This window comes from Symphalangus syndactylus, chromosome 13 (genome assembly GCF_028878055.3).
Source record: "Symphalangus syndactylus isolate Jambi chromosome 13, NHGRI_mSymSyn1-v2.1_pri, whole genome shotgun sequence".
NCBI lineage: Eukaryota > Metazoa > Chordata > Mammalia > Primates > Hylobatidae > Symphalangus > Symphalangus syndactylus.
In genome coordinates, this window is record NC_072435.2 from 25,377,451 (window position 1) to 25,518,912 (window position 141,462).

The 141,462-nt window shown below is 45.9% G+C and overlaps 5 protein-coding genes, 1 long non-coding RNA gene and 3 pseudogenes across 35 annotated transcripts in view; 5 read left to right on the forward strand and 4 right to left on the reverse strand.

Annotated features, from left to right (window-relative positions):
- Positions 1 to 13,000: 13,000 nt before the first annotated feature.
- Positions 13,001 to 14,590, reverse strand: LOC129460697 (endogenous retrovirus group V member 1 Env polyprotein). The gene has a single exon (XM_055238943.1). The coding sequence runs from the start codon at positions 14,588 to 14,590 to the stop codon at positions 13,001 to 13,003; it is 1,590 nt and encodes a 529-aa protein (XP_055094918.1).
- Positions 14,591 to 23,491: 8,901 nt separating this feature from the next.
- Positions 23,492 to 26,798, reverse strand: LOC129459312 (actin-related protein 2/3 complex subunit 1A-like; annotated as a pseudogene).
- A 2,071-nt stretch (positions 26,799 to 28,869) lies between these two features.
- Positions 28,870 to 29,729, reverse strand: LOC129460751 (ubiquitin-conjugating enzyme E2 E3-like; annotated as a pseudogene).
- A 9,699-nt stretch (positions 29,730 to 39,428) lies between these two features.
- ZNF816 (zinc finger protein 816) lies at positions 39,429 to 68,052 on the forward strand. 4 transcript variants are annotated; one of them, XM_063615546.1, is made up of 6 exons: positions 39,429 to 39,471; positions 41,678 to 41,797; positions 42,003 to 42,120; positions 60,151 to 60,228; positions 63,425 to 63,551; positions 64,714 to 68,052. In XM_063615546.1, the coding sequence occupies exons 4-6, from the start codon at positions 60,214 to 60,216 to the stop codon at positions 66,510 to 66,512; spliced, it is 1,941 nt and encodes a 646-aa protein (XP_063471616.1). In that variant the 5' UTR covers positions 39,429 to 39,471; positions 41,678 to 41,797; positions 42,003 to 42,120; positions 60,151 to 60,213; the 3' UTR covers positions 66,513 to 68,052. The 4 variants fall into 4 exon arrangements, with proteins under 4 accessions (XP_063471616.1, XP_063471615.1, XP_063471613.1 ...); XM_063615543.1 differs by lacking the exon at positions 39,429 to 39,471 and adding an exon at positions 39,509 to 41,036; XM_063615545.1 differs by lacking the exon at positions 41,678 to 41,797.
- LOC129460733 (zinc finger protein 701-like) lies at positions 44,664 to 47,117 on the forward strand (annotated as a pseudogene).
- Positions 68,053 to 75,333: 7,281 nt separating the features above from the next.
- Positions 75,334 to 91,110, forward strand: LOC129460747 (putative protein ZNF321). The gene is given in 4 exon segments (XM_063615665.1): positions 75,334 to 75,438; positions 88,987 to 89,108; positions 90,115 to 90,390; positions 90,393 to 91,110. Coding segments are annotated over 2 exon segments (492 nt in total). The 5' UTR covers positions 75,334 to 75,438; positions 88,987 to 89,108; positions 90,115 to 90,131; the 3' UTR covers positions 90,626 to 91,110.
- Positions 91,111 to 94,345: 3,235 nt separating this feature from the next.
- On the forward strand, positions 94,346 to 110,761 carry ZNF888 (zinc finger protein 888). Of its 23 annotated transcripts, none has more exons than XM_063615547.1 (6): positions 94,346 to 94,771; positions 96,212 to 96,422; positions 97,183 to 97,301; positions 98,323 to 98,528; positions 101,118 to 101,244; positions 107,001 to 110,761. In XM_063615547.1, exons 4-6 carry the CDS (start codon positions 98,457 to 98,459, stop codon positions 109,016 to 109,018), a joined length of 2,217 nt encoding a protein of 738 aa, XP_063471617.1. In that variant the 5' UTR covers positions 94,346 to 94,771; positions 96,212 to 96,422; positions 97,183 to 97,301; positions 98,323 to 98,456; the 3' UTR covers positions 109,019 to 110,761. The 23 variants fall into 23 exon arrangements, with proteins under 23 accessions (XP_063471617.1, XP_063471623.1, XP_063471621.1 ...); XM_063615553.1 differs by lacking the exon at positions 98,323 to 98,528 and adding an exon at positions 98,190 to 98,277 and having other exon boundaries at positions 94,350 to 94,771; positions 96,206 to 96,422; XM_063615551.1 differs by lacking the exon at positions 98,323 to 98,528 and adding an exon at positions 98,190 to 98,277 and having other exon boundaries at positions 94,350 to 94,771; positions 96,212 to 96,456.
- A 15,564-nt stretch (positions 110,762 to 126,325) lies between these two features.
- Positions 126,326 to 138,904, forward strand: LOC129460700 (zinc finger protein 320). Of its 5 annotated transcripts, none has more exons than XM_063615641.1 (4): positions 126,326 to 126,413; positions 129,032 to 129,184; positions 131,735 to 131,853; positions 136,091 to 136,355. In XM_063615641.1, exons 1-4 carry the CDS (start codon positions 126,399 to 126,401, stop codon positions 136,218 to 136,220), a joined length of 417 nt encoding a protein of 138 aa, XP_063471711.1. In that variant the 5' UTR covers positions 126,326 to 126,398; the 3' UTR covers positions 136,221 to 136,355. The 5 variants fall into 5 exon arrangements, with proteins under 5 accessions (XP_063471711.1, XP_063471712.1, XP_063471714.1 ...); XM_063615642.1 differs by having other exon boundaries at positions 136,133 to 136,355; XM_063615644.1 differs by lacking the exon at positions 136,091 to 136,355 and adding an exon at positions 129,603 to 129,611 and having other exon boundaries at positions 131,147 to 132,091.
- The window catches only part of LOC134732266 (uncharacterized), a 9,603-nt gene continuing 2,010 nt past the window's right edge, over positions 133,870 to 141,462 (reverse strand). Inside the window, exon 2 of the long non-coding RNA XR_010115249.1 lies at positions 133,870 to 134,000. This is a non-coding gene — a long non-coding RNA (uncharacterized lncRNA). The remainder of the gene's footprint in view (positions 134,001 to 141,462) is intronic.

A 141,462-nucleotide genomic window follows, 5' to 3' on the forward strand; every position in this document is an offset into this window, starting at 1 on the left:
ACTTGCAGTCTCAGGACAGTGTGGCATCCTTCCTCCATGATGTCATCAGTTTTTATTTCAAGGGAATTATTTTTGTTTGTTTGTTTGTTTGTTGTCTTTTTTTCTTGAGACAGAGTCTCACTCTGTCTCCCAGGCTGGAGTGCAATGGCGCAATCTCGGCTCACTGCAACTTCTGCTTCCTGGGTTCAAGCAATTCTTCTGCCTCAGCCTCCTGAGTAGCTGGGATTACAGGCGCGCACCACCACACCCAGCTAATTTTTGTATTTTTAGTAGAGACGGAGTTTCACCATGTTGGTCAGGCTGGTCTCGAACTCCTGACCTCGTGATCCACCCGCCTCGGCCTCCCAAAGTGCTGGGATTACAGGCATGAGCCACTGCGCCCGGCTCAAAGGGCTTATTTTCATCAGTGTACCCAGATGGTGGTCTTCTCCTTTAAAAAACACATAAACACACATGCACACACACAAAATAAAGCCATTTTTTTCCCTTCTACTCTCCTATCTTGTGGGGGAAAGAAAGATAGATCAGACTGTTACTGTGTCTATGTAGATAAAGGAAGACATAAGAGACTCCATTTTGATCTGTACTAAGAAAAATTCTTCTGCCTTGAGATGCTGTTAATTTGTAACTCTAGCCCCAACCCTGTGGTCGCAGAAACATGTGCTGTATTGACTCAAGGTTTAATAGATTTAGGGCTGTGCAGGATGTGCTTTGTTAAAAATGTGTTTGCAGGCAGTATGCTTGGGAAAAGTCATCGCCATTCTCCAGTCTCGAGTACCCAGGGAAACAACGCACTGTGGAAGGCCGCAGGGACCTCTGCCTGGGTATCGTCCAAGGTTTCTCCCCACCGAGACAGCCTGAGATATGGCCTCGTGGGAAGGGAAAGACCTGACTGTCCCCCAGCCCGACACTCATAAAGGGTCTGTGCTGAGGAGGATTAGTGAAAGAGGAAGACCTCTTTGCAGTTGAGATAAGAGGAAGGCATCTGTCTCCTGCTCGTCCCTGGGAATGGAATGTCTCAGTGTAAAACCCGATCGATCGTACATTCTATTTACTGAACCCCCACCTCCTGGATTCAAGCAATTCTCCAGCGTCAGCCTGCCGAGTAGCTGGGATTACAGGCATGCACCACGACACCCAGCTAATTTTTGTACTTTTAGTAGAGGTGGGGTTTCACCATGTTGGCCAGGTTGGTCTCAAACTCCTGACCTAAGGTGATTTGCCCGCCTTGGCCTCCCAAAGTGCTGGGATTACAGTTGTGAGCCACCGAGCCCAGCCAACCTCCCCATTTTTACACTTTTTTTTCCTTTTTGTGGAGAATGGGGTCTTGCTATATTGCCCAGGCAGGTCTCGAACTCCTGGGCTCCAGCTATCCTCTCGCATCTGCCTCCCTGAAAGCTGGGATTACAGGTGTGAGCCACCGTGCCCAGCAAACCTCCCCATTTTTAAATGCAATATTGAACTTCCTGTCCTTATCTTTCTCTTCCTATTGGTAGTATGTGGTACAGCTGATCACTTTCTCGTCTGTTTTCTTGGCTTTGAAGACATCCCATCAACCTTAAAAAATCTACTTCTTTTACTTTTCTTCTTGCCTCCCCGATCACTTCACATTTTCCTCTTCTACTGTGTTTTGAACTTCTTTCTCTGAATGTGGAGTGACCCAAAGTTTAGTCCTTGGATGACTTCTGATCTCTGTCCACACCCACTGCCCTTCCTTATCATCTCATCTCATGGCTTTAAACCCCACTCACATGGCTCCATGTTTCCTGCAAACCTCTCCCCTGAGTTCAACAATCCTGTGTCTAGTTGTCTCCTCAACTCTCCTCTGAGGGTCCAGCAGGCATCTCCACTATCATATGTCCAAAAATGACTTCCTGAACTCCCCAAATGCATTCCCCTGCAGTCCTGCACATCTCAGATGAGGGCAACCCTGGATTTCCTGGGACTTAGCTGAACATGTCAACATTTATGAGGATTATAGAAAATATGACATGATTTGTGTGTCAGTTTATATGAGAAAGAAAAAAATGTTTCCTTAAAACAGGTGAGGAAATACATCATTTCCAGTTTCTTTTGTGTTGTGGGAGAGAGTTGTTTGAAGACCTTGTCCCTATCTGATCTGCTTCCCCAGGACATCTCTGACCGTATCTCCTGCTAGTGAACGCCTCACTCCCTCTGTTCCAGCCACACAGGCCCCTTCCCTTTTCCTGTGCTCTGGGTTGTTTCTTTTTTCTTTTTTCTCTTTTTTTTGGAGACATAGTCTCACTCTGTTGCCCAGGCTGGAGTGCAGTGGCACGATCTCAGCTCATTGCAACCACCGCCTCTCTCAGGTTCAAGCAATTCTCCTGCCTCAGCCTCCCAAGTGGCTGGGATTACAGGCATGAGCCACCACGCCTGGCTAATTTTTGTATTTTTAGTAGAGACGGGGTTTCACCATGTTGGCCAAGCCGGTCTGGAACTCCTGACCTCCGGTGATCCACCTGGCTTGGCATCCCAAAGTGCTGGGATTACAGGTATGAGCCATTGGGCTGCGCCATGTGTCTTCTTTTGAAAAGTGTTCATGTCCTTTGCCCACTTTTTAATGGGGTTGTTTTATTCTTGTAAATTTGTGTAAGTTCCTTACAGATGCTGGATATTAGACTCTTGTCAGGTGCATAGTTTGCGCAAAAGTTTCTCACATTCTGTACGGTTTTCTATTCACTGCGATAGTTTCTTTTGCTATGTGGAAGCTCTTTGGTGTAATTAGATCCCATTTGTCAATTTTGCTTTTGTTGCAATTGCTTCTGGTGTCTTCGTCATGAAATCTTTGTCCATTTGTATGTCCAGGATGGTATTGCCTAGATTATCTTCCATGTGTTTTATAGTTTGGGATTTCTCATTTAAGTCTTTAATTCATCTTGACTTAATTTTTTGTGTGGTATAAGGAAGAGGTCCAGCTTCAGTCTTCTACATGTGGCTAGCCAGTTATCCCAGCATCATTTATTAAATAAAGAGTGTTTTCTCCATTGCTTGTTTTTGTCAGCTTCATCGAAGATCAGATAGTTGCAGGTTTGTGGCCTTATTTCTGGGTTCTCTGTTCTGTTCCATTGGTATCACAGACCAGAAGTTTTAACTTGATGAAGTTTCATTTATCATTTTTTTCCATGCTTTTGGTGTCATATCTATGAACTCTTTGGTGTGCTTGTTCCCAATTAATTTACAGTATGTTTTTCTAATTCTTGATAGATTAACATTTTATGGTTTCTTTATTTTGCATTTAACAATACGATCCTTTTTGAATGAGTGTAAAATTTAGATGCAGATTCATCTTTTTTCTTTTTTTTTTTTTTTTTTTTTTGAGACGGAGTCTTTCTCTGTCCCCCAGGCTGGAGTGCAGTGGCGCGATCTCGGCTCACTGCAAGCTCCACCTCCTGGGTTCACGCCATTCTCCTGCCTCAGCCTCCCGAGTAGCTGGGACCACAGGCGCCCGCCAGCATGCCCGGCTAATTTTTTTGTATTTTTTAGTAGAGACGGGGTTTCACCGTGTTAGCTAGGATGGTCTCGATCTCCTGACCTCGTGATCCACCCGCCTCAGCCTCCCAAAGTGCTGGGATTACAGGCTTGAGCCACCGCGCCCGGCCTAGATTCATCTTTTTTCATTTGTGGATATTCATTTGGTCCAGAACCATTATTTGAAAGTCCTGCTTTCAGTTGCTTTGGTATCTTTTTTTTTTTTTTTTGAGACGGAGTCTCACTCTACCGCCTGGCTGGAATGCAGTGGCATGATCTCGACTCACTGCAACCTCTCTCTCCCGGGTTCAAGTGATTCTCTTGCCTCAGCCTCCCGAGTAACTGGGACTACAGGTGCAGGCCACCACACACAGCTAATTTTTGTATTTTTAGTAGAGATGGGGTTTCACCACATTGGCCAGGATGGTCTCAATTTCTTGACCTCGTGATCCGCCTGCCTCAGCCTCCCAAAGTGCTGGGATTATAGGCGTGAGCCACCATACCCGGCCTGCTTTGGTATCTTTATCAAATATCAGTCAAAAGGAAAATATTTCTGCATTCTCTGTTCTGTTCCATGGATATATATATATATTGCTCTCCACCAATGCCATGCAGTCTTTTTTTTTTTTTAATGCAGGGTCTCATTCTGTCACCCAGGCTGGAGAGCAGTGTTCATGATCTTGACTCACTGCAACCTCCCCCTCCCAGGTTCACATGAGCCTCTCATCTCAGTCTCCTGAGTAGCTGGGACCAAAGGCATGTGCCACCATGCCTGGCTGAGTTTTGTATTTTTTTGTAGAGATGGAGTCTCTCTATGTTGCCTAGGCTGCTCTCAAAATCCTGGGCTCAGGTTGCTCTGCCTGCCTCAGCCTCTCAAAAGTGCTGGGATTACAGGCATGAGCCAGCACACCCGGCCACAATCTTGATTATGTTTACTATTATTCTTTTTCTTTTCTTTTTTTTTTAGACCAAGTCTCGCTCTGTTGCCCAGGCTGGAGTGCAGTGGAGTGATCTTGGCTCACTGCAAGCTCCGCCTCCTGGGTGCACGCCATTCTCCTGCCTCAGCCTCCTGAGTAGCTGGGACTATAGGCGCCTGCCACCACGCCTGGCTAATTTTTTGTATTTTTAGTAGAGATGGGGTTTCACCATGTTAGCCAGGATGATCTCGATCTCCTGACCTCATGATCCACCCGCCTCGGCCTCCCAAAGTGCTGGGATTATAGGAGTGAGCTACCGCACCTGGCCTCTATGTTTACTATTTTTCAAATCTTGATACCATGTTCAATGATTTCACCCACTTTATTCTTTTTCTTATGTTTCAGCTATTCTAGTTTCTCTGCCTTTGCAAATAAGTTTTAGAATTATCTAATGAAATGGCAACTTTCTAGGAAATATACTCTCCCCATGTTGACATTAGTTGACGCAGAAAATCCAAACAGAACCATATCCATTGAAGAAATTGACATGTTTTGTGTGGTAGGCAGTTCACTTGAGCCCAGGAGTTCAAGCCCAGCATGAGCAAAATGGCAAAACCCCATCTCTAGAAAAAATTTTTAAAAATTAGCTGGGCATGGTGGCACGTGCCTGTGGGCCCAGCTACTTGGGAGGCCGAACTGGGAGGCTTGCTTCAGCCCAGGAGGTGGAGGTTGCACTGAGCCAAGATCGTGCCACTGTGCTCCAGCATGGATAACACAGTGAGACCCTGTCTCAAAAAAATAAAAATAATAAAATTACTGTAATAAATAGTACATAAAATGCTAAAGTCTGAATATACATAGGAGAATCCTATGTAAAATATTATCAAAAAATTTGTAATAATTAATTTAAAATAATATATAATGAACAAATATAATTTATGCCCTGAATGCAGGTAACATTTAATATTAAGAAATCCACTGCCAGAGTTTATACCAGCTATAGGAATGAAGAGAAAAATAAGGTGTCCACATTCATAAATGCAAAAAAAATTGGCAGTATTTAACAGGAAATAATGTTACCTAAAAATAGTGAACTAGGAAGTGATATATCTTCATCAAATTGACAAACAGCTAGGAAATGTTACAGAAAGTCACACTAAAGTCAGAAATGACACTAAAGAATTTCTAGTCTCTTATCCAACATCATCTTGGAGGGAATAGCCAAGGAAATTTAAGAAGAGCGAGCAAGAAAGGAGAAAAGACTTGTCAATTAAAGAGGTAAAAGTCATTCTGGAGCAAGTGATTCAATTTCTATGTAAATATAAGGTTTTGAACGAATTTCTTAGTCTTGATTTCTAACCTGATTGTGCTATGGTCAAAGAGATTGTTATGATTTCACTTATTTTGCATTTGCTGAGGAGTGTTTTACGTTCAATTATGTGATCTATTTAAGACTGTGTGCCAGCCAGGCACGGTGGCTCATGCCTCTAATCCCAGCACTTTGGGAGGCTGAGGTGGGTGAATCACAAGGTCAGGAGTTCAAGAACAGCTTGGCCAAGATGGTGAAACCCCATCTCTACTATAAATACAAAAATTAGCTGGGTGTGATGGCGGGTGCCTGTAATCCCAGCTACTTTGGAGGCTGAGGTAGAGAATTGCTTGTACCTCGGAGGCAGAGGTTGCAGTGAGCCAAGATTGCACCACTGCACTCCAGCCTGGGGGACAGAGCGAGACTACATCTCGAAAAAAAAGAAAAAAAAGAGTGTGTGCCATGTGACAATGGGAAGAATGTATATTGTATTGTTTTTGAGTAGAGAGTTCCGTAGATGTCTGTCAGGTCCATTTGATCCAGTGCTGAATTCAGGTCATGAATATTTTTGTTAATTTTCTGTCTCAATGATCTGTCTGATATTGCCAGTGGGGTGTTAAAGTCTCCCACTGTTATTATGTGGGAATGTAAGTCTCTTTGAAAGTCTCTAAGAACTTGCATTTTGAGCAAGTTCTTGCTTTAGGAATACAGGGTGCTCCTGTATTGCATATATATATATATATATTTAGGATAGTTAGCTCTTCTTGTTAAATTGAACCCTTTACCATTATGTAATGCCCTTCCTTGTCTTCTTAGAATCTTCGTTAGTTTAAAGTCTGTTTGTTAGAAACTAGAATTGAAACCCCTGCTTTTTTTTTCTTTTTCTTTCCTTTTTTTCTTTTTGAGATGGAGTTTTGCTCTGTTGCCCAGGCTGGAGAGCAGTGGTGCAATCTCAGTTCACTGTAACCTCTGCCTCCAGTGTGCAAGTAATTCTCCTGTGTCAGCTTCCCTAGTAGCTGGGATTACAGACACAAGCCACCATGCCCAGCTAATTTTTGTATTTTTAGTGGAGACAGGTTTTACCATGTTGGCCAGGCTGATCTTGAACTCCTGGCCTCAAGTGATCCTCCTGCCTCGGTCTCCCAAAGTCCTGGGATTACAGCCATGAGCCATCACGCCTGGCCCCCTGCTTTTTTCTGTTTTCCATTTTCTTGGTAGATTTTTGTCCATTTCTTTATTTTAAACCTATTTGTGTCACTGCTTGTGAGATGAGTCTCTTGAAGACAGCATACCAGTGGGTTTTGGTTCTTTATCCAGCTTGCCAGTCTGTGTCTCTTAATTGGGGCATTTTGCCCATTTACTTTTTTTTTTTTTTTTTCCCCTGACACAGAGTCTTGCTCTGTTGCCCAGGCTGGAGTGCAATGGCACAGTCTCAGCTGACTGCAGCCTCTGCCTCTGGGGCTCAAGCGATTCTCCTGCCTCAGCCTCCTGAGTAGCTAGGATTATAGGTGTGCGCCACCACGCCCAGCTAATTTTTGTATTTTTAGTAGAGATGGCATTTCACCATGTTGGCCAGGCTGATCTGGAACTCCTGACCTCGTAATCTACCCAACTCTGCCTCCCAAAGTGCTAGGAATTACAGGAGTGAGCCGCTGCTCCTGGCTACCCATTTACATTTAAGGTTAATATTGATATGTGTGGATTTGATGCATTATCGTGATGTTAGGTGGTATAGTGTAACTGATCTATATCCTTTAGTGTGTTTTTGTAGTGGCTGGTAATGGTCTTTCCATATTTAGTGCTTTCTTCAGGAGCTCTTGTACGGCAGGTCTGATGGTAATGAATTCCCTTGGCATTTGCTTCTCTGAAAAGGATCTTATTTCTCTTTTGCTTATAAAGCTTACTTTGGCCAATTATGAAATTGTGGGTTAGAATTTCTTTTCTTTAGGAATGTTGAATATTGGCCCTCCATCTCTTCTAGCTTGTAGGCTTTCTGCTGAGACGTCTGCTGTTATGGGCTTTCCTTTGTAGGTGACCTGACCTTTCTCTCTAGCTTCCTTTAACATTTTTTCTTTCATTTTGACCTTGGAGAATCTGTTGATTATGTGAGTTGGGTATGATCCTCTTGTGAAGTATCTTACTGGGGTTCTCTGCATTTCCTGAATTTGAATGTCAGCCTCTCTAGCTAGGTTGGGGAAGTTCTCATGGATAATATGCAAAAATATATTTTCCAAATTGATTTCACTGTCTTTCAGGGCCACCAGCGAATCATAGATTTGGCCTCTTTACATAATCCCATTGTTTTATCCTGTTTGTTGTCTTTCTTGGGTTGGTTTTCAACATACTCCCATAGCTCAATGAACTTTGTCCTTATCCACATTCTGAGTTCTATTTCTGTTATTTCTGCCATCTCTGCGTGGTGCAGAAACCTTGCTGGAAAGGTGATGCAGTTGTTTGGAGGAAAAAAGGCACTCTAGCTTTTTGAGTTTCCAGGGTTCTTGCACTGATTCTTTCTCATCTTTTTGGGCTTATCTACCTTCAGTCTTTGAGGTTGCTGACCTTTGCATGAGGGTTGTTTTTGTTTTTGTTTTTTACTTTTATCATAACTATTTGATGACCTTGAGGGTTTGATTGTGGATTGTGGTATAAGGTGGATTCAGCCGACTGGCTTCATTTCTGGAAGATTTTAGGGGGCCACCACTCAGCTCCCAACATCTGGACTGTGTGCTCTAACTCTAGGGGACTTGTATTGGGCCCCAACATTTTCCTCTGACTCCTCAAGAGCCAGAGTGCTAGAGGGTGACAGAGTACCTGCCTCCATGCAAGTGTTCACCACAGTGGCAGAGACAATGCAGCTGGGTCAGGGGCTGGGGTCCCCTTCTGGAGATTGTGTGCATGGTTACACTGGAGGTGGTATTGGCTTGGGAGTGGGGTGCTGGTGGCCACCATTCTGGGTGACTTCTCTGCCCTGTAAGCAAGAGTGGCACCAATCTTTTTTAGAAGACTGGTAGCAAACCTACCCTTACTTTGAGCTTACAAAGGAGAAGGAGGAATTACAGTTATATTGAAGGTCTCCAAACAAACCCAGCGCCATAGGAGACAATCACGTCCGGGAAGGCTGGGGCAGCTCAGTGGCCTTGTTTTCTCCTTGGGTGCTTGATACAAGCATAATGCTGCCTGCTGCTCCATGTACCTCCCAGCATCTGGAGGATCCTGAGGCTCAGTGGCTTCTTCCTGTGGGCCCCATATGTACTTGGTCCCACAGATCTTGGTGGTTTGAGACACTCCTGCAAAGCATTTCTCCTCAGAAGGTGATTGGGGCACCTCTTACCAAGAGAGCTACAAAAGTTCGAATCTCTTTTTTCTCCCAAGTTTTTCAGGATACTCAACTCTTCCTTAAGGTGATTGAGATTGGGATACAGAGGGAAGGAAGAGTCGGGGGTAGAGAAGGAGAAGGTTTCTGAATGCCAGGAAGCAAGACATCATTGGCAGTAATTTTGAGCAGCTTGGTTGGTGGCTGCTCTGCTTTCAGGCAAGTGAAGTTTTAATGTTTCACGTCCACCCTAAGTGCCCTAGCAGCTTTGGGGGCTCTGTCCTTATTTCCTGCCAGCTGGGGGAGAATAAACGATAACCAAACACCATTAAGGTGGCTTTTTTCAATCCAAATTCCCAAAGCACAATTAGTAGGTAGGACAGTAGAGACTCTAAGTCCCCTTCTCATTCATCACTTATGCCAAAGCATTTGTTACTGGTAGTCTTCCACACCCTGCTCATAAAAAGCCCTTGCACTTTTCTGTTTCAGAAGCCATGTGTCTATCACAAGCTGATTAGTACGGAAGAAATTCAGATAGAAAAAATTGCTGGGCACGGTGGCTCACGCCTGTAATCCCAGCACTTTGGGAGGCTGAGACAGGCAGATCACCTGAGGTCGGGAGTTCGAGACCAGCCTGACTAACATGGAGAAACCCCATCTCTACTAAAAATACAAAATTAGGCCAGGCACGGTGGCTCACGCTTGTAATCCCAGCACTTTGGGAGGCCGAGGCGGGCGGATCACGAGGTCAGGAGATCGAGACCAAGGTGAAACCCCGTCTCTACTAAAAATACAAAAAATTAGCCGGGCGTGGTGGCGGACGCCTGTAGTCCCAGCTACTCGGAGAGGCTGAGGCAGGAGAATGGCGTGAACCCGGGAGGCGGAGCTTGCAGTGAGCGGAGATCGCACCACTGTACTCCAGCCTGGGTGAAAGAGCGAGACTCCGTCTCAAAAAAAAAAAAAAAAATATACAAAATTAGGCATGGTGGCTCATGCCTGTAATCCCAGCTACTCGGGAGGCTGAGGCAGGAGAAGCACTTGAACCCAGGAGGTGGAGGTTGTGGTGAGCTAAGACTGTGCCACTGCACTCCAGCCTGGACAACGAGAGTGAAACTCCATCTCAAAAAAAAAAAAAAGAAAAAGAAAAAAAATTAAACTGGTGTGGTGGCTCACTCCTGCAATCCCAGCACTTTGGGAGGCCAAGGTGGGTGGATCACTTGTGGCCAGGAGTTCAAGACTAACCTGGTCAACATGGTGAAACCCTGTCTGTAGTAAAAATACAAAATTTAGCCAGGCATGGTGGTGTATGCCTGTAATCCTAGCTACTCGGGAGGCTGAGGCACAAGAATCGCTTAAACCTATGAGGCAGAGATTGCATTGAGCCAAGATCATGCCACTGCACTCCAACTTGGGCAACAGAGCAAGTCTGAGTTCCGCCATATTATTTAATAAACTTTAATAGAGGAAATGCTCTTTTTAGAGTCTGACTGTATGGGTATATTCAATTACATTTTTAAAAGAAGCTATATCTCTAACCCATGATGATTAAAGTAAGTGAATGAAAACTCCATTGGGTGTGGTGGCTCATGCCTGTAATCCCAGCACCTTGGGAGAGCAAGGCAGGTTTATCATCTGAGGTTGGGAGTTCGAGACCACTCTGGCCAACATAGTGAAATTTAATCTCTATGAAAAATACAAAAATTAGCCAAGCAAGGTGGTGTACACCTGTAATCCCAGCTACTCGGGAGGCTGAGGCACAAGAGTCACTTGAACCCAGGAAGCAGAGGTTGCAGTAAGCTGAGGTCACCCCATGGCACTTTGGCCGTGCAACAGGGCGGGACTGTCAGAAATAGAAAGAGAGAGAGAGAAAGAAAGATTTATTCTATGTAATTCACACTTATTGTAAAACTGAAAATAACAATGAATTATCAATTTTATACCTACTTACTTAAAATTACTTCATCTTTCAATTAGTGTTGCTATTACTGTTTATGGTTATGGAGCAGAAGCTCAGTCTGTTTTAGTTTCCATACGGGAGAGTGGTGTCTCATTTTGTGCTAAGACTCCACAGTGGATGAGTGGAGAAAATTAGTAAATATTGTGCAAAACCAAACAACTTATATGTTTCTCATAAGATTGAAAAATTCTGTATTCCTTGTCTGGAGGGCAAAGCAAAGACTAGATTCTGTTGAGACACTTATCATGAGAAAAAAGAAGCTGACAGCTTCAAAACATGTATTGATTAAGGTAGAAGCATTCACCAGCCACCAACTGGGATTGTTTATTTATTTTTTTCCTTTTTGGTGAGGATTTCTGGGTTTGGAAAATATTATTTTGTCTTTAATTGTATTTTTCCCAAGATAGAAAAAATGGAGTAAAGAGTGTTTCTTCAATGATTTCTTGGATAATTGAGTACAGTTTGTATTTACTAGTTTAGATACACTAAATTCTCCATTGCTTCTTCAGGAGGGATTGCACAAAGACCTTTGTTACCAGGAGGGGTGTGGAGGTCCTTCAGTTTATCTTCCTGAAGGAAAGAATTCACCTAGGAGGCACACAGAAAGAGTTAACTAGTTAAGTAACCTTTATTTAAAGACAGGAGGTCAAGAAGAGACAGAACTGGCTGCTGCAGAGAGTGAGTCAGCTGCTAGTGACTTAGGAGGAATTCCCCACCGCCCTCCCCAGATGGAGTCTTCTGTAGCCCAGGCTGGAGTGCGGTGGCACAATCTTGGCTCACTGCAACCTCCGCCTCCTGGTTTCAAGTGATTCTCCTGCCTCAGCCTCCTGAGTAGCTGGGATTACAGCCATGTGCCACCACACCCGGCTAATTCTGTATTTTTAGTAGAGACAGGGTTTCACCATGTTGCTCAGGCTGGTCTCAAACTCCTGACCCGTGATCTGTCTGAGGAAATGCAGGGATTACAGGCCTGAGCCACCGTGCCTGGCCTGGGAGGAATTTTTATGGGGGCTTTTAAATAAACGGTACACCCTGAAAGACAGAATAGGCTGGGCTGCTCAGATGGATGAGTCTGTCTCACCAATGCTGGGGAGATGCTTCTTTTTGTTTGTTTGTTTTTTGAGATGGAGTTCCCCTCTTGTTGCCCAGGCTGGAGTGCAATGGCACGATCTCGGCTCAACACAACCTCTGCCTCCCGGGTTCAAGTGTTTCTCCTGCCTCAGCCTCCCAAGTAGCTGGGATTACAGGCATGCGCCGCCACACCCAGTTAATTTTGTATTTTTAGTAGAGACAGGGTTTCTCCATGTTGGTCAGGCTGGTCTCGAGCTCCCGACCTCAGGTGATCTGCCTGCCTCGGCCTCCCAAAGTGCTGGGATTACGGGCATGAGCCACCACACCTGGCTGGGGAGATGCTTCTTATGAGAATCGTGCATGATTATTCATGAAGGGGCCATGCAGGGGCGTCACTAGTAAGCATGTTTTGGGAAGTAGTCTGGGCGCACATGTGCCGTGTCATTTGCATCTAAAATCTAACAAGGAATATCTGGTTAAAAAATAAAATCTCCACACAGGGTGTGTTTTTTTATTATTTTAATGAGCAAAATGGTATATTAGGGTGAATTATTAGAGAAGTATACATGCTCCTTACTGGGGAATAGCTCCTACCTCGGTAGCCTCTGGCTGGGCCTTGATATAGTTCCCTTCTTGAACAGAGGATTGCAGCCGCAAGGCCAGGTGTAGCCACGCTCCTCTTTTTGCTGACTCAGTGTGCAGCGTTTCCAAGGAGGCCATCAGTGGGCAGCGTTTCTAAAGATTCCTTTCCCAGGGGCTTCCTCGCCTGCTCATGTCTGGCTACCTGCCTACCCTAACAATATTCCCCCTCAAGAGATGGAGACCCTGAAAAGCTTTGGGCATAAGGACGTCGTGGGTCTTCTGTAACTGCTTCCTGCTGACATGGGACGAAGAAGTCATCAGGGTCTCCCTCTCTTGCTCTCTGTCAGGGAAAGAGCCCCTCCCTAGTTGCAGAATCTTTGCCCACTGGCATCCAAGGGAGAGATGTACTTGTAGGTACTGGGGCCTCCAAGGAAGATCGGATGATCTCTTTCCATTTTTAGGGGCTCTGTGTGAAATTGCCGTATCCTGGAAGAGACATATTTAATCAGTGAATTATAGAGACAAGCGCCAAAGAGGAGAAAAAAGGCTATAAGTGCAGCTGGTCCCAGTAAAGGGACAAACCATGTGAGGGAGGGGAGGGCAGACTTCACAGCCTCCCAAATGGACCCTGCTGAATCATCTTTTCCAAAGTCATGGAGCCACGTAGCCTCATCATAGATCTTTTTTATATCCTCCTCTATCGCCCCACTGTTATTGACATAAACGCAACAGGATTTATTGATCACTGCACAGACTCCGCCCTGCTCTGCTAAGCGGTAATCTAAGGCCAATCTGTTGTCCATGACTACGTTTGCTAGAGAATCTATGGAGGCCTTGAGTTTAGAGATGCTATCCCTGGTACTCTTGGCTATGTTTTCTATTTGTCTGGAGAGGTTTCTGAGGGTGACATCATGATAAGTGAACCCTCCCCATGGGGCGAGCATTCCTACGGCTGCTCCCATCCCTGCCAGTATTAGACCCAGAGCTCTTTTCTGTCTGGGTTGGGTGGTGTTATAAATGGTCACACCTATCCCCCGTGGTCCCAAAAGTCCCACAGCACATTCCCCCGTATGTTGGATGTTATTGATGCAAGTATAGAGGTTTGCCACGGGGGGGGTTGAATAGGTTCTCTTAGGACTTCCGTCAGAGGGCAGTTTATTTTTTTGTGGTCCACATAAAAATACATAGCCGGGAGGGGTACAGGCCCACCGGGGGACGTGGCTGTCGAACCACTTGTGTAACTGCGATTTCCACGCTGCTGGAATAGATTGATTGCACGTAGGGGATAGAGGCCCTCCCAGGGGAACAGTAGTTTTTGGCCATGTGGGGACACTGTGTGCCTTGGGAAGCGAATATAGAACCCTCCATGTGATTAGCTGTTTTCCTTCCCAAGCTGCACAGCGGTTTTGGGGTGACTTGTCTCGATAATCGTTCATTTGTTTATGGCTAGCTGGACACCAGTGAGTCAAGTTAGGGTGGCAGCCTGCTGGGGAAAAGCTCATGGGATGGATGGTGGGACTGGGGAATCCCTCCTCAGAGGTGTTCTTCCTGTCACAGTGTCCTTCAGGGCATGGACAACAGGTTTGGTTTAGAGAAGAGCAGTTGTAGAAATAGAAAGAAGTTTTAGAGCTTTGATTGAAAGGTGGAGTGAGATCCAGACAGGGGACTTGGTGCGCTGAGTTAGCAAGCGAAACCTGGAGCGGAACAGATTTATGTTGGCCTTCGGGGATTCCTGAACCAAATGTTAGGTTTAAAGAAAAATTTCTTACCAAAATATATTGGTAAGATGCGGACCTGGTGATGAAGTTGTGACAGATCCAACAGTTGCTTAGATGGTTTCCCGAAGCAATTATTTTGGAAAAATTGACAAGGGAATTTTCACTCCATTGTGCCTGTGAGGGTAGGGGCATGGGAAGGAGGGAAAGATAGAGGAAAAGGAATTTCTCTATCATAGCTGATTCTCCCTTAAGCTTTGTGAAAGCAAAAGGAAAGTGGTGAAAACAGGAGAGACAAATAATGAAATGGTTAGATGGAGTGTTTAGTGAGAAAACAGGCTGTTATCGGGACTTCAGGTGGCATGCAAGTGTGGGTCAAAATCAGGAGAATAACCAATGCCACCGCAACCAAGATTCCCAGTACTGAGAGACCTTTTTCTGAGGTGAAAGGAGAGAAGGCTTTACTTATCTTTTCACTTGAAGAGGAATTGGAAGCCCTCCAGTGGTTGGCTCACGAGACCACTCAGATGCTGATTCTGTTGTTGGTTCTTCGGGACCTTCTCACAGTTTTACTCAGGAGTGATGTATCCAACTAGAGATTCCAGAAACTTTGATAGCTGTTGGGGTAGAAAGTAATAAAGGGGACTTTCCGTAAAGGAGAGACCCAGGCTAGTTGAGACCCAGGTGACCCATCTCTGCAGGTTTTGATGAGGACTTGTGACCCTGGCTAGTATAAGGGTTGATTACTGGAAGCGTCAGTGGCAGGCAGTAGATTTTGCCCAAACTTCTGGATGACTTGCTGAAATTGGGCCAGTGATGTTATGTATTTGGTTAATTGGGTAACTTCTGGATCTGACATTAGGTCTGCATGTACGAAGCCGTAAGTAATATTAGGGGCGATGCTCATTCAGAGCAGTGCTGTGGACAGGAGTTCTAACCACGGTGAGGAGGTTTCCTGGCACACTTTGTTCAGGGCCCTTTGAATAGTTTCATTAATGCTTTCTACCCTGCCCGAGGAATGTGTTCTCCAGGAGTGCTAGGGGTACTTTCTTTCTAGGGCTTTTGCCACTAATTAAAGGGTGTGTGAAATAAAAACTGGGCCGTTGTCACTTTGTAAACACAAACTAAACCCACACTGAGGGATGGTTTTTTTTTTTTCTTTTTGTTTTTGAGATGAAGTCTCGCTCTGTCGCCCAGGCTGGAGTGCAGTGGCACGATCTCGGCTCACCACAAGCTCCGCCTCCCGGGTTCACGCCATTCTCCTGCCTCAGCCTCCTGAGTAGCTGGGACTACAGGCGCCCAACACCACACCCGCCTAATTTTTTCTATTTTTTAGTACAGACAGGATTTCACCGTTTTAGCCAGGATGGTCTTGATCTCCTGACCTCATGATCCACCCGCCTTGGCCTCCCAAAGTGCTACGATTACAGGCGTGAGCAACCACGCCTGGCCAGAATGATTTTTTTTTTTTTTTTTAAGAAGTAGCTTGGCTACTTCCTGGGCCTTTTCTGTTCTTGTAGGAAAGGCTTTAACCCACCCAATAAAGGTGTCCACAGACACCAGAAGGTATTTATAACCTCTACAGGCTGGCAATTGAGTGAAATACATCTGTCAGTCTTTCCCCGGGTAAGCTCCCTGATGCTGAACTGGCTCAACTAAGCAGGGCAGGGACCTGCACTGGCTCTGACTGGTTGTCCTGGGGCACAAGGAAGCAAGGCTATGCATTTGAGGCCAATCTGGGCAACACTGAACAACAACAACAAAAAATTTGGCTGGCCACGGTGGCTCACGCCTGTAGTCCCAGCACTTTGGGGGGCCGAGGCGGGTGGATCACCTGAGGTTGGGAGTTCGAGACCAGCCTGACCAGCATGGGGAAACCCCGTCTCTACTAAAAATACAAAAAAAAAAAAATTTTTTTTTGGTCTTTTTTTGGTGGCACCTCTGTAATCCCAGCTACTCGGGAGGCTGAGGCAGGAGAATCGCTTGAACTTGGGAGGCAGAGATTGCGATGAGTTGAGATCACGCCATTGCACTGCACCTGGGCACCAAGAGTGAAACTTTGTCTCAAAAAAAAAAAAAAAAGCAGGGCAGCCTAGGGCCCTGGGTGCTATTATAGGCACAGGATGCACAGGCGTTAAAGACCTGACAAATAGTCTAGTAGAGCCCTTTCCTGGAAAAGAGGTTTTTGCACATGTGCTGGAGATAATGTCTTCCAAAGTGACATGACTCATGGAGTGCTCTCACAAGTTTTTACTGGAGGGCCTAGGAAAGTAGAGAATTCCTCCCACTGTATACCACACCTCGGGTTCTTGGGTAGATCCATATTTGATAGCCCATTCCTTTTCCTCTTGGGTTTTTGTGGGTGGGTAAGGTGTTGGGTAAAGTTGGGTTAAGGGCCATGAGGAGTTCCCTAGAGGGTAGTGGTCCTGGCTGCTTGATCCGCCCTCCTGCTTTGCTGGGCATTTTCTCCCTGGTCCTTTTGGTGTCCCTGGCCATGAACTACAGCTACCTCCTGTGATAGGTGTATAGCTTAGAGCAGGGCCAGGATCTGTGGTCCACATTCCGTAGGGGTATCTTTTGCTGGTAAAAATCCCTGTTCCTTCCAGATGGCCACATGAGCATGGAGTCCTGAGAAGGCATATTTTGACTCTGTATAAATTGTGACCGTTGAGTTTTTCCCTAGTTCTATGGCTCTAGTTAAGGATATGAGCTCTGCTAGCTGTGCCAGGGTTCTTGGAGGAAGGGATTTGGCTTCTACAATGTCAAATAGAGACACTGTTGCATAACTGCGTGTTTCACTCCATGTTGGATGAAACTGCTGCCATCAGAAAACCACAGTCAATCAGGGTTCAGTAGTGGAGAATCCTTTAAACGTTTTCTACCAGTAGAATAGATACCCTGTGTTGCAGGGAGAGTTACAGACTTTAACAGGCCATGCCTAAGGAATGGGTTAATGATAGGCTCAAGTCCTTCCATTGCCTCTGGCCATAGCAAGTATTGTTTCTTATGAAAGAAGAGGAAGGTTTTCTTAGCTGGATTTTGACTGGGACTGCAGTGGTTGCCCTTCCTAGCATGTCAGAGGCCCATATCTCAGGGTTATTTGTGATTCCAGATCAAGATAATTCACCAATGTCATGGGTGAGTCTTCCAAAAAAAAAAAAAAAAAAAAAGCCTTTCAGGGAAGTTCAGGTAAATGTGAAGCATGCCCCTAGTGTGGAGAGTATATCCCTGCCCTAAAGATGTACGGGACATTCAGGCATTATCAGGGACTCACGGGAAAAGATGAATTGGTCTTTTAACGATAAAGAAAGTGTAAATCTTAGGAAGAGATGCCATTTGCCCTGATTACCTGACAGAGGAAAGTTGCCTAGAGAAGGGGGTCAGCACCGAGCAGGCTGCTCCCAAATCAAATAGGAAATGTATTGTCCTACCTGCTACGTCCAGAGTTGCCCTTCGCTCCATCCCTTTGATGATGATATCACATCTGGGAGCCGGCCAAGGCAGAGGGCACCCTGAGCTCAAAGCCATCACTGGCTCAGGGGCTCTTTTGGCTCTTGGGACAGTTCTCTTTCCAGTAGCTGAGCTTACGGCAGAGGGGACAGGCTATGTAGGGCTTTTCCCCTTTTGGCCCATAGGGGCAGTTTGCCGTCCAGTGGCCCGGCTTCCCGCACTGATAGCAGTTCCCTGGGAGGGTATCCTTAGGGCAACCTGGAGGGGGCTGGTGGACTCGTAAAGCAGCTAATAATTGAGCCTGCCTCTCTTCTTTCTGTTTTTCCTTCCTCTCGGCCCTGTCCCTCTCATCCTGGTCTCGGTTATAAAACACTGAGGAAGCGAATTTGAGGATTTCTGACATGGGGGCACTAGTTCCCAAAGCCCGCATTCGCAGTTTTCTCCTAATGTCTGGGGCAGCTTGTGTGAGGAAGTGATGCTTTAGGACTAGTTGTCCTTCTGGGGATCCCGGGTCTAGGTTGGTATGTTTGATAAGAGTTTCCTGGAGCCTTTCGAGGAAGGCCATGGGATTCTCATGTGGCCCTTGGTCGATGGTTGCTAACTTATTATAATTGACAGGCTTGACTTCACTCCTTTTCATTCCCTCTATCAGGCATAGGAGCATATGATTTCGGGCGCAGATTCCTGCCGGGGTATCATAGTCCCAGTTGGGGTCCTGCAGGGGGACAGCTGTAGCTCCCACGGGGTAGTTGGCATCTGCCAAGTGTAGCTCATCCCCGCATTGACGCGCTGCCTCCCAAATGGTCTGTCTTTCTTCCAGAGACAGGGTCTGTCCTAGGAGGATGGCGACATCCTTCCAGGTTAGTTCAAAAGTGAGGGTTAGTTTACGGAAGCCCTCCAGGAATTTTCGTGGATTCTCTGAGAATTTTCCCAGGCCTTCCTTAACTTGGGACAAGTCCTGCATGGAAAAGGGGACCTGGACTTGGACTGGTCCTGTTGGTCGGCTCACCACTGGTAGCAGGCAGATTCCAGAGCGGGGGCCTGAGGGCCTAGTGTAGGTTGAGGCTGACCCATCAAGACTGAGAGTGTGATACAAGGAGGAAGGAGCTGGGGGTGCCTGTTCTTTCTCTTTGGTCTCAGGAAGAGGAGGTTGAGCTGGGTTGACCAGGAAATCATTGAGGCCTCCTGGTTGAAGGCTCCGGAGTGGACGACTGAGGATAGCTAAAAGGGCAGGATCTATCTTGCAGCCTTTACAAAAATCGGGGTTTTCCCTCAAGATCATGAAGGTTTGCACATAAGGGACCTCTGACCATTTGCGCTGTTGTCGGCAGTAGAGGTCAAGCTGCAGTATGGTATTAACATTTAAGCTTCCCCCCACTGGCCAGGCTTCCTGCCCTTCTAGGTCATATTTTGGCCAAACTGTATTGCAAAGAAAAACCAATCTTTTTCGTTTCAATGCCTGGGGATCAAACTTATCCCAGTTTCTAAGGATGCATCCGAGAGGGGAATCCCGGGGTACGGAGCTCTGGTTACCCATCTGAAAGAGAAGACAGGAAAGAACATAGGATAGAGAAGGCATCTCTCCACCTATTTAATGCCTCAGGAAGGTGAGGTGTTCCACACCTTGGCCTAGGTGAAGTGTCCCTGCCTCTATTTACAAGGATGACGAGTTCGTCACCCTGGGGCTCCGGAATTAGCTAACCTTAGCATTGGCGCCATCCATTGTCTCTCTGTGTCTCATTTTGCTCAGAAGGGTTTCTTAGATTTCCTAGGATTGATGCCTAGGAGGGACGCCTTTCTCACCTCTGTGTTGGGCCGGGAAGCATGTAAGAACGTCGGGCATGGGAGTAGTTCTCTTGTCTCTCGTATTCCCAGTGACCTTGGTTCTTCAAGAAGTCCAGTAGTTCTGCCCCTGCTAAAGTCTGCAGAGAAGGGACTCCATGGTAAGGTCCCCTTAATGCATGATAATATCGGATCAATGCATACAGATGGTTAGAGGAATGGAGGTAAATTTGATATCTTCCCCTAGCCACAGTAGGTTCCTTGGGGATCATACAGAAAAAATGCTTAAACAGGCATGGAAGGCCCCTGGGGCTCAGAGTTAGTGGACTGGGCTGTTGATTCTGGTTTTTTACATCCCTAATATGATCACATAAGCAGCAAGGGGAGCGCCGGGGGCATTTTCTGTCAGCTTTTTCAACATAATGCAAAAAGCACCTGACTGCTGTACAGGTCTGTAACAATGGCTTTAGGAGGCGGATGAAGAACTTTCCATTGATCCAGAGGAAACCCCGGTTGTAAAGAGAAACTGGGGTCTGAGAAAGAGGCCCATAAATGACCATCCGGAGGAACCGGACAGCTCGCTTGAGGAGCCACAGAATGATGCATTCTTGAAGGGTAGTCGGGCGGAGAAGGACCCGATAGTAAACGAGGGATGCCCGTAAGCGAGCATCCTGCCAGTGCCGGTCCCTGCAGTGAGAAAGGAGGCAACTGAAAGGACGAAGCTGGGTCTCAACTCTAGGGAAAAAATAAGTATAAACTTCCTCACAGGCCCGGGCAGGCCTCCGGCGATTGGCAGTGAAGCAAACGCAGCAGGTCCGGGACAAGCAGGACATACAAGGCGCCTGCACATGAAGGAGGAATTCGAGGAAGCCCGGCGGCGAGGACAGGGACAGCAAAGAGTAAGCAGAGTGACCTGGGGGATTATTCACTGGTGGCGGCATATTGTGTCCAGGGGAAGGGAGTGCCATGAACAGCAAGGAGAAGAGCCGACTCCACACAGGACAGTAGTTTTAGCTGAAAGATATGAAGCTCCCCAGTCACTGCACAGCCAGGGTGGATTTTCTGCCACCTTCACAAGCCTCCTGCAGGGAGGGTCACCATGTCTCAGATCTACTCAGTGTGGAGTTTAAAGTCCTCCCTCCTCTGCTTGTCACCCCTCAGGGTGAGCTGAGAAACCAGCCAGCAGGAGCAGAGTGACAGTGGCTGAAGGGAAATGGGACTGGGCAGTTGTTAGTGAACAGAGCCTGAGAGGAAAAACCCCTCCCCTTAAAGCTGCCAGAACTGCATTAGGGCAGCAGGTTCTTCAGTGCAGAAAGAAGCAGAGGTCATCAACCAGAGAATGTGGCACCAGCTTTTTGGCACTTACCCAGAAGAACAGTTCACAGGCCACCAGGAGAAAACACCAGACGTTACCAGGAGGGGCGTGGAAGTCCTCTGGGTCTCGGTCTTACCAGGAGGGGCGTGGAAGTCCTCTGGTTCTTGGTCTCCTTGAATTCAGTCAAGAGACACGCAGAAGAGTTAAGCGGGTAAGTGCCCTTTATCTAAAGGCGTAGGATCTCGGAAAGAAGAGACACCCTGAACAGTGGAAAGAATGAGTCTGTCTTTACTAGTGTTGGGCAGAGCCTTTTTGTGAGAAGCTGACATGATTATTCATGAAGGGGCTATGCAGGGATGTTCCTAGTAAGCATGTTCCAGGAAGTCCTCTGATCAGGAAAGCCCTGTGACGGTCCATGCTGGTACACACGTCACATGTCTCATTAGCATCTCAAATCTCCACCCAAGGATGTGTGTTTTAGTATCATTTTGAGCAGAAGGCTCTTCTAGGGTGGGTTATTGCAGAAGTACACATGGTTGTTAATGGGGAAAATCCCCCATCTCGATTATGTCCAGATAGCCCCTGATAAGTCCCCTTCTGGGCCACAGAAGTGCAGCCACAAGGCCAGGTGGAGGCAATGTAGCCACTGATCTTTTTTTGCCGTCACTGGGCAGCATCTTTAAGGAGACTCTCGGTGAGTTGCATTTCTTTTTTTTTTTTTTTTGAGACAGAGTCTCGCTCTATCCCCCAGGCTGGAATGCAGTGGCGCGATCTCGGCTCATTGCAAGCTCCACCTCCTGGGTTCACGTCATTCTCCTGCCTCAGCCTCCTGAGTAGCTGGGACTACAGGCGCCCGCTACCAGGCCAGCTAAGTTTTTGTATTTTTAGTAGAGACGGAGTTTCACTGTGTTAGCCAGGATAGTCTTGATCTCCTGACCTCGTCATCCGTCTGTCTCGGCCCCCCAAAGTGCTGGGATTACAGGCATGAGCCAACGCGTCCGGCCAGTGAGTTGCATTTCTAAAGATTCCTTTCCAAAGTGTCAGAGACATTTGAACCAGAGCAATTCCATCTGGAATAGGGGCTGGAGAAAATAAGCCTGAGACCCGCTGGGTTACATTCCCAGTAAGTGAAGGCATTCTTAGTCATAGGATGAGACAGGAGGCTGCTCTGCCTATGGAGTAGCCGTTCTTTATTCCTTTACTCTCTTAATAAACTTGCTTTCACTTTACTATATGGATTCACCTTGAATTCTTCCTTGCGTGAGATCCAAGAACCCTCTCTTAGGTTCTGGATCAGGACCCCTTGCGGGTGACACAGGGTCTCCTTACCTGCTCATGCCTCGCTATCTGCCTCCTGCAATACTTTCACCTGGTTTGTGGATAGAAAAACTTAATTATACCTCGTTCATCCACTTCTGTATGTTCTCTCTTTATAACCAGTTTGAATGTAAATTCACCTTAAGCTTTTTACCCCAGGTCACAGAAAACAACAGAATTTTCACCTTCATTGAGTTTATTCTCATCAACTTATTTCTCTGATAGAGAGAAAACTTCTATTAAGTGTCTTCATCTGGGCTCCACTGGTATAAAAAGGGATGTCAAGAAAATTTAGATGAATTTGAGATGTGACATGAATCTGACATATAAATTAGTTCTAGTATTTTCTTTTTTCTTTTTTTTGGCGGGGGAGGGGAGGAGGTCTCGCTCTGTCACGCAGGGTAGAGTGTAGTGGTGCAATCTCGGCTCACTGTAACCTCTGCCTCCTAGGTTCAAGGGATTCTCCTGCCTTAGCCTCCCAAGTAGCTGGGAATATGGGCACCCGCCACCATGCCCAGCTAACTTTTTTTTTATTTTTAGTAGAGAAGAGTTTCACCATGTTGGCCAGGCTGGTCTCGAACTCCTGACCTCAGGTGATTTACCCACCTCAGCCTCCCAAAGGTGTGAGCCACCATGCCCGGCCTCTTTTTTCCACTTTTGTTGCCCAGGCTGGAGTGCAGTGGCGTGATCTCGGCTCACTGCAACCTACACCTCCTGGGTTCAAGCGATTCTTCTGCCTCAACCTCCTGAGTAGCTGGGATTACAGGCATGCACCACCATGCCCGGCTAATTTTGTATTTTTAGTAGAGATGGGGTTTCTCCATGTTGGCCAGGCTGGTCTCGAACTCCCCACCTCAGGTGATCCACCCGCCTCGGCCTCCCAAAGTGCTGGGATTACAGGCATGAGCCACTGCACCTGGCCTAAGTGCTTGTATTTTCTTTCTTTCTTTTTTTTTTCCACATTTGGTTCTTTTATTTAATTTTCTAGTGGACAATTTACATATCTCCCTCACCCTGTCTTTTAAGTTAGTGTGACAATTTTCCATAATAAACTACTTAAAGGGAAGCTTTGGTCAAGAATGGAATGAAATCGCAAAAAAAAAAAAAAAAATTACTGCTTTTATAAAATCAACACTTTCACCAATTTTATACTCAAACAAAACCACACAGCACTGGCGTGATATGTGTTTTCAGTGCTTCCTTGGGTCTAGGTTCCTCGCCATCGTGCCACAGCACAGCTGCAGTTGGTCACAGTTTGTCATGCTGGATGGCGTTCACATTATCCGGAGGACCTGGATGGAAGACTCGAGGGTCTTGAAATCCCAAATTGTCATGGCTCCATCAATGCCAGTAGTGCAAAATTTGCGACAACCTTGCTTGTCTGCCTCATAAATAGAGACTTGAGTGATGCTATTCTGGTGCAGCGTCTCCAAGGCCACGTTGCGGTCCTCAGTCATGGCCCTCTTGTCCATGTTGTGGAAGCGTTCTATGGCAGACGTGTTGCGCTGGATGCTCTGTTTTGGAATGTCTAAATTGGAGACGAAGGTCAGGCAGCCGCGGTCATCATAGTTAAAGAGCACCGGGCAGCAGTCATGGCCAGCAGCCACAACGCTGTTCTCTGAGACAAATGACACACTCAGGAGCGGTAGGAACTCTGTCTTCAGAATTGAGACCTGAACACTTTTTGAGGCATCAGCAACAGATACGGTGCTTTTGTGGCTGACCCAGGCCAGGCGGCTCCCACTGGCAGAGAAGCTTACCCCGTGGACCCAGCCACCAGTGCCACTGCCACCAAACTCTGACATCAGCTGCCCAAAAGGCAGCTTGCTGCCCCAGGGCATGCTGGCGGGCTTTTCATCCACTTCTTTAATGTAAGCAGAAAACACTCTGCATTTGAAGTCACATGACCCTGCTGCCAGCAAAACGTTGTTGGGATGCCAATCCAAGCTGAGGACTGTGGAGCCAATCGGCTTTTTAATATGCTTGCTTACCCACCAGTCACTTTCAGACTCAAAGTAACAAACAGAAATGCGTCATGCTCCACTTCCCACAGCGAATTTGTTCTCTAGGGGGGACACTTCACAAAAGTGGCTGCGCGATTAATTCTCAGGATCACCAGGGTTGGCTTCCAGACACCATCTTTCTGACTCCAGACATAGGCATTGCGGTCTACCCCACGAGAGACAATGCGATCGCTCTTGGGAGCCCATCAATACCTGTGATGTGTCCATTGTGCTCATTGAGTTCATGAGCTTTCACCCACTGGCTCTCGTACTTCTTATAGATGTGCACTCCGTGATTATTGGGACTGAGGGCAATCTGGGTACGATCCCTGTTCCAGGCACGACAGGTGACTGGCTCTAGTAAAAACTGATGCAGTGATATTATTCTTAGTGTTTTCAAAGGAGAGAAGCTGGGATCGGGGAAGTCCAGACAGGCTCAGAGCAGAGGATTTGTGGACTCTGGGCTGTCGACGTGAACCAGTGCTTGCATTTTCTAATTGTTACCAAAGAATTGATAAAACTGTGAGAGTGTGTTTTTCCATGGTCAGCAGGAAAATGGAAAAGGGAACACCATTTTTCTTTTTCTTTTTATTTTTTTGGAGACAGAGTCTTGCTCTGTCACCCAGGTTGGAGGGCAGTGGTGCGACCTTGGCTCACTGCAACCTCTGCCTCCCAGGTTCAAGCAATTCTCCTGCCTCAGCCTCCCAATTAGTTGGGATTACAGGCTCACACCACCACGCCCGGCTAATTTTTTTGTATTTTTACTTGAAATAGGGTTTCATCATGTTGCTCAGGCTGGTCTTGAACTCCTGAGCTCAGGCAGTTCACCCGCCTCAGTCTCCCAAAGTACTAGGATTACAGGCATGAGCCATCACGCCCAGCCCACTATTTTTCTTAATATATCTCTAGGTTTCTGTTCAATTTAACAGTTACACAGACCCCTGAATTTGGAGATTTAGAGCCATATCTTCCAATAATTACTAATGTCTCTTGTGTGTGACAGGAATGAATAACACAGCCAAAATGAATACTCAAGGCCCTTTCATTCCGTTCAAAAACTGAAGTATGGGGCAACATCACTATTGTTCGTATTTTTAGTTCTATTTTTCAAGTAGTATACATGTATTATTATTTCATGTGTAATAATACATGAATTATTTTGGAGACGGAATTTTGCTCTTGTTGCCTAGGCTGGAGTACAATGGTGTGATCTCGGCTCACAGTAACCTCCGCCTCCTGGGTTCAAGCGATTCTTCTGCCTCAGCCTCCTGAGTAGCTGGGATTACGGGCATCCGCCACCATGCCTGGCTATTTTGTATTTTTTTAGTAGAGACGGAATTGCTTCATATTGGTGAGGCTGGTCTCGAACTCCTGACCTCAGGTGATCCGCCCGCCTCGGCCTCCCAAAGTGCTGGGATTACAGGCGTGAGCCACCGCACCTGGCCTGTACTTATTATTTTTCAAATTTTGTTTTATGTGACATGTGGTGACAGTGTTGAAGTTTATTACAACCCTGTAAACCTAGTAAAGGGTTGAAGAAATAGCAAAGATTGAAGAAAGCACCAGAGGAGCACATGTTCCCCAGACCTCTTGAGGCCTCTAGGGCAAAAGCAAAACAAAAACAAAAACAAACCAAAAACAAAAACAAACCAAAAACAAATAAAACCCACCGGAAACCACTCCCCTGCCCAATCCCTTGTTTTTGTTTTCCCTACAAACAGCTTACTTCAAAGCTTACCCTCTTTGTTTACATAAGAAAAAACTCCAAATTCCCACAGTTTGTCTTATCAAGGATTTCTCACTGATCTGTGGAAACAATGCTTGTTAACTTACTCAAACCTTAGGCTTCCCTGTTTCTCCAAGCCCCTGACTGTTGGACTATTCTTGGCCATTGAAATTCAGAACAACCTCTATTTCTCTTTTTTTTTTTTTTTTTTTGAGGCAGTTTCACTCTTGTTACCCAGGCTGGAGTGCAATGGCATGATCTCGGCTCATCGCAACCTCTGCCTCCCAGGTTCAAGTGATTCTCCTGCCTCAGCATCCCGAGTAGCTGGGATTACAGGCATGCGCCACTGTGCCTGGCTAATTTTGTATTTTTAGTAGACACAGGGTTTCTCCATGTTGGTCAGGCTGGTCTTGAACTCCTGACCTCAGGAGTGGCATGAGCCACCGTGCCCGGCTAACAACCTCTATTTCTTAACCACATACCGGCACTGTGATTGAGAACAACTTCTCTTTGTTTGTTTTTGAGATGGAGTCTCGGCTCACTGCAAGCTCTGCCTCCCAGGTTCAAGTGATTCTCCTGCCTCAAACTCCCCAGTAGCTGGGATTACAGATGTGTGCCACCACACCCAGCTAATTGTTTTATTTTTAGTAGAGACAGAGTTTCACCATGTTGGCCAGGCTGGTCTTGAACTCCCGTCCTCAAGCGATCCACCCATCTTGGTGTCCCAAAGTGCTAAGATTACAGGCATGAGCCACGGCGCCCAGCCCAACTTTGCCTTTTTAATATCCCATCCCAAGTGTAAACTGACCTTACGATAAAATATTCGCTGAATAGGTCACAGCAGATCCTCATCCACTGCCCTGTACCTGCTGCTTTCTAACCTTGCTTCCTTCTCCGTATAAAAGAGAAGCCGTTTTCTGTGCACTTCACTTGAACTTGGAAGGCAGAGGTTGCAGTGAGCCGAGATCCCACCATTGCACTCCAGTGGGGGCAACAAGAGCAAGACTCCGTCTCAAAAAAAAAAAAAAATTAAATTAAAAAGTAAACAGATTGCAGAGATCAAAATTCTTTTTTTTTTTTGAGATGGAGTCTCACTGTGACACACACACACAGGCAGGAGTGCAGTGGTGCAATCTCGGCTCACTGCAACCTCCGCTTCCCAGGTTCAAGTGATTCTCCTGCCTCAGCCTCGTGAGTAGCTGGGACTAGAGGTGGGCACCACAACACCTGGCTAATTTTTTTTTTTTCTTTTTTTGAGATGGAGTCTTGCTCTGTCGCCCAGGCCGGAGTGCCTCCCAAGTTCAAGTGATTCTCCTGCTTCAGCCTCTCAAGTAGCTGGGATTACAGGTGCCCACCACCGCGCCCAGCCAATTTTTGTATTTTTAGCAGAGACGGGGTTTCACCATGTTGGCCAGGCTGGCCTTGAACTCCTGACCTCATGATCTGCCTGCCTTGGCCTCCCAAAGTGCTGGGATTACAGGCATGAGCCACCGCTCCTGGCCTTCACTGTTTCTTTCAATAATCCCAGTCAAAAGAGAGAGAATTCAGTCTGTCATGCAAATGCCAGACAAGCCAGAACAGTGGCTGTAAGTTTTACTCTTTTCTTTTGTCCCTAGAAGAAAATAATGACAGATGCATACTGCCCTGTGCCGGGGAGGCAGTGGGACCAGATGAGCAAATTTCCACAAACTTCCCCCCCCCTTCAGTCCAATTTTGCATTGGTGTTCATTGAAAACTGCAGCTTCCTTACTGGTTTCTAGACTTTCCACAAAGACATTTCTGATGAAACATTTTTTGTTAAGTTGGTGCCTCCATGAGGATATGAGGGCCTAGCATTTGCTAGTCTGTCAACTTGCTGGCTTTACTTTTTATGTCTTATTCCGCAGACTGTGTTTAGAGGTCCAGGGATTTATTTCAAATCATATAGGAATCAGCAAAAGGGACACCATTATTTTTATATAAGAAACAAGATTTACCCTCAAATTTTTATACGGCACTACTATTCATATTTAGCCCGTTATTGTTTTTCTTCACGAATAGGACCATGCACAGAACTAGGCAGCAATCTCCAGCTGGCTTTGTTTTCAGAACACACATCTCTGGCTCAGCACGGTTGCTCATGTTTGTAATCCCAGCACTTTGGGAGGCTGAGGTGGGTGGATCACTTGGGACCAGGAGTTCGAGACCAGCCTGGCCAACATGGTGAAACCCACTCTCTACTAAAAATACAAAAATTATCCAGGTGTGGTGGTGCGCACCTATAGTCCTAGCTGCTCGGGAGGCTGAGGCATGAGAATCGCTGGAACCTGGGAGGTGGAGGTTGCACTGAGTTGAGATCACGCCCTTTCTTTTTCTTTCTTTTTTTTTTTTTTTTTTCCTTCAGGAGCATGTTTATTCTGTTTGAGATGATACGTCAGGTGCTCTCTGAGCTACAAAGGCTAAAAGGAAGTCCTCTCATTACAAACTGACAAAGGTCAAACATTTTTCACAACAGTATGAACCACATACTCAGAAATAGATCTGGGTTTAATACAAATGACATAATTCCTAGTCATCTACAGCTATTTTTATAACTTCATACAGATAATGAATTGGGCTAAAATGCACTGTATTATTTGGTAGACTTCAGGACCAGTATCCTTAGTACATCGCAAAATACATTTTGATATCCCAAAGAAGCAAGGCTTGCAAGTAGATGTTTTAAATATAACTAATCTACAGCTACAAAGTTCTACTCTTAATAGCATTTACCTTTTTGGGGAGTCTCCCAGGCTCCAAAGGATAAAAGCAGAGTAGAATCAGTGTAACATATACACAGAAGTCCATATTGTAAAGGCTATAAAGATTTGCAGCACAGTGAGAAGATGCCTTCTGCTCCTTCACACTGCATACAAATTATGTGAATCATGTTGCATACCTCTTGGTCCACCGTCTGGCTGTCCTGTCGTGTTCTGCTCTGTTGGTCAAATACTGAGTGGCTATGCTTCCAACCAGAGGACCTGCAGGGTTGCAGTCTGTCAAAAGGGAACAAATAGCAGAACCTTTGAAATAGTCAAAGCGGGACTCCAGTTGTCTTTAAGGATGTCCAGACAGATGACTCCCTGGCTGTTGATGTTGCAGTGATAGATTCTGGTGTGGAAAGTAACCTTTGGTGGCTTCAGTGGATAATCTGATGAAAATGTGACATCCAGAAAAACACACCACCTTCATATACAGAGCCCGGTGGACCTAGTATAGTTGATCTCCATTCATAAATGTTATCTCCTTAGGCCCAGCACTGCAATTAGGAGGAAGATCAAGGGTTATTTCAGCTAGCTCCTTCTGAATTCTTTTAGCACTAGTGGATAACTTAGCAGGGGTTTTGCTAGAGAGTTTGGTGTTTTTCTTCGGCTGGGTGGCAGAAGGTTTTCTTTCCTTGTGTTCTTCAGGCTCTGGAGAAGCTTGGTCTTGCTGGTCCACATCTGCCACTGCTGATGCTGGGGCTGTCATCCTCGGATCTTTGCCTGTCACTGGACATCTTGATGAAGTTGTATCTTGGAAAACTTGGCCGCCTGCCCGGCCCGCTTGCACGCCACTATGGTGTGGGTGAGTGAGAGAGAAAAAAACTCTTCCTTAAGGAAATGGAGGCAGCTGTGGTCGGGGGGAGGGGAAGGGGAGAAAGGGAAAAAAAGAAGCCGAGGAGGCTCTGGCCGGGGAGTGTGGAACATTGAAAGTCAGAGGGGGCTGTGCCTTCAGATCACACCCATTCTTTCTTAAAGAAGTGTATTCCTTTTGTGTTGTTAAACTTTAAAGATCATGTTTGGGAAGCTTAAAATAAGTAATTTTGTGTAATATTTACACATTTCAATATTATTTACCATCTGCACTAAATTGGAAACCTATTGGTCATTATATTTTCTCTTCGAAAAGCATGATGGAATTCTTGTCAACAGAGCAAGGTAATACAGGAGAAGGTTTCTACACAGGGACATTGGAAAGACATAAAAGTCATTACATTGGAGATTTTTGCTTCCCAGAAATCAAGAAAGATAATCATGACTGAGTTTTAGTGGAAAGAAGATGAAAGAAATGGCCATGAAGCACCCATAAAAAAACAAAATGTTTACTGCTAGTACAGAGTGATATAATCAAAGCCGTGCTGGAAACAAGCCTATTAAACATCAGCTTGGATTAAGCTTTCATTCGCATCTGCCTGAACTGCACATATTTCAGACCAAAGGGAAAGTTGGTAATCAAGTGGAGAAGTCTATCAACAATGCCTCCTCAGTTTCAACAGCCCAAAGAATTTCTTGTAGGCTCCAAACCCATATTTCTAATAAGTATGGGAATAATTTCCTCCATTCTTCATTATTCACACAAAAACAGAAAGTACACGTAAGAGAAAAACCTTGCCAGTGTAATGAGTTTGGCAAAGCCTTTAATTGTAGGTCACTTTGTAAATACTTCTAATGATTACTGTTTGGCTTACTGGACATGCCTTTGAAAACATGAGTTTGTTCCTCCCATCATAATATTCTACCTAAAAGGTAGGTACAAATAAACACATTTGAGAGGTTGTTGGGAACAAGCCCCCCAAAATCTGGCCATAAACTGGCCCCAAAGCTGGCCATAAACAAAATCTCTGCAGCACTGTGACATGTTCATGATGGCCATAATGCCCTCCCTGGAAGGTTGTGGGTTTACCGGAATGAGGGCAAGGAACACCTGGCCCGCCCAGGGTGGAAAACCGCTTAAAGGCATTCTTAAGCTACAAACAATAGCATGAGCAATCTGTGCCTTAAGAACATGCTCCTGCTGCAGTTAACTAGTCCAACCTATTCCTTTAATTCAGCCCATCCCTTCGTTTCCCATAAAGGATACTTTTAGTTAATCGAATATCTATAGAAACAATGCTAATGACTGGCTTGCTGTTAATAAATACATGGGTAAATCTCTGTTCAGGGCTCTCAGCTCTGGAGATTTTTTTTTTTTTTTTTTTTTTTTTGAGACGGAGTCTCGCTCTGTCGCCCAGGCTGGAGTGCAGTGGCGCAATCTTGGCTCACTGCAAGCTCCGCCTCCCGGGTTCACGCCATTCTCCTGCGTCAGCCTCTCCGAGTAGCTGGGACTACAGGCGCCCGCCACCACGCCCGTCTAATTTTTTTGTATTTTTAGTAGAGATGGGGTTTCACCGTGGTCTCGATCTCCCGACCTCGTGATCCACCCGCCTCGGCCTCTCAAAGTGCTGGGATTACAAGCGTGAGCCACCACGCCCAGCCCGGGGCTCTCAGCTCTGAAGGCTGTGAGACCCCTGATTTCCCACTTCACACCTCTATATTTCTGTGTGTGTGTCTTTAATTCCACTAGCGCCGCTGGGTTAGGGTCTCCCTGACCGAGCTTGTCTGGGCAATAGGTGAAATTAAAAGATGAAATTATATCAAGACAAAGAAAACTGTGGTTGAAATTCTTCGTATACTGGGAGAGGAAAAACTGGCAGTTCCATGGCACAAATCAAGAAATATTGATAAAGATCACTAAATTGGTCTATGTAAAATTAAAAATATCAGTCAGGTGCGGTGGCTCATGCCTATAATCCCAGCACTTTGGGAGGCTGAGGCGGGCAGATCACCTGAGGTCAGGAGTTCAAATCCAGCCTTGACCAATATGGTGAAACCCCATCTCTACTAAAAATACAAAAATTAGCTGGGTATTGTGGCATCCACCTGTAATCCCAGCTACTAGATAATCTGAGGCAGCAGAATCACTTGAACCCAGGAGGCAGAGGTTGCAGTGAGCCGAGATCACGCCATGGCACTCCAGTCTGGGCAACAAGAGCGAAACTCCATCTCAAAATGAAAAAAGAGAGAGATATAATGGACAGTGTTATGGAATGAATGTGTCCATCGCAGAACATATATATTGAAATTCTAGCCCCCCAATGTGATGGGATTAGGAGTTGAAGACTGTGGGAGGTGATTAGGTCACCAGAAGGGAACCCTCAGGAATGGATGTGTGCCCTTAACACAAGAGGCACTGAGAACTTGGTTCCTTGTGTCCCTGCTCTCTGTCTGCTTGAGGACACAGCAGAAGTCCTTCACCTGCCAGCAGGGAGGTCGACCCTCAGCAGACACCCAGCCTGGTGGCTACTTGATCTTGGATTCCCACCCTCCAGAAATGTGAGAAGTCACATTTCAGCCACCCATCTTTGGCCATTTATTACAGAAGCCCAAACTGATTGAGGAGACAGATAGGAGGTTCGTATACAAATGTTCGTATGCGATACTGTTTTGTGGTTACTCTCAGAAACTGAACATCTGGCCAGGCGTGGTGGCTCATGCCTGTAATCCCAGCACTTTGAAAGGCCGAGGTCACCTGATGTCAGGAGTTCAAGATCAGCCTGGCCAACATGTTGAAACCCCTTCTCTACTAAAAGATACAAAAATTAGCTGGGTGTGGTGGCAGGCACCCATGATGCCAGCTACTCAGGAGGGTGAGACAGGAGAATCACTTGAACCCAGGAGGCGGAGGTTGCAGTGAGCCATGATCATGCCACTGCACTCCAGCCTGGGCAACGAGTGAAACTCCATCTCAAAAAATAAAAATAAAAAAGAAGCCTAATATTCAGCCCCCCATGGGACCACTAATGATGGTGATTTGGGTAACTTTTATCAGCAAAGCCACAAACATTGGGTCCCTCAATGTTTGGAAGGAATGGAAGGAAAAGTCTTGGTGACACTCACCAGGCATTTCTTCCTGAGTCTTCTCATCTCCCCTAACCCCCGGTTCATGACGCACCCTTAGACTTTACTGTCATAGAAGCCATGTGTCTATCACAAGCTTGTGAAAGGAAAATTTCAGGACCTCAAAACTACTAAACCAAAGTGAAAAGTCAAGCTGGGAACTGCATCAGACAAACCTGCCTCTTATTTTATTCCCAAATAAGATAGCTACAGACTAAAAAAAGCTACCTACTTCCCCCACAATTTACCCACAGAGAAATTCCTTGGGGGCTTCAAGATTTCTATTGTAAAATAGTCCTGTTGAATTTCACCCTGGCAATTTTATTTCATAGCTTATCTTCACAGATATGGACCAAAAATTATCCCTCTGCTTGCCTGACATAAATGCTTAACTGACTGCTTCCTTGGCTCTACTGTTTATGTAAAAATGCAGATTCACTGGGCCAGACTAAGACATAAGTGACTATTCCTCCACCTTCCCTTCACATATAAATTGTATATTCAATGCAGCCCAGCATAGTGGCTCACACCTGTAATCCTAGCATTTTGGGAGGCCGAGATGGGTGGATCCTTTGAGGTCAGGAGTTCAAGACCAGCCTGGCCAACATAGTGAAATCATGGCCAAGATAGTGAAACGAGGAGGTTGCAGTCATCTGAGATCTTGCCACTGCCCTCCAGCCTTGGTGACAGAGGGAGACTCCGTCTCAAAAAAAAAAAAAAAATGTATATTCAGTGAAAGGCTGAACAAAGACTCAAAAGAATGCAACCATTTGCCAGGCGCAGTGGCTCACACCTGTAACCCCAGCACTTTGGGAGGCCAAGGCTGGTGGAACACCTGAGGTTAGGAGTTCAAGACGGGACTGGTGAAACCCCGTGCCTACTAAAAATAGGAAAGTTAGCTGAACATGGTGCCTGTAATCCCAGCTGCTCGGGAGGCTGAGGCAGGAGAATCGCTTGAACCCGGGAGGCAGAGGCTGCAGTGAGCTGAGATTGCGCCACTGCACTCCAGCCTGAGTGACAGAACAAGACTCTAAAAATAAAAAATAAATAAATAAATAAAAATTTTAAAAATGCTATCATTTATCTGTTGTCTGTCTATAACCTGGAAGTCTCTGATTTTTGTTACTCTGCCTTTCAAGACCAAACCAATGTACATCTTACATTTATTGATTTATGTCTCCTGTCTTCCTAAAATGTATAAAACCCAGCTGCATCTGGACCACATCAGCTGCAAAAAACACATCGTTAACCTTGGCAAAGTAAACTTTCTAAATTAATTGAGACCTATTAGATACTTTTGGTTCACAAGCTCATGAACACAGAAGAAATCAAGATAGAAAACAAACTAGATCTAATGAAAAGCATAAAATAAGTTCATAAATCTGAACTCTCATAGATATTGAACATAGAGGAAATGGTCTTCTCAAACTGTGTTTATATTAGATCGCATTTTTGAAAGATATTTCTAATATTTGATTAACCCATCCTATGTAGTTTTAGCCAATATAAAACTGAACATAATAAATTATCAATTGTATACATACATTAAACTTCCTAATATTTCCCGTAGCATTGCTATTACTATTTATGTTATTGGAGTAGATGCTCAGTCTGTCTTTGATATATTACTAGAGTGGTGTCTTCCATAATGGTGTTCAGACTCTGTGGTGCATGAGTGGATACACTGTTAAGCAGGAACCTAGGAGAACCAGGATGTCAAAGCTCAAGTCCATTAAAACTAGGAAAACGTACTCCTTACTGCACGAGTCAAAGTCATAAGATGTTAATGGTTGGCCCGGCGCGGTGGCTCACGCTTGTAATCCCAGCACTTTGGGAGGCCGAGGCGAGCGGATCACGAGGTCAGGAGATCGAGACCATGGTGAAACCCCGTCTCTACTAAAAATACAAAAAATTAGCCGAGTGTGGTGGCGGGCGCCTGTAGTCCCAGCTACTCGGAGAGGCTGAGGCAGGAGAATGGCGTGAACCCGGGAGGCGGAGCTTGCAGTGAGCCGAGATCGCACCACTGCACTCCAGCCTAGGTGACAGAGCCAGACTCCGTCCCAAAAAAAAAAAAAAAAAAAAGATGTTAATGGTTAAGGAAAGCAGCTTAATGATATTTGCAAGGACAAACTCCTACAGAAACACAATGTCCACATGACCCAATATCTCATGACAATGTATGCTTCTAAGATAATTACGGTCATGCTTTCAAGTACTTGCACACTAAAATACCAAGGACGCTTTAAATCAACAAAGTAGTAAGTTTTGTCACACTATCAGCCCACCGGCAGTTAGCTTTTACGTAGGCCCCTATACAAGAAAAACTTGAAACAGGTGTTCACCCTGCTTTCTGAGGAGCCCTACTGTGTAACTGGTAGCTTTTCTTTTCTTTATTTTTTTAAGACAGAGTTTCGCTCTTGTTGCCCAGGCTACAGTGCAATGGTGTGATCTGGGCTCACCACAACCTTCACCTCCCGAGTTCAAGCGATTCTCCTGCCTCCGCCTCCCGAGTAGCTGGGATTACAGGTGCCTGCCACCACGCCCGGCTAATTTTTGTATTTTTAGTAGAAACGGAGTTTCGCCATGTTGGCCAGGCTGGTCTCTAACTCTTTACCTCAGGTGATCCGCCCTCCTCGGCCTCCGAAAGTGCAGAAATTACCTGTTTTTCTTCTTAATTTGAAAATGGTTTAAATGCAAAGTGCCTTTTGTGAGCAGGTAAAGACGCCTGTCCTGCAGGCGGGGCGGGGCGAGCTCCCCGCAGCCTGGGGTAGCTGGAGTAGGGGGAGGGCGAGGGGCAAGGACTTCGGTAAAGGGGTGGAGTGTGGCGCTGGTTGCAGCCAGGACTGAGAATTAGAACGGCTTGTTAAGGGGCCGGGCGCAGTGGCTCACTCCTGTAATCCCAGCACTTTGGGAGCCCGAGGCGGGTGGATCATGGGTTCAGGAGATCGAGACCATCCTGGCTAACACGGTGAAACCCCGTCTCTGCTAAAAATATAAAAAATTAGCCGGGCATGGTGGCGGGCGCCTGTAGTCCCAGCTACTCGGGAGGCTGAGGCAGGAGAATGGCGTGAACCCGGGAGGCAGAGCTTGCAGCCAGCTGAGATCACGCCACTGCACTCCAGCCTGGGCAACAGAGCAAGACTCCGTCTCAAACCTGCATGTGGAACTGCCTGTTGCACACTGGAGGTGAAGGACAACTTTCCCTTCCTTTCTTTTCTCAGGACATTTATTTAGAAAATTTGTAACTGTATTTTCTCTGTCTTCTTTTTGTTGTTGTTATTGTTTTGTTTGTTCGTTTGTTTTTAGACTGAGTTTGTTTGTTTTTAGACGGAGTCTCACTCTATGGCTCTATTGCGTAGGCTGGAGTGTAGCGGGGCGATCTCGGCTCACTGCAACCTCGTCCTCCCGGGTTCAAGCTATTCTCCTGCCTCAGCCTCCCGAGTAGCCGGGACTACAAGCGCGCACAACCATGGCCAGCTGATTTTTGTATTTTTAATAGAGACGGGGTTTCACCATGATGGCCAGGCTGTGTTGATCTCCTGACCTCGTGATCTGCCCGCCTCGGCCTCCCAAAGTGCTGGAATTACAGGGTTGAGCCACCACGGCCCCTATAATTCTTAAACTGGAAATTATCCAGATTGCTAATGTCAAATAATAGCCTTAGATCCTAAATTATGACAAGTTTGTTTACAAGCATGTATTCCATTGCATTTACCCAGCTAATTTTGTAGTTTACCTAGATTATTTACACATACACACACACACACCCTGTGATAGCTGATGTTTATTAAAGTTTTCTTTTTTGGCTGGGTGCAGCGGCTCACGCCTGTAATCCCAGCACTTTGGGAGGCCGAGGCGGGCAGATCACGAGGTCAGGAGATCTAAACACGGTGAAACCCCGTCTCTACTAAAAATACAAAAAATTAGCCAGGCGTGGTGGCACGCCAGCCTGTAGTCCCACCTACTGGGGAGGCTGAGGCAGGAGAATTGCTTGAATCCGGGAGGTGGAGGTTGCAGTGAGCCAAGATCTCGCCACTGCACTGCAGTCTGGGTGACAGAGCAAGACTGTGTCTCAAAAAAAAAAAAAAAGTTTTGTTTTTTTTTTGCAGGAACTCTGATGAAGCAGGCATTTTAGGTAAAAATGATTATAATTTTGTTCTGACATCAAAGCAGAACTTATCATTAGAGAAGATGGAGCCATATTCTTCTTCTACCTATTATTAATTTTTTTTAAATTTTAAACACCACACAATGTATATATGTGTTGTGTAGTAAAAATTCAAAGAAAAGTTCACTTATGCATCTCCTTTCCTGTCCAGCCTTCCACCCGTTCCCATGGCTCAATGGGGAATCACTGCTGAGAGTTCTGTGGCAAGTCAGCGTAAGTCCTACAGAAAGTGTATTCAGACACCATTTTGAGATTTTAGAAAAAATTCTTTGATGAATGCGCCTGTCACCCAGACTGGAGCGCAGTGGCGCAATCTCAGCTCATTGCAGACTCCGTCCCCCAGATTCAAGGGATTCTCATGCCTCAGCGTCCAGAGTAGTTGGGACTACAGGTGTGTGCCACCAAGCCTGGCTGTTTTTTTGTTTTTAGTAGACATGGGGTTTCACCATGTTGGCCAGGGTGGTCTGGAACTCCTGGCCTCAAGTGATCCTCCCTCCTCAGCCTCCCAAAGTGCTGGGATTACAGGTGTGAGCCACTGAGTTCGGCATGATAAATGTTTTGTTGTGGTATTTTATCCTGCAAGTTTTGAAAATTTCCGTGTTTTGAAGGTAGGAAACACGATAGCTTGCTGTTTTCCTTTTTTTTTTTTTTTTTTTTGAGACGGAGTCTCGCTCTGTCGCCCAGGCTGGAGTGTAGTGGCGCAATCTCGGCTCGCTGCAAGCTCCGCCTCCCGGGTTCACGCCGTTCTCCTGCCTAAGCCTCCGGAGTAGCTGGGACTACAGGCGCCCGCCGCCACGCTCGGCTAATTTTTTTGTATTTTTAGTAGAGACGGGGTTTCACCGTGTTAGCCAGAATGGTCTCCATCTCTTGACCTAGTGATCCGCACGCCTAGGCCTCTCAAAGTGCTGGGATTACAGGCGTGAGCCACCAAGCCCAGCCAAAAAATCTTTCCAATGTAGTGAGAGTGGCAAAGCCTTTAATTGTAGCTCACTCTTAAGGAAACATCAGATAATCCATTTGGGAGAGAAACAATATGAAAGTGATGTATGTGGCAAAGTCTTATTATCGTGGTGATGGTATCTCATTTAGGGGAAGATTTTTTTTGTTTTCAATTATATTTTCTCAACATTTAAAAAGTGAAGTAAAGAGTATTTCTTGGCCAGGTGCGGTGGCTCACGCCTGTAATCCCAGCACTTTGAGAGGCCGAGTGGGGCAGATTACGAGGTCAGGAGTTCAAGAACAGCCTGGCCAACATAGTGAAACCTGGTTTCTACTAAAAATACAAAAAATTAGCCGGGCATGGTGGCAGGCGTCTGTAATCCTAGCTACTCGGGAGGTTGAGGCAGGAGAATCGCTTGAACCCGGGAGGCGGAAGTTGCAGCAAGCCAAGAATGCGCCACTGCACAGCAGCTAGAGTGACAGTGCGACACTCCCTCTCAAAAAAGAAAGAAAAAAAGGGTATTTCTTGGGACAGGCACGGTAACTCACGCCTGTAATCTCAGCACTTTGGGAGGCTGAGGCAGGCAGATAACTTAAAGTCAGGAGTTCGAGACCAGCCTGGCCAACACTGTTAAACCTCGTCTCTACCAAAAATAACAAAACTTAGCCGGGCGCGGTGGCACGCGCCTGTAATGCCAGCTACTGTGGAGGTTGAGGCAGGAGAATCACTTCAACCCAGGAGGCAGGGTGTGCACTGAGCCGAGATCTCGCCACTGCACTGCAGCCTGGGCGACAGAAAAATACTGTCTCAAAAAAAAAAAAAAGAAAAAAGAAAAAGAAAAGAAAAAAGTAAGTGAAAAAAAAAAAAGTAATAGATCTCTTCCACAAATGTGCTGGGACAAGTAACTGGATATCCACATGGAAAAAAAATAATGTTGGATCCCTATCTCACATCACAAAAAATTTTATTTAAAAAAGTTTAAAAACAAAACAAAAAAACAAAAAACAGAGAGAGAGTGACGAGGAAGGGAGCCCTGCGGGAGGGGGTGTTACTTTATCGCCCAGGCTGGCCTGGATCCCCAGGCTCAGCGATCCTCCCGCCGCTGCTTCCTGAGTAGCTGGGAACTCAGGATCCCGCCCCGCGCCCTCCCACGCCCACTTGCGTGCCTGCATCTCTGCTGTGTTTATCCAGCAGGTGGTGACCTCACTCCTCCCTGGCCTGAGCACCCCGTCCCGCATCCCAGGCGGTGGCTCTAGGGAAGTCTCTGAAGCTGAGCGCAGGGTGGACTCTCCCTCTTGAGTGAGTGGAAAATAGAAAGGGAGAGGATTTCTATTCTGTTCTGTGGGCCCTCAGCATGAAATAGTACGTTCCGCCCAGGCAGGGCTTTGCATTTCACATTCTAGTTTGCATTCCCCTTCCAGACATTTGCAGGGCTTTTCAATCATGCCTCAGCTTTCCTGGCCGGTCTCGCCTCCAAAACCCACAAACGCGCTGCGAGCGAGGCTGAGAGACGCGCAGATCCCGCCCCGCCCTCTGCCGGTTCTATAGGGGAAGGTCTCTTCGCCTCGCTCCCCGCCCCAACCTCGCCCAGGCCCCGCCCACCCCGTCCCGTGTCCCGCCCAGACCTGGCTTCGGTACTGCGCGCGCAGCTTAGCGTAAACCCGGAAGCGGATCGCGTGGAGTCAAAGTTACACCGCAGCGGTGAGTTTTGCTCTGTGTTGTGTTCTGTCTGCGCTGCGCAGGTCCCTGGGACAGAAGTCCCAGGGGACGTGGGGTCCCCACATACCTGGAAGTTTCTACCATTCTTCCTTCGCCCAGAGCAAATTTTTTTTTTTTTTTGAGACGGAGTCTCGCTCTGTCGCCAGGCTGAAGTGCAGTGGCTCGGTCTTGGCTCACTGCAACCTCCGCCTCCTGGGTTCAAGCGATTCTCCTGCCTCAGCCTGCTAAGTAGCTGGGGTTACAGGCATGCGCCACCATGCCCGGCTAATCCCCAGAGCAAAATTTGATGTCCCCGTGAGAGTCCAGAAGTCGCTTCTTTTGGGTTTAAAATCGCCCTGAGGCTGGACCCGTCCCCGGTCTTTCTGCTATAGGGCAACGTATACACTTCGTATCTCGTAATTTTCCTGTTCGTAACTATTTTCTGACTCCCTCCACCCCGCGCTTTTTAAAGTCCTCACCCGAGAGGTGGATTCCCACCCTGGGCGCCTCCCACCCTCCCTCGTCGGTCCCTGGAGCGCAGCCCCGCCTCCCCCGTCCCGAGGAGGCCGCATCCTCTGCCTGGTCCTGGGATCCTGCAGACCCCACTCTTGTCTTAAGGCGCCGTCGCCCCCAACTCCCTCCTCGTGCCGGGCCCTGCTGCTCGCCAGGTCTCCCCTTCAGCAGTCGCCGCTTCCCGTGAGCCCGCGTTGGGGAGGTGCCCAGAGCCTGTCCTGTGACAAGGGGTGTTCTTGTCTGCCCAGCCCCAGCCCCTGGAAAATGCGCTCCTCTGGGATGCAGGCGTCATACTCAAAACTCTCCTGTGATTGTGTGGGCCAAAGGAATGAGGAGACCGAGAAAGAGCAGTAGAAAACTCGAGACAGAATAGAACAACGAGAAAGGCCCATAACAGATGGCAAACTGGAGGATGGGTGAGGGATTTGCCAAGAGACAGCAAAAGTGAAAAGAAAAAGTTAAGAAAGCAGGAGGAGAAAATCAACTGGAGAAATGTAGAGAGAAGCTAGATGTACAGAGAGATGACAGCAAGGTAGGGAGAGGGGCAGCAAAGAGGGAGGCTCATCAGAGTGAAGGAGAGGAGGAGGCATTTGGAGCCAGGGCAGACAGAGCAGAGTGGTGCTGGTGGCAAGAGGGAGAACCATAGCAGGGAGGACACCTGGAGATCTGGAGTGCCAGAGAGTGGGGACAGGGGGGCTTAAAAGGGAAGAGAGAGTTTAACAGGGAGAGCAGAGGAGGCGCAGAGGTGGGAGAAGAGGTGGTAATATATGGAGATTGAAGACGATCGAAAGGCTGGAGAGAAGGAGCAACAAGAGGTTAAATAAGTTGCGAGGATGGAGCAGAAGAGGTGGAAGAGAAGGAATAGACGGAAGAAGGGGATGGTGCGCACTTGTAATCCCAGCTACTCTGGAGGCTGAGGCAAGAGGATCACTTGAGCCTAGGAGGTCCAGGCTGCTGTCAGCCGAGATATGCCACTGCACTCCCACCTGGTCAACAGAGTGCGACCCTGTCTGAAAAGAATAAAAGGGGTGGGGACTTTGGGTTCAGATGAGTGGGTAAGTTCATTGGATATGATTAGTGTGGCATATTGACTTCTATGTATATAATCTAATAACTAAAAACTTGTTTAAATTATACAGATGAGATTGAGAATTTTAAAATTCCTATCTATGGAGTCATGTACATTCTATAAATCTTGGTATCAGAGGTTAGCTTCCACTTGGAATCCCTATTCAGCCAGAGGGCAGCGACTTATTCAGTTGTGAGTCACTCTCTTCCCTTTTCCCAGGGTGGCATAGGAAGTGGGGCAGTGAAGTGGGGAAACAAAAGCACTTTCTGTTATTACATATTACCTTTTTAATTAATTAATTAAATCATATTTTGAGACAGGGTCTGGCTCTATCACCCAGGCTGGAGTGCAGTGGCGTGATCTTTAACTGCAGCCTCGATCTCCTGGGCTCAAGCTATCCTCCTACCTCAGCCTACCAAGTAGCTGGGACCACAGGCATGAGCCACCAAGCCTGTCTAGTTTTTTTTTTTTTTTTTTTTGTAGAAATGGGGTTTTACTGTGTTTCCCAGGTTGGTCTCAAAATCCCAGGCTTAAATGATCCTCCTGTTTTGGACTCCCAAAGTGCTGGGATTACAGGGATGAGCCACCACGCTTCTCATACATAGTACTTTTTTTTTTTTTTTTCAGATGGAGTTTCGCTTTTGTTTCCCACCCTGGAGTGCAATGGCGCAATCTCTGCTCACCACATCTGCTTCCTGGGTTCAAGCGATTCTTTTGCCTTAGTCTCCCGAGTAGCTGGGATTACAGGTGCCCGCTGTCACACCCGGCTAATTTTTGTATATTTAGTAGAGATGGGGTTTCACCATGTTGACCAGGCTGGTCTTGAACTTCTCACCTCAGGTGATCCACCTGCTTCGGCCTCCCAAAGTGCTGGGATTACAGGCGTGAGTCACTGCGCCCAGCTTCTATTTTTTTTTTTTTTTTAAGATGTAGTTTCGCTCTTGTTGCTCAGGCTGGAGTACAATGGCGAGATCTCGGCTCACTGCAACCTCTGTCTCCTGGGTTCAAGCGATTCTCCTGCCTCAGCCTCCGGAATAGCTGGGATTACAGGTGCCCACCACCACGCCCAGGTAATTTTTTGTATTTTTAGTAGAGACGTGGTTTCACCATGTTGGCCAGATTGGTCTTGAACTCCTGACCCTAGGTGAGCCACCCACCTTGACTTCCGAAAGTGCTGGGATTACAGGCCTGAGCCACCGTGCCTGGCCACCCATGTATTCTTGATTGAAAAAATTTGCTTATGTCTTAGCTCTACGGCTGACCTTCTTTCACTGTTTTCACAGTCAATAGCTGTGTGTTCACACTTCTGCAGTTTATAAATGTTTATAAATGTTACTGTGATTTTCTTGTAAGGAAGAATTAAATGTTGGGAGACAGTGGCATCAGAACGTTGCAAAAGAAGTTTCTTTTCCTTCCTTCCTTCCTTCCTTCCTTCCTTCCTTCCTTCCTTCCTTTCTTTCTTTCTTTCCCTCTCTGGCCCAGGCTACAATCTACTCGCCTTGCTGCTGCCCGCGCCGCGGACTGCCTGGGACTGCCGGCGCCCGCCACCGCTGCCTGCCTTTTCTCCTTTGGATGCAGGCACACGTTCGCCATCTTGGCCACGCTGGTCGCCAGCTCCTGACGCCGAGTGCTCTGCCCGCCTCAGCCTCCCGAGGTACTGGGACTACAGATGGAGTCTCGCTCACCCAGTGCTCGGTGTTGCCCGGGCTGAAGGGCGGTGGCGTGGTCTGGCCTCGCGGCAGTCTCTACCCCCCAGCCGCCTGCCTTGGCCTGCCAGGGTGCTGGGATTGCAGCCCCTGCCCGGCCGCCGCCCCATCTGGAAGGTGGGGAGCGCCTCTGCCCGGCCGCCCCGTCTGGGAGGTGAGGAGCACCTCTGCCCGGCCGCCCCGTCTGGGAGGTGAGGAGCGCCTCTGCCCGGCCGCCCCGTCTGGGAAGTGAGGAGCGCCTCTGCCCGGCCACCCACCGTCTGGGAAGTGAGGAGCGCCTCTGCCCGGCCGCCCCGCCCGGGAAGAAGTGAGGAGCGCCTCTGCCCGGCCGCCCCGCCCGGGAAGAAGTGAGGAGCGCCTCTGCCCGGCCGCCCCGCCCGGGAAGAAGTGAGGAGCGCCTCTGCCCGGCCGCCCCGCCCGGGAAGAAGTGAGGAGCGCCTCTGCCCGGCCGCCCCGTCCGGGAAGAAGTGAGGAGCGCCTCTGCCCGGCCGCCCCGTCCGGGAAGAAGTGAGGAGCGCCTCTGCCCGGGCGCCCCGTCCGGGAAGAAGTGAGGAGCGCCTCTGCCCGGCCGCCCCGTCCGGGAAGAAGTGAGGAGCGCCTCTGCCCGGCCGCCCCATCCGGGAAGAAGTGAGGAGCGCCTCTGCCCGGTCACCCATCGTCTGGGAAGTGAGGAGCGCCTCTGCCCGGCCACCCACCGTCTGGGAAGTGAGGAGCGCCTCTGCCCGGCTGCCCCGTCTGGGAAGTGAGGAGTGCCCCTACCCGGCCGCCCCGTCTGGGAAGTGAGCAGCGCCTCTGCCCGGCCGCCCCGTCCGGGAAGAAGTGAGGAGCGCCTCTGCCCGGGCGCCCCGTCCGGGAAGAAGTGAGGAGCGCCTCTGCCCGGCCGCCCCGTCCGGGAAGAAGTGAGGAGCGCCTCTGCCTGGCCGCCCCGTTTGGGAAGTGAGGAGCGCCTCTGCCCGGCCGCCCCGTCCGGGAAGAAATGAGGAGCGCCTCTGCCCGGGCGCCCCATCCGGGAAGAAGTGAGGAGCGCCTCTGCACAGCCACCCATCGTCTGGGAAGTGAGGAGCGCCTCTGCCCGGCCACCCACCGTCTGGGAAGTGAGGAGCGCCTCTGCCCGGCCGCCCCGTCCGGGAAGAAGTGAGGAGCACCTCTGCCCGGCCGCCCCGTCCGGGAAGAAGTGAGGAGCGCCTCTGCCCGGCCGCCCCTTCTGGGAGGTGAGGAGCGCCTCTGCCCGGCCACCCATCGTCTGGGAGGTGAGGAGCGCCTCTGCCAGGCCACCCATCGTCTGGGAGGTGAGGAGCGCCTCTGCCCGGCCGCCCATCGTCTGGAAAGTGAGGAGCGCCTCTGCCCGGCCGCCCATCGTCTGGGAAGTGAGGAGCGCCTCTGCCCGGCCACCCATCGTCTGGGAAGTGAGGAGCGCCTCTGCCCGGCCACCTATCGTCTGGGAGGAAGTGAGGAGCGTCTCTGCCTGGCCGCCCCGTCTGGGAAGTGAGGAGCTCCTCTGCCCGGCCGCCCCGTGTCTGGGTAGAAGTGAGGAGCTCCTCTGCCTGGCCGCTCCGTCTGGGAGGTCTACCATGGAGGCCAGAAGCAATGTGGGGGCTGGTCGTGGTGGCTCACGCCTGTGGTCCCGGCACTCTGGGGGGCGAGGCGGGTTGATCACTTCGGGCTAGGAGTTCGAGACCAGTCTGGCCAACTTGGCGAAACATGAAGAATACAACAGACAAACCAACCACCCAACTCAATGACAACAAAACAGGTCTACCCTGGAGTCATACTCTAATTTTTTCTATTTTCCTCCCTTTCTGATCCTTTATCCCACTTTCTTTTTCTTCCTCTTCCTTCTCCCTCTTCTTTGTCAAATAGAGGATTGAGTTATTATCACTGAAAAAAAAAAAAAAAAAAAAAAAAAAAAAAAGAAGTTTCTTTAGCCCAGGTATATGAAAGATGCTTCTCTAATTTTCAAGGATAGGGGTGATAAAGACCAATCCTTCCCATTAGCCCTTCCAGGCCTCCATGTAAGAATTCAGACACACCTTCTCACTCATCTCAGACCTTCTCAGGGTAACTTGGTGAAAATGTCCCCGCTCTGAGCCCCAGTGAGCCTCCCTGTGACTGATAAACCTGTGTGGTGGTGAATCAATGCCCCCTATCACAGAAGAAACTGACTCAACTCCATCAGCTGGTAAAAGAGCAATTGGATTCAGGACATATAGAGGAGTCACACAAAAACAGGAAGTACACATGAGAGAAAAATCTTTCCAGTGTAATGAGTGTGGCAAAGCCTTTAATTGTAGCTCCCTGTTAAAAAAAATGTCAGATAATCCATTTAGGAGAGAAACAATATAAATGTGATGTATGTGGCAAGGTCTTTAATCAGAAGCGATACCTTGCATGCCATAGTAGATGTCACACTGGTGAGAAACCTTAGAAGTGTAATGAGTGTGGCAAGACCTTCAGTCACAAGTCATCCCTTGTAATTCACAAGGCAATTCATACTGGAGAGAAACCTCACAAGTGTAATGAATGTGGCAAGGATTTTAATCAAAAAGCACACCTTGCACGTCATCATAGACTTCATACTGGAGAGAAACCTTACAAATGTGAAGAATGTGACAAAGTTTTCAGTCACAAATCACACCTTGAAAGACATAGGAGAATTCACACTGGAGAGAAACCATACAAATGTAAGGTTTGTGACAAGGCTTTCGGATGTGATTCACACCTGGCACAACATACTATAATTCACACTGGAGAGAAACCTTACAAGTGTAATGAGTGTGGCAAGACCTTTGTTCAAAATTCATCTCTTGTAATGCATAAGGTCATTCATACTGGAGAGAAACGTTACAAGTGTAACAAGTGTGGCAAGGTTTTTAATCACAAATCAAACCTTGCATGTCATCATAGACCAGACTGGAGAGGAACCTTACAAGTGTAATGATTGTGGCAAGGATTTTAATCAAAAATCAAACCTTGAACATCATCATAGACTTCATACTGGAGAAAAACCTTAGAAATGTGAAGAATGTGACAAAGTTTTCAATTTCAATTCACGCCTTGAAATACATAGGAGAGTTCATACTGGAGAGAAACCATAGAAACGTAAGGTTTGTGACAAGGCTTTCAGGTGGGATTCACACCTGGCCCAACATACTAGAATTCACACTGGAGAGAAACCGTACAAGTGTAATGAGTGTGACAGAGCCTTCAGTGGCCAGTCAACACTTCCTCACCATCAAGCAGTCCATGTCATAGGGAAACTTTACTAATGTAATGATGGTCACGAAGTCTTCAGTAACACCACAACCATTGGAAATCATTGGAGAACCCATAATGAAGTGAGAACATATAAGTGTTATAAATGTGGCAATTTTTTCAGACTTAGTTCATACCTTGCAGTTTATCAGCGAACTCATACTGGAGAGAAACCTTACAAATGTGATGATTGTGGCAAGGTCTTCAGTCAAGCTTCATCTTATGCAAAACATAGGTGAATTCATACAGGAAAGAAACCTCACAAGTGTGACGATTGTGTCAAAGCCTTTATTTCAGGATCATGCCTCATTACACATCAGAGAATCCATACTAGACAGAGATCTTACAAAAGTCATATGTGTGGCAAGGTCTTTAGTCTGAGGTCACTCCTTGCAGGACATCAGGAAATTCATTTTGGGGGTAATAATTCCAAATGCATTGAGTATAGCAAACCATCAAGCACTAATCGATGTTAGATTCAAATCAGCATTGACTTGAGTTTGAGTTGACTTAACATTGATTTCAAGCATTAATTGAGATTAAAGTGTTTATGTTAAGAGGATTAGGCCAGGTGCAGTGGCTCACATCTGTAATCCCAGCACTTTGGGAGGCCAAGACAGGTAGATCACTTGAGATCAGGAGTTTGAGAGCAGCCTGGCCAATAGAGGTGAGCACTTTTCCCAGTCTGTTTTTTGTTTCTTCAACAAAAACTGACAGGGATTTTTATGGGTATTGTGTTGAATCTAAACCACATTGGGTTATATAATCATTTAACAGTATCAATTTTCCAAAACATCAATATGGGTTATATTTTTATATATGTTTTTAATCATTTTGATCCATGTTTGTAGATTTCAGTGTATGAATTTCTCACTTCTTTCCATTTATTCCTATTTCTTACTTTAAGTTCTCTGGCAAATGGAAGTGTTTTTAATATTTCATTTAAAATTGTTTATTGTTAATGTATGAAAATTCAACTAATTTTTGGTGCTGATATTGTATTGTGCAAATCTACTGATGTGTTTATTAGTCGCAATAGTATTTTGGTTGTGATTTTCTACACAGAAGATCATGTCATCTACAAAAAAATATAATTTTACTTTTTCTGATTTTGAGGCATTTTATTTCTTTTGCTGTTTCATTGCTCTGGCTAGGACATCCAGTATTTATTGAATAGAAAAAGTGAGAACATTCTTGCATCATGTGAGATCCTACAGGAAAAGCATTCCATTTTCCCTGCTTGGTTATTTCCATGTTGGTCATTTCATCAATGCTCTTTCTTTTTTTTTTTTTTTTTGAGACAGAGTCTCGCTCTGTCACCCAGGCTGGAGTGCAGTGGTGCAATCTCAGCTCACTGCAAGCTCCACCTCCCGGGTTCACGCCATTCTCCTGCCTCAGCCTCTCCGAGTAGCTGGGACTACAGGCGCCCGCCACCACGCCCGGCTAATTTTTTGTATTTTTTAGTAGAGATGGGGTTTCACCATGGTCTCGATCTCCTGACCTCGTGATCTGCCCACCTCAGCCTCCCAAAGTGCTGGCATTACAAGCGTGAGCCACCGCACCTGGCCCATCTATGGTCTTTCTATTGGTGAGGTAAATTTCCTTCTCTATCTATTTTGTTTAAGATTTCTATGATGATCAGATGTTGAATTTTGTGAAATGATTTTTCTCCATCTGTTGAGATGATGTGGTTTTCATCTTTCTTTCTGTTCAAGTGGTATATCACATTGATTTGCTTGAATATATTGAACCATCCTTGCATGCCAGAAGTAAACAGCACTTGCATATCTACAATCCTTTTATATATCCTCTTGAGTACAGTTTTCTAGTACAAGGGGTCTTCAAGAAGCTCATGGAAAAACACATATTATGGGAAAATTGTGCATGAATTTCACAGTTTTTGCACCAAAATAAACGGATACAAATTTGTTATAACATGTCTGAATAGGCTCTAGTCTGAGGCACTGAGAAGGGTAAGACATGAGTTTGAAAAGAGACTCTATCAAAGCAATATAAATTCTGCTAAAATTGAAACAAGAAACATAAAATTTATGATGAGACCAGTTGCAGTGTCTCAGGTCTGTAATCCCAGCACTTTCAGAGGCCGAGATAGGTGGGTCACGTGAGCCCCAGTACTCAAGACCAGCCTGGGCAGAATGGTGAAACCACCTTTTCTATAAAAAATACAGAAATTCACTGGGCATGGTGGCATGTGCCTGCAGGGCCAGCCACTGTAGAGTCTGCAGCATGAGGATGGCATGAGCCTGGGAGGTCGAGGCTGCAGTGAGCTGTGATCTTGCCACTGCACTCCAGCATGTCTCAAAAAAAGAATACTTATGGTAAAGTTTGGGTAGACGAATGATGATATCATTGATGTTTTATGAAAAGGTTATGGCGACAATGCCCAAAAGAAATCAACAGTTTGTAAATGGATAACTAATTTTGAGTTGGGAAAAGACAATGTTGAAGGTTACACATGGAGCAGGAGGCAGACCATCCACATCAGTTTCCAAGAAAAACAATAATCTTGTTTGTGCCGCAATGAAGAGGATTGACAGCTAACAGCAGAAACAATAGTGAGGAAGTTGAGAACAGGCTGGTTAACGTGGTGAAATGCCTTCTCTATTAAAAATACAAAAATTAGCTAGGTATTGTGGCAGGCACCTGTAATCCCAGCTCCTCGGGATTACAGGAGGAGCTGAGGTGGGAGAATCACTTGAACCCAGGAGGTGAAAGTTGCAATGAACCGAGATGGTGCCATCGCACTCCAGCCTGGGCAACAAAAGTGAAACTTTCTCTCAAAAAAAAAAAAAAAAAAAAGATGTCAGGCCCCTTCTCTTCCTTTCTCTGCCATTGTGGTGTGTACTTGACTCTGCTTCTCGCCAGATCTTCTCATAAGACTATCAGGATTAAGCAATTCCTGGCCAAGAAAAAAAGCAAAATCGTTCCATTCTCCAGTGGATTCAGATGAAAACTGGTAATAAAATCAGGTACAACTTTAAAAGGAGACATTGGAGAAGAACCAATCTGGGTCTATAAGGAATTGCACATGAGATGGCACACATTTTTATGCTGTCTGAGCGTTACCATATCGAGCAGAAAATGTCACCATTATCTGGAGAGTTGGACATGTTTTATTGGGAATACATTTTTTTTCTCTGACTCTGTTATGAACACGTTGGTTGGCTGGGTTCAGTAATAAATGAGACTTTTCATTTCAAAAAAAAGTCAAATGATGTAATTCCATAGAGTACCTTAATTCCTGTATTGCTTTTTGTTTTTTTTTTTTGAGATGGAGACTCCCCTGGGTTCAGTGGATCACACCTGTGGTCCTCACACATTGGGAGGCTGAGGTGGGAGGATTGCTTGAGACCAGGAGTCTTCTGAGAATCTTCTCGCCTCCGCTAACCCAGTTCATGATAGACCCTTGGACTTTACTGTTTTGGAAAATCTATATAAAGCAACATCAGTGTGTCAAAGCATTATGTCTGTCAGAAGGTTGTGAAAGAAACTTAAAAATTACTAAGCCAAAGAGAAAAGTCAAGCTGGGAACTGTGTCAGACAACCCTGCCTCCCATTTTATTCCTAAACAAGATAGCTACAAGGATTTTTTACAAAGCTACATAGAGGCTGGGTACGGTGGCTCAGGCCTCTAATCCCAGCACTTTGGGAGGCCGCGGTGGGTGGATCACCTGAGGTCGGGAGTTCGAGACCAGCCTGACTAACATGGAGGTACCCCCGTCTCTAGTAAAAATAGAAAATTAGTCAGGCATGGTGGCATATGCCTGTATTACCTGCTACTCGGGAGGCTGAGGCAGGACAGTCACGTGAACCCAGGAGGCAGAAGTTGTGGTGAGCAGAGACCACACCATTTTGCTCCAGCCTAAGCAATAAGAATGAAACTCCATCTCAAAGATGAATAAATGAATACATAAGATACATAAATGTTTAAAATATAAAGATGAGGTTTCACCATGTTGCCTGGGCTGGTCTCCAACTTTTGGCCACTAGCTATCTTTCTGCTTCGGCCTCCCATCATGCTGGAATTACATGCACGAACCACCATGCCTGGCCACATTATGCTTTTTTAAACTTGCTAATATTTTAGATATGCTAATTTCTTCCTAAATGTAATTATGTTTTAGCTAACTACTAGTGTTTGATAAATGAAACCTTCGATAACCAGGGATGTGAGTGAAAAATACAGTTCATAGTACATGTTAACTTACAGATATTGCCATAAAATTATTGCATGCAGAAATGCAGTGATTTAAAAGTTTATAATTTTTTTTTCTTTTTTTGAGATGCAGTCTCACTCTTTTGCCCAGGCTGGAGTGCAGTGGTGAGATCTCAGCTCACTGCAACCTCTGCTGCCTGAGCTCAAGCGATTCTCCTGCCTCAACCTCTTGAGTAGCTGGGATTACAGGCGAATGCCACCATGCCCAGCTAATTTTTGTATTTTTAGTACAAATGGGGTTTCGCTGTGTTGGCCAGGCTGATCTCAAACTCCTGACCTTAGGGTGATCCATTCGCCTAGGCCTGCCAAAGTGCTGGGATTACAGGTGTGAGCCATCACGCCCAGCCAATTTTGTAATTTACTTATATTTTCTTCAGGGCCCACGTAAAACAGAATAACCTGACTGCAATGTATCCTTAGTAATATCTCATAATTATTCTCTATATGAAAATAAATCCCAATGTTTGAAGACTGCCTATTTTACAGACTTTGTTATTCACACCTGATAGAACACTTAGGAAAGAACAACAAAGAAAACACCCAAAATAGATTACAATTGGATGGGTGTGGTGGCTCGCCTGTAATCCCAACACTTTGGGAAGCTAAGGGGGAAGATTGTTTGAGTACAGGAGTTCAAGGCCAGCCTAAGCATCATAGTGGACCCCTGACTCTACAAAATATTAAAAAATTAGCCGGCCTGGTGGTGAGGGCCTGTGGCCCCAGCTAGTTGGGAAGTGACGCAGGAAGATTGCTTGAGCCCCAGAGGTTGAGGTTGCAGTGAGCAGTGTTCCCGCCACTGCATTCCATCCTGGGTGACAGAACTAGATCCTGTTTCTAGGAAAAAAAAAATTACAACTTGGCCGGGCACGGTGGCTCACGCTTGTAATCCCAGCACTTTGGGAGGCCGAGGCTGGCGGATCACGAGGTCAGGAGATTGAGACCACGGTGAAACCCCGTCTCTACTAAAAATACAAAAAAATTAGCTGGGCGTGGTGGCGGGCGCCTGTAGTCCCAGCTACTCGGAGAGGCTGAGGCAGGAGAATGGCGTGAACCCAGGAGGCGGAGCTTGCAAGTGAGCCGAGATCGCGCCACTGCACTCCAGCCTGGGCGACAGAGCGAGACTCCGTCTCAAAAAAAAAAAAAAAAAAAAAATTACAACTTGAAGATAAAAAGTACATTTTCTACTTATTTTCAGAAGGCACGTAAAGTGAATTTGATATTACAATACATTTAGGAATTATGTAAAAAAAAAAAAAGAATTTGAGAATGAGGACTAAGTTCTGATTTTTTTATCTTGCCCAAATTCCTATCTAAAGGGTCTGGGGAGTGATGCCCTACAAACCATAAATACTCATCAGATGGGTTTTATTTAGTCCTATATATCCTGTCTTACTTTCCAGTCTCACTCTAGAATAACATGTGACAAAGAAGAAAGTCAAAATATTTTACCCCAAAACATGTTTCTGTGCCATATTTTGAAATGGTCCTGCAAAGCTGTTCTTTGTGAGGGGTACATGTGCATCTGCAAAGAATCTCTGTTAACATAGCTAGATCTTTTTCTTCTAGGCCCTCCCAATCCTGAAGAGATTAAGTAAGAATCTCGTACTGTTTAAAGGTTTGAATAGAAAACATTTGTCATTTATTATCTCTAAGGGCAGCCAATAGAAGACTTGAAAACAACCTTGGTCGCCACCATCTTTTATCTTAACCTGAACATTTCCTCTTCATTGATCCCAGGTATTTAGACAAACTCAACCAATTGTCTATCAGAAAATGTTTCAATTTACCTGTAGCCCAGAAGCCCCCGCTTTGAGTTCTCCTGCCTTTCTGAACCAAAGCAATGTATTTCTTAAATGTATTTGATTGATGTCTAATGCCTCCCTAAAATGTCTAAGAACAAGCTGTTCCCCATCACCTTGGACACATGTTCTCAGGACCTCCCGAGGGTCATTCATATTTAGCTTAGGATAAATCTCTTGAGATATTTTACACAGTTTGACTCTTTTCCACAAAAATAACTCATTTTAAGTGCAGCATGAAATGAATGTAAGAAACAACGGGGCAACTTAATATGAATTGTTACAATGTCAGTGCTTTTTTTAAAATCACTTTTTTGTTTATTGAGACGGAGGAGCGAGCTCTCTGGTAGAGGGTCTTACTTTGTCGCCCAGGCTGGCCTGGAAGTCCAGGCTCAGCGATCCTCTCGCCCCTGCTTCCTCAGTAGCTGGGACCCCAGACTCCTGCCACGCCGCCCGCATCCCTGCCGTGTTTAAGCAGCAGGTTGTGACCTCACTCCTCCCTGGCCTGAGCCCTCCGCTCCGCACCCCATGGGGGTGGCCCTAGGGAAGTCTCAGGAGCTGAGCACAGGGTGGACTCTCCCACGCCAGTGAATGGAGAATTGAAAGGGAGAGGATTTCTGTTCTGTTCCGTGGACCGTCAGCATGAAATTCTACCTTTCGCTCAGGCAAGGCTTTGCATTTCGCATTCTAGTTTGCATTCCTGCCCTAGACAACTTCCAGGCTTTGGAATTAAATTGCTAAAATTAATTTCAATAGCAGGGAACTTTCCTGGATCCAATTACCGCTACACGGCGACTTCTCAGGGAGGGACTATTTCCCGGACTGCTGAGCTGCTCCAGCCTCACTGGCGGGTTTCACGAACTCCAAAACCCGGAAAACAGAGGCGCGGAGAGCGAGACAGAGAAAAGCTCAGGCCCCGCCCCTTTCCCGCCCCCGCGGACTTTTCACAGCCCAAGACTCTTCTCTCCCGCGCCAGGCCTCTTGTCCTTTGCACCCCGCCCCGGCCTCGCCTAGGCCCCGCCCACCTCTTCGGGGATCTGGCCCAGGTCCGGCTTCTGTCCTGCGCTGATTGGCACAGACCCGGAAGCGGATGGCGTGGACTGAAAGTTGTACCGCGGCGTGTGCGTTTCCCAGTTCTTTGGTGCTGCTATATGGGGGATGTGGGGTCCCCACAGACCTGCAAATTCCGGCCCCTCTTTTCTCAACCCAGAGCAAATTGAAACGTCCGGGTGAGAGTCTGTGAGTCGCTTCCTTTTGAGTTTAAAGTCGCCGTGAGGCTGGTCCTGTCCCCGGTCTTTCTGCAGTGGGGCCATGCAGACACCTCCTGTCGCGAAACCTTCCTTCGCAAAACCCTTCCTGACGCGTCCTCCCGCCTCGCGCTCTTTCAAGTCCTCACCAGCGAGCTGGATTCTCGCCCTGAGCAGGAGCGCTTCCCAGCCTCGCTCTAGTCAGTCCCTGGAGAGCAGCGCTGCAGCCCCGCAGCCCTAGGGTGGCCGGTGCTTTGTGGCCACTCCTGGGCTCTTTCCCTTTCCATCTGAGACGTGTTGGAAGTGGGAGGGCTACCGGGAGAGTACCTTTTGATCCTTTATTACTCCAGGTAGGGAGATGAGGTTTTTCCTTTTGGTCTAGTTTTGCAAAGTTCACGTTAATTGGCCTTAGATTCCCAGAGCCAGGACCCAGATTTTTCCTTTTCTTCTTTGTTGTTGGAGATGAGTCTCTGTGCCTACATATCTAGTATAGTCCAGCGGGAGCCGTCCAGTCTCAGTGAAATTCTGGATGAGCCTAGGCAGTCTGTAATTTAGAAAATTTACTTAATGAGTTCTTTTCAGTATGGTTTAGGCCTCACCAAGTGACTGTCCTTGTGCTCTTGTACAACTTCTGTCCTAGACAATTGAGCTTTCTTACGGGGATGGTGAAGTTTTTTCTTTCCTTAGCTACATAGTATTGTCTAATAACTGAGGTTTTTAGGACCCAGAAGTTACTAGTTTGGGTCTTCTGAACCGGAATTGTGTGAGGAACTGGATCAGTGGGCACCAGCTCTCTGGCTTCTTAAGGCCATCAGTCTCCGATAGTGGCTCCTCGACATACATAACAAGAAGTAACATTGAGGGAACGGGCTACATTTTCTGTTAACTGGAGAAACAAGTTCCTTGTCTTTTTTGGAAGCTCTGGTGCTGGCAGATTTAGCTCATTATAAAAGGCTTGAAACACCGGTTTGGGAAAGGGACTGTGGACCTCCCCTCGGACTAAAATGGCAACTTGGGGGGTTACCCTTGTCCTATTGATCCTCAGGGTTACACCTTCTTTTTTTTTCTAATGGGGGTCTAGGGAATTCGTGATTATTAGTTCTAGTGGGTTACAGTGACTGCTAGCACAGGAGGGGTTGGCTTCCTTTTTTTTTGAAAGTGAACCAGGTCTTTTTTGTCCTTTTTCTAAGTAGCCTAAATAACACATGGCCAATAGGCACAATTTTCACAGACCTCTGCCTCATGACAAACATCTATTTTCTATTTTCTACTGTGTAGCTCCTTTCTTAGTTAAGAGATCCACATCTTAGTCTGAGCTTGTTACTATTAATGGCTGCACAAGCATCAAAGTTAAAGTTTCTTGTTTGGGGATTCTTTTTTCTTCTGTTCTAGTTATTATTTTACTAGTATCACCTAGGAAAGGACCAGTTCTTAATCTTATTTGAAAAACGGTGGTTGCAGGGGGCTTAGATGGGTTATAACATATATCAGGTTGGTCATTTCCTGGGCTACATGCCTTGTACTGAGTGGAATTATACAAATAAGATCCTTTTAACGTTCCTGTATGTTCATAATAACTATAGAACAGAAAGATTGTTTTAATTTGCTGTCCTATCTCGGTGACCTGATGAATACACTGGGAACAGTCCTTAGTTTGAGGAAGGTCAGTTGAAGCCTTTACTGTGCAAGTCTAAAATTTAAGAAAAATGAGTCCCACAATGAGCTTCCTCAAGCTTCGGCCGTGCGTAGACCAGTCAGCTTCCGGGTGTGACTGGAGCAAGGCTTGTCATCTTCTTCAGGGTCACTTTGCAGGCGTTATCTGGGCTAGGTCTTGCCTCCCAGGTTTTATACGGCTATGGTGGATCCAGGCCGGGATTCCTACCTTCACAGTGGTGGGAGTGGTCAGGATGACGGCCTGGGGTACTTTCCACTGGGGGTGCACAGGGGCTACGTTCCAGTCCTTGATCCACACTCGATCACCTGGGGAGAAGGAGTGAACTGGGGAGAATAAGCTAACGGGGCATCTCTCATTTTCCTGGGCTGAAATTGTGTAATATTTCCTAAGGCCGTAAGCTATTTTTGATCGTCTGATTTATCCGCTCCACCTTTCCAGAACTCTGAGGTCGGAAGGTGGCATGCAGTTTCCATGTGATCTTTAATACCTTTGCTGTCTTCTGTACTAAGTCAGCCACAAATGCCGGCCTGTGATCTGAGCTGATTCCTAAGGGCAATCCAAATCTAGGAATAAGATCTCGAAGCACATGGGTTACTTCAGGAGCTTTCTCAGTTGGTGTGGGATAAGCCTCCACCTACCTAGAGTAGGTACACACGAGAACTAGTAAATACTTGTTACTTCTACACTTTGGCATTTCTGTGAAGTCCACCTGGAGATCTTCAAAGGGGGCTGCTTCATAAGCTTATATGCCGGGCAGAACGGCTGAACCCTGTCTCGCGTTGTGCTGTCGGCAGGTAACACACCGCTGCGCCACGGTTTTGGCGAGGGCTGACAATTGCGAGATGTAGAAGTACCAGCCTAACAACTTTTCAAGTGACTCCTGACCTAGATGGGTGGCTTCACTCACCCGCAGTACAACTGTGGCTCCTAGCAGCTATGGCACAAGTACTGTCCTATTTGGTAACCAGATCCTTCCTTCTTCCATCACCTGTCTTCCCTCTGCCTGGAGAAAGTCTTTTTCTTCTTTAGAATAAGTAGGTGCAAGGTCAGGTGCTTGAGGGATCAGGGGGGCTGTGACTGATGCCCAGTAGGGTGTGGATGTTGCTTTTCAAGCTTCTGAGTCAGCTCTGGAGTTCCCTAAGGCAACCAAGGTGGAAGCTCGCTGGTGTCCTCTGCAGTGCATGACTGCCACCTTGTGGGGTTTCTATGCTGCTTCTAATAATTGCAAGATTTCTTGCTAATATTTTGTTTTTTTCTCCAGAGTTCAACAGGCCTTTTTTTTTTTTTTTTTTTTTTTTTGAGACGGAGTCTTGCTCTGTCACCCAGGCTGGAGTGCAGTGGCGCAATCTCGGCTCACTGCAAGCTCCGCCTCCCGGGTTCACGCCATTCTCCTGCCTCAGCCTCTCCAAGTAGCTGGGACTACAGGCGCCCGCCACCACGCCCGGCTAATTTTTTTGTATTTTTAGTAGAGACGGGGTTTCACCGTGGTCTCGATCTCCTGACCTCGTGATCCGCCAGCCTCGGCCTCCCAAAGTGCTGGGATTACAAGCGTGAGCCACCGCGCCCGGCCCAACAGGCCTTTTTCTTTATATAATGCTTTATGCACTTGGAGGGTTAAAAAGGCATACCGAGAGTCAGTGTAAATGTTTTCAGTCTTACCTTCACTGAGTTCTAAGGCCTGAATTAAAGCAATGAGCTCGGCTTTCTGGGCTGAAGTGCCCTGGGACAATGATCTGGCATCAATGGCAGTGTCCAGGGTTACTACCGCATATACTGCACATCTCTCTCCTTGTGGGTTGATGAAGCTACTCGTGTCCACGTATAGCTCCCAGTCTGCTGATGCCCAAGGCTGGTCTCAAAGGTCAGGACTGCTAAAGTAAACTGAGTCCAACACCTCTACACAGTTATGCTCAACAGGGCTGTCTGATACTGGGAGCAAGGTGGCAGGGTTCAGGGTGTTACCAACTTCAATGGTTATGTGGGGATTTTCACAGAGCAAGCTTTGGTACTTGGTTAGTCTAGCATTTGTTAGCCAATGATGTCTTTTGGTATTCATTAAAGTCATCACAGCATGGGGGGCCTTTATGTTCAGGTTTTGCCTAAGAGTTAGTTTATCTGCTTCTTGTGCCAGCAGGGCAGTTGCTGCCAAGGCCCTCGAACATGAGGGCTAACCTTTAGAAACCCTGTCTAGTTGCTTAGAGAGGCAGGCCCCTGGCCTCAGCCAGGGCCCCACAGTTTGGATCAATACTCTAACTGCCATATTTTCTCTCAGAAACATACAGTGTAAAAGGCTTTGTCAGGTCAGGTAACCCCAGGGCTGGGGCCAACATAAGATTTTCTTTTAACTCATGAAAAGCTTGCTGTTGTTGGGATCCCCGTTCAAAGGTTTCTGGTCCTCCTCCTTTGTGACTCCGTACAGAGGCTTGGCCAGTACTGCAAAGTTTGGGATCCACGGTCTGCAGAACCTCACAGCTCCTAAGATTTCTTTTACCTGCTTTCTGGTCTTAGGCTTCAGTAGGTTGCAAATGACCTGCTTTCCTTGTGATCCCATGCTGTGCTCCCCCTGTTGGATAGTAAATCCTAGGTAACGTACCTGCAGTTGGCAGATCTGGGCTTTCTTCTTGGACAACTTATACCTCCAGTCCTCCAGGGGCCAGAGTAAGGCATCCGTTCCCTTGGCACACCCGACTGCCATGGGGTGTCCTAACAGAAGGTCATCAACGTACTGGAGCAACACGCAGCCTAGGTTTCTGGCGGGAAACTTCTGGAGGTCGTGAGCCAGTGCTTCCCCGAAGATGGTGGGGGAGTTCTTGAACCCTTGCAGAAGCCGGGTCCAAGTGTACTGAGTGGTGACACCTGACCCCAGATCTTCCTACTGAAAGGCAAACAGCTTCTGGCTCTCAGGGGCTAGTATCATGCTAAAGAAAGCATCTTTCAGGTCTAAGCCAGAGAACCAGCTGTCTTCAGCTGGCAGCAACCTTAACAACGTGTGTGGGTTAAGTACTGTTGGATGTAAAGTCACTGTAGCTTGATTAAGCGCAAGTCCTGTACTGGCCTGTAGTCATTGGTCCCTGGCTTGGGAACAGGCAGGAGGGGAGTGTTCCAGGGAGACTGACAAGGGACTATAATTCTAAAGGCTCTCAGACACTTGAGTTGGACTTGGATACTTTCAAGAGCTTCTCTGGGGACAGATACTGTTTTTGCTTGACTGGCTGGGCCCTACGCTTAACTTCTATAAGTACCAGGGCTTGGTTAACTGCCAACCCTGGAGGGTTGTCTTCTGTCTACAACCTTGGCCACTGCTTAGCCAGAGCTGTTCTTATCTCTTGGCCTGGCTCAGTTAAGAGAAGTCTCCATTCCTCCTCCCGGGGGATGGTAAGGGCCATAATGACTCCCGTTTCAGGTAACCTTAGCTGTAAAGAGCCGTGCTCTGTAAAAGAGATGGTGGCTGTCAGCTTGCTAAGCAAGTCCTTTCTTAGCAAGGGCAAGGAACAGTCAGGCATGTACAAGAACTGGTGAATCACTTTATGTCTTCCTACAGTACAAGTCCAGGGCAACAGAAAGCTTGCTTTGACAAAACTCCCGTGGCTCTGATTATAACAATAGTCTTTTTGGAAAAGGGGCCAAAGGGGCGGTTACTACTGAATGTTCAGCACTGGTATCGATACAAAAAACAAAGTCTTTGCCCCTAACTGCCATCTTGACCATGGGCTCTTTGGGGGCACTTGAGCCCGGTCCTGCTCAGTTCAGTAACTTCTGCTATATTGAACAGGGCTCCTTCTGGGGTCTCCTGCTCTGAGCCACCTTGTTTTCCTTTTAGCTGAGGGCACTTGTCCTTCTAATATCCTGTTTCTTTACAATTAGCACACTGGTTACACTGCAAGTTTGGACGGCAAGGCTAAGTATCTTTCTGGGGCACATGCCTACCTGGGAGCGCTCTCAGAATCCATGTCGTTCAAGCTGGCTGGAGTACCCGGCAGGGATGCCCCACAGGGCAGGCCTAAGTCGCCTAAGGGGCTGCCTTGACCTTCTGTTAATCACCTGGCTTCCAAGTCAGGGAACCAAGAAATGTAGCATGATGAGCCGCAGACAGTACCTCTCAGACAACGGGTTAAAGAAGGAAGTGGCTTTATTTGGCCCAGAGCATCAGAGGACTCACGTCTCAAGAATGAAGCTCCCCAAAAAAGAAATTCCTGGCCCTTTTAAGGGCTTACAACTCTAAGGGGTCCACGTGAAAGGGTCATGATAGATCGAGCAAGCATGGGGAACGTGGCTGGGGCTACAGGCCTCAGCTAACAGAACAGAAAGCTTTGCAATGCTTCTTCATACAATGTCTGGAATTTACAGATAACATAAGTAGTTTAGGTCAGGGGTTGACATTATTATTATATTTATTTATTTATTTATTCATTCATTTTAACCACGAGGGCCAGGTGGTGGTGCCAGGGTCATCTGGCTGTTTATCTTACTTCCGTTTCTAACTTTTTGCTTTCTTACTTTGCTCCTGTCTTATAAACTAGGCAAGGGGGAAGGAGGAAGGCAGCAGAAGTGGTGGTCTTCCTACCTCAGCCTCCAGAGTAGCTGGGGCCACAGCCACGTGCCACCACACCACACTAATTTTTGTGTTCTTCATAGAGACGGGCTTTTGCCATGTTGCTCAGGCTGGTCTCCAACCCCAGAACTCAAGGGATCCAGCTGCATCGGCCTCCCAAAATGCTGGGATTATAGGCATGCTGTTTTTTTTTGTTTGTTTGTTTGTTTTTTTGAGACGGAGTCTCGCTCTGTCACCCAGGCTGGAGTGAAGTGGTGCAATCTCGGCTCACTGCAAGCTCCGCCTCCCGGGTTCACGCCATTCTCCTGCCTCAGCCTCTCCGAGTAGCTGGGACTACAGGCGCCTGCCACCACGCCCGGCTAATTTTTTGTATTTTTAGTAGAGACGGGGTTTCACCGTGCTCTCGATCTCCTGACCTCATGATCCTCCCGCCTCGGCCTCCCAAAGTGCTGGGATTACAAGCGTGAGCCACCGCGCCTGGCCGGAACTTTCTTATCTCCGCATGATCTCTGGTGCTGTGGGTAGTAGAGGACCGTCTTTCTCTCGGGTGAGGTCTCCCCTGTGTGTGTGTTTTGTCACAGGAAAGGAGTGAATGGTTTCTAAATATTAAATCTCTTTTTTTTAACATACAGGATTTCCAAATACTCATATTACGTGAGGAAGCCACCAAGAAGAGCAAAGAAAAGGATCCAGTAATGGCTCTTCTTCAGGTAAGTGATATTTCTCGGTGGATGCTTCTGCCTCTTTCCTTCCTGAAGGGCCAGGTATTGTAGTAGCCATTCTTCTCTGAGTGTGAAGCGTCCTACATCACACGTTTGCTCGCACTCACCCATGCCTTTTCTCAGTCCCTCTCATCTTTACTTAAATTCCATCTCCTATAACCTAGTGACATGATCTTGGGAAGAGGCTCCACTGGGCATGGTCCTGGGAAGGACTCACACCAGACATAGATGGAGATGGGGTGTGGGCTCCGTGGTGTCAGTGATGTTGGGCAGCAGGGATTGTTCAGGGGCCACATCTGGATGCACGTTTAGCTCTTTTTGGACCATATCAGAGAAACTGTATATGAAAGTCATACATTAATGTGTACTGATATCTGGTAAATTCTGGAAAAGGAGGCAAACTAAGGGACATATTTTGTGTCTGATTTTGTAATGCATTTGAAGCTGCACTAGTGAGTCAATATGTCTCTCACACCAAACTTTTGTTTTAAGAGACAGGGTGTCACTCTGGGGCCCAGTCTGGAGTGCAATGGCACAATTCTAGTTTACAGCAGCCTCGAACTCCTGGGCTCAAGTCGTCCTCCCACCTGAGCCTCCCAAATTGCTGGGATTACAGGTGTGAGACAGCCCAGCAGGACTCCGCACTTTCAATGTCTTGGAATAGAATGGAAAGTGGATATAGGTATCAGTAATATAGTTAGCTTTATTCCATCATTGACTTCAAATTATGAAATCAATATAAATATCTAACTGCAGGGGATTCTTTAAATCATTCTCAGCACTTTGACCAGAGACTGTATTTTTTTTTTTAAACAGGGACTCTGATGAAGCAAGCATTTTAGGTAAAAATGATTATAAGTTTGCTCTGACATGAGAACACAACTTATGTCATTAGAGAGGATGGAGCCATTCTTTTTCTACCCATTATTATTAAGTAATTCTTTTGTTTTAAACATCACATGATGTATATATGTGTTGTGTAGTAAAAGTCCAAAGAAAAGTGCACTTATGCATCCCCTTTCCTGTCCAGCCTTCCACCCATTCTCATGTCTCAGTGGGGAAGCACTGTTGAGAGTTCTGTGACAAGTCAGCGCAGTCCTTTAGAAATGTATTCATACAACATTATGAGATTTTAGAAAAAATTATTTGATGAATGGGATTTTTTTTTTTGCATGTCTTTTGAGACAGGGCCTCACTCTGTCACCCGCCTGGAGTGTAGTGGCACATTACAACCTCTGGCTGTCAGGTTCAAATGAGTCTTGGGCTTCAGCCAGCTGAGTAGCTGCAGTTACAGACGCATGCTACACTCCTGGCTAATTGTTGTATTATTAGTACAGATGGAGTTTCACCATGTTGGCCAGGCTAGCCTCAAACTCTTGGCCTCAAGTGATCCTTCCTCCTCGGCCTCCCTAAGTGCTGGGATTTCAGGTGTGAGCCCTGCTCCCGGCCTGAAGAATGTTTTGTTATGGTATTTTATCCTGCAAGTTCTGAAAATTTTCATGTTTCCAACTAGAAAACAAGATAGCTCACTCTTTCAAATTCTCCTTGGAGCTTTCTCTGAATGAAGACACGTGAGTCCTTGACAGTTTTGTTTCATTTCTTTTTTGTTGTTTGTTTGTTTTGAGACGGAGTTTCATTCTTGTGGCCCAGGCTGGAGTGTAGTGGCACGATATCGGCTCACTGCAACTTCCACCTACCAAGTTCAAGTGATTCTCCTGCCACAGCCTCCAAAGTAGCTGGGATTATAGGCATGTGCCACCATTCCCTGCTAACTCTGTATTTTTAGTAGAGACAGAATTTGTCCATGTTCTTCAGGCTGGTATCAAACTCCCGACCTTAGGTTATCCACCCGCCTCAGCCTCCCAAAGTGCTGGGATTACAGGCGTGACCTACTGCGTGCAGCCAGTCCCACGGTTTATGTAGAAAATACATCATTTGCAATATATATATACTTTTTTTTTTCTTTTGAGAAAGAGTCTCAGTCTGTTGCCCAGGCAGGATTGCAGTGGTATGTTCTTGGCTTACTGCAACCTCTGCCTCCAGAGTTCAAGCGATTCTCCTGCTTCGGCTTCCTGAATAGCTGGGATTACAGGCACTTCCCTACCATGCCCAGCCAATTTTTTAATTTTTAGTAGATACGGAGTTTTGCCATGTTGGAGAGGTTGGTCTCGAACTCTTGACCTTAAGTGATCCACCCACCTCGGTCTCCCAAAGTGATGGGATTACAGGTGTGAGCCACCATGCCTGGACAACATTTAATAATATATTTATTATACAGTATTATATAACATATAATAAAATATTGTAATATATATAACATTGTATTATATATTATATATTTTATATAGTTTATAAATATATATTATATACATATATAGTTTATAAATATATATTATATACATATATAGTTTATAAATATATATTATATACATATATAGTTTATAAATATATATTATATACATATATAGTTTATAAATATATATTATATAGATATATAATATATAGTTATATAATAAATAATTATATATATAATTATTAAATATTAAAATATATGTTCTATATCTTATATAGAATATATAATACCTATATAATATATAAAATACATATTAATATATTTTTAAAATATATATATATATATTTTTGAGATGGAGTCTTACTCTGCAGCCCACGCTGGAGTGCAATGGCACAATCTTGGCTCACTGCAACCTTCGTTTCTTGTTCTCAAGTTATTCTCCTGCATCAGCCTCCCAGGTAGCTGGGACTAGAGGCGTGTGCCATCACACCTGGTTTTTTTTTTGTTTTGTTTTTTTTGTATTTTTAGTAGAGACGGGGTTTCACCATGTTGTCCTGGGTGCTCTCGAACTCCTGAGCTCAGGTGATCCACCCGCCTTGGTCTCCCAAAGTGCTGGGATTTTAGGCATGAGCCACCGTGCCAGGCCATAGATTTTTTATATTGTCCATAAAACTGAGACTTCCACAGTGACTTAGGGGATTTTAAAAGCTATCATGAAAAAGTGCAATAAAATGCAACTATACAGAAAAATTGTTCAAAAATACCTTAACGTGGATTTGTCAGAACACAGTCTTGGATCAAATCAATATTTATTTTCTCTTTTCTCATTTCACGTGAGGGCGATAACTCACTCCTCCATAATGTTTTGTTGAAATGTGTTTTTTATTTTAGGGATGCTTGACTTTCAGGGATGTGGCTATAGAGTTCTCTTTGGAGGAGTGGAAATGCCTGAACCCTTCGCAGAGGGCTTTATACAGGGAAGTGATGTTGGAGAACTACAGGAACCTGGAGTTTGTGGGTGAGGAAAATGTCCCTCCAGACATGAGGAATCTGTCCTTGTCTATCTTGGCTCTTCCTGATTTTGTATTCTCTTTTGTGATGTTGCCGCATACATGCTTTTGATGTACATGTCATTGTTTTCTGCAGTGATGACCCTCCTCTGTCATGGATGACTTCTTAGAGACTCTCCTGTGGAGTGCTTTTACATAAAAACAGAAAATTCATGAACACTTTGACTAATACAATTGAACATCATCCTGCTCTAGGCAGAGATGCCCCTGGAAGTCCTGAGCAGAATTGTCAGCATGGCCCAGGATACGAGATAGAAAGCATGACACTGACTGACAAGTGTTTCCAGCTGTGGTTCTGGTTTTGTTTTCTTTTTGTTTGTTTGTTTTCAGACAGTCTCCCTCTGTTGAACAGGCTGGAGTGCAGAGTCGTGATCTCAGCTTATTGCAACCTCTGAATCCTGAGTTCAAGAAATTCGTGTACCTCAGCCTCTCAACCTAATTGGAATTACAGGCACATGCCTCCATACCTGGCCGATTTTTGTATTTTTATTAGACATAGGGTATCACCATGTTGGCCAGGCTGGTCTTGCACTCCTGGCCTCAAGCAATTTGCCCACCTCAGCCTCCAAGCGTTGGGATTTCAGGTGTGAGCCCCCATGCTTGGCCTTTTGTTCTGGTTTTTGAGAAGCATCACAGAAGCATCTCTCACTGGCACTGTGACAGTGCTCATCACATAAACTAATGATCGACTTCTCTAAGCAGCAGTCACTGCTGTAGAAATTCCTCCTAGGGAGGACATCATTCAGGCTTACTGCCTCATGTATATGAGGCTCTTGACTGAACTCTTTTTTTTTTCTATGCAGAATTTTGCTCTTGTTGCCCAGGCTGGAGTGCAATATCATGATCTCCACTCACTGCAACCTCTGCCTCCTGGGTTCAAGCAATTCTCCTGCCTCAGCCTCCCAAGAAGCTGGGATTACAGGCACACACCACCATGCCCGGCTAATTTTTGTATGTTCGGTAGAGACAATGTGTTCTTAAGCTTTGAAGATCACATTTGGGAAGTTTAAAATAAGTATTGCTTTTTGTGTAATGTTTACACATTTCAATATTAACTATTATTTACCATCTGTAGTTAATTGGAAACTTATTGGTCTTTATATTTTTTAGATAGCTCTTTAAAATCCATGATGGAGTTCTTACCAACCGGGCACGGTAATACAAGAGAAGAGTTCCACACAGGGACATTGGAAAGACATAAAAGTCATCACATTGGAGATTTTTGCTTCCCAGAAGTCAAAAAAGATATTCATCACTTTGAGTTTCAGTGGCAAGAAGTTGCAAGAAATGGCCATGAAGCACCTGTGACAGAAACTAAAGAGTTGGCTGGTAGTCCAGACCGACGTGATCAAAGGCATGCTGGAAACAAGCCTATTAAAGATCAGCTTGGATTAAGCTTTCATTCGCATCTCTCTGAACTGCACATATTTCAGACTAAAGGGAAAATTAGTAACCAAGTGGACAAGTCTGTCAGTGGTGCTTCCTCAGCTTCAACATCCCAAAGAATTTCTTGTAGGCTCAAAACTCATATTTCTAATAAGTATGGGAAGAATTTCCTCCATTCTTCATTATTCACACAAATACAGGAAATACACATCAGAGAAAAACCTTGCCAAAGTAATGAGCGTGGCAAAGCTTTTAATTATAGCTCACTCTTAAGGAGACACCACATAACCCATTCAAGAGAGAAACAGTATAAATGTAATGTATGTGGCAAGATCTTTAATCAGAAGCAATACATTGTATATCATTGTAGATGTCACACTGGTGAGAAAACTTACAGGTGTAATGAGTGTGGGAAGACCTTCACTCAGATGTCATCCCTTGTGTGCCATCATAGACTTCATACTGGAGAGAAACCTTACAAGTGTAATGAGTGTGGCAAGACCTTCAGTGAGAAGTCATCCCTTAGATGCCATCGTAGACTTCATACTGGAGAGAAACCTTACAAGTGTAATGAGTGTGGCAAGACCTTTGGTCGAAACTCAGCCCTTGTAATTCATAAGGCAATTCATACTGGAGAGAAACCTTACAAGTGTAATGAGTGTGGCAAGACCTTCAGTCAGAAGTCATCCCTTCAATGCCATCATATACTTCACACTGGAGAGAAACCTTACAAATGTGAAGAATGTGACAATGTTTACATGCGCAGATCACACCTTGAAAGACATAAGAAAATTCATACTGGAGAGGGACCATACAAATGTAAGGTTTGTGACAAGGTTTTCCGGAGTGATTCATACCTTGCAGAACATCAGAGAGTTCATACTGGAGAGAAACCGTACAAGTGTGATAAATGTGGCAGGAGTTTCAGTCGGAAGTCCTCCCTTCAATACCATCATACACTTCATACTGGAGAGAAACCTTACACATGTAATGAATGTGGCAAGGTTTTTAGTAGAAGAGAAAACCTTGCACGTCATCATAGACTTCATACTGGAGAGAAACCTTACAAATGTGAAGAATGTGACAAAGTTTTCAGTCGCAGATCACACCTTGAAAGACATAGGAGAATTCATACTGGAGAAAAACCATACAAGTGTAAGGTTTGTGACAAAGCTTTCCGGAGTGATTCATGCCTTGCGAACCATACGAGAGTTCATACTGGAGAGAAACCTTACAAGTGTAATAAATGTGGGAAGGTTTTTAATCAAAAAGGAATCCTTGCACAACATCACAGAGTTCATACTGGAGAGAAACCTTACAAGTGTAATGAATGTGGTAAGGTTTTTAATCAAAAAGCAAGCCTTGCAAAACATCAGAGAGTTCATACTGCAGAGAAACCCTACAAGTGTAAGGAGTGTGGCAAAGCCTTTACTGGACAGTCAACACTTATTCACCATCAAGCAATCCATGGAAAAAAGAAAGATCACGTGGGTGCCAGATATCGGGGAACCTGCCCCCGATAGTCTTGTAGGTTTTTTTCTATTTTCCCTAAGTGTTGGCCAGGTTGAGAAATAAAGGGACAGAGTACAAAAGAGAGAAATTTTAAAGCTGGGCATTCGGGGGAGACATCACATGGTAGGTTCTGTGATGCCCCCTGAGCCGTAAAACCAGCATGTTTTTATTAGGGATTTTTAAAATGGGAGGGAGTGTACAAATAGAGTGTGGGTTACAGAGATTATGTACTTTACAAGGTAATAGAATATTACAAGGCAAATAGAGGCAGGGCGAGATTACAGGACTACAGGACCGGGGCAAAATTAAAATTGCTAATGAAGTTTTGGGCACCATTTTTATTGATAACATTTTATTAGGAGACAGGATTTGAGAGCAACTGGTCTGACCAAAATTTATTAGGCAGGAATTTCCTTGTCCTAATAAGCCTGGGAGCACTATGGGAGACTGGGGCTTATTTTATCCCTACAGTCTTGACCATAGAAGATGGCCACACCCAAGGGGGCCATTTTAGAGGCCCACCCTTAGGGGCGCATTCTCTTTCTTAAGGATGTTTCTTGCTGAGAAAAAGAATTTGGCAATATTTCTCCCATTTGCTTTTGAAAGAAGAGAAATATGGCTTTGTTTTGCCCAGCCCACCGGCAGTTAGAGTTTAAGGTTATTTCTCTTGTTCTTTGAACGTTGCTGTTATCCTGTTCTTTTTTCAAGGTGCCCATATTTCATATTGTTTAAACACACATGCTCTATAATTTGTGCAGTTAATGCAATTATTACAGGGTCCTGAGGTGACATACATCCTCCTCAGCTTACAAGATGGCAAGATTAAGAGATTAAAGTAAAGACAGGCATAGGAAATCACAAGGGTATTGATTGGGGAAGTGATAAGTGTCCATGAAATCTTCACAATTTATGTTTAGAGATTGCAGTAAAGACAGGCATAAGAAATTATAAAAGTATTAATTTGGGGAACTAATAAATGTCCATGAAATCTTTACAATCCACGTCCTTCTGCCATGGCTTCAGCTGGTCCCTCTGTTCTGGGTCCCTGACTTCCCACAACAGTGTAGGGAAACTTTACAAATGTAACGATTCTCACAAAATCTTCAGTAATGCTACAGCCACTGCAAATCATTAGAGAATCCATAATGAAGAGAGATCTACAAGTGTAATAAATGTGGCAAATTTTTCAGACATCGTTCATAACTTGTAGCTCATCAGTGAACTCATACTGGAGAGAAACCTTACAAATATCCTGACTGTGACAAGGTCTTCAGTCAAGCTTCATCCTATGCAAAACATAGGAGAATTCATGCAGGAGAGAAACCTCACAAGTGTGATGATTGTGGCAAAGCCTTTGCTTCATGTTCACACCTCATTGGACATCAGAGAATCCATACTGGACAGATATCTTACAAATGTAAGGGTGGCAAGGTCTTCAGTCTGTAGTCATCCCATGCAGGACATCAGAGAATTCATTTTTGAGATAATTGTTCCATATAAAATGAATATAAAAAAATCATAAAGCTTTAATTGACATTAGAGTCAATTCAACATTGACTTGAGTTTGAGTTGACTTAACATTGAGTTCACGCATTAATTGACATAAAAAGTGTTAATGTGGCTGGGCGCAGTGGCTCACACTTGTAATCCCAGCACTTTAGGAGGCCGAGGCGGGCGGATCCCGAGGTCAGGAGATCGAGACCACGGTGAAACCCCGTCTCTACTAAAAATACAAAAAATTAGCCAGGCGTGGTGGCGGGCGCCTGTAGTCCCAGCTACTCAGAGGGGCTGAGGCAGGAGAATGGCGTGAACCCGGGAGGCGGAGCTTGCAGTGAGCCGAGATTGCACCACTGCACTCCAGCCCGGGCGACAGAGCAAGACTCCGTCTCAAAAAAAAAAAAAAAGTGTTAATGTTACGAAGAATGGGCCAGGTGCGGTGGCTCATGCCTGTTATCCCAGCACTTTGGGAGGCCAAGGCAGGTAGATCACTTGAGATCAGCAGTTTGAGACCAGCCTGGCCAATAGACTTGAGCCACTTTACCCAGCCTGTTTTTTATTTTTATTATTTGAGATGGAGTCTTGCTCTTGTCACCCAGGCTATAGTGCAATGGCATGATCTCAGCTCACTGGAACCTCCACCTCCTGCGTTCAAGCAATTCTCCTGCCTCAGCCTCCTGAGTAGTTGGGATTAGTGATGCATGCCATCACACCATGCTAATTTCTGTATTTTTATTTATTTTTTATTTTTTGTTTTGAGATGGAGTCTTGTTCTTGTCACTCAGGCCGTATTGCAGTGGTGTGACCTGGGCTCATTGCAATCTTTGCCTCCTGGGTTCAAGCAATTCTCCTGCCTCAGCCTCCTGAGTAGCTGGGATTACAGGTGCCCACCACCACACCTGGCTAATTTTTGTATTTTTAGTAGAGAGGGGGTTTCTCCATGTTGGTCAGGCTGGTCTTGAACTCCTAACCTCAGCTGATCCACCCACCTCGGCCTCCCAAAGTGTAGGGACCAGCCCCACAGGGTCGGTGAGTCTCTCCCTGTGTGCGGTGATGAGAGAGTGTAGAAATAAAGACACAAGACAATGAGATAAAAGAAAAGGCAGCTGGGCCCGGGGGACAACTACCACCAATGTGTGGAGACTGGTAGTGGCCCCAAATGTCTAGCTGTGCTGTTATTTATTGTATAGAAAGCAAAAGGGGCAGGGCAAAGAATGTGAGTCATCTCCAATGATAGATAAGGTCACGTGGGTCACATGTCCACTGGACAGGGGGCCCTTCCCTGCCTGGCAGCCGAGGCAGAGAGAGAGAGAAGACAAAGAGAAAGACAGCTTATGCCATTATTTCTGCATATCAGAGACTTTTAGTACTTTCACTAATTTACTACTGCTATCTAGAAGGCAGAGCCAGGTGTACAGGATGGAACATGAAGGCGGACTAGGAGTGTGACCACTGAAGCACAGCATCACAGGGAGACAGTTAGGCCTCCGGATAACTGCCGGAAAGCCTGACTGGTGTCAGGCCCTCCACAAGAGGTGGAGGAGCAGAGTCTTCTCTAAACTCCCCCGGGGAAAAGGAGACTCCGTTTTCCGGTCTGCTAAGTAGTGGGTGTTGTTCCTTGACAACTTTTGCTACCGCTGGACTATGGTCTGCCTTGCCATGGGCATCTTCCCAGACACTGGCGTCACCGCTAGACCAAGGAGCCCTCTGGTGGCCCTGTCCAGGCATAACAGAAGGCTCGCACTCTTGTCTTCTGGTCAGTCCTCACTGTGTCCCCTCAGCTCCTATCTCTGTATGGCCTGGTTTTTCCTAGGTTATGATTATAGAGTGGGGATTATTATAATATTGGGATAAAGAGTAATTACTACCAACTAATGATTAATGATACTCATATATAATCATATCTAAGATCTATATCTGTTATGACTATTCTTGTTTTATACTTTATTATACTGGACGAGCTCGTGTCCTCGGTCTCTTGCCTCAGTGCCTGGGTGGCTTGCCGTCCACACCAAAGTGGCAGGATTACAGGCGTGAGCCACTGCAACTGGCCCTTATTTTATTTTATTTATTTTTGAGCCTGTTTTGCAGCCTTTACAAAAATCAGGGTTTTCCCACAAGATCATGAAGATTTTCACATAAGGGACCTCTGACCATTTGTGTTGGTGTTGGCAGTAAAGGTCAAGCAGGAATAAGGTAATAACATTCAAGTTCCCCATCTTTGGCCAGGTTCCTGCTTTTCTAGTTCATATTTGGACCAAACTCAGCTACTCGCGAGGCTGAGGCAAGAGAATCACTTGAACCTGGGAGGTGGAGGTTGCAGCGAGCCAAGATCGCACCATTGCACTCCAGCCTGGGCAAAAAGAAAGAAACTTAGTCTAAAAAAAAGAAAAAGTCAAGCCCCTTCTCCTCTCTCTGTCATCATAGTATGTGCTTGACTTCGCTTCTTCCCATGTCTTCTCACAAGACTTTCAGGATTAAGCAAGTCCTGGCCAAGAAACAAAAGCAAAATTGTTCCATTCCCCAGTGGATTCGCATGAAAACTGACAATAAGGTCACAATCACGCTACCATATCAAGCTGAAAATGTCACCCCTATCTGGAGAGTTGGACATGTTTTATTGGGAATATGTTTTTTTTATCTCTGAATCTGTTATGAATGCATTGGTTGGCTGGGTTCGGTAATAAATATGTGAAACATTTTATTAGAAAAAGTCAGTTGGGCACGGTGGCTCACGCCTGTAATCCTAGCACTTTGGGAGGCCAAGGCGGGTGGATCACAAGGTCAGGAGATCGAGACCATCCTGGCTAACATGGTGAAACCCCGTCTCTACTAAAAATACAAAAAATTAGATGGTCGTGGTGGTGGGTGCCTGTAGTCCCAGCTACTCGGGAGGCTGAGGCAGGAGAATGATGTGAATCCAGGAGGTGGAAGTTGCAGTGAGCCAAGATCACACCACTGCACTCCAGTCCTGGGTGACACAGAGAGACTCCATCTCAGAAAAAAATAAATAAATAAAAAATAAAAAAAGTCAAATGATGTAATTTGATAGAGTACCTTAACCTGTGTTTGTTTTTTGAGCTGGAGACTCCACTATGTTCAGTGGATCACACCTGTGGTCCACACACCTTGGGAGGCTGAGGTGGGAGGATTGCTTGAGACCAAGTCTCCTGGGAATCTTCTCGTCTTTTCTAACCCAGTTCATGACAGACTCTTGGACTTTATTGTTATGGAAAATCTATATAAAGCAATATCAGTGTGTCAAAGCATTATGTCTGTCCAAGCTTGTGAAAGGATAATAAAAATTACTAAGCCAAAGAGAAAGGTCAAGCTGGGAACTGGGACAGACAAATCTGCCTCCCATTTTATTCCTAAACAAGATAGCTACAAAGACTTTAAAAAAAAAAAGCTACATAGAGGCCGGGCACAGTGGCTCACGCCTGTAATCCCAGCATGTTGGGAGGCCGAGGTGGGCAGATCACCTGAGATTGGGTTTTCGAGACCAGCGTAACCAACATGGCGTAACCAACATTTTTAGTCTCTACTAAAAATACAAAATTAGCTGGGTGTGGTGGCGGGCGCCTGTAATTCCATTTACTCAGGAGCCTGAGGCAGGAGAATCGCTTGAACCTAGTAGTCAGAGGTTGTGGTAAGCCGAGATTTTGCCACCTGAAAGGGGGAGGACATGGTCTAAAACGATACAAATGCTGCAGAGCCACCGGGCCTATGAGCTTCCCATGGCAAAGCTGGGACTCCCTGACAACTGCACAAACTCGCGTGGGGATTTCAACATTCCGGCGCACCCAAATTCCTGGTGTGGCTGGACTGGGGGCTAGGGTGCTGCGAAAGGCAGGTTTGAAGCAGAAAGACAAAAAACACTCACCTGAGTCAGCCCCGGTCTCTCCATGCAGAACAACCATGGGCTGGTCCTGGACCCTGTCTGGGAGGGTTCTGGAACTAAGCAGGGACAAGGCAGGAGGGGAAAAGGTCACTGAGGGGGCGGGGCCTGAACAGGTGCTGGGTCGGGGCGAGAGAGTGGAGGCCGCTGTGGGGGCGGGGCCTGGGGCGGAGCAAAAGGGAGGAGGCTGCCTGGGGGCTGGCCCGGACTGCGGGCAGGAGCCTGGCCAGAGGGTTATCGCCCTCTAGGGGACGGGCTCTGGAGGGTGGGTGGTTCTAAAGGGCCAGGCCTGGAGGGGGCGAGTTTGGGCTTTCTCCTCAGCTGGGCCATGGATGTCTCCTGCTGTAATCCTCTCCCTCTAGGACTGGATCCTCCGGGTTCTGATTGGTGGATTCATTCTCTTGTGCCGTGATGTTACCCCTAATATCACATGGATGCTTCCTACCCGTTTTAAGTTAACATTTCAAACAATCGAAGGTAAAACAACTTATTGTAGTAGACCACGTGTACTGAACGCTGAATACTTTCTCCTCTTAAATTGAAAATGGTTTTAATCCAAAGCGCCTTTTTTGAGCAGGTAGAGTCTCACGTCCTGCAGGCGGGGCGACCTCCCCTCAGTCTGGGGCAGGGCGGGGGAGAGGGGCAGGGACCTCGGTAAAGGGGTGGAGTGGGGCGCTGGTTGCAGCGGGGACTGGCAGAACGGCTTATTAAACTGAGCAAGGTCCTTGGTTGTTTGAGTGGATAATGGAAAGTGAAAGGTGGTGTGCAAAACCGCCTATTACACCCAGGAGTGGAGGATAATTTCATATTTCATGGAAATAAAGTCAGGGCCCGGAGCAGTGGCTCACACCTGTAATCCCAGCACTTTGAGAGGCTGAGGCGGGAGGATTGCTTGTGCCCAGGAGCTCGAGATCAGCCTGGGCAACATAGTGAGACGTCGTCTGTACTAAAAATAAAAAAATGAGTCAGGTGTGGTGGTGCACGCCTGTGGTCCCAGCTGCTCAGGGCGCGGAGGTGGGAGAATCACTTGAGTCGGGTATTTCACGGCTGCAGTGAGCTCTAATCTCTCCACCACACTCCAGCCTGAGTGACAGAGCTAGACCCTGTCTCAAACAAACAAGGACGTAAATGAAAGGTATAATTCCTCCTTTGAAAATATAAAAAAAGATTTTTTTTTCCGTCTCTTAGGACATTTGTTTAGAAAATTTGTAAACTCATTTTCTCTGTCTTCTGTGTGGGGAAAAGAAAGAGAGATCAGATTGTTACTATGTCTATGTAGGAAAGGAAGACATAAGACACTCCATTTTGATCTGTACTAAGAAAAATTCTTCTGCTTTGAGATGCTGTTAATCTGTAACCTTAGCCCCAACCCTGTGCTCACAGAAACATGTGCTGTATTGACTGGAGGTTTAATGGAATTAGGGCTGTGCAGGATGTGCTTTGTTAAAAATGTGTTCGCAGGCAGTATGCTTGGTAAAAGTCATTGCCATTCTCCATTCTTGGTTACCCAGAGACACAGTGCACTGTGGAAGGCCGTAGGGACCTCTGCCCAAGAAAGCCTGGGTATTGTCCAGGTTTCCCCCCACTGAGACAGCCTGAGATATGGCCTTGTGGGAAGGGAAAGAACTTACAGTCCCCCAGCCTGACACCTGTAAACGGTCTGTACTGAGGAGGATTAGTGAAAGATAAAGGCCTGTCTGCAGTTGACATAAGAGGAAAGCATCTGTCTCCTGCTCATTCCTGGGAATGGAATGTCTCAGAGTAAAGCCCGATTGTACATTCTATTTACTGAGATAGGAGAAAACCGCCTTATGGCTGGAGGTGAGACATCATGGCAGCAATACTGCTTTTTACCACACTGAGATGTTTGTGTAAATTCTAACAGAAATATGGCCTACGTGCACATCCAGGCACAGCACCTTTCCTTAAACTTATTTATGACACAGTCTTTTGCTCACATGTTTTCCTGCTGACCCTCTCCCCACCATTACTGTATAGTCCTTCCACATCCCTCTCTCCAAGAGAGTAGAGATAGAGATCAATAAATACTGAGGGAACTCAGAGAGCAGTGCCGGCACGGGTCGTCCGCATGCTGAGTGCTGGTCCCCTGGGCCCATTTTTCTTCCTCTATACTTTGTCTCCGTGTCTTATTTCTTTTCTCAGTCTCTCGTCTCCACCTTAAGAGAAATACCCACAGGTGTGGAGGGGCAGGCCCCCTTCACTTCTGAGGTTTTTTTGTTTGTTTGTTTGTTTGAGACAAAGTTTTGCTCTTGTTGCCGGTGCTGGAGTGCAATGGCGTGATCTCAGCTCACCGCAACCTCTGTCTCCCGGGTTCAAACAATTCTCCTGCCTCAGCCACCAGAGTAGCTGGGATTACAGGCATGCACCAGCATGCCCGGCTAATCTTGTATTTTTACGAGAGACGGGGTTTCTCCATGTTGGTCAGGCTGGTCTCGAACTCCCGATCTCAGGCGGTCGGCCTGCCTCAGTGGTTTGACACCGGGATTACAGGCGTGAGCCACCATGCCCGGCCTGAAGTGGTATTTTTTAGAAACAACCTAAACTTTTTTTCAGCTTAATAACCCATGGATGTATTTCTGAAGGACTTGGGGTCTCTCTTTGAAAGGCAAACAACAAGAGAGATGGTACCTGTAACACAGGAGGAAATTAAATATTTCAAACATCAAATAATTCCAATTTGAAGATATGGACTTTTAAATAATTCTGAGCCTTGAAAGGAATGTGGTCATGCAACCTGAGTCCAGTGGTATGCAGATGCAACTTCCTTTTCTTTTTATTTTTTTGAGACGTAGTCTCACAATGTAAGCCAGGCTGGAGTGCAGTGGTATGATTTCGGCTTACTGCAACCTCCGCCTCCTGGGTGCGCTGTGGGAGGAGTTGTTACTTTGTCGCCCAGGCTGGCTTGGACCCCGAGGCTCAGCGATCCTCCCGCCGCTGCTTCCTGAGTAGCTGGGACCTCAGGCTTCGGGCCACCGCGCCCGAATTCCTGCTGTGTTTAAGCAGCAGGTGGTGACCTCACTCTTTCCTGGCCTGAGCACTCCGTCGCGCATCTCAGGCGGTGGCACTAGGGAAGTCTCTGAAGCTGAGCACAGGGTGGACTCTCCTTTCCCAGTGAATGGAGAATAGAAAGGGAGAGGATTTCTATTCTTTTCTGTGGTCATCAGCATGACATCCTACGTGCCGCCCAGGCAGGGCTTTGCATTTCACATTCTAGTTTGCATCCCCTTCCAGACAATTCCAGGGCTTTGGATCATGCCTCAGCCTTCCTGGCCGGTCTCGCCTCCAAAACCCGAAAAACAGAGGCTTTGGGAGCGAGGCTGAGAGATCCACAGGTCCCGCCCCGGCCCCGCCCTCTGTCGGTTCTGAAGGGCAAGGTCTCTCCCCCTCGCTCCCTGCCCCTACCTCGTCCAGGCCCCGCCCGCCTCCTCCCGGGTCCCTCCCAGGCCTGGCTTCTGTCCCCAGAGCGCAGATTCGCGCAAACCCGGAAGCGGATCGCGTGGAGTGACGGTCCCACCGCGGGGGTGAGTTTTGCTCTGTGTTGTGTTAAGTCTGCGCTTCCCGGGTCCCTGGCGCTTCTGTACCTGGGAGGTGGGGTCCTCATAGACCTGGAAGTTCTGGTCCGTCTTTCTTTACCCAGAGCAAATTGAGAAGTCCCCGTGAGAGTCCAGGGGTCGCTTCCTTTTGGGTTTAAAGTCACCATAGACTGGTCCCTTCCCGAATCTTTCTGCTATAGGGCAACGTATACACTTCCCGTCGCGTAGTTTTCCTGCTGAAAACCTTTTCCTGACTCCTCCCGACCCGCACTTTTTAAACTCCTTACCGCGAGGCGGATTCCCGCCCTGGGCTCCTCTCAGTCTTGTCTTCAGGCGCCGTCGCCCCCCACCTCCCTCCTCATGCGGGGCCCTTATGCTCCCCAGGTCTTCCCTCCGTAATCACCATTTCTCCTGAGCCCGCGTTGGGGAGGTGCCCGGGGCTGTCCTATGACACCAGGTGTTCTTGCGTGCTCTGCACCAGCCCCTGGAAAATGCGCTCCTCCGGGATGCAGGCATCTAACTCCAAAGCCCCCTGTGATTGTGTGGGCCAAAAGGATCAGGAGACTGAGAGAGCGGTAGAAAACCTGAGACAGAGAAAAGAAGAATGAGAAAGAGCATAACAGATGGCAGCGTAGAGGATGGGTGAGGGATTTGCCAAGAGACAACAAAAATAAAAAAAAAAAAGATACGAAAAACAGGAGGAGAAAAGCAACTGGAGAAAAGTAGAGAAAAGCTAGATGTACAGAGAGATGAAGAACAGCAAGGTAGGGAGAGGGGCAGCAAAGAGGGAGGCTCATCAGAGTGAGGGAGAGGACGAGGGGTTTGGAGCCAGGGGAAAAAAGAGCAGAGTTGTGCTGGTGGCAAGAACAGAGGGAGAACCACAGCAGGGAGGACACCTGGGGATCTGGGGTGATAGAGAGTGGGGACAGGGGGATTTAACAGGGAAGAGATAGTTTAACGGGGAGAGCAGAGAAGGCGCAGAGATGGGAGAAGAGGCAGAAATAGATGGAGATTGAGGATGATCGAAAGATTGGGGAGAAGGAGCAACAAGAGGTTAAATAAGTTGGGAGGATGGAGCAGAAGAGGTGGAAGAGAAGGAATAGAGAGAAGAAGGGGATAAACAGCAGAAGAGGAGAGGGGTACAAAATGAAGAGCAGAATCCCAGGGAGAAAGAAAAGAAAACAAGAGCTAGAGAGAGAAGGGGAGAATGAGAGAGATGTACAGAATTACGGAGGGAAGCACAGTAATGAAGAAAGGGGGGCTGAGCGCAGTGGCTCACGCCTGTAGTCCCAACAATTTGGGAGACTGAGGCAAGGGGATTGCTTGAGTCCAGGAGTTCGAGGCCAGCCTGGGCAACATAGTGAGACCCCCCCCATCTCTGCCAAAAGAAAAAAAATTAACTGAGTGTGATGGTGCACACCTGTAATCCCAGCTACTCTGGAGGCTGAGGCAGGAGGATCTCTTGAGCCCAGGAGGTCCAGGCTGCGGTGAGCCGAGATCATGCCACTGCACTCCAGCCTGGTCAACAGAGCAAGACCCTGTCTCAAAAGAAGAAAAGGGGCGGGGGACTTTGGGTTCACATCAGTGGGTGAGTTCATTGGATATGATTCGTCGTGACATGTTGACTTCTATGTATATAGTTTATTTATTTATTTATTTATTTATTATTATTTTGTCTTTTTTGAGACGGAGTCTCACTCTGTCCCCCAGGCTGGAGTGCAGTGGTGTGATCTCGGCTCATTGCAACCTCCACCTCCCGGGTTCACGCCATTCTCCTGCCTCAGCCTCTCCCAGTAGCTGGGACTACAGGTGCCCGCCACCACGCCCAGCTAATTTTCTGCATTTTTAGTAGAGATGGGGTTTCACCGTGGTCTCGATCTCCTGACCTCGTGATCCGCCCGCCCCGGCCTCCCAAAGTGCTGGGATTACAAGCGTGAGCCACAGCGCCCAGCCTATGTATATAGTTTAATAACTTAAAACTTGTGTAAATTATACAGATGATATTGAGAATTTTAAAATTCCTATCTATAAGACATGTACATTCTATAAATCTTGGCCTCAGAGGTTAGCTTCCACTTGGAATCCCTATTCAGCCAGAAGGTTGTGTCTTAATTCACTTGTTAGACACTCTCTTCCCTCTTCCCAGGGTGGAATAGGAAGTAGGGCAGTGAAGTGGGAGAAAAAAATCACTTTCTGTTATCATGTAATAGTTTAAATGTAATTAATTCATTTATATTTTGAGACAGCGTCTGGCTGTATTGCCCAGGCTGGAGTGCAGTGGCATGATCTCCTCTAACTGCTGCCTCCACCTCCTAGGCTTAAGTGATCCTCCTACCTTAGCCACCTGAGTAGCTGGGACCACAGGCATGAGCCATCAAGCCTGGCTAGCTTTTGTATTTTTTTTTGTAGAAAAGGGGTTTCACTATGTTTCCCAGGCTGGTCTCAAAATTCTGGGCTTAAAGGATCCTTCTGCCTCGACCTCCCAAATTACTGGGATGACAGTTGGGATTACAGAGAGGAGCCACCGCACCTGGCCTACATAGCGTTGCTTTTTTTTTTTTTTTGAGATGGAATCTTGCTCTCGCCCAGGATGGAGTGCAATGGCACAGTCTTGGCTCACTGCAATTTCCACTTCCCAAGTTCAAACGATTCTACTGTCTCAGCCTCCCGAGTAGCTGGGATTACAGGCATGAGCCACCACGTTCAGCTAAATTTGTTTTTAGTAGAGACGGGGTTTCTCCATGTTGGTCAGGCTGGTCTCGAACTCACGACCTTAGGTGATCCGCTCACCTCAGCCTCCCATATGCTGGGATTACAGGCGTGAGCCACCACACCCAGCCCATAGTACTTTTTAAAAGGGACATCAGGGCTCAGTGGCTCATGCCTGTAATCCCAGCACTCTGGGAGGCTGAGGCGGGTAGATCACAAGGATCACAAGGTCAGGAGTTTGAGACCAGCCTGACCAACATGGTGAAATCCCATCGCTCCTAAAAATTCAAAAATTACCTAGGCATGTTTGCATGCGCCTGTAATTCCAGCTACTCAGAAGGCCGAGGCAGGAGAATCACTTGAAGGTGGGAAGTGGAGGTTGCAGTGAGCCAAGATTGCGCCACTGCACTCCAACCTGGACAAGAGTGAGACTCCATCTCAAAAAAGAAAAATGGAAAAAAAAAAAAAAGGCACATCAACCCCGGGCATGGTGTCTCATGCCTGTAATCCCAGCACTTTGGGAGCCAATCACCTAAGGTCAGGAGTTCAAGACCATTCTGGCCAACATGGTGAAACCCTGTCTCTAGTAAAAATATTTAAAAAGGCCGGGCGCGGTGGCTCTCGCTTGTAATCCCAGCACTTTGGGAGGCTGAGGCGGGCGGATCACGAGGTCAGAAGATCGAGACCACGGTGAAACCCCGTCTCTACTAAAAATACAAAAAAAATTAGCCGGGCGTGGTGGCGGGCGCCTGTAGTCCCAGCTACTTGGAGAGGCTGAGGCAGGAGAATGGCGTGAACCCAGGAGGCAGAGCTTGCAGTGAGCCGAGATTGCGCCACTGCACTCCAGCCTGGGTGACAGAGCGAGACTCCGTCTCAAAAAAAAAAAAATAAAATAAAATAAAATAAAATAAAAATATTTAAAAAGTAAGTGGGCATAGTGGCGTGCACCTGTAGTTCCAGCTGCTCAGGAGGTTGAGGCATGAGAATCACATGAACTTGGGAGGTAGAGGTTGCAGTGAACTGAAATGGTACCACTGCACTGTAGCCTGGGGGGCAGAGCGAGGCTTCATCTCAAAAAAAAAAAAAAAATTATAAAATAAAAAAAGGGACATCAAAAGTGCTTTTGTTCTCGTTGTGTAATAGATTTCCTTTTTTTTTTCTTTCTGGTTCCTCTTCATTTCTTTCTTTTTTTTTCTTTCTGTTTTTTTTCTTTTTTGTAGTTTGACTTTGAGATAAATGTTAATTTTAAAATTTCCTTTTTTAATCCATAATCCCTTCTTCTGAAAGATGCCTTTGTGGCATGCTGTAATCTGCTCACATCTTTCCTTTCTGTACACGTGTATGTTCTAGTTATCTTCCCATTGACATCTGAATTTGTTTGATTTTTAATAAACAATTTCAAAGTAGTTTCTGTTTGAAATTAGTTGCATCTGGTTCAGATCGAGGTCTGCATGCTTTCTACCCTTTATTATTTGTTGGAAACCTTTAACATCAAAATGTAGTTTAAGCAGTTAGTCTATTTTTCAGTTTTCTTTCTTTATGTCGTTTGTTACAGTCTTGAGCTATGAGCTATTAAGTGCATGTTTCCCTCAAAGCCCTCTGGTCCATGTGGACAAATGTTGAAAGCCCAACTCCTCACTGTGCCTCCACAGCCCTGTGTCCCTGGCCCCTGCCAGTGTGCCACCTCCTCCTGGGAGCTTGCCCTCATCTCATGACTCCCTCTGCCCTAGTCACATTTGCTTTTCTCTTTTCCCAAAAATCAAAATCCTACCTGTCTCTGGTCATTGTCCCTGCTCTTACCTATGTCCCTAAATGATCATGGCCCTGTCCCTATCTCCTCCTTCAGGTCTAGGCTCAGGGATGTCTTCCATGCCCTCCCACCCCCATCTGAAGTTCCCTCTGCCCGTCAGTCTTTATCACGTTACTCAGATTTTATCATCTCTGCATCAATCACATCAGAAACGCTCGTTTTATTTTTTTATTTTTTATTTTTTGAGACAGAATCTCACTCTATCATCCAGGATGTGAGTGCAGTCTCATGACTTCACTCCCTGCAACCTCTGTCTCCTGGGTTCAAGCAATTCTTTTGTCTCACCTCACAAGTAGCTGAGATTACAGATGTGTGCCACAACACCCGGCTAATTTTTGTATTTTAATTTTAATTTAATTTAATTTTACTTTTGAGTCTTAATCTGTCACCCAGGCTGGAGTGCAGTGGCACGATCTTGGCTCACTGCAACCTCTGCCTCCCAGGTTAAAGCGATTCTCCTGCCTCAGCCTCCTGAGTAGCTGGGATTACAGATGCTCACCAAGCCCAGCTACTTTTTGTACTTTTAGTAGAGATGGGGTTTCACCATGTTGGCCAGGCTGGTCTGGAACTCCTAACCCCAAGTAATCCACCTGTCTCAGCCTCCCAGAGTGCTAGGATTACAGGCATGAGCCAACTCACCTGCTCCTATTTTTGTATTTTTAGTAGAGATAGGGTTTCACCATGTTGGCCAGGCTGGTCTCGAACTCGTGACCTCAGGTGATACGTCTGCCTCAGTGCTGGGATTACAGGCGGGAGCCACCATGCCCGCCCAGAGACACCTTTCTGCATGGGTTGTTTTGAATGTTTTGGGTCTCCCTTCGCTGGAGGACGCACAGTTCTCATCTTGGCCACAGGACAACTGCAGCACCTACTCTGGGGTTGTGATTTAGATGCTGAGGCGTCCTCAGGGAAGACTCGGGGCTTGGGGCAAGTGTGAGGATGGTCCCACATTTCTTCTGGAAATTTCAACTCTGATTGATCTGAACTTCCTGTGGCTAATTATTTCAGTCAAAATAAGAGGAGAAGGCCTCACTAAGGTCAGAAAAGCCCTACAGACCAGACCCTGTGTCCTCAGGCAGTGCCGAGGCATCCCCATTTTTGCCATCTGTGTCACTGCCTTACTCCAGCTCCTGGGTCTTCCATGCTCTGCACATCACCAGGGCCCAGTTTGGCCATTATGGGCAGGGACTTTGCCACCAGCAGGTGATGAGCTCAGAGTCAGGGGTCCTGGATTCCCTTCAGGAAGGGTGGGGAGAAGGTCAGGGACCTGAGGGGCATGAAGGACACACTCCTACACAACTAGTTCTGTTCCGGAGGAGCTGGAGGCTCCATGACTTCAGGAAAGATTCTTCCAAGGATCAGAGTGCAAACAGCACAGTGAACTGCAGCCCGAGGGCCACCTCCTCCTGCCAGGCCAGTGGCGATGACGCTCTACTGGCTTTTCCTTGCCTGTCACAGCACATGAGCATACACACACACACACACACACACACACACAGTCACAAGGCAGCTGGGGAGCCAAAGGTCAAGATGCTATAATGTAAATGTGTGGCCAGGTGCGGTGGCTCACGCCTGTAGTTCTACCACTTTGTGAAGGGATCCTGCCCCTCCAACACCCATGGGTATTTCTCACAAGGTGGAGATGAAAGACTGAGAAAAGAGATAAAGTATAGAGGGAGAAAAGTGGGCCCAGGGGACCGGCGGTCAGCAAGTGAGGACCTGCACCAGCATCGGCCTCTGAGTTCCCTCAGTATTTATTGATCACTATCTCTACTGTCTCAGTAAGGGGGATGTGGCAGGACTATAGGGTGATGGTGGGGAGAGGGTCAGCAGGAAAACGTGTGAGCAAAGGACTCTGTGTCATAAATAAATTTAAGGAAAGGTGCTGTGCCTGGATGTACACGTAGGCCGGATTTATGTTTGACTTTACACAAACATCTCGGTGCAGTAAAGAGCAGTATTGCCGCCATGATGTCTCACCTCCAGCCATAAGGCGGTTTTCTCCTATCTCAGAACAGAATGTCTGGTCGGTTTTACACTGAGTCATTCCATTCCCAGGGATGAGCAGGAGAACAGATGCTTTCCCCTTATCTCAATGGCACAGAGGCCTTCCTCTTTCACTAACCCTCCTCAGCACAGACCCTTTACAGGTGTCGGGCTGGGGGACAGTCAGGCCTTTCCCTTCCCATGAGGCCATATCTCAGGCTGTCTCAGTTGGGGGGGAACCTGGACAATATCCAGGATTTCTTGGGCAGAGGTCCCTGCGACTTTCCACAGTGCATTGTGTCCCTGGTTAATTGAGAATGGAGAATGGCGATGCCTATCACCAAGCATACTGCCTGCAAAAACATTTTTACCAAGGCACATCCTGCACAGCCCTAGATCCATTAAACCTTGAGTCAATACACCACATGTTTCTGTGAGCACAGGGTTGGGACAAAAGTTAAAGATTAACAGCATCTTAAAGTAGAACAAGTTTTCTTAGTACAGATCAAAGTGGAGTTTCTTTTGTCTTCCTTTTTCAACATAGACACAGTAACAATCTGATCTCTCCTTCTTTTCCTCACAGTGCACCACAGAGCTTGGCTATTTTTTTGTATTTTTAGTAGAGATGGGGTTTCGCCATATTGGTCAGGCTGGTCTCGAATTCCTGACCTCGTGATTTGCCCGCCTCGGCCTTTCAAAGTGCTAGGATTACAGCCATGAGCCACCGTTCCCCGCAGTGCCTGGCTAATTTTTGTATTTTTAGTAGTGATGAACTTCCTACATATTGGTCAGGCTAGTCTCGAACTCCCAACCTCAAGTGATCCACCCGCCTGTTTTTTAAAACAAGTTAATGCTTTTAGATGGCTTAACATATTGGAAGTTTTATAGTACAGACTCTAAACTTTTTTTGTTTGATAAGATTTGTCAGCCTTCGGTGACGTTGATGATGAGATGCCCCTTTTCCTGTCTCGCTCATTTCACTGTTCTATCAGAAATAGCTTACACTGGCCAGCCGCGGCGGCTCACGCCTCTAATTCCAGCACTTAGAAAGGCCGAGGTGGGTAGATTGCTTGAGGTTTGAAGTTTGAGACCAGTTGCACAAACATAATGAAACTTCGAATCTACTAAGTGAAAATAAAATTGGCTGAACGCGATGGCTCACCCGTGTAATCCCAACATTTTGGGAGGCTGAGAAAGACAGATCACCTCAGGTCAGAAGTTCAAGACCAGCCTGGCCAACATGGTGAAACCCCGTCTCAACTAAAAATACAGAAATTAGCTGGGCATGGTGGCATGCACCTGTAATCCCAGCTACTTGGGAGGCTGAGACAGGAGAATCACTTGAGCCTGGGAGGCTATGCTGCAGTGAGCCATGATCGTGCCACTGCCCTCCAACCTGGGTGACAGTGGGAGACTCCGTCTTCCCCCCACAAAAAAAAATTAACCAGGCATGGTGGCGTGTGCCTTAGTCCCAGCTACTCCAGAGGCTGAGGCGGGAGGATCTCCTCAGGCAGGAGAATCGTGCCACTACACCCTAGTCTGGGTGATGAAGCGTGACTCAGTCTCAAAAACAGACAAAAAAAGAAATAGCGTAAACTAGAAAGCTTCAGACACAGAAATTTATTTCTCATGAATCTGGAAAGTGGAAAATCCAAGAGCAAGATGTCAACCAGATTGGTTCCTGGTGAGATCCTTCTTCATGGTTTAGTCCAGCCATCTTCCGCTTGTGTCCTGACATGGTGTAAAGAGGAACAGACAACCAACACTTTACTGTCTCTTTTTTATAAAAGCACTAGTCCTGGCCGGGAGCTGTGGCTCATGCCTGTAATCCCAGCACTTTGGGAGGCTGAGGCAGCTGGATCACCTGAGGTCGGGAGTTCAAGACCAGACTGACCAACATGGAGAAACCACGTCTCTATTAAAACTACAAATTTAGCCGTATGCGGTGGCGCATGGCTGTAATCCCAGTTACTCGGGAGGCTGAGGCAGAAGAATAGCTTGAACTGAGGAGACTGAGGTTGTGGTGATCCAAGATCATGTAATTGCACTCCAGCCTGGGCAACAAGAGCAAAACTCCATCTCAAAAATCAATAAATAAACAAAAAATAGGCCGAGTGCGGTGGCTCATGCCTGTAATCCCAGCACTTTGGGAGGCCGAGGCGGGCGGATCACGATGTCAGGAGATCGAGACCATCCTGGATAACATGGTGAAACCCCGTCTCTACTAAAAATACAAAAAAAAAAAAAAATAGCCAGGGCTGGGCACGGTGGCCCACACCTGTAATCCCAGCACTTTGGGAGGCCGAGGAGGGTGGATCACGAGGTCAGGAGATCGAGACCATCCTGGCTAACACGGTGAAACCCCTTCTCTACTAAAAATACAAAAAAATTAGCTGGGTGTGGTGGCAGGCGCCTGTAGTCCCAGCTACTCAGGAGGCTGAGGCAGGAGAATGGCATGAACCCGGGAGGCAGAGCTTGCAGTGAGCCGAGATCACGCCATTGCACTCTAGCCTGGGCGACAGAGCGAGACTCCGTCTCAAAAAACAAAAAAAAAAGAAAAAAGAAAAAGAAAAGCATTAGTCCTATTCATGAATAGTCAACACAGATAACCAAATTCTCTAAAAGGCCTCATCTGCAGGAACATCCTATTGGAGAATAAGAAATCTGATAATGGCTTTTAGCCAATACAAACATTTATGCCATAGAGCCTGCATCATATTTTTTGTTTTTGTTGTGCAATTTGTTTTCTACAAAATTTTCTCTGACTCAGCTTATAAATTTTCCCAGTACGCATTCTATGTTTTGCATTTTATGCATAGCAAACTATATAACTAAGGGCAATGCATTGTGGGGAAAAGAAAGAGAGATGAGATTGTTACTGTGTCTATGTAGATAAAGGAAGACATAGGAAACTCCATTTTGATTGGTATTAAGAAAAATTGTTTTGCTTTGAGATGCTGTTAATCTGTAACTTTAGCCCTAACCCTGTGCTCACAGAAACATGTGCTATATTGAATCAAAGTTTAATGGATTTAGGGCTGTGCAGGATGTGCTTTTTTAAATTTATTTTTATTATTTTTATATTTTGTGACAGAGTTTCATTCTTGTTGCCCAGGCTGGAGTGCAATGGCACGATCTCAGCTCACCGCAACCTCCACCTCCCAGGTTCAAGCGATTCTCCTGCCTCAGCCTCCCTAGTAGCTGGGATTACAGGCATGTGCCACCACGCCTGACTAATTTTGTATTTTTAGTAGAGATGTGGTTTCTCCATGTTGGTCAGGCTGGTCTGGAATTCCTGACCTCAGGTGATCCGCCCGCTTCAGCCTCCCAAAGTGCTGGGATTACAGGCGTGAGCCATCACGCCCGGCTTATTTTTTTATTTTTGAGACGGAGTCTCGCTCTGTCTCCCAGCTGGTGTGCAGTGGCACAATCTCGGCTCACTGAAAGCTCCGCCTCCTGGGTTCATGCCATTCTCCTGCCTCAGCCTCCTGAGTAGCTGGGATTACAGGTGTCTGCCACCACGCCCGGCTAATTTTTTTTTTTGTATTTTTAGTAGACATGGGGTTTCACCGTATTAGCCAGATGGTCTCGATCTCCTGACCTCGTGATCCGCCCGCCTCAGCCTCCAAAAGTGCTGGGATTACAGGCATGAGCCACCGCGCCTGGCAGGATGTGTCTTGTTAACAACGTTTGCAGGCAATATGCCTAGTAAAAGTCATCGCCATTCTCCGTTCTCTATTAACAAGAGGCACAATGCACTGCGAAAAGCTACAGGAACCTCTGCCCAAGAAAGCCTGGGTATTGTCCAAGTTTTCCCCCCACTGAGACAGACTGCGATATGGCCTCGTGGGAAGGGAAAGACCTTACATCCCACAGCCAGACACCCGTAAAGGATCAGTGCTGAGGAGGAGTTGTGAAAGAGGGAGGCTTCTTTGCAGTTGAGATAAGAGGAAGGCTTCTGTCGGCTGGGCGCAGTGGCTATGCCTGTAATCCCACCACTTTGGGCGGCCGAGGTGGGCGGATCACGAGGTAAAAAGATCGAGACCATCCTGGCTAACATGATGAAACTCCGTCTCTACTAAAAATATAAAAAATTAGCCAGGCGTGGTGGTGGGCATCTGTAGTCCCAGCTACTCGGGAGGCTGAGGAAGGAGAATAGCGTGAACCTGGGAGACGGAGCTGGCAGTGAGCCGAGATCCTGCCACTGCACTCCAGCCTGGGCGACAGAGTGGGACTCCATCTCAAAAAAAAAAAAAAAAAAAAGAGGAAGACTTCTGTCTCCTGCTCATCCCTGGGAATGGAATGTCACGGTGTAAAGCCGACCATTCCCATTGGTTCTATTCTGAGATAGGAGAAAAGTGCCCCATGGCTGGAGGTGAGATATCCTGGCAGCAATACTGCTCTGTTACTCTTTCCTACACTGAGATGTTTGGGTGAAGAGAAACATAAATCTAGCCTACCTGCACATCCGGGCACAGTACCTTTCCTTGAACTTATTCATGATACAGATTCCTTTGCTCACATGTTTCCCTGCTGACCTTCTCCCCACCTGTTGCCCTGCTACACTCCCCTCGCTAAGATAGTAAAAATAATGATCAATAAATACTGAGGGAACTCAGGCCGGCTCAGGTCCTCGCACGCTGTGTGCCAGTCTCCTGGGCCTACTGTTCTTTCTCTATACTTTGTCTCTGTGTCTTATTTCTTTTCTGAGTCTCTCGTCCCACCTGATGAGAAATACCCACAGGTGTGGAGGGTCAGGCCCCCTTCAATGCATATATATAGAACTTATAGGGTCCAGCCGTACGGGGCTTAGCGGGTATTCTCCCCGCGTGCGGAGACAAGAGATTGTAATAAGTAAACACACAAGACAAAGAGATAAAGAGAAAACAGCTGGGCTTGGGGGACCACTACCATCAAGTTGAGGAGACCTGTAGTGGCCCCGAACGGCTGGGCTCGCTGATATTTATTGCATGCAAGACAAGGGGGCAGGGTAAGGAGGGTGAATCTTCTAAGCGATTGACAAGGTGAAAAAAGTCACGTGATCACAGGACTGGGGGTGCTTCCCTCTTAGGTAGCTGAAGCAGAGAGAGAAGGGAGCATACGTCAGCGTTTTCTTCTATGCACTTATAAGAAAGATCAAAGACTTCAAGACTTTTGCTATTTCTTCTACCGTTATCTACTATGAACTTCAAAGAGGAGCCAGGAGTAAGGGAGGAGCATGAAAGTGGACAAGGAGCGTGACCATTGAAGCACAGCACCACAGGGAGGGGTTTAGGCCTCCGGATGATTGCGGGCAGGCCTGGATAATATCCAGCCTTCCACAAGAAGCTGGTGGAGCAGAGTGTTCCCTGACTCCTCCAAAGAAAGGAGACTCCCTTTTGTAGTCTGCTAAGTAACGGTTGCCTTCCCAGACACTGGCATTACCGCTTGAACAAGGAGCCCTCAAGCAGCCCTTATGCGGGAGTGTCAGAGGGCTCACCTCTTGCCTTCTAGGTCACTTCTCACCATGTCCCTTCAGCACCTGACCCTATACCCGCCGGTTATTCCTAGGTTATATTAGTAATGCAACAAAGAGTAATATTAAAAGCTAAAGATTTATACTGTTTATAATAATGATTGATAATTGTCCATGATCATCTCTATATCTAATTTGTATTATGACTATTCTTATTCTAACTATTTTCTTTATTGTACTGAAATGGTTTGTGCCTTCAGTCTCTTGCCTCTGCACCTGGGTAATCCTCTGCCCACAAGAACTGCCTCAGCCTCCCAAGTAGCTGGGATTACAAGTGCCCACCACCATGTCCAGCTGATTTTTTTGTGTTTTTAGTAGAGATGGGGTTTCCCCATGTTGGCCAGGCTGGTCTCAAACTCCTGACCTCATAATCCACCAGCCTCAGCCTCCCAAAGTGCTGGAATTACAGGTGTGAGCCACCGTGCCTGGCCGTTAGTCAATTCTTATTCCTTTTAATGCTGTGTCGTGTCTTGTCTTGTCTTCTTTCTTTCTTTCTTTCTTTCTTTCTTTCTTTCTTTCTTTCTATTTCTTTCTTTTCTGAGATAGAGTCTGGCTCTGTCCCCCAGGCTGGAGTGCAGTGGCGCAATCTTGGCTCACTGCAACCTCCCGGGTTCACGCCATTCTCCTGTCTCAGCTTTCGGAGTAGCTGGGCCTACAGATATCTGCCACCACGCCCAGCTAATGTTTTGTATTTTTAGTAGACACGGGGTTTCACCGTGTTAGCCAAGATGGTCTCGATCTCCTGACCTCGTGATCCGCCCAACTGTGCCTCTCAAAGTGCTGGGATTACAGGTGTGAGCCACCACGTCCAGCATTGTTGTGTATTTTCTTGACCTCCTACATCAGATCTCAGCCTCTCAAAGTGCTGGGATTACAGGCGTGAGCCACCGTGTCCAGCACTGTTGTGTATTTTCTTGACCTCCTACATCAGATCTCGGCCTCTCAAAGTGCTGGGATTACAGGCGTAAGCCACCGTGCCCAGCATTGTTGTGTATTTTCTTGACATCCTAAATCAGAGGGTAGCGATCTTTTTTTTTTTTTTTGAGACGGAGTCTTGCTCTGCACCAGGCTGGAGTGCAGTGGGACGATCTCTGCTCACTGCAACCTCCACCTCCCGGGTTTAAGCGATTCTTCTGCCTCAGCCTCCAGAGTAGCTGGGATTACAGGCACACACCACCATGCCTAGCTAATTTTTGTATTTTTAGTAGAGACGGCGTTTCACCATGTTGGCCAGGATGGTCTCAATCTCTTGACCTTTTGATCCGCCTGCCTCAGCCTCCTAAAAGTGCTGAGACTACAAGCGTGAGCCACCACGCCTGGCCTAGAAGGTGGTGATCTTACTATGTATTTCAGGTCTTATATGGTGTGCTGGTGGTTAATAGACCTTGTGGCTTTTTTCTTAAGAGAGAATTGTTTACAATTCTGCAGGCTGTATAAATGTACTTATTTTCTTGCTGGTTTTATCATGGGTTACAATATATTATTAATTTTTCTGATTTTACATATGGCTTTTCAGTATGTGGTAGGCAATATAACTGACACACTTCACTCGTTAATGACACGAAGTGCCACCAGGCGCAGAGGCTCACACCTGTAATCCCAGAACTTCGGGGAGCCAAGGCGTGCGGATCACTTGAGGTCAGGAGATTGAGACCAGCCTGGCCAACATGGTGAAACCCCATCTCTACTAAAAATACAAAAATTAGCTGTGCATAGTGGCACGTGCCTGTAATCCCAGCTATTCAGGAGGCTGAGGCAGGAGAATCATTTCAACAGTGGACACGAAAGTTGTAGTGAGCTGAGATCATGCCATTGCACTCCAGCCTGGAGTGCAAGATTCTGTCTGAAAAAAATAAAACTACCAATTTTTTTTTTTAAGTCATAAAGTGCCTGTTCGGCATGTATAAAGGTAATTTTATGATATTTATCCAGAAAAATATTATATTAACATTTTCTTTTATTGTTTTCTCTTTTTTTGGAAAAAAAAGTCTGACTTTGTCACCCAGGCTTAATTGCAGTGGTGCGATCTCGGCTCACTGCAACTTCTCCCTCCCAGGTTCAACCAATTCTTCTGCCTCAGCCTCCTGAGCAGCTGGGAATACAGGTGCAAGCCATGACACCCGGCTAAGTTTTGTAATCTTTTGTTATCTTCTCAGTGCTATGATTGTTTGACAATACAGAATCTCCATTGATTTTGGTTATCCTTACATGAGCTTGTTGTGTATTATTTACCAATATAGCATATTGTGTGGTCCTATAGCATTTATTTGTGTACAGTAAATATGCTGTAAGTATGAAGAATACATTTTTTTCTTCTTTCATAGACAGTGATATGTTTTTTGTAAACTCTCATACACTTTAGGGTCACAGTGGAAAAACACTCCTTACTTTAGGCTTACACATGTTTGTGCCCTGTCAGTGTTTTGTCATGATATTGGAAATAGGCTTCCATAGAAATGATTTGAAGAACATGCAATCGCCCTTTATTTATTATAGAATCTTACTCCTTTCGTGTTCCTAAACTTTGAAGCTCATGTTTGGAAAGTTTAAAATAAGAATTGTTTTTTTGGTTCATATTTACACATTTCAGTATTATTTACCATCTGTGCTTAATTAGAAACCTATTGGTGTTTATATTTTGTAGATATCTCTTCCAAATGCATGATGAAGGAGTTCTCATCCACGGGACAAGGCAATACAGAAGTGATCCACACAGGGACATTGCAAAGACATGAAAGTCATCCCATTAGAGATTTTTGCTTACAGGAAATTGAGAAAGATATTCATGACTTTGAGATTCAGTGGCAAGAAGATGAAAGAAATGGTCATGAAGCACCCATGACAAAAATCAAAGAGTTGACTGGTAGTACAGACCGAAATGATCAAAGGCATGCTGGAAACAAGCCTATTAAAGATCAGCTTGATCAAGCTTTCATTCGCATCTGCCTGAACTCCACATATTTCAGCCCGAATGGAAAATTGGTAATCAAGTTGAGAAGTCTATCAACAATGCCTCCTTAATTTCAACATCCCAAAGAATTTCTTGTAGTCCCAAAACCCATATTTCTAATAATTATGGGAATAATTCCCTCCATTCTTCATTACTCACACAAAAAACGAGAAGTACACATGAGAGAAAAATCTTTCCAATGTAATGAGAGTGGAAAATCCTTTAATTATAGCTTACTCTTAAGGAAACAACAGATAATCCATTTAGGATAGAAACAATATAAATGTGATGTATGTGACAAGGTCTTTAATCAGAAGTGATTCCTTGTATGCCATAGTAGATGTTACACTGGTGAGAAACCTTACAATTGTTATGAGTGTGGCAACACCTTCAGTCAGACGTCATCCTTTACATGCTATCATAGACTTCATACTGGAGGGAAACCTTACAAGTGTAGTGAGCGTAACAAGACCTTCGGTTGAAATTCAGCCCTTGTAATTCATAAGGCAATTCATACTGGAGAGAATCCTTATAAGTGTAATGAATGTGGCAAGGTTTTTAATCAGAAAGCACACCTTGCATGTCATCATACACTTCATACTGGAGAGAAACCTTACAAACGTGAAGAATGTGAAAAAGTTTTCAGTCGCAAATCACATCTTGAAAGACAAAAGAAAAACTTAAAAGAGATGGCGTTGCCCTTGTTTTTGAGAATGCCCTACTGTGTAAGTGGTAGCGTTCTTTCTTTTTTTTTTTTTTTAAGACGGAGTCTCACCTGAGCGAGACTCTGTACCGGCCGTATTTATTATTGTTATTAATTTTTTGTTTTTGAGACGGAGTTTCACTCGTTGCCCAGGCTGGAGTGCAATGGCGCAAACTTGGCTCACCACAACCTCTGTCTGTTGGGCTCAAGCGATTCTCCTGCCTCAGCTTCCCAAGTAGCTGGGACTACAGATGCGTGCCACCATGCCTGGTTAATTTTTGTATTTATTGTGGAGACGGGGTTTCTCCATATTGGTCAGGCTGGTCTTGAACTCTTGACCTCAGGTCATCCACCTGCCTCGGCCTTCCAAAACGCTAGGCTTACAGGCTTGAGCCACCGCGTCCGGCCTGAAGTGGTATTTTTTAGAAAGTAACTAAACCTTTTTTCAGTTTAATGACCCAGGGATGTATTTCTGAAGGACCTGGGAGCGATCCTTGTAAGGCAAACGACAAGGGAGATAGTACCTGTATCTTAGTAGGAAATTAAATAATTCAAACATCAAATGTTTCAAATTAAAAACTACTGACCTTTAAATAATTCTGAGCCTTGAGAGGAAAGTGGTCATGCAACCACAGTCCAGTGGCATGCAGGCGCAACTTTTTTTTTTTTTTTTTGAGACAGAATCGCTCTCTGTCGCCCAAGCTGGAGTGCAGTGGTGCGGTCTCGGCTCACTGCAAGCTCCACCTCCTGGGTTCACATCATCCTCCTGTCTCAGCCTCCCCAGTAGCTGGGACTCCAGGCGCCCACAACCACTCCCGGCTAATTTTTTGTATTTTTAGTAGAGAGGGTTTCACTGTGTTAGCCAGGATGGTCTCGATGTCCTGACTTTGTGATCTGCCCACCTCGCCTCCCAAAGTGCTGGGATTACAGGTGTGAGTCACCGCACCTGGCTGATTGTCCCTTCTTATGTAGTGATAAAATAACCTTTCTTGAAGTGTATCAATCCGTCACCAGTCAAGTTGCTGCAACTTATCCACTGGTCTTGAATGGAAAATGTGGTGATTCTGCTAAAGCTTCTCTGTCTTTCCCTGTGTGTGAAATCTTATCATCTCTACTTGGGAACACAGACCCCCTTTATTTGGAGTTGAGGTTTCCAGGTGTCTATCTTCAAGCTTTGTGTTCACATAATCTCTACACTTAACCATGTATTCTAAATTTTATTATTTACTGCTGACGTCAGTTTCTGTCTGATTGTAGGAGCCTCACTAGAGAGGGCACCTGTCGCCATGTTGTGAAACTCACACTTGCCAAAAAGACATGGGTTAGAATTTTACCCCCTTCCTCGGGAGGAAGCTAACTAGCTAACACAGATGGTCACCTCCATTACCAAGTAGAGCCAGGATGAACTATGTGTGACCAAGGGTGTTGTCAAGTCCTCTTCCCTGAGGACTGATTAGTGTTTATCTTGAAAACACGTACTTAGGCTGGGTGCGGTGGCTCATGCCTGTAATCCCAGCACTTTAGGAGGCTGAGGTAGGTGGATCACTTGAGGTCAGGAGTTTGAGACCAGCCTGACCAAAAAGGTAAAACTCCGTCTCTACTAAAAATACAAAAATTAGCCTGGCGTGGTAGCAGATGCCTGTAGTTCCAGCTGTTTGGGAGGTTGAGACAGGAGAATTGCTTGAACCCGGCAGGTGGAGGTTGCAGTAAGCCGAGATCGCGCCACTGCACTCTAGCCTGGGCAACAGAGTGAGACTCTTGTCTCCAAAAAAAAAAAAAAAGGAAAAAAGAAAAAAGAAAACATGTACTTAATGGGTTGTATAGAACAGTGAAGTTTCTCTGTTTTCAACCTCTCAACTCTTTGCCTCTATTTCCCATTACATTCAGGTCTAAGGCTCTTTATTAATAAAATGGTTGTTATTTCTCTGTTATCATAGTGAAGATGATTTTTCATCTGGGGAAGATTTTTTTTAGTTTTCAATTGTATTTTCTCAACATTTAAAAAGTGAAGTAAAGAGTATTTCTTGGGCCCAGCACGGTGACTCATGCCTATAATCCCAGCACTTCAGGAGGCCGAGGCAGGCGGATCACTTGAAGTCAGGAGTTCGAGACCAGCCTGGCCAACATGGTGAAACCCTGTCTCTACCAAAAGCACAAAAGTTAGCCAGGCATGATGGCGCGTGCCTGTAATACCAGCTACTATGCAGGCTGAGTCAGAAGAATCGCTTCAACCCAGAAGGCAGAGGCTGCAGTGAGCCGAGATCTCACCAATGCACTCCAGCCTGGGTGACAGAGAAATTCTCTGTCTCAAAAAAAAAAAAAGAAAGAAAAGAAAAAAAGTAAATAAAAAAAAACTAATAGATGTCATCCACAATTGTGCTGGGACAACTAACTGGATATCCACATAGAAAAGAATAATGTTGGATCCCTATCTCACACAATGAAAATTTTATTTTAAAAATTAAAAAAAAAAAAAGAGGAAGGGATCCCTGTGGGAGGGGGTGTTACTTTGTCACCCAGGCTGGCTTGGACCTCCAGGCTCAATAATCCTCCCGCCACTGCTTCCTGAGTAGCTGGACTTCAGGCTCCCACCCCCGCTTCCACATTTCTGCTGTGTTTAAGCAGCAGGTGGTGACCTCACTCTTCCCTGGCCTGAGCACTCCTTCCAGCATCCCAGGCTGTGGCCCCAGGGAAGTCTCTGAAGCTGAGCACAAGGTGGACTCTCCCTCCCAAGCAAATGGAGAATAGAAAGGGAGAGGATTTGTGTTCTGTTCAGTGTACCATCAGCATGAGATAGTACGTTCCGCCCAGGCAGGGCTTTGCATTTCACATTCTAGTTTGCGTCCCTGTTCCAGCCAATTCCAGGGCTTTTGAATCATGCCTCAGCCTTCCTGGCCACTCTCGCCTCCAATGTAGCAGGACAAGCTGCAGACAAAACCTCTCAGACACTGAGTTGAAGAAGAAAGGGCTTTATTCAGCTGGGAGCATCGACAAGCTACTGCCTTAAAATCCGAGCTCCCCGAGTGCACAATTTCTGCCCCCTTTAAGGGCTCACAACACTAAAGATTTCACGTGAAAGGGCCGTGATTGAGCAATCTAGGGGATACATAACAGGGACTACAGTCCCAGATATATACACAGGGGTTTCGTGCACTGGTGGTCAGAGAAACAGAACAGGGCAGAGAGTTTCACAATGTTCTTCTATACAATGTCTGGAATCTATGAAAAACATTGGTTTCCAAGTTATGAGTTGATTTTTAACTACTGGGTTTAGGCCAGGCAGGCCCAGGCCTGGTTTTGGGCCTGGCGCAGGGCTGCCTGTCTTTGGTTTTACTTCCTTGTTTTTTTCTTAAAACAGGTACTGAGTATAAAACAATATAAAACAATATGAGAGGGTCTGTCTCTTCCGTCACCGAAACCTGAAAAACAGGGTCTGGGAGCGAGGCTGAGAGACCCACAGGTCTGCCCCAGCCCCGCGGTCTGCCGGTTCTAAAGGGCAAGGTCTCTCCGCCTGGCGCCCCGCCCCTACATCATCCAGGCCCCGCCCACCTCCTCGTTGGCTCCACGGAGGCCTGGCTTCTGTCGTGTGCCGGTAGATTCGCCCGGACCAGGAAGCGGATCGCATGGACTGAAAGTCACACTGCGGCGGTGAGTTTTGCTTTGTGTTGTATTAAGGCTGTGCCTCCAGGTCCCTGGCAATTCTGTACCTGGGACGTGGGGTCTCCACAGACCTGGAAATTCTCGCCCTCCTTCCTTCAACAAGAGCAAATGGAGACATTCCCCTAGGAGTCCGGAAGTCACTTCCTTTTGGGTTTAAAGTCGCCCTGAGGCTGCCCTGTTCCCGGTCTTTTTGCTATAGGGCAATGTATACAGTTTCTATCGCGTAGTTTTCCTGTTCACAACCGTTTGTTGACTCCTCCCACCCCGCGCTTTTTAAAGTCCTCACCCGAGAGGTGGATTCCTGCTCTGGCGCCTCCGCCTCACCCTCGTCGGCCCCTGGAGCCAAGCGCTGACACCACAGTCCCAGGGAGGCCGTGTTCTCTGCCTGGTGGTGGGATCCTGCGGACCCCACCCTTGTCCGAAGGCGTCATCGCCCCCACCTCCCTCCTCATGCTGGGCCCTGCTGCTCCCCAATTCTCCCCTCCGCAGTCAACGCTTTCCCTGAGCCCGCATTGGGGAGGTGCCCGGGGCCTCTCCTGTGACACGGGGTGTTCTTGCCTGCCCAGCTCCAGCCCCTGGAAAATGCGCTTCTCCGGGATGCAGGTGTCTTAAGCCAAACACTCCTGTGATTGTGAGGGCCAAAGGGATCAGGAGACAGAGAGAGGGAATCAGAGAGCAATAGAAAACCTGAGACAGAAAAAAGAAGAATGAGAAAGACCCATAACAGATGGCAAAGTAGGAGATGGTCAGGGATTTGCCAAGAGACAGCAAAAGTGAAAAAACAAAAGATAAGAAAGCAGGAGGAGAAAAGCAACTGGCAAAATGTAGAGAAAAGCTGGATGTACAGAGATGAAGAACAGACAGCAAGGTAGGGAGAGGGGGCAGCAAACAGAAAGGCTCATCAGAATGAGGGAGAGGAGGAGGGATTTGGAGTCAGGGCAGACAGAGCAGATTGGTGCTGGTGGCAAGAAGAGAGGGAGAACCACAGCAGGGAGGACACCTGAGAAATCTGGGGTGCCAGAGTGTGGGGCCAGGGGGGTATAACGGGGAAGAGAGAATTTAACAGGGAGAGCTCAGGAGGCGCAGAGATGGGAGAAGAGGTGGAAATATATGGAGAGTGAGAACAATCTAAAGATTGGGGAGAAGGAGCAACAAGAGGTTAAATAAGTTGTGGATGGAGTCTGGCTAATTTTTGTATTTTTAGTAGAGACAGGATTTCACCATGTTGGCCAGGCTGGTCTCAAACTCCTGACTTCAGGTGATCCACCTGCCTCGACCTCCCAAAGTGCTGGGAATACAGGCGTGAGCCATCACACCTGGCCACCCATGTATTCTTGATTGAAAAAATCTGCTTATGTCTTAGTTCAGCATCTGACCCTCTTTCCCTGTTTTCTTTCTTTCTGTCTTTTTTTTTTTTTTGAGATGCAGTTTTGCTCTTGTTGCCCAGGCTGAAGTGCAGTGGCACGATCTTGGCTCACTGCAACCTCCGCCTCCCGGGTTCAAACGATTCTTCTGCCTCAGCCTTGCTGAGTAGCTGGGATTACAGCCGTTCGCCACCACGCCTGGATAATTTTTGTATTTTTAGTAGAGACGGGGTTCCTCCATGTACGTCAGGCTGGTCTACAACTCCCGACCTCAGGTGATCCGCCTACCTCGGCCTCCCTATTTTCAAGGTCAATAGCTGTGTGTTTACATTTCTGCATTTTGTAAATGTTACTGTAATTTTCTTGTAAGGAAAAATTAAATGTTAGGAATTAATGGCATCAGAACCTTGCAAAAGAAGTTTCTTTAGCCCAGGTATGTGAAAGATGCTTCTCTAATTTACAAGGATGGGGTGATAAAGACAAACCCTTCCCATTAGCCCTTCCAGGCCCCCATGTAAGAATTCAGGCACATCTTACTCATCTCATACTTTCTCAGGGTAACTCAGTGAAAATGTTTTCACTGTGAGGACATCACAGCTAAATCTAAAGCAGGTCATGTCAGTCCCTGGCAGGGAACCCTCCACCAGCTTCCCGTGTTCCCCAGGACAAAAGCCCAACTCCTCACTGTGGCTCCACAGCCCTGTGTCCAGGGCCCCCGCCAGTGTCCAGCCTCCTCCTGGGAGCTTGCCCTCATCTCATAACTCCCTCTGCCCCAGTCACATTTGCTTTTCTCTTTTCCCAGATATCAAAACACTTCCTGTCTCAGGCCATTGTCCTGCTCTTATCCTATGTCCCTAAGTGATGACAGCCCTGTCCCTTTCTCCTCCTTCAGATCTAGGCTCAGAGATATCTCCCATGCCCTCCCACTGCCATCTGAAGTTCCCTCTGCCCATCAGTCTCTATCACATTACTCAGATTTATTATCTCTGCATCAATCACATCAGAAACGAAGATTTTTTTTTTTTTTTCAAACAGAGTCTCACTCTGTCCTCCAGGCTGTGAGTGCACGCTCATGATCTTGGCTCACTGCAACTTCTGTCTCCTGGGTTCAAGCGATTCTTGTGCCTCAACCTCCCAAGTAGCTGAGATTACAGGTGTGTGCCACAACACACGGCTAATTTTTGTATTCGTATTTGTATTTTATTTTATTTTACTTTATTTTAGAGTCTTATTCTGTCACTCAGGTTGGAGTGCAGTGGTGTGATCTTGGCTCACTGCAGCCTTCACATCCCAGGTTCAAGTGATCCTCCAAACTCAGCCTCCTGTGTAGCTGGGATTACAGATGCCCACCAAGCCCGGCTACTTTTTGTATTTTTAGTAGAGATGAGGTTTCACCACGTTGGCCAGGATGGTCTTGAACTGCTGACCTCAAGTAATCTACCCATCTTGGCCTTCCATAGCGCTAGTATTACAGGATTGAGCCATTGCGCCTGACCCAATTTTTATATTTTTGGTACAGACAGGGTTTCACCATGTTTGGCAGGCTGGTCTCAAACTCCTGAGCTCAAGTGATCCTTCCACCTCAGCTTCATCAGTAGCTGGGATGACAGAAACACAGATGTGCACCACCATACCCGACTAAGTATTTGTATTTTTGGTATAGAAGGAGTTTCACCATGTTGCCCAGGCTGGTCTCAAACTTCTGAGCTCAAGCAATGTACCTACCTTCATCTCCCAGAGTGCTGGGATGACAGGCATGAGCCACCACACCAAGCCTCTGCATGTGGCTTGGTCAGGGCTGGGTCTCTGCCCTGAAGGGGAGCTCATTCCAGCCCAGATCCCTACTGCTGCAGCATGTGGGGGGGGTGGGCTTCTCCAGAAGGGGAGTGGGAGTTTTCCTATAGGAGTTTATCATCCCTGGTGTGGTGGGCAGCAGAGGGGACCATATTTCCCAGGATGAGGTCTCCTTGGTATGTGTCATTGTTTTACAAGGAGGGGGTGTGTTGACTCTGAGCAATAAACAACATATTTCTAACATTCAGGATTGACTTCTAAAGACTCCTGGTACATGAGGAAGAAACCCAGAAGAGGAAGAGGAAAGCAAAGGAGTCAGGGATGGCTCTTCCTCAGGTGAGATGACATTCTCGGGGGATTGTTCTGTCTCCTTCCTTTCAGAAACGCTGGGCCTTGGAGTTGGGAATCTTCTCTGAGTCTGAAGCATCCTGCCTGACAGGTTTGCTCACACCCACCCGTGCCTTCCCTCAGTCCCTCTCATCTCACCTAGATTCCGTCTCTCGTGACCCAGTGACATGAACATGAGAAGAGGTTGCAGTAGGCATGGTCCTGGGAAGGGCTCACACCCAGACATGGATGGAGACAGGGTGAGGGTCCCATGGTGTCGGGGCAACAGGGATTGTTCAGTGGCCACATCTGGATGCACTGTCAGCTCTCTGTGGACCAAGATTAGAGTAGCTGCCAATGGAAGTCACATATTAATGTGCACAAAGAACATGGTAAATTCTAGAAAAGACCAATAAGAGGAAATGTTTTCTGCCTGATATTAAACTACATTTATAGGTAATTGAGTGAGTCTGACCAACATGGAGAAACTCTGTCTCTAGTAAAAATACAAAATTAGCTGGGCATGGGGGTGTGTGCCTGCAATCCCAGCTACTCAGGAGGCTGAGGCAGAAGAATGACTTGAAATCGGGAGGCGGAGTTTGCAGTGACCTGAGATTGCACTATTGCACTCCAGTCCAGGTAACAAGAGCAAAACTCCGTCTTAAATAAATAAATAAATAAAATGGAAATGAATGATACACGAATAATTCCATCATTATGTTAAGAATATGGAATCAACATAAATAATAGCAGGAGATTCACTCAACCATTCTTAGCATATTACGCTCATCGGGACAGTGGTGTTACTATGGAGAGGCTTGTGAAACAGGCTTTTCATAAAATTGATGACAATTTTTCTCAAATATGGGAGCAGTACTTTTTTTTTATTCTAGAGGATAAAGCCATATTCTCATTCCATCTATTATTATTATTTTTGTTGCTTGTTTCTGAAACGGAGTCTTGCTCTGTCACCCAGACTGGAGTGCAGTGGCATGATCTTGGCTTACTGCACACTTCGCTTCCCGGGTTCAAGCGATTCTCCATCCTCCAGGACAGGCAGTTGAAAGGGTGATTTCTGGCCGGGCGCGGTGGCTCAAGCCTGTAATCCCAGCACTTTGGGAGGCCGAGGCGGGTGGATCACAAGGTCAGGAGATCGAGACCATCCTGGCTAACACGGTGAAACCCCGTCTCTACTAAAAAAAATACAAAAAATTAGCCGGGTGCGGTGGCGGGTGCCTGTAGTCCCAGCTACTCAGGAGGCTGAGGCAGGAGAATGGCGTGAACCCGGGAGGCAGAGCTTGCAGTGAGCCGAGATCGCACCACTGCACTCCAGCCTGGGGGAGAGAGCAAGACTCCGTCTCAAAAAAAAAAAAAAAAAAAAAGAAAGGGTGATTTCTTCGTCTAGGATGGGTCATTTCCTGTTCTCTTAGATCTGACAAGATTCCCCCCAGCCCCCAGTTGTCAATGTGTCCTTTTCCACCAAGGTGAGATTCCTCTTCAGTTAAACAAAACTTGCTACTTTTTTATATATTTAAAACCTTTATATATATATATATATATAAAGGTTTTATATATATATGTATGTATATAATATTTTATATATTTTATATATGTATGTAATATATATATACATATCCCCACACATATACACACACATATATACGTACACATATATACATACACATACATATGTACACACACAAATATATATATTTTGAAAATCTTTTATATTTTGAAAATCTGGAACAAATGACCACCCTTTGTATTAACATCTAGTTTTTTGTGAGTCTGTGTAGGTTTTATTATTTTGTGAACATTTACAAAATGGATTTTGTACTTTGAGTAAGTTTGTTTTCATGTATTTTGTTTTATTTTGAGATGGGGGTCTCACTTTGTTGCCCAGGCTGCAGCACCCTGGCGTGATTGTAGCTCACTGAAACCTCCACACTCAGGGTCAAGCCGTCCTCCCACCTCAGCCTTCAAAGTAATTGGAACCACAGGTGCCTGCCACCATGCCCGGCTTTTTATTTTTAATTTTGAGACCTAGTTTCCGTTGCCCAGGCTGGAGTGCAGTGACATGATCTGGGATCACTGCAACCTCTGCCTCCTGGGATCAAGCCATTCTCCTGCCTCAGCCTCCCACATAGCTGAGATTACAGGCATGTGTCACTGCACCTGGCTGATCTTTTCCTGCAGACATTGTCATCTGTGAAGACATCACTCATGCTCTGTCTCATTGAGATACTGTCACTTGGTGTGTCCATAAAAGTTTCAAACATTTCTATAGCAGGAACCCTGCATTTATTTTTTATTTATTTCTTGTATTTTTTACAAACATAAGAAATTCATACTGACAGGGTGTCTTGACCTCTTCAAAAAGTATAATAAAGACATCATGTGAGGCCGGGCATGGTGGCTCACGCCTGTAAGTCCAGCACTTTGGGAGGCTGAGGGGGGCGGATCACGAGGTCAGGAGTTACAGACCATCCTGGCTAACATGGTGAAACCCCGTCTCTAATAAAAATACAAAAAAATTAGCCAGGCATGGTGGCAGATGCCTGTAGTACTCTCTACTTGGGAGGCTGAGGGAGGAGAATGGCATGAACCTGGGAGGTAGAGCTTGCAGTGAGTCGAGATCATGCCACTGCACTCCAGCCTGGGTGACAGAGCGACACTCCATCTCAAACAAAAAAAGAAGAAAAATACATCATGTGGTGAAAAATCCCTTACTCACATTTGTCAGAACATTCACTACAATTACATCCATGCTTTCCCCTCTCTCTCGTCATTTTCTGTAAAGATAAGAACTCCTCCCATAACCATTTGGTTAAAATGTGTTTTCATTTCAGGGTCTATTGACATTCAGGGATGTGGCCATAGAATTCTCTCAGGAGGAGTGGAAATGCCTGGACCCTGCTCAGAGGACTCTATACAGGGACGTGATGTTGGAGAATTATAGGAACCTGGTCTCCCTGGGTGAGGATAACTTCCCTCCTGGGGATGTGCCCTTTGTATCTTTGCATTTTCTCTTGGGAGCCGCATTCTTGCTTGACTAAAATGGAAGCCGTATTGATTTTGAAATGAAAAGCTTCATGATGTAGCATCTGGACTTTCACTGTTCCCTTTGTTTAGATGTTCTGCGTTCTTCATGATACCTCAATGTGGGTTCCAGAACTAAAGTAGGCATAAAACCTTATGGCAGCCGGGTGCGGTGGCTCACGCTTGTAATCCCAGCACTCTGGGAGGCCGAGGCGGGTGGATCACAAGGTCAGGAGATCGAGACCACGGGGAAGCCCCGTCTCTACTAAAAAAAATACAAAACATTAGCCGGGCGTGGTGGCGGGCGCCTGTAGTCCCAGCTACTGGGAGAGGCTGAGGCAGGAGAATGGCATGAACCCGGGAGGTGGAGCTTGCAGTAAGCCGAGATTGCGCCACTGCACTCCAGCCTGGGTGACAGAGTGAGACTCCGTCTCAAAAAAAAAAAAAAAAAACCTTATGGCAGTCTGGGCATGGTGGCTCACGCCTGTCATCCCAGCAAGTTGGGAGGTATGTGATCACTTTAGATCAGGAGTTGGAGACCAGCCTGGCCAACATGGAGAAACTCAGTCTCTACCAAAAATACAAAAATTAGCCAGGCATGGTGGTGCACACCTGTAATCCCAGCTCCTAGAAAGGCTGAGGAAAGAGAATCACTCAAACCCGGGAGGCAAAAGTTCTAGTGAGCCGAGAACACACCACTGCACTCCAGCCCGGATGACAGATCAAGACTCTATCTCAAAAAACAAAAACAAAACCTTACGGCAGAGTTTAAAAATATCCAGTTCCCTGTTTGCTTCTCCTGTGCTTTCGATTCTGTAGTTCTTGGAAGAGAGCTCGATGTCCACATATTACATGTTACAGTGCTCCCCACGCATTCAGAAGGAGGCAGTCAGTGGAGGAATTAGTGAAATATTTTCCTACATCCATCTGTAATGTCTTCTTTCCTACTGAAACATAGGGCTGGGACTCTAGAAAAGCTCCAGCACTTCATGGTCCTTTCTTTTTATAAGCAGGAGTCTCTTTCTGACCTGCTGTCTCCATGTTGGAGCAAGGGAAAGAGCCCTGGACTGTGGAGAGTGAAGTGAAAATAATAAAATAATCCAGATGGCTGGGAATGTATTACAGGTGTAAACGCAGGTAAGAGCCAAAGTGCAGTGGTGTGATCTCGGCTCACTGCAACTTCCACCTCCCAGGTTCAAGCGATTCCCCTGCCTCAGCCTCTCAAGTAGCTGGGACTGCAGGTGACTGCCAACATGCTGGGCTAATTTTTTGTATTTTTTTTTAGTAGAGACGGGGTTTCAGCTTGTTAGCCAGGATTGTCTCAATCTCCTGACCACGTGATCCTCCCGCCTCAGCCTCCCAAAATGCTGGGATTACTGGCATGAGCCATCGTGCCTGGCCTGTCTCAATGTTTTTAAAATATGTTATTGCTGGCCAGGCACGGTGGCTCACACCTGTAAGCCCAGCACTTTGGGAGGCCGAGGGGGGAAGATCACGAGGTCAGGAGATCGAGACCATCTTGGCTAACACGGTGAAACCCCGTCTCTACTAAAAATACAAAAAAATTAGGGCGTGGTGGCAGGTGCCTGTAGTCCCAGCTACCTGGGAGGCTGAGGCAGGAGAATGGCCTAAACGCAAGAGGCAGAGCTTGCAGTGAGCTGAGATTGCACCACTGCACTCCAGCCTGGGCGACAGAGTGAAACTCCATCTTACACTTGATCTTAGCCAAAAGGCCGAGAAGCGATGAAACTCCATCTTAAAAAAATAAAAAAATAAAATATATTATTGCTATTAGATGGCTTCATGTATTGCAAGTCTTACAGTACAGGCTCTTAGCTTCATTTGTTTAATAAGATTTGTCAGCCTTTGGTGATGTTGATGATAAAATGCTCTTTTTCCTGTTTCTGTCATTTCACTGTCCTGTTAGAAATAGCTTAGGCTGATGCCGGGCACGGTGGCTCACACCTGTAATCCCAGCACTTTGGGAGGCCGAGGCAGGCGGATCACGAAGTCAGGAGATCGAGACCATCCTGGCTGACATGGTGAAACCCCGTCTCTACTAAAAATACAAAAAAAATTAGCTGGGCGTGGTGGCAGGCCCTTGTGGTCCCAGCTACTCAGGAGGCTGAGGCAGGAGAATGGCGTGAACCTGGGAGGTGGAGTTTGCAGTGAGCTGAGATCACGCCACTGCACTCCAGCCTAGGCAACAGAGTGAGACTCCGTCTCCAAAAAACAAAAAAAAAAAAAAAAAAAGAAAAAGAAATAGCTTAGACCACTAGCTGTGGTTGCTCACTCTTCTAATCCCAACACTTTCGGAGACCAAGGTGGGCAGATTGCTTGAGGTCAGGAGTTTGAGACCAGTCTGTATAACATGGTGAAACCTCAAATATACTAAATGCCAAAAATGGGCCAGGTGCAGTTGCTCACACCTATAATTCCAGCACTTTGGGAGGCTGAGACGGGCCAATCTCTTGAGGTCAGGAGTTCGAGACAAGCCTGGTCAACATGGTGAAATCCCGTGTCTACTAAAAATACAAAAATTAGCTGTTCATGGTGGTGTGCACCTGTAATCCCAGACTTGGGAGGTTGAAGCAGGAGAATCACTTGAACCCAGGAGGTGGAGGTTGAAGTGAGCCAAGATCATGCCACTGCACTCTAGCCCGGGTGACAGAGTGAGACTCTGGGCTGAGGAGGGAGAATCACTTGAGGCAGGAGAATCATGCCACTACGCTGCAGCCTGGGTGATAGAGCGACTTAATCTCAAAGACAAAAAAGGAAGTAGCTTAAACTGGGAGACTTAAGAGACAGAAATTTATTTTTCATGAATTTGGGAAGCGGGAAATCCAAGAGCAAGGTGCCAGCCAAATTGGTTCCTGGTGAGAGCCTTCTTCATGGTTTAGCCCACCCATCTTCCTGCCATGTCCTAATATGGTGGAAAGAGGAACAGGCAGTGAGCTCTTTAATGTCTCTTTATGGCCGGGCGTGGTGGCTCACGCTTGTAATCCCAGCACTTTGGGAGGCCGAGGCGGGCGGATCACGAGGTCAGGAGATCGAGACCACGGTGAAACCCCGTCTCTACTAAAAATACAAAAAAAAATTAGCCGGGCGTAGTGGCGGGCGCCTGTAGTCCCAGCTACTCGGAGAGGCTGAGGCAGGAGAATGGCGTGAACCTGGGTGGTGGAGCTTGCAGTGAGCCGAGACTGCGCCACTGCACTCCAGCCTGGGCGACAGAGCGAGACTCCGTCTCAAAAAAAAAAAAAAAAAAAAATGTCTCTTTATAAAGCACTTTTAGTATTCACAGGTAATCAACACCGATGGCTAAATTCTCTCAGTCTGCATCTGCAGGAACATCCTATTAGAGAATTCTAAATCTACCAAAGCTTATTTGAGAAGTAGTTATTTATTCTATTTTATTTTTTTGAGATGGAGTCTCATTCTCTCACCCAGGCTGGAGTGCAGTAGCATGATCTCGGCTCACTGCGTCCTCCGCCTCCCAGGTTCAAATGATTCCTGCTTCAGCCTCCCAAGTAGCTGGGATTAAAGGCACCCACCACCATGCACAGCTAATTTTTAAAATATTTTTAGTAGAGATGGGGTTTCACCATGTTGTCCAGGCTGGTCTTGAACTTATGACCTCATGATCCACCCGCCTCAGCCTCCAAAAGTGCTGGGATTACAGGCATGCACCACCGCGCCCGGCTGTTATTCAATTCTTTTTTTTGTTGTTGAGACGAAATCTCGCTCTAGTCCCCGAGGCTGGAGTGCGATGGTGCAGTCTATGCTCACTGCAACCTCTGCCTCCCAGGGTTAAGTGATTCTCCTGCCTCGGGTCCCCCAAGTAGCGGGGATTACAAGCCTGGCTAATTTTTGTATTTTTAGTTGAGACGGTGTTTCAGCATGTTGGCCAGGCTGTTCTAGAACTCCTGACCTTGGGTGATCCACCTGCCTTTGCCTCCCAAAGTCCTGGAATTACAGGCGTGAGCCACCATGTCCGGCAGTAGTCAATTCTTATTCCTTATAATGCTGTGGATTTTCTTGACCTCATATATTAGAAGGTAGTGATTGTAACATGTATTTCAGTTCTTATGTTGTGTACTGGTGGTAAGAACAAGTTGTGGCTTTTTTCTTAAGAGAGAATTGTTTAGAATTCTGCAGGCTGTATAAATCTACTTACTTTCTTGCTTGTTTTATCATGGGTTACAATATTTTATTATTTGATTAATGAATTAATAATATATTTTATTAATTGATTTTTATGACTTTACATGTGAGTTTTTGGTACGTGGTATGCAATATAACTGACAGATTCCACTCATTAATGTCAAAAGTACCCCCGGGCTCAGTGGCTCATGCCTGCAATCCCAGGATTTAGGAGGCCGAGATGTGTGGGTCACCTGAGGTCAGGAGTTTGAGACCAGCCTGACCAACGTGGTGAAACCCCATCTCTACTAAAAATATAAAAATTAGCTGGGCATGATGGCATGTGCCTGTAATCCCAGGTACTCAGGAGGCTGAGGAAAGAGACTCACTTGAACCCAGGAGATTGAGGTTACAGTGAGCCCAGATCATGCCATTGCATGCCAGCCTGGGTGACAGAGTGAGACTCCATCTCAAAAAAATAAAAATACAAAAAATTTTTTAAAAATATTACAAAGTGCCTGTTCCACATGGATATAGGTAATTTTGTAACAGTTATTCAGAAAAATGTGGTATTAACATTTTCTCTTTTTTTGAGGTGGAGTCTCACTTTTTTGCCCAGGCTGGAGTGCAGTGGTGCTATCTCGGCTTACCACTGTCTTCGCCTCCCGGGTTCAAGCGATTGTCCTGCCTCAGCCTCCCAAGTAGCTGGGATTACAGGCGCCCGTGACCACACCCGGCTACTTTTTGTATTTTTAGTTCAGATGGAGTTTTGCCATGATGGCCAGGCTGGTCGTACTCCCGATCTGAGGAGATCCACGTGCCTCAGCCTCCCAAAGTAGTAGGATTACTGGTGTGAGCCACCACGCCCTGCCTATTTTTTTTTTTTTTTTGACTCGAGTCTCACTTTGTCACCCAGGCTGGGGTGCAGTGGTGCGATGTTGGCTCACTGCAACCTTTGCCTCTGGGCTTAAAGTGATTCTTGTGCCTCAGCCTCCCAAGTAGCTGGGACTACAGGCACAGGCCACAACACCTGGCTAATTTTTGTAATCTTTTCTTATCTTCTCTGTGCTATGATTGTTTGAGAGTACAGAATTTCCATTGATTTTGGTAATCCCTACAAGACCTTGTTGTGGATTATTTACCAATATAATACATTGTTCGGTCCTTTAGTATTTCTTTCTATACAGCAAATCTGCTGTAAATATGAAGAATATATATTTTCTTCTTTTTATTGTGACAGTGATAAATGTTTTGCAAACTGTGACACAATTTAGGGTCACAATGGAAAAATACTCCTTACTTTAGGCTTACACATGTTTGTGCCCTGTCAGTGTTTTGTCATGGTATTAGAAATAGGCTTCCATAGAAATGATTTGAAGCACATGTAATCACCCTTCATTTATTAAAGAATCTTCCTCCTTTTGTTTCTGAACTTTGAAGCTCATGTTTGAGATGTTTAAAATAAGTATTGTTTTTGGTGTCATATTTACACATTTCAGTATTATATATTATCTGTACTGAATTGGAAACCTATTGGTGTTTATATTTTGTAGATATCTCTTCCAAATGCTTGGCGAGGGAGTTCTCATCAACAGGGCAAGGCAATACGGAAGTGATCCACACAGGGACATTGCAAAGACATGAAAGTCACCACACTGGAGAATGTTGCTTCCAGGAAATCGAGAAAGATATTCATGACTTTGTGTTTCAGTGGCAAGAAGATGAAACAAATGACCATGAAGCACCCATGACAGAAATCAAACAGTTGACTGGTAGTACAGAGCGATATGATCAAAGGCATGCTGGAAACAAGCCTATTAAAGATCAGCTTGGATCAAGCTTTCATTCGCATCTGCCTGAACTGCACATATCTCAGCCTGAAGGGAAGATTGGTAATCAAGTTGAGAAGTCTATCAACAATGCTTCCTCAGTTTCAACATCCCAAAGAATTTCTTGTAGGCCCAAAACCCATATTTCTAATAAGTATGGAAATGATTCCCTCCATTCTTCATTACTCATACAAAAACAGGATGTACACAGGAAAGAAAAATCTTTCCAATGTAATGAGAGTGGCAAATCCTTTAATTGTAGCTCACTCTTGAAAAAACATCAGATAATTCATTTTGGAAAGAAACAATATATATGTGATGTATGTGGCAAGGACTTTAATCAGAAGCGATATCTTGCACGCCATCATAGATGTCACACTGGTGAGAAACCTTACATGTGTAATAAATGTGGCAAGGTTTTTAATAAAAAAGCATACCTTGCACGTCATTACAGACGCCATACTGGAGAAAAACCTTACAAGTGTAATGAGTGTGGCAAGACGTTCAGTGACAAGTCAGCCCTCTTAGTTCACAAGACAATTCATACTGGAGAGAAACCTTACAAGTGTAATGAATGTGGCAAGGTTTTTAATCAACAATCAAATCTTGCACGTCATCATAGAGTTCATACTGGAGAGAAACCTTACAAATGTAAAGAATGTGACAAAGTTTTCAGTCGCAAATCATACCTTGAAAGACATAGGAGAATTCATACTGGTGAGAAACCATACAAATGTAAGGTTTGTGACAAGGCTTTCAGACATGATTCACACCTGGCACAACATATTGTAATTCACACTGGAGAGAAACCTTACAAGTGTAATGAGTGTGGCAAGACGTTTGGTGACAATTCAGCCCTCTTAGTTCACAAGGCAATTCATACTGGAGAGAAACCTTACAAGTGTAATGAATGTGGCAAGGTTTTTAATCAACAGTCAAATCTTGCACGTCATCATAGACTTCATACTGGAGAGAAACCTTACAAATGTGAAGAATGTGACAAAGTTTTCAGTCGCAAATCACACCTTGAAAGACATAGGAGAATTCACACTGGAGAGAAACCATACAAATGTAAGGTTTGTGACAAGGCTTTCAGACGTGATTCACACCTGGCACAACATACTGTAATTCACACTGGAGAGAAACCTTACAAGTGTAATGAGTGTGGCAAGACCTTCGTTCAAAATTCATCTCTTGTAATGCATAAGGTCATTCATACTGGAGAGAAACGTTACAAGTGTAATGAATGTGGCAAAAGTTTTAATCACAAATCAAGCCTTGCATATCATCATAGACTTCATACTGGAGAGAAACCTTACAAGTGTAATGAGTGTGGCAAGGTTTTTAGGACACAGTCACAACTTGCATGTCATCATAGACTTCATACTGGAGAGAAACCTTACAAATGTGAAGAATGTGACAAAGTTTTCAATATCAAATCACACCTTGAAATACATAGGAGAGTTCATACTGGAGAGAAACCTTACAAATGTAGGGTTTGTGACAAGGCTTTTGGGCGTGATTCATACCTTGCACAACATCAGAGAGTTCATACTGGAGAGAAACCTTACAAATGTAAGATTTGTGACAAGGCTTTCAAGTGTTACTCACACCTGGCACAACATACTAGAATTCATACTGGAGAGAAACCTTACAAGTGTAGTGAGTGTGGCAAAGCCTTTCGTGCGCAGTCAACACTTATTCACCATCAGGCAATCCATGGTGTAGGGAAACTTGGCTAATGATTGTCACCAAGTCTTCAGTAACGCTACAACCATTACAAATCATTGAAGAATCCATAATGAATAGAGATCTTACAAGTGCAGTAAATGTGGCAAATTTTTCAGACATCGTTCATACACTGTAGTTCATGGGCGAACTCATACTGGAGAGAAACCTTACAAATGTCATGATTGAGGCGAGGTCTTCAGTCAAGCTTCATCCTATGCAAAACAAGAGAATTCATACAGGAAAAAAACCTCACAAGTGTGATGATTGTGGCAAAGCCTTTACTTCACGTTCACACCTCATTAGACATCAGAGAATCCATACTGGACAGAAATCTTACAAATGTCATCAGTGTGGCAAGGTCTTCAGTCCGAGGTCACTCCTTGCAGAATATCAGAAAATTTGTTATTGAGATAATAGTTCCAAATGCAATGAGTATAGCAAACCATCAAGCATTAATTGACATTAGAGTCAATTCAGCATTGACTTGAATTTGAGTTGACTTAACATTGAGTTCAAGCATTAATTGACATTAAAGTGTTTATGTTAAGAGGATTAGGCTGAGTGCAGTGGCTCACACCTGTAATGCCAGCACTTTGGGAGGCCAAGGTGGGTAGATCTCTTGAGGTCAGGAGTTTGAGACTAGTGTGGCCAACAGGCGTGAGACACTTTTCCCAGCCTGTTTTTTGTTTCTTTAACAAAAACAGGTAGGAATTTTTTTTTTTAATCACCTGGGTGCAGGCTAGCTGAGTCCAAAAAGAGAGTCACGGAAGGGAGATAGGGGTGGGGCCATTTTATAAGATTTGGGTAGGTAGTGGAAAATTACAATCAAAGGGGGTTGTTCTCTGGCTGGCCGGGGTGGGGCTCACAAGGTGCTCAATGGGGGAGTTTTTGAGCCAGGATGAGCCAGTAGAAGGAATTTCACAAGGTAATGTCATCAGTTAAGGCAGGGACCGGCCATTTAGTGGTGGAATTCACTTCTTTTGTGGTGGAATGTCAACTGATAGGCATTTTCATGGGTATTGTGTTGAATCTAAATCACATTGGGTTGTATAATTATTTAACAATATTAATTTTTCCAAACTATCAATATGGGTTGTAACTCTATGTATGTTTTTAATCATTTTGATCAACATTTGTAGATTTCAAAGTACAAACCTCAGCTTTGTACGTTTATTCCTAAGTATTTCTTACTTTAAGTTCTGTAGCAAATGGAAGTGTTTTTAAATTTTCTTTTAAAATTGTTTATTGTTAATATATGGAAATTCAGGTAATTTTTGGTGCTGATATTGTATTGTGCAAACCCACTGGATTTACTTAGTAGTTTTGAGGGAAGAGAGAGAGACCCTCTCATATTGTTTTATACTTGGTACCTGTTTTAAGAAAAAAACAAGGAAGTGAAATCAAGGACAGGCAGGCCGGCGCCAGGCCCAAAACCAGGCCTGGGCCTGCCTGGCCTAAACCCAGCAGTTAAAAATCAACTCATAACTTAGAAACTGATGTTATTCATAGATTCCAGACATTGTATAGAAGAACATTGTGAAACTCCCTGCTCTGTTCAGTTCCACTCTGACCACCGGTGCATGCAGCCCCTGTCACATTCCCCCTGCTTGCTCAAATCAACCACGACCGTTTCAAGTGAAATCTTTAGTGTTGTGAGCCCTTAAAAAGGACAGAAATTGTGCATTTGGGGAGCTCAGATTTTAAGGCAGTAGCTTGCCGATGCTCCCAGCTGAATAAAGCCCTTCCTTCTGCAACTCAGTGTCTGAGAGGTTTTGTCTGAGGCTCATCCTACTACATTTCTTGGTTCCCTGAACTGGAAATGAGGTAACTGATGGACGGCCGAGGCAGTCCCTTAGGCGGCTTAGGCCTGCCCTGTGGAGCATCCCTGTGGGGGACTCCGGCCAGCCTGAGTGACACGATCCAAAGACCGCTCCAGGGTAGGAAATTGTCCCGGTGGAATGCCTCACCATAGCAGATCGTAGCAGGCCCCCGCGGAGGATTAACACCGTGGCTGACACCAGGAAGGAACTGGCACTTGGAGTTCGGACATCTGAAGCTTGGTAAGACTAGTCTTTGGAACTTGCCCCACTCCATCTGAGTGGAAGCGTGGCCTGATCACCCACAGGGTGCCTGCATTGGCACTTTTGTTCTGGTTTTGACTTGATTTGAATTGTTAGATACTTTAGTTTTGGTTTTGACTTGGTTTGAATTTTTTAGTACTCAGATTTTGAATTTCATGATTTTGGTTTGGTATAAACGGTAAAAGTGTGTGTGTGCCCTCTTTACCCGTTCTTTGTCTTGTGGTATGTGTGGTGTGAGCATGGTATTTTGTCTCAGAAGAAAAAAAAAAACATAGTTCAGGCACAAAGTAAGCCCACCCCACTAAGAAATATGTTAAAGAATTTCAAGAATGGCCGGGTGCGGTGGCTCACGCTTGTAATCCCAGGACTTTGATAGGCCGAGGCGGGCGGATCACGAGGTCAGGAGATCGAGACCATGGTGAAACCCTGTCTCTACTAAAAATACACACACAAAAAATTAGCTGGGCATGGTGGCGGGCGCCTGTAGTCCCAGCTACTTGGAGAGGCTGAGGCAGGAGAATGGCATGAACCCGGGAGGCGGAGCTTGCAGTGAGCCGAGATTGCGCCACTGCACTCCAGCCTGGGCGACAGAGCGAGATTCTCAAAAAAAAAAAAAAAAAGAATTTCAAGAAAGAATTTAAAGGAGATTACAGTGTAACTGTGACACCAGGAAAACTTAGAACTTTGTGTGAAATAGACTGGCCAGCATTTGAGGTAGGTTAGCCATCAGAAGGAAGCCTGGACAGGTCCCTTGTTTCAAAGGTATGGCACAAGGTAACCTGTAAGCCAAGGCTCCCAGACCAGTTTCCGTATATAGACAGTTACACCTGGTTTTAGACCCCCTTCCCCCCACCCCCCACGGTAGTTAAAAGAACAGCAACATAAGTGGCTGGCAGAGGCAAGAAATGACCAGCAGAGAGAAAGGCCATCTATACCAATTCTAAGTTAATTTAGACTAAACAAGGTCTTATTAATAGCAAAGGATAATTGAAATCACAAACTTACAAGGTTTTCAACAAAAGTGAAGTTTGCTAAAATTTAACAGTGTAACATGTATTATAGTAATTTCTAATCTTGTAGCCTTAGACAGTCTAGTCCAAAGACACAAAGTTCGCTTTAAAAAAAATTTTTTTATGCAAAAAATGTTGTATAATTTAAAAGTAATAAGGCCTCCTGAGTACTATTGAAGAAACAGTTTATGTACACGGTGTATAAGAAAAGTAAAATAGGCCGGGTGCAGTGGCTCATGCTTGTAATCCCAGCACTTTGGGAGGCCAAGGGGGGCGGATCACAAGGTCAGGAGACCGAGACCACGGTGAAACCTCATCTCTACTAAAAATACAAAAAAAATTAGCCGGGCGTGGTGGCAGACGCCTGTAGTCCCAGCTACTGAGGGAGGCTGAGGCAGGAGAATGGTGTGAACCCAGGAGATGGAGCTTGCAGTGAGCCGAGATTGTGCCACTGCACTCCAGCCTGGGCAACAGAGCGAGACTCCATCTCAAAAAAAAAAAAAAGAAAAGAAAAGTAAAATATACCTTTGGTAAACAGATTATAAGGAGGCATAAGAATGTGGATTTTTACCTATATTAAAAAGTTAAAAAAATTATTGTTTTGAAAGTTTAAGCAAGTTTTAAAATGTTAATTGTAAAGAAAATTCTGTGTGTAAACATATTAGCTAAAGTTAAAAAATTATCATCCAGTTTTTCTGTGAAATGGACATTAAAGTAAAAATGCAACAGGTTTTTTCTTAAAGCATCAACCTGCTTTTTAACAAAAATTATAAAAATTTAAAAAGAGACTATAAAATCTAACCTTATGGTCAAACATGAAAAATTAGATAAATATGTCTACAAAGTTTTATTAAAATTAAGTTTAACATTAGCAACACACTAATATAAAAGCAAAATTTAGCTTGTCTGGTATAAAAATCATACAAGAAGCATTATTAAATATAAAATGGTGCTCAGCTTTCTTTGGTCCAAAAACTAATAAAAATCGGTGCTAAAGGAAGCATTCATTTTACTAGAGGATGATAGAAGTTAAAGACTTATAAACTTTGGCAATTAAGACAGCATACCAAGATGCAAATGCCTAGTTGAAATAGATCAAATATTCCATCTGCACATTAAACAAAAGCAATTGTTATGCTTGTGCACATGGCAGGCCAGAGGCCCTCATTGTTCCCCTTCCACTAAGGTGGTCCTCTAGTTGACCAGGTGTGGGCTGCGTGGTAGCTGTTTTCCAGGATTCTACAGCCTGGAGTAACATGTCATGCCAGGCTCTCTCTGCTACATCCCGAAGTCCCTGCAGGTCAGCCCCCAAGGGCCTTCCAGCTTCCGTCTCCCAACACTAAGTTCATTTCTTGTCTCTCACGGCAGAGAGGAGACTTAGCATTCCTTGGAGACCTTAAAGGATGCAGTGAGCTTAAGAATTTTCAATAGCTTATCAATCAGTCAGCGCTTGTTCATCCCTGAGCAGATGTGTGGTGGTATTGTAGTAGACCTTTAGTAGGCACTCTGCCGAATAACTAGAGTGGCACTTATGCTTTAGTCCATTTCACCCTGGCATTTCATCAACCAAAAAAAAAAAAAACTCATGTCAGCCCCAGCCCTGAGGCTACCTGACCTGACAAAACTCCTTACACTCTGTGTCAGAAAGAAAAAAAAAGTGGCAGTTGAAGTTTTAACCCAGACTGTAAGGCCCTGGCCAAGGCCAGTAGCCTATCTCTCAAAACAACTAGATGAGGTTTCCCAAGGCTGGCCCCCATGTCCAAGGGCCCTGGCAGCAATGGCCATGTTAGCACAAGAAGCAGATAAGCTAACTCTTAGGCAAAACCTAAACATAAAGTCCCCCCATGCTGTGATGATTTTAATAAATACCAAAAGACATCATTAGCTAATAAATGCTAGACTAACTAGATACCAAAGCTTGCTCTTTAAAAATCCCCACATAACCATTGAAGTTTGCAACACCCTAACCCCACCACCTTACCTCTAGTATCAAAGAGCCCAGTTAAACATAGCTGTTAGAGGTGCTGGACTCAGTTTATTCTAGTGGGCCCAAACTCGGAGACCACCCTTAAACATCAGTAGACTGGGAGCTGTACATAGATAAGAGCAGCTTCGCCAACCCCGGCAAAGTGATTCTGAAGACGACGACAAGCCCTGCTCCAGTCACGCCCAGAAGCTGACTGGTCCACGCACGGCCAAAGCATGAAGAAACTCATCGCAGGACTCATTTTCCTTAAAATTTAGACTTCTACAGTAAGGATTTCAACTGACCTTCCTCAGACTAAGAACTGTTTCCAGTATATACATCAAGTCACTGAAGTAAGACAAAAGATTGCTACAGTCCTATTATTTTATAGTTATTATAAGTGTACTAGGATTCTAAAAGAAATTTGTTTGTATAATGCTATTCTATCCAAAGTATGTAGCCCAAGGAATAACCAACCTGATGTGTGTTATAACCCATTTTAAGCCTCCCATGATTACAGTTTTTAAAATAAAAGACCAGTCCTTTTTTTTTTGAGACGGAGTCTTGCTCTTTCGCCCAGGCTGGAGTGCAGTGGCGCGATCTCGGCTCACTGCAAGCTCCGCCTCCCGGGTTCACGCCATTCTCCTGCCTCAGCCTCTCCGAGTAGCTGGGACTACAGGCGCCCGCCACCACGCCCGGCTAATTTTTTGTATTTTTAGTAGAGATGGGGTTTCACCGTGGTCTCGATCTGCTGACCTCGTGATCCGCCCGCCTCGGCCTCCCAAAGTGCTGGGATTACAAGCGTGAGCCACCGCGCCCAGCCTAAGACCAGTCCTTTTCTAAGTGACACAAGTAAAATAATAGCTAGAACAGAAGAAAGAGGGGTCCCCAAAAATATAACCTTAAAATTTGATGCTTGTGCCACTATTGATAGTAAGCAGCATAGAATAAGATGCAGTTCTCTAAATTAGAAAAAAGAGTTACACAGTAAAAAAAAAAATCTGTCAAGGATCATATTTATGCGAGATGTGTCAATACTAGCCTTATGTCATTTAGGCTACTTAAAAAGAAGATAAAAAAGATCCTGTTTAGCTCCAAAAAAGAAAAGTCAGCCCCTCTTGCATGAGTGGGAGCTGCAACCTTTTAAAATTGATAATCACAAACCCCTCAGGCCCAAAGTAAAATAAAAAAAAAATATGTAACATTAAGCATTGATGAAAAAAGACTAGATCCTAGTGTAAACATCCTAATAAAAAAAGAAGTTCAAAAACGCTCTCCAGAACCAGTATTTCAGACTTTCTATGATGCACTAAATGTGCCAGTACCTAAGATTCCAGGAAAAACTAAAAATTTGTTTTTGCAATTAGCTGAACATGTAGCCCAGTCTCTACAAGTCAGCTCATGTTATATTTGTAGAAGAACCATAACAAGAGATCAATGGCCATAGGAAGCCCAAGAATTAGTTCCTACAAACCCAGTTCCTGATGAATTCTCAGCCCAAAAGAACCACCCTGACAATTTTTAAGTTCTAAAAGTCTCAATTATTAGATAGTATTGCATAGCTAGAGAAAGAAAAACTTCACTCGTCCTGCAAGGCGGCTTAGTTGTCTTAGGCAAAAGCTGTATAATAGTACCACAAAAAGTTACATAGTAAAGTTCCAATTACACAAAAAGAAATCCATTCAGTAAATTTCCAAAGTTGCAGACTGTTTAGGCCCACCCAGTATTCCACCAGGACTAGATGGCCCCCACCAGGTTGTACTGGCTATGTAGACACAGAGCTTACACTAAGCTGCCTGATCAGTGGACAGGTAGCTGTGTAATTGGCACACTAAGCCATCTTTCTGCTTACTGTCCATAAAAACAGGTGAAATTCTAGGCTTCCCAGTCTATGCTTCCCGTGAAAAATGAAGCATAGCCATAGGTAATTAGAAAGATGATAAATGACCTCCTAAAAAAATTATATAATACTATAAGCCTGCCACTTAGACACAAGACGGCTCATGAGGATATCGAACCCCCATCTACACGCTCAACCGAATCGTACAGTTGCAAGCTGTTTTAAAAATTATTACTAATAAAACCGGTCAAGCCTTGACTGTTCTTGCCCAGCAAGAGACTCTGATAAGAAATGCTATCTATAAAAATAGACTAGCTCTTGACTACTTGCTAGCAGCTGAAGGAAAAGTTTGTAGAATATTTAACCTTACTAATTGTTGTCTACACATAGATAATCAGTGGCAAGTAGTTGAAGACATAGTTAAAAATATAACAGAACTGGCCGGGCGCGGTGGCTCACGCCTGTAATCCCAGCACTTTGGGAGGCCGAGGCGGGCGGATCACGAGGTCAGGAGATCGAAACCATCCTGGCTAACACGGTGAAACCCCGTCTCTACTAAAAATACAAAAAATTAGCCGGGCGCGAGGTGGCAGGCGCCTGTAGTCCCAGCTACGCGGGAGGCTGAGGCAGGAGAATGGCGTGAACACCGGGGGGCGGAGTCTGCAGTGAGCCGAGATCGCGCCACTGCACTCCAGCCTGGGTGAAAGAGCGAGACTCCGTCTCAAAAAAAAAAAAAAAAAAAAAAAAAAATAACAGAACTGACACATGTACCCATACAAGTGTGGCACTGACTCAATCAGGAGCCATGTTTAAAAATTAGTTCTCAGCAATAGAAGGATTTAAAACTCTTATAATAAGAGTTATAATAGTAATAAAAACCTGCTTACTGCTCCCTTGTTTGCTACCTGTACTTCTTCAAATGATAAAAAGCTTCATCGCTACCTTAGTTCACCAAAATGCTTCAGCACAAATGTACTATATGAATCACTATCAATCTATTGCACAAAAAGACATAAGTAGCAAAAATAAGAGTAAGAACTCCCACTAATAAAAAGTGAGAGTCTCAAAAAGAAGAAATAAAGGAAGAGAGAGGCCCTCTCATATTGTTTTATACTCAGTACCTGTTTTAAGAAAAAACAACAAGAAAGTAAAACCAAAGACAGGCAACCCGGTGCCAGGCCTGAAACCCAGTAGTTAAAAATCAACTTATGGCTTAGAACCCAATGTTATTCATAGATTCCAGACATTGTGTAGAAGAACATTGTAAAACTCCCTGCCCTGTTCTGTTTCTCTCTGACCACCGGTGCATGCAGCCCCTGTCACGTACCACCTGCTTGCTCAAATCAATCACGACCCTTTCATGTGAAATCTTTAGTGTTGTGAGCCCTTAAAAAGGACAGAAATTGTGCACTCTGGGAGCTCGGATTTTAAGGCAGTAGCTTGCTGATGCTCCCAGCTGAATAAAGCCCTTCCTTCTACAACTCAGTGTCTGAGAAGTTTTGTCTGCTGCTAGTCCTGCTACACACTGTTACAATGTCAATGCTTTTTAAAAAAAATCTCTTTTTTTCTTATTGAGGCGGAGGAAGGAGCTCTGGGGTAGAGGGTCTTACTTTGTCGCCCAGGCTGGCCTGGACCTCTGGGCTCAGCAGTCTTCCCGCCCCTGCTTCCTGAGTAGCTGGGACCCCAGACTCTTGCCACCTCGCCAGCATCCCTGCTCTGTTTAAGCAGCAGGTGGCGACCTCACTCCTCCCTGGCCCGAGCCCTCCGCTCTGCACCCCAGGCGGTGGCCCTAGGGAAGTCTGGAGCTGAGCACAGGGTGGAGTCTCCCACCCCAGTGAATGGAGAATAGAAAACGAGAGGATTTCTATTCTGTTCTGTGGGCCGTCAGCATGAAATTGGAGGTTTCGCTGAGGCAGCGCTTTGTATTTCGCATTCTAGTTTGCATTCCGCATTCTAGTTTGCATTCCTTCCCTTGACAACTTCCAGACTTTCGACATAAATTGCTAAAATTAATTTCAATAGCAAGGAATTTTCCTGGATCCAATGACCACCTCACGTTGACTTCTCAGGGAGGTACTATTTCATTGACTGCTGAGCTGCTCCAGCCTCACTGGCGGGTTTCGGCTCCAAAACCCGGAAAAAAGGCGCGGAGAGTGAGACGGAGGAAAGCTCAGGACCCGCCCCCTTCTCGCCCCCGCCGACCCCTCACAGCCCAGGACTCCTCTCCGAGCCAGGCCCCTTGTTTCTCAACCCCGCCCCGGCCTCTTTCAGGCCCCGCCCACCTCTCTCGGCTCTTCTCGGCCTCGTCCAGGCCCCGCCCACCTCCTCGGGGGTCCCGCCCAGGCCTGGCCTCTGTCCTGTGCTGATTGGCATAGACCCGGAAGCGGATGGCATGGACTGAAGGTCACATCGCAGCGCGTGAGTTTCGCTCCGTTTTATGTGTGCTTCCCAGTCTTGTGGTGCTGCTATACCGGGGACGTTGAGTCCCCACAGACCTGGAAATTGCGGCCCCTCTTTCTCAACCCAGAGCAAATTGAGACGTCCAGGTGAGAGTCCGTGAGTCCCTTCAAATTTAAAGTGGCCCTGAGGCAGGTCCCGTCCTCGGTCTTTCTGCAGTAGGGTCGTGTAGACACCTCCTATGGCGGAATTTTCCTTCTCAAAACCCTTCCTGACCTGTCCTCCCGCCTCGCGCTGTTTAAAGTCCTCACCCGCGAGCTGGATTCCCGCCCTGGGCGCCTCCCACCGTCGCTCTCGTCGGCTTCAGGTGCGCCGCGCCTCAACCCCAGTTCCCGGGAGGCCGCCTCCTCTGCCTGGTCCTAAGATCCTATAGACGCCACCCCTGTCTGATGGCGCCGTCGCCCCCCACCTTCCTCGTGCGGGGCCCTGTTGCTTCCTAGTTCCAACTCCTGGAAAACGAATATATGCAATCAAGAAAGCACTCCACAGAGAGGAGTGGGCCCGAGCCAGCGTCTCCAGGGCCCCGTTTACAAAGTTTTGGGGGGTTAAAGTATTTATTTTAAAGTATTTATTTTGAGGTCCCTATGGGCTACCCCTTATCTGGATGAAGGATTTGGCCCTTGGCCAACGAAATGCTGAGGTGAATTGGCCTGAGGCCAGAGCAGATGGGTGCCCTATGCAGATGAAGGTGTGGTCGGTGCTTGGCCGTGGCCATTCCTGGGCTCTTTCCCTTTCTGAGACGTGCTGGAAAGGGGAGGGAGGTAGGGAGAGCGGCCTTTGAGCCTTTGTTACTCCGGATGGGGAGATGGGGTTTTTCCTTTTTGTCTAGTTTTGGAAAGTTCGCGTTAATTGGCCTCAGATTAGCTGCCCCCAGACCCAGGACCCAGATGTTTCCTTTTTCTTCTTTTTTATTGGAGATGGGTCTCACTCTGTTGCCCAGGCGGGAGAGCGGTGACAGGATCACAGCTCACTGCATCGTCAACATCCTATGCTCAAGCGATCCTGTCACCTCAGCCTCCAGAGTAGCTGGGACCACAGCCGCGCGCCACCACACTGCGTTAATTTTTGTGTACTTGGTAGAGACGGGCTTTTGCCTTGTTGCTCATGCTGGTCTCCAACTCCAGGGCTCAAGCGATCCAGCTGTATCTCCCTCCCAAAGTGCTGGAATTACAGGCATGAGCCACCATGCCCGCCTTGTTTCTTAATTTAAAAATAAATAAATAAAAATAAAGGCCGTGTGCAGTGGCTCATGCCTGTAATCCCAGCACTTTGGGAGGCCAAGGCGGGCAGATCACCTGAGGTCAGGAGTTCGAGACCAGCCTAGCCAACATGGCGAAATCTCGTGTCAAATAAAATACAGAAATTAGCCAGGTGTGGTGTCAGGCGCCTGTAATCCCAGCTACTCAGGAGGCTGAGGCAGGAGAATCCTTTGAACAAGGAGGGGGAGGTTGCACTGAGCTGAGATCACGCCACTGCACTCCAGCCTGGGTGACAGAGCGAGACTCCGTCTGAAAAAAATAACTACTTTTCAAATAAGCTTTGGTAGAATCTTATGAGCTCACATCATTGTTTTCCAACTATGATATGTGTTCAAAATTTTCTTCTTTGACCCTACATTTTATTAGCTGTATACATTTTTAGATGTATATATTTTTAACCATTTTAAAATAGTTTCTCTGCTGGGCGCGGTGGCTCACGCCTGTAATCCCAGCACTTTGGGAGGCTGAGGCAGGCGGATCTCCTGAGGTCGAGAGTTCAAGACCAGCCTGGCCAACATGGAGAAACCTTGTCTTTACTGAAAATACAAAAATTAGCCGGGCGTGGTGGCACATGCCCGAGGCTGAGGTAGGAGAATAGCTTGAACACGGGAGGTGGAGTTTGCAGTGAGCCGAGATCACACCACTGCACTCCAGCCTGGGCGACAGAGCGAGACTCCGTCTCAAAAAAAAAAAAAAAAGTAGTTTCTCTATGAAATTTGTTGTGTTCAGTTTACATAGAGGACTACATGCTTTCTAGTCTGTATCATATATTGGAAACATTTACTAGTACGTGATAAATGATTTTAGGTTGTTTCTTTTTTTCTTTCTTACTTTTTTTTGAGATGAAGTCTCCCTTCTGCCCCCAGGCTGGAGTGTGATGGTGCGATCTCGGCTCACTGCAACCTCCGTCTTTTGGGTTCAAGCTCTTCTCCTGCCTCAGCCCCCAAGTAGCTGGGATTACAGGCATCTGCCACCACGCCTGGCTAATTTTTGTATTTCTAGTGGAGACGGGGTTTCACCATGTTGGCCAGGCTGGTCTTGAGCTCCTGACCTCAGGTGATCCGCCCACCTCAGCCTCAGAAAGTGCTGGGATTGCAGGCGTGAGCCACCGCGCCTGGCCAATTTTAGGTTGTTTCAATGTGTACTTTATAAAGATATCAAGGACCTATTTTGTTTGTTTGTTTGTTTGTTTGTTTTGAGATGGAGTTTTGCTCTTATTGCCCAGGCTGGAGTGCAATGGCGTGATCTTGGCTCACCACACTCTCTACCTCCCGGATTCAAGTGATTCTCCTACCTCAGCCTCCTGAGTAGCTGGGATTACAGGCATGTACCACTACGCCAAGCTAATTTTGTATTTCTAGTAGTGATGGGGTTTCTCCATGTTTGTCAGGCTGGTCTCAAACTCCCAACCTCAGTTGATCCACCCACCTCGGCCTCCCAAAGTGCTGGGATTTAAGGTGTGAGCCACCGCGCCCGGCCCCAGGACCTTTTTTCTTTACGCTAACGTCAAAATTTAGTTCAAGTAGCCTATTATTCTATTTTCTTTCCTTATGTCATCTGATAAAATGGGGAGCTGTGAGCCTCTAAGTAAACATTTCCCTCAAGTTCCTCTGGTACATAATATTCCTTGCAGATGTTGAACGATGGGCTGGATTGTTTTGGAAACTTGTTCCAGCAGAGCCCATGTGTTCATGAAGAAAACATTTGCTTACAGCTTATTTCTACCATTGCCTCTCTTTCAGTGTTTTTTTGTTGTTGTTGATGTTGTTGTTGTTTTGGCTTTTGGTTTTTTTTTGTTTTTTTGTTTTTGTTTTGTTTTGTTTTGTTTTTGTTTGTTTGTTTTTTTGATTAGGAGTCTCACTCTGTCACCCAGGCAGGAGTGCAGTGACGTGATCTTGGCTCACTGCAACCTCTGCCTCCTGGGTTCCAATGATTCTCCTGTCTCAGCCTCCCGAGTAGCTGGGATTACAGGCACACAGCACCATGCCTGGCTAATTTTTCTATTTTTAGTAGAAATTGGGTTTCACCATGTGGACCAGGATGGTCTCAATCTCCTGACCTTGTGATCCACCTGCCTCGGCCTCCCAAAGTGCTGGGATTACAGGCGTGAGCCACGGCACCTGGCCTCTTTCAGTGTTTTAAACACCTATAGCTATGTGTTCACACTTGTGTTTATTTTGAACGTATTACTGTCATATTTCTGGGAAAATAATTATGTGTTTAGGATTCATGCCATTAGAACCTTAGACATGGAGAGAGACAATTCTTTTGCTCAAGTATATAAAAGATAGTCCTGGAATTTTCTTTTTTTATTTTATTTTTTGAGACAGTCTCACTCTGTCACCCAGGCTGGAGTACAGTGGGGCAATCCGGCTCATTGCAACCTCTGTCTTCCATGTTCAAGTGCTTCTCTTGACTCAGCCTCCAGAGTACCTGGGACTACAGAAGCCAGCCACCACACCCAGCTAATCTTTGTATTTTTAGTAGAGACAAGGTTTCACCATATTGGCCAGACTGTTCTCTGAACTCTTGACCTCAAGTGATCTGCCCACCTTGGCCTCCCAAAGTCCTGGGATTACAGGTGTGAGCCACCTTGCCTGACCCCTCTTCACTAGTTTTTAATTTACATAATGAATTCTGATTTTCAACCCACGTATTGAGTTTTTCCATTTAGTTACTGTATTTTTAGCCTGAGAGTTTCTGTGTAGTTCATCATAATTTCTGTACATTGATTGTCCTTCTCGTTTTCTTCATGCATTGCTTTTATGATTTCTTGAAGTTGTGTCTTAATTCAATGAGCTTCCAACTTTGGGGGGGGTGGAGGTGATGGGGTTTCACTGTGTCCCCCAGGCTGGAGGGCAGTGGTGCGATCTTGGTTCACTTCAACCTCTGCTCTCTAGGCTCAAGCAATCCTCCCACCTCAGCCCAGTGAGTAGCTTTGGTTGTGTCCTCTCCAGGTTTTTGCTTATACCTTCTGAATGCAAGTTAATTTAAGCGTGTGTGGATATAATTTGAAGTATATGCAGAAGTGAATTAATGGATAAGCCCATGATTTTTTTTTTTTGAGACAGAGTCTCACTTTGTCGACAGGCTGGAGTACAGTGTTGCCATCTCAGCTCATTGCAACTTCTGACTCCCAAGTTCAAGCAATTCTTTTGCCTCAGCCTCCCAAGTAGCCGGGACAACAGGGGTGTGCCAAAAAGCCCAGCTAACTTTTGTAGTTATAGTAGAGAGGGGGTTTCACCATGTTGGCCAAAATTGTCTCAATCTCTTGATCTCATGATCCACCCGCCTCACCCTCCCAAAGTGCTGGGATTACAGGCATGAGGTAACGCATGTGGCCAAGCCCATGGTTTATGTAGAAAACACACCATTTGCAATATATATATATATATATATATATATATATATATATAAAATTATTATTATTATTATTATTATTTTTGAGAAAGTCTTGCTCTGTTGCCCAGGCCCGCGCTGGGGAGGTGCCTGGGGCCTGTCCGGTGACACAAGGTGTTCTTCCCTGCCCAGCGCCAGCCCCTGGAAAATGGGTTCCTCTGACATGGAGGTGTCCAAACCCTCCTGTGATTGTGTGGGCCAAAGGGATCAGGAGACAGAGAGAGAGAGCAGTAAAAAACCTGAGACAGAGAAAAGAAGAATGAGAAAGGCCCATAACAGATGGCAACATAGAAGATGGGTGAGGGATTTGCCAAGAGACAGCAAAAGTGAAAAAAAAAAAAGATAAGAAAGCAGGAGGAGAAAAGCTACATGTACAGAGAGATGAAGGACAGCAAGGTAGGGAGAGAGTCAGCAAAGAGGGAGGCTCTTCTCCGTCTTTGTGAGGGAGAGGAGGAGGGATTTGGAGCCAGGGCAGACAGAGCAGAGTGGTGCTGGTGGCAAGGAGAACTGAGGGAGAACCACAGCAGGGAGGACACCTGGGAATCTGGGGTGCCAGAGAGTGGGGCCGGGGGGTATAACAAGGAAGAGAGAATTTAACAGGGAGAGCAGAGGATGTGCAGAGATGGGAGAAGAGGTGGAAATCTATAGAGGTTGAGGACAATCTAAAGATTGGGGAGAAGGAGCAGCAAGAGGTTAAATGAGTTGTGGAGATGGAGCCTGGCTAATTTTTGTATTTTTAATAGAGACAGGGTTTCACCATGTTGGCCAGGTTGGTCTCAAACTCCTGACCTCAGGTGATCCACCCGCCTCGACCTCCCAAAGTGCTGGGATTACAGGCATGAGCCACTGCATCTGGCCACCCGTGTTTTCTTGATTGAAAAAATTTGCTTATATCGTAGTTCTACAGCTGACCCTCTTTCCCTATTTTCTTTTTTTTTTGTTTGTTTGTTTGAGACACAGTTTCGCTGTTGTTGCCCAGGCTGGAGTGCAATGGTGCGATCTCAGCTCACCGCAACCTCCGCCTCCGGGTTCAAGTGATTCTCCTGCCTCAGCCCTCCTGAGTAGCTGGAATTATAACCATGCACCACCATGGCTAGATAATTTTTGTATTTTTAGTAGAGACGGGGGTTTCTCCATGTTGCTCAGGCTGGTCTCGAACTCCTGACTTCAGTTGATCTGCCTGCCTTGGCCTCCCAAAGTGCTGTGATTACAGGCCTGAGCCACCCCGCCTGGCCTCCCTGTTTTCAAGGTCAGTAGCTGTGTGTTTACACTTCTGCATTTTATAAACGTTACTGTAATTTTCTTTTTTTTTTTTTTTTTTGAGACAGAGTTTCACTCTTGTTGCCCAGGCTGGAGTGCAATGGCGTGATCTTGGCTCACCGCAACCTCTGCCTCCCAGGTTCAAGCAATTCTCCTACCTCAGCCTCCCGAGTAGCTGGGATTACAGTCATGCACCACTACACCCAGCTAATTTTTTTGTATTTTTAGTAAAGATGGGGTTTCTCCATGTTGAGGCTGGTCTCAAACTCCCGACCTCAGGTGATCCGCCCACCTCGGCCTCCCAAAGTGCTGGGATTACAGGCATGAGCCACCATGCCCGGCCCTACTGTAATTTTCTTGTAAGAAGAATTAAATGTTGAGAGTCAATAGCATCAGAACGTTGCAAAAGAAGTTTCTTTAGCCCAGGTATGTGAAAGATGCTTCTCTAATTTTCAAAGAGAGAGGTGATAAGACCAACCCTTCCCGTTAGCCCTTCCAGGCCCCCATGTAAGAATTCAGACACACCTTCTCACTCATCTCAGACCTTCTCAGGGGAACTCGATGAATATGTCCACACTCTGAGGACATCACAGTTAAATCTAAAACAGGTCATGTCAGTGCCTGGCAGGGAGCCCTCCACTGGCTTCCCGTGTTCCCAGGACAAAAGCCCAACTCCTCACTGTGGCTCCACAGCCCTGTGTCCGGGGCCCCTGCCACTGTCCAGCCTCCTCCTGGGAGCTTGCCCTCATCTCATGACTCCCTCTGCCCCAGTCACATTTGCTTATCTCTTTCCCCAAACATCAAAACCCTTCCTGTCTCAAGTCATTGTCCCTGCTCTTACCCTGTGTCCCTAAATGATCACGGCCCTGTCCCTTTCTGCTCCTTCAGGTCTGGGTTCAGAGCTGTCTCCCAGGCCCGCCCACCCCCGTCTGAAGTTCCCTCTGCCCGTCAGTCTCTATCATGTTACTCAGGTTTTATTATCTCTATCACATCAGAAACGCTTTTTTTTCTCTTCCTCAAACAGAGTCTCACTCTGTCCTTCAGGCTGTGAGTGCAGTCTCATGATCTTGGCTCACTGCAACCTTTGTCTCCTGGGTTCAAGTGATTCTTGTGCATCAGCCTCCCAAGTAGCTGAGATACAGGTGCGTGCCACCTGTCACCACACCTGGCTAATTTTTGTATTAGTATTTTTATTTTATTTTATTTTATTTTATTTTATTTTATTTTATTTTTAAGTCTTACTCTGTCACCCAGGCTGGAGTGTAGTGGCACGATCTTGGCCCATTGCAAACTCCACCTCCCAGGTTCAAGCGATCCTCCAACCTCAGCATCCTGAGTAGCTGGGATTACAGATGCCCACAAAGCCCAGCTACTTTTTGTATTTTTAGTAAGAGACAGGGTTTCACCATGTTGGCCAGGTTGGTCTAGAACTCCTGACCTCAAGTAATCTGCCCACCTCGGCCTTCCAGAGTGCTAGTATTACAGGCATGAACCACCATGCCTGATCCAATTTTTGTATTTTTAGTAGAGACAGGATTTCACCATGTTGGACAGGCTGGTCTCGAACTCCTGAGCACAAGTGATCCTCTCACCTCAGCTTCCTAAGTAGCTGGGACCACAGACACACAGACGTGCACCACTATACCTTCCTAACTTTTTGTATTTTTGTAGAGATGGGGTTTCACTATGTTGCCTAGGCTAGTCACAAACTCCTGAGCTCAAAAAATCTACCCACCTCGGCCTCCTAGAGTGCTGGGGTGACAGGCATGAGCCACCGCACCCAGCCTTTGTGTGGGGTTTGGTTAGGTCTGAGTCTGTGCCGTGAAAGGGAGCTTATCCCAGCCCAGCTTCCCACTGCTGCAGCTTGTGTGTGGACTCCTCCAGTAGGGGAGTGGGAGTTTTCTTGTAGGAGTTTGTCGTCCCGGGGCAGTGGGCAGCAGAGGGGACCATATTTCCGAGGCTAAGTTCTCCTTTGTATGTGTCGTTGTGTTATGGGGAGGGGGTGTGTTGATTCTGAGCGATAAACAACATATTTCTAACATTCAGGATTGACTTCTAAAGACTCTTGGTACATGAGGAAGAAACCCGGAAGTGGAAGAGGAAAGCAAAGGAGTCAGGGATGGCTCTTCCTCAGGTGAGATGATATTCTCGGGGGATTGTTCTGTCTCCTTCCTTTCAGAAATGCTGGGGCCCAGAGTTGGGAATCTTCTCTGAGTCTGAAGCATCCTGCCTGACAGGTTTGCTCGCAATCACCCGTGCCTTCCCTCAGTCCCTCTCATCTCACTTAGATTTTATCTCTTGTGACCAAGTGACTTGAAATTGGGAAGAGGCTGCACTGGGCATGGTCCTGGAAAGGGCTCACACCCAGACATGGATGGAGACGGGGTGAGGGTCCCATGGTGTCAGTGCTGTTGGGCAGCAGGAATTGTTCAGGGGCCACATCTGGATGCACTGTCAGCTCTCTGTGGACCAGGATTACAGCAGTTGCCAATGGAAGTCACGTATTAATGTGCACAAAGTACGTGGTAAATTCTAGAAAAGGAGACCAATAATAGGAAATCTTTCCTGCCTGACATTATAGTACATTTTTAGGTAATTGAGTGAGTTACTGTGTTTCTGACTCAAAAAATCTTACTAATTAGAATGGAAAGTTCATACATAGATATGAATGATACAAGAATGATCCTATCATTATTTTAAGAATACGAAATCAACCTAAATAATAGCAGGAGATTCATTAAACCATTCTTAGCACATTAAGCTCATGGAGACTGTGGTGTTCCTGTGAAGAGGCTTGTGAAACAGGTGTTTGTGGTAACAATGGTTACAATTTTTCTCAAATATGGCAGCGGTACTTCTTTTTGATCTTAGAGGTTACAGCCATATTCTTATTCCACCTATTACTATTATTATTATTTTTTCTGAAATGGAGTCTTGCTCTGTCACCTGAGCTGGAGTACAGTGGCATGATCTTGGCTTACTGTGCCCTCTGCCTCCCGGGTTCAAGCCATTCTCTGTCCTCCAGGCCAGGCAGTTAAAAGGGTAATTGCTTCATCTAGGATGGGGCATTTCCTGTTTCCCTAGATCTGATGAGATTCCACCCACCACCAGCTGCCAAATTATCCTTTTCCAACAAGATGAGATTCCTCTTCAGTTAAACAAAACTTGCTACTTTTTTTTTCTTTCTTTTTGAGACGGAGTCTCACTCTGTCACCAGGCTGGTGTGCAATGGTGATTTCTCAGCTCACTGCAACCTCCGCCTCCCAGGTTCAAGTAATTCTCCTGCCTCAGCTTCCCCAGTAGCTGGGACTCCATGTGTGTGACACCACGTCCAGCTAATTTTTGTATTTTTAGTAAAGATGTGGTTTCACCATGTTGGCCAGGCTGGTCTCAAACTGCTGACCTCGTGATCCACCCATCTCGGCCTCCCAAAGTGTTGGGATTACAGACGTGAGCCACTGCGCCCGGCAAAACTTGCTACTTTTTATTTTTTTATTATTTTTTTTATTTTTATTTTATATTTTTTTTGAGACAGAGTCTCGCTGTCGCCCAGGCTGGAGTGCAATGGCGCGATCTCGGCTCACTGCAGGCTCTGCCCCCCGGGGTTCACGCCATTCTCCTGCCTCAGCCTCCCGAGTAGCTGGGACTACAGGCGCCCGCCACCTCGCCCGGCTAATTTTTTGTATTTTTAGTAGAGACAGGGTTTCACTGTGTTAGCCAGGATGGTCTCAATCTCCTGACCTCCTGATCCACCCGCCTCGGCCTCCCAAAGTGCTGGGATTACAGGCGTGAGCCACTGTGTCCGGCCTACTTTTTATATTTTTAAAACCTATATATGTATATGCATACACATCCCCACACACATACACACACATTTATACATACATACATATGTACACACACGTATATATTTTGAAAATCTTTTATATTTTGAAAATCTGGGACAAATAGCAACCCTTTGTATTCACATCTAGTTTTTTTTGAGTCTGTGTAGGTTTTGCTATTTTGTGAACATTTACAAAATGGATTTTTGTGCTTTGTGTAATTTTACTTTCATGTATTTTATTTTATTTAGAGACAGGGTCTCGCTTTGTTGCCTGGGCTGGAGCGCCCCGGCATGATCGTAGCTCACTGAAACCTCCACCCTCAGGGTCGAGCCATCCTCCCACCTCAGCCTTCCAAGTAGTTGGGACCACAGGTGCCTGCCACCACACTTGGCTAATTTTTTTTTTTCTTTTTTGAGATGGAGTTTCTGTTGCCCAGGCTGGAGTACAGTGATGCAATCTGGGACCGTGGCAACCTATGCCTCCCAGGATCAAGCCATTCTCCTGCCTCAGCCTCCCACATAGCTGGGATTACAGGCATATGTCACTGCGCCCAGCTGATCTCTTACTGTGGATGTTGTCATCTTTGAAGACATCACTCATGCTCTGTAGCATCTAGATACTGAATGTCGCTTGGTGTGTCCATAAGAGTTTCAAGCATCTCTGTAACAGGAACTCTGCATTGATTTTTTATTTATTTCTTGTATTGTTTACAAGCATAAGAAATTCATACTGAGAGAATGTTATTGCCTTCTCAAAAACTATAATCAAACACCACTGGGAAGACATCATGTGGTGAAAAATCTCTTACTTGGATTTGTCAGAACAGTCACTACAATTAAATCCATGCTTTCCCCTCTCCTCTTATTTTCTGTAAAGATAGGAACTCCTCCCATAACCATTTGGTTAAAATGTGTTTTCATTTCAGGGTCTATTGACATTCAGGGATGTGGCCATAGAATTCTCTCAGGAGGAGTGGAAATGCCTGGACCCTGCTCAGAGGACTCTATACAGGGACGTGATGTTGGAGAATTATAGGAACCTGGTCTCCCTGGGTGAGGATAACTTCCCCCCTGGGGATGTGCCCTTGTGGATCTTTGTATTTTCTCTTGTTTCTCTTGGAAGCTGCATCCTTGCTTGACTAAAATGGAAGCTGTATTGATTTTGAAATGAAAAGCTTCATGATGTAGCATCTGGACTTTCACTGTTCCCTTTGTTTAGATGTTCTGCGTTCTTCATGATACCTCAATGTGGGTTCCAGAACTAAAGTAGGCATAAAACCTTATGGCAAGCTGGGCATGGTGGCTCACGCCTGTCATCCCAGCACCTTGGGAGGCTGAGCTGTGTGGATCACTTCAGGTCAGGAGTTCGAGACCAGCCTGGCCAACATGGCGAAACTCCGTCTCTACTAAAAATACAAAAATTAGCCGGACGTCGTGGTGCACGCCTGTAATCCCAGCTCCTAGAAAGGCTGAGGAAAGAGAATCACTTGAACCCAGGAGGCCAAGGTTGCAGTGAGCCGAGAACACAGTGCTGTACTCCAGCCCAGACAACAGAGCAAGACTCTGTCTCAAAAAAACAAAAACAAAACCTTATGGCAGACTTTAAACATATCCAGTTCCCTGTTTGCTTCTCCTGTGCTTTCGATTCTGTAGTTCTTGGAAGAGAGCTCGATGTCCACATATTACATGTTACAGTGCTCCCCACGCATTCAGAAGGAGGCAGTCAGTGGAGGAATTAGTGAAATATTTTCCTAGATCCATCTGTAATGTCTTCTTTCCTACAGAAACATAGGGCTGGGACTCTAGAAAAGCTCCAGCACTTCATGGTCCTTTCTTTTTATAAGCAGGAGTCTCTTTCTGACCTGCTGTCTCCATGTTGGAGCAAGGGAAAGAGCCCTGGACTGTGGAGAGTGAAGTGAAAATAACAAAAAATCCAAATGGGTGGGAATGTATTACAGGTGTAAACGCAGGTAAGAGCTCAGATGTGCAGAGTGGAAGCTCCACCTTCAAATAGTGTATGGGGAAACTCTCTGCAAGTGGGAGAATTCTGTGGCAAAAGAAAAGTTTCAATCGTGAGATCTCTGAAGGGACATCTTTCTTTGCCCTCACTTATCCCTCTGCTCTTTCCTTATTTATTTCTTTTCTTTTCTTTTTTTTCTTTTCTTTTCCCTTCCTTCCTTCCTTCCTCCTTCCCTCCCTCCCTCCCTCCCTTCCTTCCTTCCTGTCTTATAAGTACCGCGCGCTAACCGATTGCGCCACTGGAGCCACTCCTTCCTTCCTTTCTTTCTCTTTCCTTCCTTCTTTTCTTCTTTCTTTCTTTCTTTCTTTCTTTCTTGCTTGCTTGCTTGCTTGCTTGCTTTGCTTTGCTTTGCTTTGCTTTGCTTTGCTTTGCTTTCTTTTTCTTTTTCTTTCAACAGTCTCTTTCATCCAGGCTACAATGCAGTGGAACGATCTTGGCTAACTGCAGCCTCTGCCCGTCGGGCTCAAAGGATTTTTGTGCCCCACCTTTCTTGGAAGCTGGGACTGCAGGCGCTCACCACCATGCCCAGCTCACTTTGTGTTTTTAGTAGAGCTGGGATTTCACCGTGTTGGTCAGGCTGGTCTCAAACTCCTTATCTCAAGTGCTTCACCTGCTTCAGCTTCCCAAAATGCTGGGATTACAGGCGCGAGCTGCCATGCCCAACCATTGTTATTATTTTAAATAGTTTTGTCTTTTAGTTCTTAGTAAACATAAGTGGTTTAAACATGATTCCAGTGTGACTATAACAACCACGTTAGTGTCCATTCCTTTCAGTATGCAGAAGTGAAGTGTGTTGTATTGATATATGGGGACAGGTTATTGTTGCAGGTATGTTAAACATCTTAAACTTATAGCACAATAATGAAGCTTAAAATTTCCATAACCTGGCCATGTGCAGTGGCTGACACCTGTTATTCCAGTAATGGGATGCCGAGGTGGGCAGATCGCCCGAGGTCAGGAGTTCAGAACCAGCCTGGGTAGCATGGCAAAACTTCGTCTCTACTAAATTTACAAAAATTAGCCAGGCACAGTGGCGGGCAGCTGTAATCCCAGCTACTCAGGAGGCTCAGGAAGGAGAGTCACTTGAACCTGGGAGGTGGAGGTTGCAGTGAGCCAAGATCGCACCATTGCACTCCAGCCTGGGAGACAGAGCAAGGCTCCATGTCAAAAATAAAAATAAAAATAAAAAAATTCCATAACCTGCAAAAACTACTTCTTCTCCAGTAGAAATTTTTTTATTTTTGTCAGAGTTATTTTTGTGTATGTTGCATTTCTGTTAACATATATGTACAGTGTTTTTTCATACCTTTTCATTTTTAATAATATGAAAAATGTTTAGTTATGAAGAAAAGGTATACATATGCGAGTTTCTGTATCTGTCCTTTTATTAATTAATTAATTTATGTATTTATGAGACAGAGTTTTGGTCTTGTCACCCAGGCTGAAGTGCAATGCTGCAATCTCGGCACCACAACCTCTGCCTCCCGGGTTCAACCAATTCTCCTGCCTCAGCCTCTCGAGTAGCTGGGATTACAGGCATGCACCACCACACCCAGCTAATTTTGTATTTTTATTGTTTTATTTATTTATTTATTTATTTTTGAGACAGAGTTTCACTCTTGTTTCCCAGGCTGGAGTGCAATGGTGCAATCTCAGCTCACTGCAACCTCCGCCTCCCAGGGTCAAGCAGTTCTCCTGCCTCAGCCTCCTGAGTAGCTGGGACTACAGGTGCCAGCCACCATGCCTGGCTAGTTTTTTGTATTTTTAGTAGACACGGGGTTTCATTGTGTTAGCCAGGATTGTCTAGATCTCCTGATCAGGATGGTCTTTATCTCCTCACCTTGTGATCCACCCACCTCAGCCTCCCAAAGTGCTGGGATTATAGGCGTGAGCCACCATGCCTGGCCTAATTTTGTATTTTTGGTAGAGACAGGGTTTTCTCCTTGTTGTCCAGGCTGGTCTCGAACTCTTTTTTTTTTTTTTTTTTTTTTTTGAGACAGAGTCTTGCTGTCGCCCAGGCTGGAGTGCAATGGCATGATCTCGGCTCACTGCAGGCTCCGCCCCCCAGGGTTCACGCCATTCTCCTGCCTCAGCCTCCTGAGTAGTTGGGACTACAGGCGCCCGCCACCTCGCCCGGCTAATTTTTTGTATTTTTAGTAGAGACGAGGTTTCACTGTGTTAGCCAGGATGGTCTCGATCTCCTGACCTCATGATCCGCCTGCCTGGGCCTCCCAAAGTGTTGGGATTACAGACGTGAGCCACCGCGCCCGGCCGGTCTCAAACTCTTGACCCCAGGTGATCTGCCTGGCTCGCCCTCCCAAAGTGCTGGGATTATGGGCGTGAACCACCACACCCGGCCTACCAGTTTTTTTATTTACCTTTACTGGAGAGCTTTATATATGTTTGTGGGTTGGAGTTACTCTTTAGCCTTCTGTCATTTATTTATTTTGTCTTTGAGACAGAGTCTCAGTCTGTCACCCAGGCTAAAGTGCAGCGGTGTGATCTTGTGTCACTGCAACCTCCACTTCCCAAGTTCAAGTGATTCTCCTGCCTCCGCCTCCCAAGTAGCTGAGACTACAGGCAAGTGCCAACATGCCAGGCTAATTTTTTGTATTTTTTTTTTTTAGCAGAGACAGGATTTTACCTTGTTAGCTGGGATGGTCTTGATCTCCTGACCTCATGAATCTCCCACCTCACCCTCCCAAAATGCTGGGATTACCACACCCTACATGTCTCAAGGTTTTTAAAACATGTTAGTGCTATTAGATGGCTTCAAGTATTGCAAGATTTTTAGGCCGGGCACGGTGGCTCACGCCTGCAATCCCAGCAGTTTGGGAGGCCGAGGTGGGCAGATCACGAGGTCAGGAGATCGAGACCATCCTGGCTAACGCAGCGAAACCCCATCTCTACTAAAAATACAAAAAATTAGCCGGGCAAGGTGGCGGGCGCCTGTAGTCCCAGCTACGCGGGAGGCTGAGGCAGGAGAATGGCGTGAACCCTGGGGAGTGGAGCCTGCAGTGAGCCGAGATCACGCCACTGCACTCCAGCCTGGGTGAAAGAGCGAGACTCCGTCTCAAAAAAAAAAAAAAAAAAGGTATTGCAAGATTTATAGTAGAGTCCCTAAACATCCTTTGTTTAATAAGATTGGTCAGCCTGCGGTGATGTTGATGATGAGATGCTCCTGTTCCTGTCTCTGTCATTTCACTGTTAGAAATAGCTTAGACTGACTGGCCACAGTGGCTGACGCCTCTAATCCTAGCACTTTCAAAGACCAAAGTGGGTAGATTGCTTGAGGTCAGGAGTTTGAAAACAGTCTAGCCAACATGGTGAAACCTGGAATGTACTAAATGGCAAAAATGGGCCAGGCACAGTGGCTCACACCTAAAATCCCAGCACTTTGGGAGGCTGAGACAGGTTGATCACTTGAGGTCAGGAGTTCAAGACAAGCCTGGCCAATATGGTAAAACCCCATCTCTACTAAAACTGCAAAAACCAGCTGTGCATGGTGACATGCGCCTATACTCCCAGCTACTTGGGAGGCTGAAGCAGGAGAATCACTTGAACCCATGAGGTGGAGGTTGCTGGGAGCTGAGATCATGCCACTGCATGGGCAACAGAGTGAGACTCTGGGCTGAGGAGGGAGAATCACTTGAGGTAGGAGAATCCTGCCACTACACTCCAGCCTGGGTGACAGAGCATGACTCGATCTGAAAAACAAACAAAAAAGGAAGTAGCTTACACTGGGAAACTTAAGACACAGAAATTTATTTCTCATGAATTTGGAAAGTGGGAAATCCAAGAGCAAGGTGCCAGCCAAATTGATTCCTGGTGAGAGCCTTCTTCATGGTTTAGCCCAGCCATCTTCCTGCCATGTCCTAATATGGTGGAAAGAGGAACAGGCAGTGAGCTCTTTAATGTCTCTATAAATGCACTAGTCCTATTCATGAGGAGTCAACACCCACGACTAAATTCTCTCAAGGTCTGCATCTGCAGGAACATCCTATTAGAGAATACCACATCTACCAAAGCTTATTCGAGAAGTAGTTATTTATCTTATTTTATTTTTTTGAGATGGAATCTCATCTTGCTGCCCAGGCTAGAGTGCACTATCTTGGCTCACTGCACCCTCAGCCTTCCAGGTTCAAATGATTCCTGCCTCAGACTCCCAAGTAGCTGGGATTACACGCACCTGCCACCATGCCCAGCTAAATTTTTTTGTATTTTTAGTAGAGATGGGGTTTCACCATTTGTTCCAGGCTGGTCTCGAACTCCTGACCTCATGATCCACCTGACTCAGCCTACCAAAGTGCTGGGATTACAGGTATGTGCCACCATGGCCAGCCATTAGTCAATTCTTATTCCTCATAATTCTGTGTATTTTCTTCACCTCATACTTCAGAAGGTAGTGATGTTAACATGTATTTCAGTTCTTATGTTGTGTACTGGTGGTAACTACAAGTTATGACTTTTTTCTTAAGAGGGAATTGTTTAGAATTCTGCAGGCAGTATAAATTGACTTATTATTTTCTTCCTTTTATGAGTGTTCGGTATGTGGTATTCAATATAACTGACACACTCCCTTCGTTAATGTCACAAACTGCCGCTGGGCACAGTGGCTCATGCCTGTAATCCCAGGACTTTGGGAGGCTGAGACGTGTGGATCACATGAGTTCGAGATCACAGGAGTTCACGGGAGTTCGAGACTAGCGTGGCCAACATGCTGAAACCGCATAAAAATTAGCTGGGCATAGTGGCGTGTGCCTGTAATCCCAGGTGCTCAGGAAGCTGAGGCAAGAGACTCGCTTGAACCCAGGAGGCGGAGGTTGCAGTGAACCAAGATTATGCCATTTCACTCCAGCCTGGGTGACACAGTGAGACTCCATCTCAAAAAAATAAAAATACAAAAAATTTTTTTTAAAAAAGTCACAACGTACCTATTCCACATGGATATAGGTAATTTTGTAACAGTTATTCAGAAAAATATGGTATTAACATTTTCTTTTTTTTTTGAGATGGAGTCTCACTCTGTTGCCCAAGGTGGAGTGCAATGGTGTGATCTCAGCTCACCACAATCTTTGCCTCCTGAGTTCAAGTGATTTTCCTGCCTCATCCTTTCAACTAGCTGGGATTACAGCCGCCCATGACCATGCCCGGCTACATTTTATATTTTTAGTAGAGATGGGGCTTTGCCATGTTGGCCAGGCTGGTCGAACTCCTAACTTGAGGTGATGCTCCTGCCTCAGCCTCCCAAAGTACTGGGATTACAGGCGCGAGCCACCACCCCCTGCCTTTTTTTGTTTTCTGAGGTGGAGTCTCACTTTGTCACCTAGGCTGGAGTGCAGTGGAGCAATGTGGGCTCACTGCAAACTTTGCATCTTGGCTTAAATCAGTTCTTATGCCCAAGCCTCCCTAGTAGCTGGGACGACAGGGTGGGCCATCACACCTGGCTAATTTTTGTAATCTTATCTTCTCAGTGCTATGATTGTTTAATAATACAGAATTTCCATTGATTTTGGTTATCCTTACAAGAGCTTGTTGTGATTATTTACCAATATAGCACATTGTCTGGTTTTTTAGCATTTATTTGTATATGCTAAATATACTGTATATATGAAGAATACATATTTTTCTCTTCCTTGATGTGACAGTGATATATTTTTTGCACTGTGTGATACCCCTTAGGATTAAAGTGGAAAAATACTCCTTACTTTAGGCTTATGTGTGTTTGTACCCTGTCAGTGTTTTGTCATGATATTGGAAATAGGCTTCTGTAAAAATGATTTGAAGTATATGTAATCGGCCTTTATTTATTAAAGGATCTTACTCATTTTGTGTTCCTGAACTTTGAAGCTCATGTTTGGGAAGTTTAAAACAAGTATTTTTTTGTGTGTGTGATATTTACACATTTCAGTATTTTATACCATCTGTACTTAATTGGAAACCTATTGGTGTTTATATTTTGTAGATACCTCTTCCAAATGCATGATGACTACATTGTCATCAACAGGGCAAGGCAATACAGAAGTGTTCCACACAGGGACATTGCAAACACAAGCAAGTTATCACATTGGAGCATTTTGCTCCCAGGAAATTGAGAAAGACATTTATGACTTTGTGTTTCAGTGGCAAGAAGATGAAACAAATGACCATGAAGCACCCATGACAGAAATAAAAAAGTTGACTGGTAGTACAGACCGAGGTGATCAAAGGCATGCTGGAAACAAGCCTATTAAAGATCAGCTTGGATCAAGATTTCATTTGCATCTGCGAAGACATAGGAGAATTCACACTGAAGAGAAACCTTACAAATGTGAAGAATGTGAGAAAGTTTTCAGTTGCAAATCACATCTTGAAATACATAGGATAATTCATACTGGGGAGAAACCATACAAATGTAAGGTTTGTGACAAGGCTTTTAAGCATGATTCACACCTGGCACAACATACTAGAATTCACAGGGGAGACAAACATTACACATGTAATGAATGTGGCAAGGTTTTTGATCAGAAAGCAACCCTTGCATGTCATCATAGAAGTCATACTGGAGAGAAACCTTACAAGTGTAATGAGTGTGGTAAGACCTTTAGTCAGACATCACACCTTGTATACCATCATAGACTGCATACTGGAGAGAAACCTTACAAATGTAATGAGTGTGGCAAGACCTTCGCCCGAAATTCAGTCCTCATAATTCATAAGGCAGTTCATACTGCAGAGAAACCTTATAAGTGTAATGAATGTGGCAAGGTTTTTAAGCAACGAGCAACTCTTGCAGGACATCGTAGAGTTCACACTGGAGAGAAGCCTTACAGATGTGAAGAATGCGACAAAGTTTTCAGTCGCAAATCACACCTTGAAAGACATAGGAGGATTCATACTGGAGAGAAACCATACAAATGTAAGGTTTGTGACAAGGCTTTCCGGAGTGATTCACGCCTTGCAGAACATCAGAGAGTTCATACTGGAGAGAGACCTTACACATGTAATGAATGTGGCAAGGTTTTTAGTACAAAAGCATACCTTGCCTGTCATCAAAAACTTCATACTGGAGAGAAACTTTATGAATGTGAGGAATGTGACAAAGTTTACATTCGCAAATCACACCTTGAAAGACATAGGAGGATTCATACAGGAGAGAAACCTCACAAGTGTGATGATTGTGGCAAAGCCTTTAATTCACCTTCACACCTTATTAGGCATCAGAGAATCCATACAGGACAGAAATCTTACAGATGTCATCAGTGTGGCAAGGTCTTCAGTCTGAGGTCACTCCTTGCAGAACATCAGAAAATTCCTTTTGGAGACAGTTGTTTCAAATGCAATGAGTATAGCAAACCATCAAGCATTAATTGACATTAGAGTCAAATCAGCATTGACCTGAGTTTGAGTTGACTTAACATTGATTTCAAGCATTAATTGACATTAAACTGTTTATGTTAAGAGGATTGGGCCGGGCATGGTGTCTCACACCTGTAATCCCAGCACTTTGAGAGGCCAAGACAGGTAGGTCACTTGAGGTCATGAATTTTAGACCAGCCTGGCCAACAGACGGGAGCCACTTTTCGCAGCCTGTATGTTCTTTTATTTATTTATTTTTTTAAGATGGAATCTTGCTCTGTCACCCACGTTGGAGTGCAGTGATGTGATCTCGGTTCACTGCAACCTTCACCTCCCAGGTTCATTCGATTCTCCTGCCTCAGTCTCCCGAGTAGCTGGGACTACAGGTGTGTGCCACCATGCCTGGGTAATGTTTTGTATTTTTAGTAGAGACTGGGTTTCACCATGTTAGCTAAGATGGTCTCGATCTTCTGACCTTATGATCCACCTGCCTCCACCTGCCAAAGTGCTGAGATTACAGGTGTGAGCCACCATGCCTGGCCTGTTTTTGGTTTCTTTAACAAAAAGTTATAGAAATTTCTCTGGGTATTGTTTTGAATCTGCATCACATTCGGTTATATAATCATTTAGCAATATTATTCCATTCAATATGGCTTGTATCTTATTTGTACATGTTTTTAATCATTTTGGTCAATGTTTGTAGATTTGAAGGTAGAAACTTCTCACCTTTTTACGTTTATTCCTAAGTATTTCTTACTTTAAGTTCTTTAGCAAATGAAAGTGTTTTTTTAATTTTCTTTTTAAATTGTTTATTGTTAATGTATGGAAATTCAACTAATTTTTGGTGCTGTTACTCTATTCTGCAAATCCACTGCGTATGTTTATTAGTTCCAGTTGCATTTTGGTTGACTGTGATTTTCTACACAGAAGATCATGTCATCTACAAACAAATAGAATTTTACTTCTTTCTTTCTGATTTAGATGAGTTTGATTTCTTTTGCTATTTCATTGTTCTGGCTAGGACAGCCAGTATTGATTGAATAGAAAGGGTGAGAGCATTCTTGTATCATATGAGATCCTACAGGAAAAGCATTCCATTTTCCCTGATTGATTATTTCTACTGTGGTCATTTCATGGATGGCCTTTGTATTGTTGAGGTAAATTTCCTTCTCTTTCTATTTTGTTTAGGATTTCCATGATGACTGGATGTTGAATTTTGTGAAATGTTTTTTCTCCATGTATTGAGATGATGTGGTTTTCATCTTCAATTCTGTCAAGTGGTATATCACATTGATTTGCTTGACTGTGTTGAACCATTTTGCATCCCAGAAATAAGTGGCACTTGCATATCAACAATCCTTTTTATAACCTCTTGAATACAGTTCGCTAGTACAAGGGGTCTTCAGGAAGTTCATGGAAAAATACATATTATGAGAAAATTGCGCATGATGTTACATTTTTTGCACCAAGATAAAGTGGTACAAATCTGTTATAACATGTCTGAACAGGGTCTGGTTTGAGGCACTCAGATGGGTAAGACATGAGTTTGAAAAGAGACTCAATCAAAGCAATGTAAATTCTGCTAAAATTGAAACAAGAAGAAACATCAAATTTGCGGTGAGACCAGATGCAGTGGCTCAGGCCTGTAATCCCAGCACTTTGAGAGGCCGAGATAGGTGGGTCACGTGAGCCCCAGTACTCAAGACAAGCCTGGGCAGAATGGTGAAACCACCTTTTCTACAAAAAATACATAAATTAGCTGGGCATGGTGGCACATGCCTGCTGGTTCAGCTTCTGTGGAGACTGCAGTGGGAGGATGGCTTAAGCCTGGGAGTTTGAGGCTGTAGGGAGCCATGATCCTGCCACTGTACTCCAGCATGGGTGACAGAGACAGACAATGTATCAAAAAATGAATTTGGTAAAGTTTGGGTAGAGGAATAATGAAATCATTGATGCTTTATGAAAAGGTTATAGGGACTATGCCCAAAAGAAATCACCAGTTTATAAATGGAAAACTAATTTTAAGTTGAGACAAGACAATGTTGAAAGTGATGGACAGGACAGGCACAGTGGCTCACGTCTGTAATCCCAGCACTTTGGGAGGCCGAGGCAGGAGCATCACTAGGTCAGGAGATCGAGACCATCCTGGCTAACACGGTGAAACCCCGTCTCTACTAAAAATACAAAAAATTAGCCGGGCGTGGTTGTGGGCACCAGCAGTCCCAGCTACTCAGGAGGCTGAGGCAGGAGAATGGCGTGAACCCAGGAGGTGGAGCTTGCAATGAGCAGAGATCATGCTACTGCACTCCAGCCTGGGTGACAGAGCGAGACTCTGTCTCAAAAAAAAAAAAAAAAAAAGGAAAGTGATGCACAGAGTGGCAGGCAGACCATCCACATCAGTTTTATAGGTACAATTGTCAAAGAAGACATTGGAGAAGAGCCAAGCTGGGTCTATAAGGAATTGCACATGAGATGGCACACATAATTCATGCTGTCTGAAGATTCAGTCACGTTACCATATCAAGCTGAAAATGTCACCACTATCTGGAGAGTTGGACATGTTTTATTGAGAATGTATTTTTTCTCTCTGGATCTGTTATGAACACCTTTGTTGGCTTGGTTCAGTAATAAATATGTAAGGCTTTTCATTTAAAAAAGTCAAATGACTTAATTCTGTAGAGTATTTTACATTCTGTTTTTGTTTTTTTTGTTTTTTTTTTTGAGACGGAGTCTCGCTCTGTCGCCCAGGCTGGAGTGCAGTGGCGCAATCTCGGCTCACTGCAAGCTCTGCTTCCCGGGTTCGCGCCATTCTCCTGCCTCAGCCTCTCCGAGTAGCTGGGACTACAGGCACCCGCCACCACGCCCGGCTAATTTTTTGTACTTTTAGTAGAGATGGGGTTTCACCGTGGTCTTGATCTCCTGACCTCGTGATCCGCCCGCGTCGGCCTCCCAAAGTGCTGGGATTACAAGCGTGAGCCACCGCGCCCGGCTGTTTTGTTTTTTTGAGATGGAGTCTTCTGAAAATTTTCTCATCTTCTCTAACCTGGTTCATGACAGACCCTTGGACTTCACTGTTGTGGAGAAATCTATATAAAACAGTATCAGTGTATCAAAGCATTATGGCTGCCACAAGCTTGTGAAAGGAGAATAAAAATTACTAAGCCAAAGAGAAAAGTCAATCTGGGCACTGCACCAGACAAACCTGCCTTCCATTTTATTCCTAAACAAGATAGCTACAAAGATTTTTTAAAAAGCTACATATGCCCCTCCCAAACTGGGAGCCTCAAGATCTCCACCCTAAAATAGTTCTGTTGAATTTCACCCTGGCGATGTAAACTGAGCGCTTATCTTCACAGGTGTGGGACAGAACCCATCCCTCTGCACACCTGAGTCAAATGTCTATCTGATTGCTTCCCCTGCCCTATTGTTTATGTAAAAATGTAGGGTCACTGAGCCAGCCTAAGGCATAAGTGACTTATTCCTCCTCCCCCCTCACATATAAATTGTGTATTTAGCGAAAGGCTGATCAAAGACTCAAAGAATGTTATTATTTGTTATCTACCTGTGACCCAGAAGGTCCCCAATTCCAGTTATTCCAGCCTTCCAGAACAGACCAATGTATATATGTACTGATTGCTGTCTCATGTGCCTGTAAAATGTGTGAAACCAAACTGCAGCCTCAACACCATGGGCACACGTCATCAGGACCTCCTGAGGTTTGTGTTAATTGGCCTTAGACTCCCCCTGTCCCCAGACCCAGGATGCATGTGTTTCCTTTCTCTTCATTTCTATTAAAGATGGGTCTCATTCTGTTGCCCAGGCGTGAGAGCAGTGACAGGATCAGCGCTCACTGAAGTTTCAATCTCCTGGGTTCAAGGGAGCCTCCCACCTCAGCCTCCAAAGTCGCTAGGACCAGAGCCGGGTGCCACCGCACCGGGTGAATTTTTGTGTTCCTTGTATAGATGGGCTTTCACCATGTTGCCTAAGCTGGTCTTGTAT

Bases quoted from the DNA above. Each gene is read 5' to 3' on its own strand.
- LOC129460697 (XM_055238943.1), bottom strand. From the start codon at position 14,590: ATGATAGAGAAATTCCTTTTCCTCTATCTTTCCCTCCTTCCCATGCCC.
- LOC129460700 (XM_055238955.2), top strand. The intron at 129,159-136,090 runs GTGAGGATAACT...TATATTTTGTAG, and splicing joins TAGGAACCTGGTCTCCCTGG to ATACCTCTTCCAAATGCATG.
- ZNF816 (XM_063615543.1), top strand. The intron at 41,798-42,002 runs GTGCCCGCTGTC...CTTGTTGCTCAG, and splicing joins CCGAGTAGCTGGGATTACAG to GCTGGAGTACAATGGCGAGA. The intron at 60,229-63,424 runs GTAAGTGATATT...TTTTTATTTTAG, and splicing joins CAGTAATGGCTCTTCTTCAG to GGATGCTTGACTTTCAGGGA.
- ZNF888 (XM_063615547.1), top strand. From the start codon at position 98,457: ATGAACATGAGAAGAGGTTGCAGTAGGCATGGTCCTGGGAAGGGCTCA. The intron at 98,529-101,117 runs GTGAGGGTCCCA...TTTTCATTTCAG, and splicing joins CAGACATGGATGGAGACAGG to GGTCTATTGACATTCAGGGA. The intron at 101,245-107,000 runs GTGAGGATAACT...TATATTTTGTAG, and splicing joins TAGGAACCTGGTCTCCCTGG to ATATCTCTTCCAAATGCTTG.